At 44.4% G+C, this 137,680-nt stretch overlaps 1 protein-coding gene across 1 annotated transcript; it reads left to right on the plus strand.

The window, feature by feature from the left end:
• Window positions 1–905: 905 nt before the first annotated feature.
• Window positions 906–121,348, plus strand: LOC311059253 (signal-induced proliferation-associated 1-like protein 2). The gene is given in 22 exon segments (XM_084076994.1): window positions 906–1,037; window positions 43,370–43,739; window positions 43,742–45,142; window positions 49,235–49,368; window positions 51,815–52,003; window positions 60,099–60,273; window positions 60,649–60,752; window positions 62,758–62,915; window positions 63,643–64,219; window positions 72,832–73,106; window positions 82,780–83,037; window positions 89,052–89,198; window positions 91,244–91,347; window positions 92,004–92,092; window positions 93,893–94,287; window positions 98,022–98,303; window positions 102,177–102,315; window positions 110,173–110,398; window positions 112,607–112,738; window positions 117,373–117,490; window positions 118,336–118,414; window positions 119,514–121,348. Coding segments are annotated over 21 exon segments (5,199 nt in total). The 5' UTR covers window positions 906–1,037; window positions 43,370–43,669; the 3' UTR covers window positions 119,661–121,348.
• Window positions 121,349–137,680: the final 16,332 nt, after the last annotated feature.

The raw sequence follows: 137,680 nt of genomic DNA on the forward strand, positions 1-137,680 counted from the left end.
CGGGGACTAGTAGCAGTCTGTTGTTGCAGACAGCTATAGGAAAACACCTTTTTATGATGTGAGAATGACAGGAATATGAGCTTTTTGGTTCAAGGGAAATTGTGAGAGAAACTTTACTGCGGTTCACCAGATGGTGCCGCTGTAGATCTTTTACACCATGTTAACCCAGTTTGATGTATGTAGCCGTGCTGGGCTCTTTTTGAATGGTGAGTTTAAAATAAATATACAGTCCTCATTATGGTATTTTTAGAAATCTTTTTTTTTTGGGTGTAATTTTACAATTCAATAACCAAACGGCAGGTTTATTGTTTGGTATTTATTAATCTGAACTAGAACAATTGACAGCTGTGTGTATTCCAGACAAATCATTGAGATTGAGAATGAGGAGGCGGAGTCTGGTCAGCGTTGCCAGATGTTGCGAGAGAAATAAGCAACCAGGTCTATATGAAAACAAGCTCAAACGAAACCACACGAGCACTTTAAACTTCAAATAGCCTATGCATCGGCTATTTGAAAATAGCCGATCTACAAGCTCTGCTAATTAAAAGTCATGTGATTAAAAAAAGAATGGAAATGTGGAATATTTTGGACAGAAAATCCTGTATGGGGGTCCCTGGCACAAAATGTTTAGATGGGGAGGGATATGCGGACAATTACATATTAATATGGGGGGGTCCTTGACATGAAAATGTTTAAAAACCACTGGTTTACAAACAACATTAGGAAACAAGCCCAAATAAGCAAGTTAAACTTTAGAAACAAACCCGCAAACAAACGTAACCAAGCGAAGCGACTTTACGGGGGGGGGGGGGAACAAGCCCAAAAGTAGCTTATAATAAGCGGACATGGCAAGCCTGAGTCTGGCGCACTACGTGTTGTCATGATCAGTGTAATAGGTAGTGGATGGATCATACAACAGTCTATTACTACTCAGTGCAGTCGGGAGGCTGAGAGAGCCGCTCTAACCGTTTATTCATCATCAAGGATCATTATATCCACACATTGGTTGTTTGTGGGGAGCATTGTTCACGGTCAAGGTAAGATCCAAGCATATTTTTTCTTTAAAAAAAATAACTAACAAACTGAGAAGAACAAGTCACTGACGCTATGAAGTGTGTTTTATATCTTTCATGTGCGCTCTGAGTGTAGAGTGTGGCTTACAGTAGGAACTTGTGGGGAAATAACGTGTTGTTGTTGGTCTTGTTATTTATGAGATGAGATCACGCTCACACAGAGCACAAAACATGTAATATTGTGTCGGCTAAACCAGTGGGTTTCAACCTTTTTCGCATCAAGGACCAGGACCCCCAAATTGACAAATATTAGCCCAGGGACCCCCATTTGAAAAGATATGCCAGAGACTCAACCATTTAGGTTTATTTGGGGTCCCAATCTACACTGTATCACCGTCATCAGTGTTACTCTGAGAGTGTACGAAATGGAACCAAATGGACCCGTTTGTACACTCTCAGAGTTACAGACATATAAGGGTTAATTTGGTTCCTATTCCTAACTATTAATTTGGCTGGTGACCCCCTGGAACCCCCTCAAGGACCACTGGTTGAAAACCCCTGGGCTAAACTATCCCATGATTTTTTTTAATACCGTTTGCTGTTGGCATCTATTTAGTTCAAGACATATTATGACCTAACCAGATTCAAAACACTTTCTATGGGCATTCATAATAATCATGTATATAGATTTTTTTTTAATTGTTTTAAAAATGTGTTAAATGTTTTAAATTAATTCATTAATCGTATTTTTTTTTATCCAGACAAAAGCAGTGTTATGCCTATTTAGTCACTGGCTTTGATTTCTTATAGTTGTATTTTGGAAACTTAAAAGAGCTCTTCATAGATTTGTTCAGAAATTATCTCTGAACGAAATTTCCCACTGGAATCAATGCTTATTTGAACCAGTAGGGGGCAGTAAAGACATCAATACATCATGCTGCTTGTCATCATGTATAATAAATGTCACCTACACCGGTGGTTCTCAAAGTGGGGTCCGGGGACCCCCAGGGGTCCTTGAGGGGGTTCCAGGGGGTCCCCAGATAAATGATGGATATTTAGGAGCCAAATGGACCCTTATGTGGCTGTAACTCTGAGAGTGCACAAATGGAACCAAATGGACCCTTACGGGTCCATTTGGTTCCATTTGTACACTCTCAGAGTTATGGTATTCCAAAGATCTTGATATTCTTTGAACATTTTTTAATAGTTTTTGACATTTTTAACACCACAAATCTTGTATGGGTTCCGGACCTTGGCACATCATCTATTCAGATGGGGGTCCACGGCCAAATACACATTAATTCAGGGGTCCTTCACATGAAAAAGTTCGAGAACCACTGACCTACACTAGTCCACCATATCTAAAAACTCTCATCTGGCTGTGATGTCATCATATCCAATTGTTACGTGTAGTTTGCCTGCCTAGTAACGTCCAGTAGTTTATTGCTGTGTCAGGAGGACATAATATCCATGGCTAAAATAGTGGTTAAATTATATTACTCAATTGGGGTGTAATACCCTGAGACAATGTTAACAGCCTGTGAAGGGTATATAGGACCATATCTTCAGCAGCATGTGTTGCTCATCGTCAGTAAGTCTGGGCAAAGGGATTTACATGTTTTAATATTGGTTTGGATACTTAAAAAGAGGGATGTCATACGTAATTCCAGGAAGTCTAGGCATACACAGCATGTATCTGACATTATTGTTGGCTGCTGCTGTGGCCTTCCTTAGAACACTGTCTTTTTTTCCCAGGGTTAGTAAACAAGTAGAAACATTGTTTATCTCCAGGAACTACTTTCTTCCTGTAGGAAGCTTAGCTTAGTCTACACAACAATTAAATTCCTAATAAAGGAAAATAAATTGGCCCGTTCCTCGACTGGAGGCTATCACCGGTCAAAACAAGGAGGTGCTTCTCTCAACTCACACAAAACCTTTTTCTTTTCCTTTTAAAGTTTCCTTTACTTCATTTTCTGTAGTCTGGGATTTATGTCCTTGTGGCTTCACAGCTCTCTCATGAACAGACCAAGCACTGTATGAAGTGCTTTCTGCTCCTTGAGTGTTAAAATGAATAAGACACCAGTCCTATTCACACAGGGCTACATGTCTGGCAGAGATTAGTTTTTGATAGGACTGTGCCGTTCTAAGTAGGCACGGGAGTGTTTTAAGATATCCCCAGAATGCTCTTGGCCTGTTTTAGTGTTTAACATATTTTCCTCTAAATGTATGGCTTTACTCCAGCTGTAATTGATCGGCATGTAACAGAGGTAAATACACTATATAAGCCTCAGACTCAACTGAAGGTGAATGAAGAAAAATGCAATGGTGTGGAAAATGTTATTATGCACATGGGATATGCCCACTGTAACTTAAACTTTAATTCATGTTTTGGAATGGATTATCCACATATTTTCTGTACTCAGACACTTTTGTGAACCTTGATTTGAGTGACCTCCATTCAAGAGGTGTCCAGATTGTGTTGATTTGTTATCATTATATCACTCGCATATGATCTAAAACCATATGAACCCTGGCATCCCTATTCTGTGCATGCATGTCGTAATAGGCAAACATTTGGCAAAACTAGGCGAACACTAGGCCAATCTACAAGCTCACAAAGTGATGCGATGCATTGATGATTTTCGATGAACAGATTTGGTGTAGAGGGAAAAAAGGAGAGGGCCAAGTATAAGCCCCTGGGGGACCTCAGTCAGCGAAGTATAGGGTTTAAGTGGCTGTATGGTTGTTTTTAGAATGGCTTTATCCTATTGTTTTAGAATTTCTAGGTTGCTTGCCACCATGGCATGGATATTATCCAGGGGAGAAAACTGTCTCCAGATACTTTAAGGAGGGAATGATCTCCAAATGCTCCCCCATTGCAGTTACCAGATCAAAATAAGACCACATGTGTGGAATGTCTTTACCCAGCGCTGTGAGAGACCTCACTCAGAGCCCTGCACTCTTCAAAGAGACCTTTTGTGAATGGCAACAATGATGACAGAGCCATGGGAACGTCTTTGAATCTGAGTTTGAATTCAGACTAACCTCTGAGGGCTCTCAGGAGAAGAAACAGGTTTTATTCGAGGCAGGAGGAGCAGTACCTTCTGCATGAATAACCAGACAATATCTAAGTGAGCCTGATCGATATGTCGTTCAGAAACAAAAGTTATGTGCTCTGCACAGTGGGTGTGTGGCTGAACAATAAAGCACCTGTCAGGTTTGGTAGAGATACAGCTTCCTGTGACATGCCTGCAGGCTGCTGCAGGGCTGTTTGACTGCAGAGTTGTGTTCAGATATCTCTCACCGACTCACCCCGGTGGGGTTGGAGAGAGAGAGACGCCCCACTAAAGTTACAGTCGTCATCATATCCCATCCATCTCTTGGAAAAAAAAACCACCCCCCCCCACCACCAACCGGGAGCCCAACTTTACTCGACTTCCCAATGTCAATGCAATTGTTTTCATGAGTTCGCTTTTAGCGAACATCCCAAAGTGATTTACAGAGGAAACAAAGGAGGCAACCAGACACCCAATTAAAACGGGAGATGATAAAGCAAGTATTCAAACAAGCGTACAGTACAGAATACTCTAATAATAATTCTACTCAAAATAGTCTAACCAAGTTCGCCAGGCAACGACTTCTATGTCCCCGGTTGCTCCCCATAGTCTGCCTCCTTTCCCACGGTGCTTTGCTTCTGATGTGCTGAGTAGTCATGATGTGGTGCGCACAGTGGGAGAAAACAAGCGCTGAAGGACTTATAGGCCTTGGCCTCGTTGATTCAGCGCTGATGCACTCTTCCCTTTTGTGCCAGAGAGTCACGCCGAGCCGTGCGGTGGAGGACGGCGCGCACCCCTCCCAAACAGATCCCCACACACACACCCCCCTCCCTGCATGTGACTGGGATCAGGAAGCATGGTCTGGTCTTGCTGGCGAGGAGTCACTCACAATAGGCCTCCCGACCAAATCCTGTTGCTCCAAAAGCAGCCAACCAGCAGGCCGGGGGATCACATGCTGCCTGCTCTTGTTGTCAGAGCCCAGGCTCTATCTCTCCTGTGTGTCCTGCCTCTCTTTGTCAGGCTTTGTTTAGATAGCAGTCTGAATTTATGGACCATTTTTTAGCCCACTCATCACTGCCAGGGAAAGCACAGATGATCTGTTGAGACACTGCCAGTGAGTTGTTGTTTTTCTCTTCTTAAACTGGACAGCAGAACGTATAGAACGGGTACAGGAGGTATTGACCCCATGTTTAATTCACCAGTGGTCTGTTTGTGATGGATGTCTGGAGCTTTATAGAGCATCGCTCATGACGGATAGAATGGAGAAAAATGTTGGAAACGGGTATTCTATTTGAAAGGTGAAAGCTAAGGAGATTAAGATCATCTGGGATGCAGCACCACTGGTGTAGACTAGCTTTAACCACTTAAGCCCTAATACTTCGTTCTACGACGGTGTCATGTGGTGAAAATAGCCGATCTGCAAGCTCACAACGGGTTGCATCGAGACCGGTTTTGAGCTTGGCGATCGGCTACTCTCACCAGTGTGAACCACAGGGATGTGTACTGATCTGCAGAACTACCCCATCACCAGAAACGGAAGCCTATCATCAGGGTGATTACATTATACACACACCGGTGTGGTGGTCTGATAGATTACTGAGGGTTTTATTGCTACCAGACCACGGTAGAAATGAAATATGATTACCAGCGCACTCTGACACCTGGACGCTAATTGTAGATTTATACACAGTATTTAGCAGCTCCGCTCTCTTGTTTGTGTTATTATTATGGCCATCCCCTACGAGAGATGAGATATGAGGCAGGTGAGCCACAGTGGGTGTGCTGCGTCCTGGCCCACATTCACAGACTTAACTGGTCCAAGGTCGGGGTAATGGGTTCTCTCGGGGGCTGTTTGGCATTTCTGTCTGCGCTGCACATTATACACGTTCTCATGTGTAATCGTCATTGTGATTGTGAAGATGGCATGTTTAACAGCTTGATCAGGCTCTGGCTTATGCTGTCACGATGCATCAGGGACCAAAGTGGCTGGCGATTGTCCTTTTTTTATAGCTACATGATATTTCCTGTCTTTATGTGCAGCGGACAAATTAGATTTTGTAGGCTCTTGCGTGTAGCTTCAGGGCTTTGATGGATTGCTACCTTTGTGTGTTGGCTTGTTTGTTTGTTTGTTTGTTTGTTTGTTTGTTTCTGTTGTGAATTGCTGTGTGGTTGATTAATCTGACCCTATACGGTGATGTGACTAAGCCTCGGGTGATACTATACGTGGATGTGGACGCAGCAGAACACGGTCTACAGTCAGATGCAATGCTTCTCACTTACGGGGATGTTCTCAGGGGATTTCATTGTGTAGTAGTGGGCATGGGTCAGTATTGCATTTCAACGTTCACGTCACAGGGCCACAAATATCCTGATGAAGCGTATTTGTCCCAGTGTTTATAAAACAATGGGCTTATATTCCATTGATCCAAAATCACTTGTTTTATAGATGTAGCTGCAAAAACACATTGCATTGAACATAAACTTGCTGTTCTGTTACATTTTCACACAAGGGTACACTGAAGATTAATTATATTTTGGAAATGTAACATTGTGTAGAATAGACCGATTATGGTCACTTAATCACACAGACACAATCAGCAGTGTCATAACACCTGCTTTTTACGGCTTGGCTCTTAGGGGGTGAGCCATCTTACAAGATTGTCTGTCAGTCTGTGTGTATGTCTGCGCTGCGGCTAATCTCGCAAACCACTGGACTGGACAGTAACAAATGCCAGTAGGCCAAGGCATTTTTTGTCACTTATTGTGAATATTTCTCTTTTTGAGTGAATATCTCAGATTCACTGTTCCTTCACTGTTGGGCCAGGCTGAGGTCATCAACATGACGTCATCAACATCAGCGATTCACTGACCCAACTTGTATGACAGTGATTCTCAACCTGTGGGCCGTGAGGGTATTGCAAGTGCAAACAACAAACAACACTAAAATCTTAAAGTCATGATATTTTTCCTTTAATACTTCAACTTAAACTGAAAAATGTGTTTTCATTGTGATACCGATAGCAACTTAAATTATACAAAGTTGGTTCCATCGATCGAAGCTGGAACACAATCAATTTATCGATTATTAAATTAAACATGCTCTGAAAATGCATGCAGCCCACCCATCATTCTGACCACTTAACACGGTAGCCGATAGGCTGTTTAGTGCACAGATGCATGATTCCGTGAACACTTTCAAGTGGGCCCTGATCTAGAAAAGGTTGAGAGAGAACCACTGCTGTATGAGGCATACTCTTTCTACACTCTCATGTCTGAGATAGATAGATAGATAGATAGATACAGTGTAGATAGATAATTCAGTTAGTGGTGATGTCCCACTGTCTACACCAGTGGTTCTCAACCAGTGGTCCGGGGACCACCAGTGGTCCTTGAGGGAGTTCCAGGGGGTCCCCAGCTAAATGATGGATAGGAACCAAATGGACCCTTATGGGTCTGTAACTCTGAGAGTGTACAAACTCTCAGAGTACACTCTCAGAGTGACATTGACATTGATTTTGTTATATAAATTGGGATCCCCAAATGGCATTAAATGGAGGTCTGTAGCCTAAATGGATGTCAAACTGGGGGTCTTTGAAATTAAAATAGTTGAGAATCACTGCTAGAGCCGTAAAAATCTTCTCTTACCCTGGCATATCTTTTCAAATGGGGGTCCCTGGGCTAATGTGTGTCAATTTGGGGGTCCTTGACCCAAAAAAGGTTGCAAACCACTGGTCTACACCACTGACCCAGCAGACTGTGTTTGTGCCACGGTAACCCCCCAGAGACACAGTGACTGAGGGTATAGAGCCCCCAAGAGGGAGCTGCTGGGGGGTAGCAGATGGCTTCATGACAGTTAGCAGTCAAACATAGAGATCGTCATCATCTCAGACGACGACCCTGTCAATCTCCGTGATGATGGCCCGCCGTCCCTTTCGTGAAAGGAGGCGGGCAGGGGGGGGCAGGGAAGGGTTAAAAGGTTGCGCCCTCCGATGACCCACTTTGCCATCACGATAATACGAGATTATGCCCAGATTGATACTTAACGATTTACTTTGCTAGTGTTTTGGAGCTTTCAGCACTTGCTAATGGAAAGAGGTTTTGAAGCTCTATTATTGGACAAGGCCATAGGATGGACAACAATTAACCACTTAATCCCTATATAGCCTACTTCAACTCATGACGAATAGTGAAAAAAACGGATGTACAAGATCAGAAGTCGCGTCAATCTATTTTCAGTATTTTCTTTTAATGTTGAAAAGCTTTGAAAATCGTTCACCAGGTTAAAAGCGGCAAAATCATGCATTATATATCAAATTCTAGTAACTTTTGCTCTTCCATATCATGTGACCAGCTTTAGACCAGCTTGGACGATAGTACCGTTTAGATCATGTTCACATAAACCTGTAATGCTAGCCCCCCATCTGCTCCAAGCTCTATCCTACACACACACACACACACACGCACACGCACACACACACACACACACACACACACACACACACACACACACACACACACACACACACACACACACACACACACACACACACACACACACACACACACACACGCGCGCGCACGACTGATAGACAGAGCCCCATGATCTTTAGTCTGGCTATACCTTTTTATTTTTCCAGTCTTTTTGAGAATGTGCGCCATCATTATGAATGTCGCTGACAGTTTGAAGATTTAAGAGCCTCCAACATGTGATTGCTTTTGTCATGAATGTTTTATTACTTTAATAAATTTGATTTGTGGCAAAATCATGATCCTTAAGAGTATTACACAGCAGAGCTTAGCTGTGGGCGTATTGTGTGTAGACTGAGACTCATGAGACTATGGTCTGTATCTAGTATTTTTCTTTATCTTATTTTCAAAGGAGAGATTCATGTTCCCAATGTGGACATAGTGGTTTTCCTTAGGTCTCTCTTTGTGATCCTTTTGCTGCGAAATCTGCTGTGTGGTCAACAGAGCAAACACCACTTGTCAGAGCCACGAGCAGAGGGGAGGCTCGCACTTTGTCTTACCGGGCCAATCATTAAACAATGTCAAGTCGTGGGGCACACTGTTAGCTGACTGACTGGACAATGCGTTTCTTCCTTTTGGTTCGATTCCAGCTCGAGAGACCTGCGGTGTGCATCCCCCACTCCCTCAAATTCCCATCTCTCTTCTATAAAGTACTGGCCCAAAATTATATACATTAAAAAATAGGTTTCCTTTGCCATGCATAATGGATTTGCCATATCCAAGCCTGTAGAAAAACGTGTCCGCGAAGATGAATCATTTCCACGGCTTGTGTTTCCTTTGGGACTCATTAGTGTCCATATCAGGAATGTTGGGGAAAGGGCAGCAAAAAGTTGCTGACCCTCCCCTGCATGTTTTGTCTACATGTCTGTCACTGGGCCTCAATAGAGAGAATGAAGACTGGGGGGCGGTCATTAACCCCCGGGACACTGGGTGCAGGGACCGGCGGTGACCCAGGGGGTTAACTCTCGCTTGTGTTCCAGACAATTGGGGCGACTAACCTCCCCAGTCCCTGTCAGGCTCCAATAGGAGATAAGAAGGGATTTGGTGAGTGCCAGAGAGCGCATACCTCCTCCCTACTGTAGCGAAAAGCAAAGGGCCCTGTCTGAATGGGCAGACAGGGCTGGGTGTTGATGATGGCAGTTTTCTGAGCCAAGATAGCATGCCTTTATGAATCTGACTCCCTCGCTCTTTCAGTCTCTCTCTCTCTCTCTCTAAAAGATAGTTGCAGTGAATGATCACACTGGTCTCATGTAGCCAGACGATCCACTGATATGTCTGGGGAAATCTAAATTCAATGAATGGGGCTTGCTGGAGAAAACCAATGCTAACACATTTACACCCGCTGCTTTGAAAACCAATCCTGATACCATCCCGTGTGTAGGACCGCCTTTAACCCATTGAGACCTGAAGCCGATTCTACATGTATTTTTATATATGTATTTGGCCGCCGACCCCCATCAAAATATTTTGTTCCAGGGACCACCAGAAGCAAAGATTTGAGTTAAAAATGTTCGCTTTAAAAATATATATATTCAAAGATTTGCACACATTTTCACGATTTCTCAAAAATAGCAGATCTACAAGCTTGTAGCGCGGCACTCGGTGCCGCGCTATGAGCTTGTATATCTGCTATTTTTGAATAGCCTAAAGTGTAAAATAATGCTTTTTAGCTCAAATCTAAAAATGACACAGTTCCAGGTCTTAATGGGTTAAGTCTTTGCATTGGTTCTGAAGCGGTTATTTTTCTTTTTTTCCCCTTTCAAATTGTTTCCATGCACCCGGATTTAGCCCACATTGAATTTAGATGTCACCAGACGTACTGTATCAGTAGGCGGGGATCTCTGATCCTCTGGTGACACGAGACGCCGGTGCCAATAATGCGCATTTAGAAAAATCATGTTTCACATGAAACGTAGACTAACTAATGTATGTAAAGTACCAGGCGGGCACAATGGCCCGGCATGCACAAATCATGTCATTGAGTGTCGAATGGACTCTTGAGTACGCCAAGGAACAATCACCCGTTTGATGAGTTGTTTTAGAGTACAAAAGTATGCTGACTTGTTTCTTTTAGAGGTTGATTGTAATTAACGAGTCAAATGGAGCAGAGCCGTGACAGATGTGCCATAATGTGCTCACTACCATTGTGTGTGTGGGTGTGTGTCTGTCTGGATCTGTATGTATATGTGCGTATATGTGCGAGTGTGCGCGTGTGTGCGTGCGAGCGCGAGTACATGCATGAACCAAGCCATTGGGGTATTGCTGCCGGAGCCAGTATCCTTCACCTAACCTCTGCAGCTATACACCCACCCATGGCAGACAGACAATGCACTGCAGTGCTTTCTCATTGTTATTGCGCATAAGTTCATGTAGCAATTAAATTTAGCCTTATCTGCAGGATTATTTTTGATAGACATTAGGCTGTACAACAGAGTTTGAAGATAGAATTATAAATAAACACATAAAATACACAATTATTTGCCTATTGGAAGTTACAGCCTCCATCCAGAGCAATGTTGGATGGAGGTGTAATGTGTATTGACCAATTCCACACCCCAAGTATGACGTAAGTGTAAAATGCCAGCCGTGTGACTATTTATTATTATCATTATAGGTGTAAAACTACCACAAAACAAGGGGCTTTAGTTGTTAATCCTGCGCTGTCCGGTGTGCGGTGGTGTTGTTGTGAGGTGGAATGCTCTGCATTGTGACACACATTGAGGGGAAAGTTCATTTTTTTCGGCATATCGACCTTTGACAGGAAGGAAGGAACTCTCCCCTAAACAGTCTTTTTTTTGTATCAATTGTGAGAAAGTGTCTGTTTTGTGTTCGGTTCTTTCATGTCGCCAGCTCGCTGTCATGAGACAAATTAGAAAGTGTGGTAAGGCCTGTGTTCTGTCATTGTCTTAAAAAAAAAGAAGAAACAACAGAAAAAGCTGGCAAAACAAGGAGCCTTGAGGATGTTAGTCTTATTTGCTTTTCCTTGGGTTCATAAATCAGACCACAATGGGGATTTCTCACGCTACAAATTCAGCTTATTTATTGGTGGTTAATTTGTCAGGGTAGTCACCTGATCACAGAACTTGGGCAATAGTGCAAATAATCATATTCCCATAAAAAATAATGCTCTGCTGTTATAGCGGTCTGACATTGTGGAGGATTGCAGCTCATTAAAAATTGTTCCTTCCCTTGACAGCTACATAAAGAAAAAAAAAACATTCTTAGGGGAATAAAACAAGACAGAGTCTAATAACAGCATGGCTACCCTGTGCAATTGAAAAGGTTTTCAGACAGTTTGCTAAATTAATTAGCAACTGGCTTGAAGCCCCCTACATATAGCTATTTAACCCATATATTAAAATGTCAAATGAAAACATTTCCTCCAGTCTCTGTACTGCAGTGGGAAATTAGCTTTCCTTACACAGGGCAACAGTGTGCATCTTGAACAATGCATACATATCAACAATGTGCTAATGTGCTAACATGAGCTTTGTGTGCTAACATTGATCATGTTGCCTACAGCGCTTGGCCAGGTGGTTCACTTGTACGCAGGTAGCAGTGTGAGTACAGCCTAGCTATTTAATCTATGCAATAACCCAGGCCATGCTGGGTACTGATAGACAGTACTGAAGTCATAGTACTGAGTACTGACGTACAGATACCTGATGTCACAGACTGGCCTCCAAATACTTTGTGCCTGAAACCTGAACAAGCTGCTTATTGTCAGCTTGTGTCTGATAAGGCAGCTATTAGACTACCGTTTAAGCTTCAGTATGCATCCTCACAGGTGGGTTATATATGCTACTCCCATTACTTGCTGTTATCAAAGGCATGTTGGTTGGTGTGATGTTCTCAAACAGGACTGAGTGAAGGGAAGCTACTATTTGTACCCTGTAACCCCTGTACTGTGTATTAGGCATTAGAGTGGAAGGGAAGGCTGAAGATAGGAGCTACTGTATACTGCCCTGTGTCAGGCCAGGCCTTTCTCTTTGGATGGATGAATGGAGGCATAGCAGTCAGTAGCAGCAGTATTATATGTTTAAAGAACAGCAAAGGCCCAGCCAAGCAGAGCTAATGGTAAAGCCAAGGTAGTATAGAGCCTCCTTCTATTTATTTTCTTCCTGTTTCCTTTTGCGACATCATTTGAAATCGCTTTCCTTTTATTCGATTTGTAAAGGACGTGGACTGGGGAAGATAATGATCTGGACTGGCAGTGGCCCTGATTCCTCTGTAATCTCATTGTCTGTCAATGCAGAGCAGATGAACAGCGGCCCCCGCTCCTCCTCCAGGACGTTTGGAGTTTAGGGGGGAGGCTTGTTAACAACATGTGACAGAGTGGTTGCTTGTGTTTTTTGTACGGGACTCTGGCCTTGAAGAAGAGGAGGGCTAGAGTCTAGACTAGAGTGAGATTACATAACACATCCTGCCTATTCTAACAATGTCCCACACACACAGCATGTTCAAATCTGAATCACAACCAACTAACTTCTGACTAGCAGTGTTTACTGAGATCATTTCAGCTGCGTTTTGAAATGTAAACTGGGCTACATGGCACCCCAGCTACAGTATGCGATGTGCTGCCTGGGTCTGGGCCAAACCACTACGCCCAGCACTACTGTGTATGGGAACAGCCAGCGGTTATATGATTGCAATGCCCTCAGCTGTTTCACTCTGAAGATTATTTTTATTTAGGGTATACGTGTTCAAAACATTTGTTTTCTTCCCAAAAACCTTAAAGTTAACTGCCCGCTCACTGACAGATGTTTCAGTCAGGCCTGACGTGTTTTGTCAGTCAACCGAACGCTGCATGTTGCAGTTTGACACAAAGATCAGTCTTCATTTGGTTGGTTCTTTCTCACGTTTCCATCAGGTCGCACACAAAGATAGTATAGGCAATGACATCAAACCTTTTCTGATGGTGAAAAGACAGGCAGAAAAAGGTTAATTGTTTGCTGTCGTTTTTTGCTTTAATTGTCAGCTAAAGGCAGTCTGAGACTGCAGGGGTCCCTGAGCTGCTTTCCTCCATTTCTCCTGACAATCCCAATAGAGCCAACTCCCTGGCTGGCTGCATGGCTTCCAGAAGCTTACCGCTACAATGCATACTGTAGTATACGCAATCATGAGTGATCTCTGAAGTAAAATCATGAGGGGATTGCTTTATGCCAGTGGTTCTCAAACTTTTTCATGTCAAGGACCCCCAAATTGACACTCATTAGCCCGCGGACCCCCATTTGAAAAGATATGCCAGGGACCCCCGATAAGAGAAGATTTTTTTACGGCTCTAGCAGTGATTCGCAACCATTTTAATTTCAAGGACCCCCAGTTTGACATGCATTAGGGCTACGGACCCCCATTAAATGGCATTTCTATCACTTGGACCCCAATTTATATAGTAAAATCTATGTTAATTTAACTCTGAGAGTGTACAAATGGAACCAAATGGACCCGTTAGGGTCCATTTGGTTCCATTTGTACACTCTCAGAGTTACAGACCCATAAGGGTCCATTTGGTGCCGAATCTATCATTTAGCTGGGGACCCCCTGGAACTCCCCACTTTGAGAACCAATGCTTTATGCAATATGGTATTGATGTGTCTCTGTCTCTGTCATATTTTATTTGGTTAGCAATCATGCTCTGTGGGGGTATTTCAAGGTCAGAGGGACGATGCTCTCTATCTCTGTGACCTGACATGGGATCTTTCCTCTTACCCAGCGGACATTGATACCGCACTGCTAATAGAGCAGATTTACTTAGTCTTTAACTTATTTAGCCAGAACATGTTCAGCCTGGGGGTAAGGGACCAGGTTATAGCCTTTTTGTATCCGATTCAATCTGGAGATCCTAAATCCAGCTAAACTTGCTGAATGCGTTTCTCTCTCTCTCTCTGCACGTCCAAAATTTGAGTCAATCTATTCCGCATGACGTTCTTTACCTACAAGATTAGTGCGCCTGAAAACGGAACGTACAGCAGGCAGTGCTGCCCGATGCGCTCTGTAAACAGTAAACACTGCCATCTTCCTGACATGCGTTTACGCCTGCTGCAGCTCCGAGATAAGAGCGCCGGCAATAAGGAAATCTGGGCTTATTTGGGGCACTGTTGTTAAGCAGGGCCAGCTTGGCGATTAAGGACAGACTCCTTCCCACACTCATTTCTCATCTGGCGTCTGATCTCTGCTTGAGCGTAGTGGAAATTACATTAATGGTGCTAACTCCAGATGCCCTTATGTGCCTCCCTCTGAATTACATAAATATTAATGCACCAGGACTCCCGTGTGCATTTGCCAGTGGGGTTCTTCGACGGGAATATCGTGTTGCTAGAGATAGAGCAGTCATATAAGCTTCTTGTTACTGTCAGAGACTGTTCCGTTAGTAGGCTACCCCTCCTCCCAGCCCATATTGGAATATCTCATCAGATCGTTAGCCCTGGCGGATTGCAGAGGTCAAGGGTTGCTCAATCTTTGGGGGCCTCATGTCAGGTCGGATGAGTGCACTTGGCTCCTGGTGGATGGGATGAATTCATCCGCACTCATCTCCCCGGACACTTCTCCCCATTTGGCATGGGGGGACGGGGGGTGTCTGAGGGGGGAGGGGGTGTAAGGAGAACCGGAGTGGTGGAAAACAGCGAGGGCAGATGTACAGTAAGAGGTGGGAAAAGGAGCAAATATGAGCGACTGGCTGTGCCAATGCATTCATCATGTCCCATTCCTTCACTCGACGAGACCCGCGGCCAGGGGTATGTTCAATATGGGGCTGGGGGGGGTGCAGGGGCATGATGGGTAATGGAACAGAAGGGAGTGGGGAAATAATCAGCCGTGACAGGTTGGCTGGAGGCAGGGGTGGATATGGCAGCTGGTTCATCTCTAAATCATTGAGATTAAAGGTCCGCTGTTGAGTGGCGAGGGGGGTCCATGCTACAGACACAGGGTTGATATGGACAACAGGTCCCTGGCCTGCATCTCTGACCTTGACGATTTAGGGTCTCACATCGTGCTGCTGTATACACAGACTTTGGCATTTCGTGGGCCTTATCTTTCCACAGTGGATGAATAGCTGACTATTGGGGTTTTGAAAGGACACCGTAAACAGGCCATTTTTTACTCTAGAGCTAAATTAGTATGCTGGATTTTTACTGTGTGCGTGTGTGTGTGTGCCGTGAGTACATCGATGTGTGGGTGGCTCTTAGTGGGAGGTTCTAGTCTTTGACACCCTCTTTTGCTGTTCCACCTCCCTGCTGGAACACACCCTGTTGCATACCATACCACACCATACCATACCATGCCAGCTGCAGCTGTTGTGTCTTGCTGCTGCTAAAGATGCAAAAAATTCCACTCACTCTGCAATTAGAGCTACGCTGAATAGCCGACTTAGCTGTGTGTCCAAAGAATGCACTTTGGTCCCCCTTTCTACACTTCCGAGACCGCTTGGTAAATTGAAACCGATGAGATAGAGTCATGAATAAACCAGTCCGTCCCCCGTCCGTCCGTCCCCCCTTCCCTGCCTCCCAGTTGACAGATTGTGTTTTTTTGTGCACAAGCTGCTTCTTGTGATGCGCCGTTACCCCGGTTCAAGAAACCCAAGGAGTGGAAAAGGGGGCTCATTGATGGGGTGGGTTTCTCACGCCTGACTGAGAATGTTCGCTTTCCAGCAAGTCAAGTGGTGCATTGTGAACCCAACCAAAAGAAATGCAAATATATGGTAGCAGATGTACTTCTTCTTTTCTCTCCATTTTGTGAGCAGGAATAATGCTTAATTTTTATACCCTGTCGTACGGCGGTGTGGTGCGCCTGAAAATAACAGATCTGCAAACTCGCGTCGCACCGCGGTGTGAAGCATTGTAGAGCTTGTAGATTGGCTGTTTTCAGCGCGCGACGCCGTCGTACGACGATTTATAACGATCAGGCTTTAATCCCTCACTTGGGCGCACACACACCCCGGGCGTGGGGCTGCGGTGTTAACAAGGGAAAAGCCATGTCACCCCTGGCACACGTGATGATGGCTGCCCGCCTCTCTGGGGCTGTCTCTCAATACAGCTAGATGCTCAGGAAGGATAAATGGAGGCTTTTGTGCCCTTTGCCAGGGGGGAGAATGACACAATGAAGGACACACACAGAGCAAGGTCCTTTCCAGAGAAAAACAAGCTAATAGCAGCATTTTCTGTGGGCCCCCTCTTCCTCGTTCTATTCTCTCTCTCTCTCCTTCACTCTCCCCTTCACTCCTTCGCTTAAGACTTTTTCTCCTCCGCGTGAGAACTGAACCTTGCTCCCGTAATGTTTCCATAAACGGGATGAGGGAATGGAAATAACTCGGACCATTTCCCATGCACCCCCCACTACACATACACACACACACACACACACACCCGCGCGCACACTACTAACGCTGTCTTTACAGGGCCGTGGACAGTACTTAGGCACACTTCCCCTAATGATGCTCACTGTTTTACTTAACTCTGAGCTGCTGCAGCGGAGCTTAGCCTACATTTAAGCCGTCTCTGTCCGCCAGCCCAGGGCAGCCTTAACAAGGCAGTGCTACCGCTAGTATATATACCTCATCATCAGGCTTTACTGGGCTCATTCCCTGAACAGCGCTACTGTTAAAACTGGATGGACGACGTCAGATTTTTTTTCTTCTTATTTTTTCGTAGTGCTACTGTGCGTTGGCAAACATAGGCCGGTAGACGCCGGCGCAACAGTGATACACTTGAAGTCGCTAGATATCAGTCTTTCTCCCACTATAATCTACATTCTCATGTTGTTACATAATACATTTCTGTCCTCTTCCACCATTGCTCATTTCCTTCCCTCGCTGTACTTTTTCCCTCCCTGGCTTTTGATTGATTGATTGTAAATTTTATTAGGCAAAAGAATGTAAAACAACACAGTTACATTTATAATGCTTTTGTCTAAAAGGTCTGGCCAAAAAAGTCCTTGCGGGCTTGTTTCCGTTGGGGTCCTTCCGTTGGCTGTCCCCATTTCTTTTCTTTTTTGTATTTTTGTCCTCCCCTGTTCACTCATCTGCCACTCATCACTGACTTGTTGATCTTGGCACGTCAGTTGTCGTAACTGTCCTACAGTGGCTGTCTGGGGGGGTTTTGCGTGTGTGTTTTGCATGTCGGTTTTCTGGCTACATCTGCGGACCATCCTGCCAGAACCGGCCAATCTCTCTCTCATGTGGGCGGGTGGCCTGGAGCAGATGTTTTTGATGCCACTTGCAGGGGGAAAGCTTTGAAAGTGACTCCCATCTAAAAAAAAAAAAAGAGAGAGATGCCAGCTGCATGACAAACCAGAGCAGGCAAGTTCTCATGAATGCTGTCGGAGCCGTTCCTCTCCGAGTATACGGGAAGCGTGGGGGGGGGGCCTGTGGAGAATAAGGAGAGTTTTCACTTAATCAGGCCGTTCCCTTCGGAGATCTTCATTAATTACAGGAGGAAATTGCGGTGGTGGAACATAAGCTCCAGATGGCCACAGTCCTCACTGTGAAGAAGTTGTTTTTCTGTTGTTGTTGTTGTTGCACTAGTTGTTTTTCATTTTGGGCTACACTTATAATCCATGTTTTTGAATCCAGTCTCTACACCTCTTACTGCGATGCTGCTGTGACAACTGAATATCCCTCGGGATCTATCTATCGATATATCGATCGATGTATTGATTGGTCGATCGATCGATCACGCTCACGTCGTTCACTTGCTGATACACAGTAAATCCATATGTTCATTTAAGAGTGTTCTGTACAAATGGAACCAAATGGACCCATGAGAGGTCCATTTGGTTCCATTTGCACACTCTCAGAGTTACGAAGGCATAAATGAACACTGCAAAAATGTTACTTGAGTAAAAGTACAAAAGTATTGGCATCAAAATATACTTAAAGTATCAATAGTAAAAGTACAAAAATGTTTGAAAATAGCAGCTCTACAAGCTCACAACGCGTCGCATTGCGACGCGTTGTGAGCTTGTAGATCGGCTATTTTCAAATAGCCTATGTATAAAATAGGGCTAAAGTGGTTAATGTATGTTTTATAATGTAATCAATTATATCGGCAAAGTAACTACTAACTAAAGTTTTCAAATAATTGTAGTGGAATAAAAGTGCAATATTTGCCTCTGAGATGTAGTGGAGTACAAATACTTCAAAATTATACTTAAGTATTGATTGATTGATTGATTTATTGAATATTTTATTAGGCAAAAAAATTTAATGTTAAGTACAGTACTTAAGTAATTGTACTTAGTTACTTTCCACCACTGCTGTTCTGTTTCTTAGTACCCTATAGCTCCTTCTAGCCAACCTCGCTGTGAGCATCTGGATTTAAAATGCACTAGTATCAACGTATCAACTTTTCCTGGCTTCCTGACTGCCTGCCTGCTCCTACAACACCCATCCGTTGAAGCAGCAGCACCCCTGTGTTGGCACGCAGGACAGCGCCTCCTGCCAAAAGCTCCCAATGAAAAAGCAGCACGCTAGCCAGTGATTATTATTCGCGTGCTAATTTTAGACCCTCCGAACGTCAAAAACCCTCATTATCTAGCCCCGGCGTGTATGAAAGACGTCATCCGTGCTGCGTACAGCTAAGCTGGAGCTGGATCCACACAGCATTATGTGGGTGCCAACCTTTTCGCCCTGCCACGGTTGGAATACGCTTGTATGCTGTGGTGGTTGGTAACACTGCTGCAGTTCTTGTTTCTTGTTGATCCCTAACCCAATGAGACCTGAAGCTGATTCTACATGTCTCCTAAATCCCAACAGTTTTCTGAAAAACTTATGTTAGTTTATCAGTGGTGCTCAATCTTTTTCATGTCAAGGACCCCCAAAATGTATAGGTATTTGGCCGCGGACCCCCATCAAAATATGTTGTTCCAGGGCCCCCCAGAAGCAAAGATTTGAGTTAAAAATGTTCGCTTTAAAAATATACATATTCAAAGATTTGCACACATTTTCATGAAGTTTCAAAAATAGCAGATCTACAAGCTCGTAGCGCGGCACTCGGTGCCGCGCTATGAGCTTGTATATCTGCTATTTTTGAATAGCCCAAAGTGTAAAATAATGCTTTTTAGCTCAAATCTAAAAATGACACAGTTCCAGGTCTTAATGGGCTAATCATGGTTTGTGCCCTGCATGCTCAATTATGTAATGAAAGACTATGCATGGCAGAAAGTAAATAAACAATGCAGACAGTCGCTTGCTGCTTCTTTTCATGAGTTCTATGAACCGCTTTGTAGTGATCGCTCATCAAAACAAACTTTAACTTAATTTCCATTGCACTAGTGCCTGTTTAGTTTTTTTTTACCTTGCATGCAGGGCACAAACCATGATTAGGGATCAACAAGAAACAAGAACTGCAGCAGTGTTACCATTACAGCATATACTGTACAGCGTATTCCAACCGTGGCAGGGCGAAAAGGTTGGCATCCACCTTTTTTGCATGCCTGAGGCCGCTTCTACAAATGCCATCTAAAATCAGTAGTTCTCACACTTTCAAGATTTTTCAAAAATGTTCAAAAAATAGTAGATGTACAAGCTCGCAGTGCGGCACGAAGTGACGCACTGTGAGCTTGTAGATCTGCTAATTTTGAATAGCCAACGCTGGGGCAATCTGGGAACCCAGAACTAACTGAAAATGAAAAACAGCGACCTCTGCTGTTTGTTCTATCTCAGTTAGCTCTGGGCGGAAGAAAACGCAGAACACGTGCGCAAGGAAACCAGGGTTTTTGGTCTGCCTTCACCGCTCCCCTTCCGGGTGGTACGACTATGTTTTCATTCCCACTAACAATATTTCTACACGGAACACTAACACCACTTCAACCAGAGAACATGGATGGTTTTGGTTATAAGCCCACTTATTTCTATGATGAAAGAGCAAGTTAAAATGTGAATATCTTTCCGTGGTTTTGTCTGCTCCGCGGACGCTATTGTTAAATTAGTTTTGGTTAGTTTCGAGGGGGGAAGGATCGACGGACACGTGAATCCCGCCCACTACATTTGATTGGGTAAAGTGCGGCCTGCTTCCTGATCTGAAGGCACGCCCACTTGAAACCAATGCGCACGGGTTGTCAACACGGCTACTGACAGATTCAAACGTAGAGCAGAATCTGTTCTTGAGAGATTAACGCTGGGGAAGTGCTTAGAAATTTGCAGATGCCATTTTGACTCTGGGGCAACATACAGTACACAGTTTGGCACAGCCTTTCTTCATAGATCTTCAGCTCTGTGTTTGTTCATGACATGACATTGCATTGTATCACAAATCCAGCAAATCACACAGTGTCTCTGAATAATATCTACCAGACAGAACAATGACTCATGGTGGTCCCTCGTAACCCCATGCTCTAAACTTTTTCTCTGTTTTGGTCTGAGGGGCGTCCTGCCGTCACTCACGGCTGTCATATTCTGTACAAGTTGTCTCGTGAAAATGTAGATAGACGCAGACGAGACAGTTGTTTACACTCAGCATAATTTGCTGGCAAAGCTTCTCTCTCTCGCTATGTCACTGTCTCTGCGTGTGTGTGTGTCTCTCTCTCTGTGTCGCTCTGTCACTGTCTCTGTGTCTCTGTGTCTCTCTCTCTCTCTGTCTCGCTCTGTCACTGTCTCTGTGTCTCTCTCTCTCTCTCTGTCTCGCTCTGTCACTGTCTCTGTGTCTCTGTGTCTCTCTCTCTCTGTCTCGCTCTGTCACTGTCTCTGTGTCTCTCTCTCTCTCTCTGTCTCGCTCTGTCACTGTCTCTGTGTCTCTGTGTCTCTCTCTCTCTGTCTCGCTCTGTCACTGTCTCTGTGTCTCTCTCTCTCTCTGTCTCGCTCTGTCACTGTCTCTGTGTCTCTGTGTCTCTCTCTCTCTGTCTCGCTCTGTCACTGTCTCTGTGTCTCTCTCTCTCTCTCTGTCTCGCTCTGTCACTGTCTCTGTGTCTCTGTGTCTCTCTCTCTCTGTCTCGCTCTGTCACTGTCTCTGTGTCTCTGTGTCTCTCTCTCTCTGTCTCGCTCTGTCACTGTCTCTGTGTCTCTCTCTCTCTCTGTCTCGCTCTGTCACTGTCTCTGTGTCTGTGTCTCTCTCTCTCTCTGTCTCGCTCTGTCACTGTCTCTGTGTCTCTCTCTCTCTCTGTCTCGCTCTGTCACTGTCTCTGTGTCTGTGTCTCTCTCTCTCTCTGTCTCGCTCTGTCACTGTCTCTGTGTCTCTGTGTCTCTCTCTCTCTCTGTCTCGCTCTGTCACTGTCTCTGTGTCTCTGTGTCTCTCTCTCTCTCTCTGTCTCGCTCTGTCACTGTCTCTGTGTCTCTGTGTCTCTCTCTCTGTCTCGCTCTGTCACTGTCTCTTTATCTCTCTGCATCTCTCTCTGTATCTCTCTCTCTCTCTCTCTCTCTCTCTCTCTCTCTCTCTCTCTCTCTCTCTCTCTCTCTCTCTCTCTCTCTCTCTCTCTCTCTCTCTCTCTCTCTCTCTCTCTCTCTCTCTCTCTCTCTCTCTCTCTCTCTCTCTCTCTCTCTCTCTCTCTCTCTCTCTCTCTCTCTCTCTCTCTCTCTCTCTCTCTCTCTCTCTCTCTCTCTCTCTCTCTCTCTCTCTCTCTCTCTCTCTCTCTCTCTCTCTCTCTGTCACTGTCTCTCTCTCTATCTCTCTCTCTCTCTCTCTCTCTCTCTCTCTGTCTCTCTGTCTCGCACTGTCACTGTCTCTGTATGTCTCTCTCTCTCTCTCTCTCTCTCCCTCCTCCTCCGTCCTGGCTATGGAGTGACATGTGAGGACAGTGAGGACAGACTTCAGCCTCCTGGTCTGGCTGAATGCAGACATCAGAACAAACTGACAGGGGGGTAGCAAGGTGGGGGAGAAGGAAGGATAGAGAGAAATTAGTCAGAGAGAGAGAGCCAGAGAGAGAGAGAGGGGAAGAAAAAAGTGTAGAGATGACATTCAGAGAGATGCTGTGTGTGTCCTGCTGTCTGCCAGCTGCTATCCTTCCCTCGCTCTCTGTAGGAAAGAGCCGCTCCGCTCTCGCTCTGCATGACTAAGGGCTTGTGTCTCAGGATGGACTGAGTGCTTCCATCGTCATCACGCTGGCCCCATGCTGCCAACCATGTGAGTAAAAAGACCAGGCAGCATTCGCAGCAACGTGTCACGTGCCTGGTGATCATCATATGAAAGGTTTCATTCCACAACACTATTTATTCATTTAACTTTTTACTGGCCAACATTTACCGGTCAGTATTTCATTTAAAAGTTTTTCTTTTTACCCCTTTTTTCTCCCCTATTCAGTTGTACGTGTAATGACAAATATCACCCTCCACGCCTGGCTTCCCTCTTCTGAACACGGGCCAATTGTTGTTCGTATAAACACTCGACAAAGCCGGATGCACCAGTCAATATTTCAAGAGTCTCAAAGCACCACTAGTCGACCCGTTGAGGCTATGCTGCACTTTACACCCAAACGGACAAAAGTGGTTTGAACTGACCGGCATTGCCATCCATAGACCCCCAAAAGCTATTAAGTGAAATCAAATAAAACAGAAAACAAGTTGAAGCTGTGATGCAGGGTATGAAAAGCATCCTGCAATCCGCCTGATTAAAATGTACATTTTGACCTAAGAGTGACACTAGAAGAAGGGCCATATGCCAGGGTCATTAAAATCAGTAGGGTTCATCCTTCAGGGAGCAAATTCCACGGTAATCCAGGCTGTAGTTTTCGAGATTTTGTTTGGGAGGGGTGGTGGACAGACAGATCGACCGACTGACACCACTATCCTTGAAGCCCTACCGCTAGTGGGGCTTAAAACACAGATTATTTCATCCTCAAAAATGTCACTTCTTTGTGATCAAAAGTCTTGAGATGACTCATTGTAGTCAACGCAACGGTAACCCATAATAATGCATCCTTAAGTGTCGGGACAGAAGGTATACATTTCACTCATTCCTGGGGCATTCAGGTGTCTCTCATTCTCTGAATTATTTAGGGTCCCCTGGTGGAAGCAATCAGGCCCAAGTCTTTGTTCCTGACCACATTACGGTTTTGTAAGCTGTTTAGTGCTGTAATTACATAGCACGACTCAATGGCTTCCATGCTGAGCTTGGTTTGGCCTACAGGTTCACTATTCTCTATACACCAGAGGACATCAGTCACACCACCAGGTTCCTGTACAGTTAAGTAAAAGAGTCCTGTTGTGGTATAGGTACAGTACGTAGTCCTTACTCCCTGCTATAGAGCCCCACAACTTTATTGTCCCAAATGGGAAATTTGCATTCAGTGAGGCATAAAACACAGCACCTAGTACCTACTTACACTAAGCAAATGAAGACACACCAAACTAAACTGCCGATGTAAAACCAACTATGCCACTGGGGGCATGGAGTGGAGTTTGTTCGTTTAAATTGGGCAGGTTTATATCATGTGGGATAAACAAGAACATAAAAGTCTGTTTGATTTTGCTTGTGGTTACCTGTAGGGCCGGATCTGGATGTTCATGGGCCCTAGGCTCTGCCTTCATTTTGTGTCACTAGGTTAAATTACGCAAATGACTAAATGAAAGTGTGTGTGTGTGTGTGGGTGTGTGTGTGTGTGTGTGTGTGTGTGTGTGTGTGTGTGTGTGTGTGTGTGTGTGTGTGTGTGTGTGTGTGTGTGTGTGTGTGTGTGTGTGTGTGTGTGTGTGTGTGTGTGTGTGTGTGTGCTGGGTCCCCACGAGAAGAGAGCTCTAAAGAACATGAAATTTCACCAATTTTGAATGTAAATCCCATTGTCAAACACATCGTTGAAACGACGCATATGCCCGATTATGCAAAACAGCGCATTTGATGTCATTGCATGGGAGAAATACACAGAGAGAGGACATAGGTATATGATCTCACATCTGAACAGTGGGATTTAGGTTCAGAAGCTGCAACAGTCTCCATTTAAATACTACTTATTACACAGTGCTGACAATGTGCTTAAGAACAGAATTCTGCCTGGTCAGCTAGACTGCATCAATTCATTTTCATATGGTATTATATCAATATTACTATCTTCCCTCAATTCTGGGCCCCATGCAACGTTTGGACCCCAGTTCTAAATGGATGGATCTCCTGTGCAGAGATCCATCCCAGGTTGCCTGAACCTGCAACCTCAGGGGAATGGCTCATAATCTCTCCATGAGGGCCTTAGCTTCCCTATTTTGGGCACGTCATTATAGGTGAAACTTCCAAAGGTGTGCAAAGGATTTATTTTATGTGTGCCTTCCATCACTGCATTGTATGACACAGTATAAAATAGGTGTTAAGTGGTTAAGTCTTGAGCCTAAGGAATGAGTCAGATCTGGATCAGTTTAACGAATTAATGTTGGCTTTAGCAACCAAATATTATTCTCTCGACGGCGGTTTGTGAGTTTATTCTCGGTGCCGTGTTTGACCCTCTGCCTTATAGCATGTGTGCACGAAGGTGCACGTGTGTTCGTTTCATTCGTGTAATGACTACCACTGGTATTTAAATTACCTACCAGACCCCAGTGGCCCATGTGGAACCAAGTGTTTGTGTGTGAGTGAGTGTGCGTTTCTCCGCAGGACCTGTTGCACATGTGTGTGTGTGTGTGTGTGTATAGGCTGCAGAATGGTGTGTCTGTTTGCCGGGTCCCCGTGTCAAGAGAGCTTTCTAAAGTGCTACCTCCTGGGGCTTCCTGCTCTTCAAATAAAAACTCTTTTCCTTTCCCTTTAAGTCATATCAAAGCTGAGAACCTGCCTTGCAGTACAGAGACTGCTGGATCAAAGCCGAGCGTGGCACAAAGGCCTATACTTGCTGCCATTCATTCAGCTTGATTAAGGTCTGTCATTTCCTGCCATTAACGCGCTCCTGCCTCCTCCAACCACAAACAGACTAGAGAGGCAGAAGGAGTGCATCAGGAAGCACTGTGAGAATAACAGTGTTTTAGTTCTCCGTTCCAACCATGCAGTGGAGAGCACACTCATCGCTCATTGTTACAGTACATACATGCTGAGATGTTTTTTGTTTCTCGTAGCATCAAAGTTAACCCATTATAGACCGGGAACGCATCATGTGTCATTTTCAGATATCTTTGGCTATTTTTGAAAAATCGTGTACATTTTTGCAAATCTTGGAGTATATATATTTTTTAAAGCGAACATTTGTACAATATTTTGTTCCAGGTAGGCCTACCCCTCAGAAGAAAAGATTTGAGTTACAAATGTTTGCTTAAAAATATACAGTATATATATTAAAAGATTTTCACAAATTTTCACGATTCTTCAAATATCGCAGATCTACAAGCTCATAGCACGGCACTCGGTGAGCTTGTATATCTGCTATTTTTGTATAGCCATAGAAATCTAAAAATGACAGTGATGCGTTCCCGGATTTAATGGGTTATGTCACTTTTGCACAGTTGTCCATAGCATAGCGATGGAGAACGGGGGTGTGCTATAGCTTTAATCTTCCTCACACTGCACCCTACCAGCAGCCCACCTGTCCACTTTTTACCGCCATCCTCTCCCCCTCCCCCTCCTGTCTGTTCGATGTCCTGAATTCCCCCCCAGGGATCAATAAAGGTTTATATTATCTTATGGTTTATCCTACAGTAATATGTAGCATCTCTGCTGAAGGAAAAAACTAATAAAACAACGTAAGCTCAGCATACGGCGTGCGGATCAAGGCATTATATCAGGGTACTGTCTGAACGAGGACGGATTCCCTCTCTCTGACCCATCTTTACTCTGTTGGGGTTTCCTTTCAGCTGGTCATGGTTGCTGGTTTGGTTAAAGTCGAGGAGTCTTTTTCCGTGTTGCCCAGGCTGTGGTTCACAGAGGGGGGGGGGGGGGGGGGGGACAGAATGGAGTGAATTCCTCTCTCTCTCGTCTCCCGCTGCCGCAGCCACTCCAAAAAGCCTGCCGTCACACCGCATCTGGATAGGTCACCGGGTGGACCTGCGCTGTCTTTTCCCAGGAACAATAGCCTTTTTCCTCCCTTTTTTCTGCCCTCTTTCCTGTCAGCCAGAAAAAACTTTGAATGTCACGGTCCCCCCCCCCCCAAACCCACCCCACCCTACACCACCCCACCCTACACCCTCATCCCCACCCATCCAGGAAAGCCACCTACTTTCTCTTACATATGCTAATGTTGCAGAGCCCCATTCAGCTGTTGGGGGGCTTTGTGTCACAGGAGAGGAGAGAGAGGGGAGAGGGCTCCAGGCATTAGGAGAGCAGCTGTATGCGTTTCACTAAACGGATGGCCTAGTGTAGTGGTTGCTTGGGTCTACTGTCTGTCTGTCTCACTCTCTCAGTTTGCTTGTGTTTTCTATTTTCATTTCCCCTCTTTTTTTTCTATCCTGGGTCATTATTGGATAAAGGAGGATAAAGAAGATTGTAGTTGTGGTATTTCAGTTTGGACCATTTCTGCTGTGCGTGGAGAAGGGAAGTGTGCAGTGGATTGTCTGTCTCTCTCTCTCTTTCTCTGTCCCTCGCTTTCTCTTGTGTCACTTTTTGGACGGCTCTCCCACAGGCTAGTATGCAACAAGTGCCTGATGGATTTAATGCAGTTGGATAGAGGCTCCGCAGTGGGCTCATTATCACCATGGCACGCAGGGCTTTGTGTCGCCTGCTTATAGGATTTATGGCTCTGATGATAAAGGACTGCCCTAATCAGGTAGGCATGGCAACTAACTCTGCTGATATAGATCAAGCTGATCTTCTATACTGTCCCAGTAGGAGAAGTGCCAAGGCTGTATTATCCTTTTTTTTTGAATGGCATAGCACCAAAGGGGCATTTGGCTACAGTATGTGTACTGTACTGTATGTCCCTGTATGTTCCCTGTATGTACATATGTACTGTCTGTCTCCCAGATGTTTGTGTGTCCACGGCTAATCTCACACTACACTGATCAGGGTCAAATCTCTTATGCATGCTGCCAGCAGGCAGGCCATGGACGTGTTTTGTGAATTTATAAATCTCTTCAAGATCCACTGTCCCTCCAGGCTGTGGCCAGTCAGGAGATACTTGGATGCCAGTACTGTATGTATGTATGTCCCCATCTCCATAGTTTGTGCAAGACTAACGTTTTAATTGATAATGTCGTGAGGTCATTCACAAACTAGTACCTTGGTACACATGCAGATTGCATAGGGAAGCCACACTGTTGTACCATGTCTTTCTTTTTTAAGGTTGTGGCTCTGTAGGAGGCTTGGTCGACGTGTGTGTGTGTGTGCGTGTGCGTGTGCGTGTGTGTGCGTGCGTGCATGCGCGCGTGCATGTCTGCGTTTGTCCAAAGCTAATCTTGCAAACCGTTGGAGCGATCAGGATCAGCGCCACATTTCTTTGGGCGTGCTGCCAGGAGGCCGTCCTAGTACCTCCATGCAAAAAAATCTTTACACATATGTTAACTTTGATCTTATATAATAATGGAAGTCGATGGGGCTCGGCTCGGGCTGGAACCATGCTCAAATCTGGAGTCATATTAGATGACTGACGTCACAGGCTGGCCACATGAAGTACCAGATCCATATTGGAGCCATGCCGTTCCCATGTGGATCCTGAGATGCACATGATTTGATTTGATTTGATTTGTTTTGCTTCCTTTCACTTTGCATTAATGTTTTCCAGAGCACAGGGTAAAAAACTAAAAACCACTGTTGTCTGACATGTCAGATGGATAGGGCTGATGCGCTGCAGAAAGAATGAACGAAAGAATGAACGAGGCCACGTTTATAGCAGGCACTGAAGGTTTTGTGGCTGTTGTTGAGAAGCGAATAAACGAGTGATTCATCCACGATGTCCTGCACCTCTCCCACCCTTCCCTCCCTCTATACCTCCCGTCTTTCTCTCTCCGTACACTACCTCCCGGCAGTGTGTTAAAAAACCCCGCACTGTGACAGACTGTGGAGATTACAGCTGCCCCCCCCCCCCCAAAAAAACAAAATCCCGAATTGTCTCTCTTCTGCCAGATTTCTGTCAGCAGCAGTTGGGGGGAAAAAACAAAACAAACAAAAAAGACCCAGAGAAACAGACCAACAAACTCACTGCAAAGAAAATAAGTTCCAGTGGAAATGAGTAAGCCATGCAGGCAGGGAGGTTGTTCTGGCGGCTGTTTCAGGATGTTCCTCAGCGTTGACACATTCTGAGGTTGCTCTGCCGGTCAGCATTATAGTGTGTGTGTGTGTGTGTGTGTGTGTGTGTGTGTGTGTGTGTGTGTGTGTGTGTGTGTGTGTGTGTGTGTGTGTGTGTGTGTGTGTGTGTGTGTGTGAGAATGGGTGTTAGTGAGTGTGCGTGCGTGGGTTTTTTCTCTTAACGAGTTCCATGTTCTCTGTGGCTGATGACGTACCGTACGTGTGTGTGTGTGTGTGTGTGTGTGTGTGTGTGTGTGTATGTGCGCGTGCGTGTGCGTGTGTGTGTGTGTGTGTGTGCGTGCGTGTTCGTGAATGGGTGTTAGTGAGTGTGCGTGCGTGGCGTGCGTGGGTTTTCTCTCTTAACACTCTCAGGCTCTATCTGTCTCCTCACTTCTCCCCGTATCGCTCCCTCCCTCCCTCCCTCCCTCCTTGCTCCTCCTCGGTGATAATTTGACAACGTGGCCTCTGACTGACCTTGGTTTGTGTGATGGAGAGTGAGAAGAAAAAAACACTTCCTCTCACAGCCTCCTGTCTGAACGCTTCACTCCCTTTTTTAACAGATAGTTATGAGAAAAAGAGAGAGAGAGAGAGAGAGAGAGAGAGAAACAGAGATGGAGAGATGGGGTAAGAGACACAGAGATAGTGTGTGTGTGAGAGAGACACTCTACTGTGTCTCTAAACCCTCCCCTCTCTCTCTCTCTCTCTCTCTCTCTCTCTCTCTCCCTCTCTCTGTGTCTCTATGTCTCTCTATCTCCCGGAGGAGAACAGGGTGAGCAGCAATAACAGCAGGCTGCTGGGAGCTGGCAACAGGGATCTGTGCCGAATCATAATAGGTGGTGCTTTTATTTTGGAGGTCCCGCTGGGCCACATGGAACCCACCCATCCCCGTTCCCTGTGTCTCTGCCACAAAAGGTGAGGGCCGGCCCGCCTAGCCTCCCCAGTCCTGGAGGACAGATGGTCCTCCTGGAGGAGGGCCACGGCACAGCTCTCCCTGTCAGCGGGGCTTCGCCGCCGCGGCCAAGAACAAACATGATCTCCTTCTGTTGGGAACATGCAGGGGCTTCAGTTTTGTGTGAGGCCTGCATGGATGCACTGAGGATGACATCAATGCTTCTGCATTGATGTCAGATGAATGACATCAATGATTGTTGCAGATGTAGGCTTGATGTATAGGCCAGTGGTTCTCAAACTTTGTCATGCCAAGGACCCCCAAAATGATATGTATTTGGCCGCGGACCCCCATCTCAAAATATTTTGTTCCAGGGACCCCCAGAGGCAAAGATTTGAGTTACAAATGTTCGCTTGAAAAATATATATATTCAAAGATTTGCACAAATTGTCACGATTTTTCAAAAATAGCAGATCATAGCGTGGCACTCGGTGCCGCGCTATGAGCTTGTAGATCTGCTATTTTTAAATAGCCAAAGTATAAAATATGGATAAAGTGTTTAAACATGATTGTGACGCTCACGCTATATTAGCACATTTTGCTGGGGACCCCTGGAATCCTCCCACGGACCCCTGGGGGTCCCCAGACCCCACTTTGAGACCCAATGACGTAGGCTACCGTTTGTAACATTTATGCTAGTCACATTTACAGTAATCCTATTGTGCATTAGTATTGTAATAATGATTGCTGACTTTATCCTCAGCAGAGAACACAAAGTGGATTTAATCTCAGTTTATATCGATCTGCTGGTTAATCATATTAACCCTGGCATCCCTATTTCTTTTTTGGGGGGGGATAAATAAAACGTAGCAGATCTTCAAACTTACAGCGCATCACAATCACATCACGTTTTCAGCGCGCTAGATCGGCTTTCGCCATTTGATGTACGATCAAGACAGTATATGAGGCTTAAGTGGTTAATGCAATATGGAGTTCTCTTATTCATTTAAGTGCTGTTGTTCTTTGTTCTCCTGCGGAGAGGAGCAGATACAGATCTATTGTCCTCCTGTCTGTCTATTTTCATTCTCTAATCACCGTGAGAGACCTGAGTGAAGGACAATGGCAGTGTGCTGCATGGCAGGAGCTGGGCTGGCAGCCAGCTGGCAGGGGACCAGGGGGTACGAGCCTCTCTTTTTTTTTACCCCAATGTGGGCAGGAGGAGGAGGAGGAGGCCTTCTTCTCCTGTCCTTCATCGCGGTAGCCACACTGTACACCCAACTGTACCACCACCGCAACTGTGGTATGAGACTAGGCATGAAAGCAACCAGAGACACAGTAGGGAGTACAAGTGTTCCATTCTCATCGTTTCGAGCTTCAACCGTATCCCACAGCTCAGCTCCATTCATCATCAATGTGATAGTTAGTGGTTAGTTGTATCACACACATCATGGTTTAGGTTTGCCGTTTGCACCTGGTTGGCTGTTACTCTTGGCATGTGGATGTTGTTATTACAACGCTGGGAATTATGGCCAATGGGTTGCAGTGGAACTTTGAAATATATGTGAGTGCATATGTTGTCACACGTTTACAAAAAGCCCCCCAAAAAACGTTAAACATCTTGATGATGTACAAATTAGGGTGTCATTCAGAGCTTCATAATAGGTTTATGTATGAACATGCATAGCATTTGGATACTTGTGTATCAGCATTTCTTTGTTTTCACTCGCTTTCTTGGTTTGAAAAATTAACAATCATAATGTGTCTCCTTGCAGAACAGCGTCTGTGTCTGTTAAAGAGCATATGGTAGACATTATGAGGTATGAATGTGTACAAGGAATGATAAGAATTTGAACCTTTTGATGTTTGTCCGATAAATGCTCAGTTTACCTTAACTAAGTCAAAATGGTGGCAGACCATTGGTGACCTTTGTCCTCCAGTGTCAGCCAGCATGCTGGCACATTCCAGATGGAGCCATGCAACCAGTTTCAAGCTCAATGCACGTGGGGGGTACCTTGGTAAATCACCTGTAGGAAAACCCATTTCTCAGCGTTAAGCCTAATTAGTCTATTTAGTAATTAGTCAATCAATTAGTGTTGCTCATTGAGCCTAACAGGTTTTTGACTGAAAAATATCAACATGACACAGCCGAAGGACAAAGTATAAATTAGCCATTAGCTGCACCGTTGGAGGTAGTAAGATTATATTACCCCCATAAATTACCCCCCAGGCAGGAAACCAAACATACAGATCTCTTTATTGATTTTGTGCAGAGATTAGCAGCGGATGACTCGAGCGGTAGAAGATGGATGGATGGATGGATGGATGGTGGATGGATGGATTGAAGATATTGCTTACAGAGTTCTATGGTTTTCAATTAGAAACCCCACTCCCCTTGCCCCGGTTAATTATCTTTTATTCCGTTTTTATAGGACAGTAGGCTGACAGGAAATGGGGAAAGAGAGAGATGGGGAGTGACACGCAGCAAAGGCTGTCGGGATCGGGACTCGAACCCGCGTCAGGCTACACTGTAGCCTAGCTTAGGTGCCCGGAATGGGCCATTATTCCGTTTTTATGAGTGCAAGCATTTCTGTTGACATTAGGTGTGGTGATGGTGACAGTTAGAAGACTCTGACCTTGTGCTGCAGCCGCAGAAATGGATATCAGACTACAGGGCTTAGCTAGAGGACAACTGAATTTCCCTCGGGATCAATAAAGGTCTAGCCATTCCGTGAACCGTTGAAGGGCACTTTTTTCCCCCACTCTGTTTTGGTTCCTCTTCACCCGAATAAACACCACTGTCTCCTCAACGGAGAATCAACCATCCACACCATCTACCATGTTTGGCGGCCGAGTTTCATCAGTGTTTGACATGCTGCTGATTTCCAGGTTTTTCAGGTTGCTCATTGTGACAGTTGGCTGCCATAGCAGCCCTTTGGCTTATCACCCTCTCTGTCTTTTTATCAGCCCCAGTGCAAATAAAAGGCTAGGCTGATTAACCAACCCTGATTTGAGTCATGTCTTGTGACTCTATCTCTCTCCCTGCCTGATTCCTATTTGCTTTAACTCTCAGAGAGGTTGTACTGGGACAGTGCTGAACGCCATATATACCGTATTGTTTATATATATATATAAATATATGTCACAATATGTTTGGAAAACCAGTCAGATTGAAAAAGGTGCAGTCGTTTTCACCGACGGTGGCGTGACGTCTGAAGGTGACTTGAGCCACGAGAGGCACCACCGAGCAAGCTTAGGCGAGCGAGTCGCCGTGCAGAGCGTGGCGAAGGCACCTTCAGCCGACTCAGCGGGCAACCGAGTTATGTCCCGATAGGGATAGAGTCGTAAATCATCGTCCCCCTAGTCTCGATACTGCCGAGACGTCATTTCTTTTTTTGACGGGGGGGGGGGGGGCTGCCTGGCCTTGGGGGAGTGCGGGAGGTGAACTCTAACAAAACGAGCACTCCTTTATATATATATATATATATATATATAGCACACCAAAAAAGATCTACAAGCTTGTGGTGAGCTTGGTTTAAGTGATTAAGGAGAATTACCCTTTATTACATCAGTGGAGCTCACTGGGCTCACCTGCAGCAGCAGGACATTAGTGAAAGTGTGCGTCCCACAGTGTGGGACTCAGGTCCAGAGAGCAGTGCGGAACAGAGATGATGAAGCTATATGTTTACTCTCTGCCGCCCGACCTCCTTTTGTCTTCTCTCTGTCTCATGATGGTTGTTTCTGCGCTGAGGTCAGCTCAGGTCTGTGTCTGGCGTGCGCTGAGATGTAAACAAAAGCCCACTAATCGCCTCTGTTTCTCCTTCACTGGCTGCCTGTTTTAAGTCTCATCTTAAGCGCGCGCGCGTACACACACACACACACACACACACACACACACACACACACACACACACACACACACACACACACACACACACACACACACACACACACACACACACACACACACACACACACACACACACACACACACACACAGGCACACTTGTCCCCCCCCCTGTCTTGTCTTTATTACCCCTCAGTCTGTCTGCTAGCTCTGCTGTTGTCTCATTCAGCATTGAAGTCAGTATACGGCTCACTGTTGGCAGTGGACTTAACCATTTAAAGTAACAATGCTCGACAGCCGTGATAAGAGGGGTGAAACAGACGTAGACAGAGAGAGAGAGAAAGAGAAGAGACTGGATGAGAGATGGGATCGGGAGTTAAATAGTTAAAGGACCATACCAGTGCGCTAGCATGTTTAGGGGTGCTCTGGTGGTGCAGGGATAAGAATACAGAACAGAATCAGAATCATCTTTATTGCCACATCACAGCTTTTACAGGTGTAAAAGTGTTTTTTTGTGCAAGTGCCATCGTTTTGATTGTTTCCAGAAAAGAGAAAGAAGAGAGAGGGGGGGACGGGGGGCAAGGGAAGAAAAGAATAGAAGGAATGTACCTGTCTAGGGGTTTGAATCCACTGCGGTACATGGGGTTTGGCCGAGCGTCTATGCAAACACAAGCCCATGTTCGGGGGGAGGGAAGCCGAGGGTGATCTTTGTCGCTGCACGATGACACCTGTCAGTGCGGGGGGGGGTTTGAACAGAGGCACTACATCCTCCTGGTGGGCGCTCCTCACTGGCAGGTGAGCTAGTAGTGATTGCAGTCACAACATCGAAATGTTTGGGGAGGGTTAATTGGCCGAAAATTGGGAGAGACTAAATTGGGAGAAAGAAGGGAAAAAAAATATTGGCTACTCAATACACATGTTTAGCCCATTGACTATGACAGGTTTACTTGATGTTTCTGCAGAGCATTTTCCAAAGCATACTGTGGTTAGTTTGATTACAAGGAAGCCACTGGATTCTGTCCATTCCTCTTTTGTCAAAGTTACTTCATTGTATCATTTTATAGCATGGATTGAATTGAAAAGTCTGTCACAATCGAAAATACTCCCTGGAAGAAAGATAGTTTTTTAAACTAAAGTCAAACATCCCTGACTTGCACGATTAATTGCACAATGATGTTTTGCCAACATAATTTGGTAATGTGACTTTGGAGAAAATGTAAACAAACACAAAACTTAAAAAAAAGAAAAATGCCATTAATGGGAGAAGAGTCTGTTTATGTACGGTTTATGTCTGAATAAACGATGTGAATTGATGCTGATATTGTCCTTTTAAGATAAGGAAGAGAGCAGGACAGAGAGGGCGTGATGGTGAAAATTAATCTACTTTTATTCATTCAATTACATCCCAACATCCTCTATAGTGGAACATGTGAAAATGGCCTATCCGTCAAGCAGCAAAGAGTTTTTAATCCTCTTCCTTTGGTACAAATCAACCCCCACTCTCTGTCTTAACAAATGTTAAGCAGCTGTGCTTGTTAAATTCACAAATTCCCATTCACATTTTTGAGCATTTATTATTGAATAACTAGGCTGGGGTAGACGACTGGCTGTTCGTTACACGTCAGGCCAGATGCGACAGCTGGGCTGGGGTCCATCTCAATGGTTTCCCCTACCCTCCTACTGAGGGTGTTACCCTCCATTCAAACTAGTCATTAAAATCTCACCGTTACTCCCTGCAGGCAGTGCTGGCCCGCCGCTGTGAGTTGGGCTGGTGGTCTGATAACAATAAGAGGGGTGGAGCTGGGAGATCGAGTTCATAGTGCCTGAGTTATAGCTGTGTGTCCAGGAAGGTGTGGGCGGGCAATTACAGGCCAGGCTATAGCGTCGGTGCTAATTTGAGTGTCAGCTGGTGGGAGATCCTTCCCCTCGTTTAGGGGTTGAATTATGGTGACATCGGAATGAAAGACGACAGAGGAGAGAGCGATGTGTTGGCTTTTCTTTGGACCGCACACTTCCATCCAGTGATGATGGCCTTGTACAAACAGAAACACGCACGTTACACTTTTCTTTACAAGTGCCCCCTATGGTTACGGAGGGCCGGAGGGCCTTTGGGAAGATGAAGCGCCCGGTTTCCCAGGCCCCTCTAATGAACTCTCAAGGATAAGATCGCCCAATTAATTGGGTCTGTGGTTTAATTGCACAAATCTCTCAGAGCAAGGTTTGGCAAAACTCCCATTCTGACCCCCCTCCCCCCTGTCCCCTCCGTCCCCACCACATTCATTCTTCCACTTTCAACCTGTCATCATCTCTATTTTAGACCAGATTAGAGGTGAAAGTGAAACTAATGAATGAATTAAAAAGTAATAGAAAAAACTATTTCTAAATTTCTAAACAATTCAAACATTTGCAGTAAATAGGCTCTACATGCTCACAACGCGTTGCGATGCGGCGCATTGTGAGTGTGTGTAGATCAGCTATTTTCATGCCTCACCATTCATTGTACAACAAAGTATATTATAGGGCTTTAAGGGGTGAACCTCCCACTGTCCTTTGCAATAACCCAGTTAAAGCAAAGAATAGCTCCAGTGGAGCAGAAACACAAGTGTGTTTGTCAAACTGGAGATGCCCGTGTCTGGTTGTTGTGGTCTCTCACTATACTCCTGAACCCCCCCGCCTTCTCCGACCGCAAGTGTGAGGAATTTAATATCTGTCTTTGCCCAAAACCATCACACGCTCCCCCTCCCATTCCCACCTCAAGGATAGAACAGCTGCTCGCAAAAGCAGGATTGGATCCAGAACTCTCCTGGCGTTGTGCTTTTAATCAGTCTCACTGAGACTCCACAACATCATCTGCAGTGCACATTTGATCATGTTCGGTTCGAGTGCAGAGTGACCTGGAAATGTCATTGTTTTGATTGTGTGTGTGAGCATATTGAAGAATATAAATGGTGGTCAGTGAAGGATAAACAACGTGCTTCAGGCCGCCGGGTTTGTTTGTTTTCCGCTCGGCCGTTCTCCTTCCTACTGTATGTACTAATAAGCCTGTGTGACACGTCCAAACCTACTGTAGTAGAGGAGCAGCCCTGACTCTAGCCCAGAAGCCTTATATCTCCCTTGGCCAGGGGGGGATCACGCTTGTAGATGGCTGTGTAGATGGCTTGTTTTCTCTCAAGGGAGACTCAAGTTTCAATCCAAGTAGAACACGCACACGCACACACGCACACACACACACACACACACACACACACACACACACACACACACACACACAATTAATTTGTGAATAGTAGACTTATATGGCTGTAGTTCATGTAGCTCAAGTATCAGTTTCAAATGCAATCTGCCTCGCTATATGATGGAATCCATGAGCTAGAAAATTGGAATAATCACCTTGGCCTCTAACCTATACTAGACCCTAATTTAGCATGGCCAGGGGAGGGGATGATGATGGCTGCATCATGGCTTGACCTCAGTTCTGGAGGTCGACACTCCACAGGGACAAGGTCAGCTACCACTTCCTGCTAGCCTAAGACAGAGGAGCATTAATATTGGTCAATTACACCAGGCTTTATTAAGATAATTTGCCATAATTATGGGTCTGTGTTCACCCCCAGAACGCAGTAATTCCCAGCAGCATGCAAAGAGCTAAACAAACATGGTTGGCTCTCGCCTGAGGTGAAATAGGCCAGACACCATCAAAGACGGCTCTTAACATAGAGTGTGTCGTTTCAAGAAATGTATACTTTCAGCAGTGTCATTGCCCATTAAAAGCACAATGCATTTTGACACCTTTAACAAACACTAAGGTTCTGATTGATTAATTCAGGGTTTAAGAATGCATAAAACAGCTCTGTCTCCAGAGTGACCATATTGAAATGCCATTAACTAACTGTTCACAGTGAGTTGAGAACATGTATAATAGTGCTCCTGACAGAAAATATAACAAAACTGTACCCGTGATGGGAATATATATATATATATTTTTTTTTTCACAGCACCTCCTACAATTACCACAGTGCAAATTAAGATATTTTGAAAGGTCACAGTTCAATAGACTTCCTGGTGAGATAAGTTAAGCTATTCAGAATGACTGCTATCATTGTTACCAGATGCAGGAATCATTGCCAAACAAAAAGCACACGTTTTATTTTCTTTTGTAAAAAAAAAAGGAGCTATAATGACAAACCTCAAGTCTCCCCATTGCCTAATTTGCTACCATCTCTTGTGGATTAGACGTGATACTATAGCATCTTAATTTGACAGATAATAGGACAACTAGACTATTAGCAAGCTACAATGTTAGAAACATTTGAAGCACTGAATCTCAAAACAAAAGGACAATATATTACGCAGTGCTTCTCAAACATCATTCCACATATTTCATGTCAAGGACTCCCAAATTGATGTATATATTTGCCCCATTTGAAAATATTTTGGGCCAGGGACCCGTATATGGGAATATTTGTAAAAATGTGTCAAGATTTTGAGATTGTGCCCTGTTTGAGCTTGTCGATATCTGAAAAATGATATTGGTCTTAAATGTTTAAACAGTTCCTCATTTTGCTGGGAACCCCCTGGAACCCAATCATGGACCCCTGGTGGTTCCCAGACCCCACTTTGAGAACCAGTGATATAACGGTATTGGATGTCTCCTCTCCCATATCTAAATGGACATTTTGGTCACCTTATTAATGAACAAAAGCTCCGTAGCTTCATTACTCTAGTGTGATGTAGTCTAGTGAGGTTGTCACGGGGATGAGATCATGCTTTGCCTCCCCTGGCCCAGTGGGCAGGCCTGTCTGTCGCTGACAGTAGCGGGGACTCATCTCGGGATGGTGGACGACACATCTTCACTTTTATGACAGCGTATTAATATCTGCGCAGCCAGCCCTTTAATCAGGCCACAATGTCAAAGGATTATTTTAAGACCTTGGCAGAACCTCTGTGCCTCTCCTCTCTGGATGAAACCAAGATGAAAGCCAGGCGTTCTGACAAGCAGAGACAGAAAATGAGTTCATCACTGTAATTAGGCGCGCACCCCCTCCTTTTTCTCTGCCTCCAAATCACCCCGTCCCCGTCCCCCGTCCCCCCCCATTCACTCGGCCTTGTGTCTTAAACACCTATAATGGCTATACATTACTCCAGTAATAAAGGGGCTGTTAGCAAAGCAGACCGCCTACCTTCCATCTGCCGCCTCCCTCGTACATACATCCACAAAGGAGCAAGCAGGAAACAGCCTCCCCCAGGTCATGGAGAAAGATAGATTTCGCTGACCAAGTAGCGTGGACGCACTCCCGTCAGAGGGGGGAGGGGGTGGGGGGTGTCGGTGGAGAGAGGGACGTAGCACAACTGTGTTCATTAATCACTGTCTGCAGTGAAAGTAGCTTGCACGAGGCTGGGGGTGGGGGTGGGGGACCCAGACACGGACCACCATGCTCACTGGTTTGGTTTGGTTTAGCACTGGCCTGTGCCCAGTGTGAAATAAGGGGGCGCCTCACCTTTCTTTGACCCTCTAGTATAGCGCTGACAGGGTGGACAAGTATGATCATAAACAGAAACTCTGTCTCTCTCCCCCTCATCCTCACTCCTTTTTTGGTTGCTTTGAAAACCACCATCTGTGGGAGAGCGAGAGAGAATGGCTGCAAGACCGGAACTGGAACACAATCAGACCGTGTCAGTCTCCGTGAAAAGGCTGTCACAATAGTGAGTCTTTTCGTGGATTATGGATTCATTTAGAAATAGTATACTGTCAAAATGGTCACAAATTGTCAGAAATGTTCAAAAATAGCCAAAATAACGCATGTGTTGTAAGCTTTTAGATTTGCCTTTTCTCTATACGTCATACAACCAAGTATATACTGTAGGGCTTAAGCGGTTAAGCTGTGGATCTTGGCAATGACTTTATAGACTTACTATACTTCAAATGTCTTGTTTTTGTTGTCATGCGTTGCGAGTACGTCAACTGCCCTGTTCTGCTTTGTTCTGAGTCTTCTCAGTCATCTGTAAAAAGCCTCCGTGACAGAATGTTGCCATTGATAAAGGTATTTGCACAGGTGGCACTTTTTTGCTAGCATTGCACTTTGGCCTTGCTCTAAATCTGGGTGTGAAAGCAGGGTTCAGTTCAGTCATGGTTTGACAGCGTGGGTGTGTTGTTGGTCACCACCAGACAGCCATTGCTCTTCTCTTTGCTCCGTGCCTTTGAGAGACGTCTCAATGGGATCTCATTCTTGTACAGAGAGGCCAAGAATAAAGGTGTTGCAGTTAGGAGTCCTTAGTTATTTTACTGCCAAATATTCATTATATTCTGTAATGGATGAGCGGTTGAATTGTGTCAGAACTGCAGGAATGTTCACTGTTAATACTGCTATTAAAACTGATAAGCCTGTGCCGCTTTCCTTTATTGCTAATAGCACTCTTAAAACTGTAATTCATGCTTTGCATTGAAAATTGCCAGCTGGTGAACGTGTGCTGCAGGGGCCATATTCATAAAACATCTAAGGCTAAAAGTAGCTCCTATAACTGGCCGAGTGAGATGGTGATTAACATTAAAACAGTAGAAAATCACAAGTACTTAAATCTCCCCAGCTGTAAATGTAATTGAAAGTCTTGTGTTGCTTACAAGCTAAACTGTTGCTAATACGCAGATTGGGTCCCAGAGATTTACTCTCAGAGTTACAGAGTCACGCAAGGGTCCATTTGCACCCCTTGTGGGCCGGACCAGAGGTTGAGAAACACTGCACTAGGCTAGAAATCATAGACTGGCCTCTAAGTACTTTGTGCCTATTTCACCCGCGCAACCTCGGTCAAAGCCGGGAACCCAGTTAGTTTCTTACAAAGGTTCTGGCAGTGGGATCTCACACAGTGTCATAATTGTTGGTTGCTTATGCTTAATTTAGTCTCATGGTGATTCGTGATGCAGTGTGGCTTGTCCATCGCCTATTTTCTGCAAGCGACACCGTCGTATAACAAGCTATATTCAGGCTTTAGTGTCTGAGGTGGAGAGTTTCAGTAGCATGCTGTGAAAATACACTGCTTATTATGTTGTACGTAGTTCGTACTTGTGATAATAGAGGTTCAGGTACTATTTATGAACACAAGTCTCTTCTATATCAAAAATAATTGAGAGACAATATGCTCTTGACAATATCATAGAGACATTTTTCTGGAGCTGCTGCATTGACTTGGAATGGAATACCAACGTTGTGAGCACAGAAACAGCATTACTGGGGTATTGTATGTGGTTGTGTATGTGGTTGCATTTTCTGTTGATGTCAATCTAATGAAGTGAACATAAATAAGGCCAATTAGTAGAGCTAAACGCGAACCATGGATGTCACTATATTCTGATGGATTGTGTTTGTATAGCCAGCATTCTAGCCTTAAAGGGGAACAGCTTTGATATTCTACATTACACAACACTCATTTAGATATCATTTCCCTGATATAATAGGAGACAAATAGATAGTATTATTCAGAACAATCCCAATTGTTCTATTGTGTATTCACACAATGATTCTCTCTCTCTCTCTCTCTCTCTCTCTCTCTCTCTCTCTCTCTCTCTCTCTCTCTCTCTCTCTCTCTCTCTCTCTCTCTCTCTCTCTCTCTCTCTCTCTCTCTCTCTCTGTCTTGCTGTCCTATACAAGCGTTTTGTAAAATACCCTGTCACTCCAGATCATGTCCTTGTGAATATGAACCCATACAGCCCGTGGTCACAACCTTCAATTTCTTGGAACACGCTAAAATACTCAGGTTTCTACACAACCCCACCCTTCACTCTTTCAGAAATATACAGTGTATATTTTATTTCTGTTCTTTGATATGAGACAAAGGAACTATATAGACCTTGTATCATTGCTCATGCTCTCTGAAGGACAGAGAGAGAGAGAGAGAGAGAGAGAGAGAGAGAGAGAGAGAGACGGAAACTGGTTGGACTGTGGGGTTGTTTGCCAATAGACCTACTTGAGACAGTATTATTACATTTTAGGTCATGCAGTTCTGTCCTTGAACTGTTATTTGGCCCAGGCTTGGGCCAATACTTTATTACAGCGATGCTTCAGACGTGTCCCGTATGTTGGTCTAGTCTGGCTTCTTGTTAATCTTCATGTGACCCACATTTTCACCCTGACATTGTTTATCCTTTTTTCTTAGTAAATGACTTAAGAAATGTAAACATGGCCTGCAGTAGTCTGTTAATCATGTCTATGATGCCGAGGTTCAGTCAAGGACAGGCTGACGTAAGCTAGCTGAAGCCCGGGGAGACGGACTGAGTCAGTCTACACACAGAGCACAGACGTCCGGTTCAACATGAAGTCTTTTTTCATGTTAGCTTACAGTGTAGCCTACAGTGAGCAAGGATTCTGACTCTTCAGTGATGAAAACCCACATAAATTCTGCACTGGGTTCACTCTGTGATGTTGAAGGTCCCCTCAACAATGGAAAAACTCGCCTGAATATGATGTATGAGCAAAATGGCCGCCATGGGAATATGGTCAATACCTTATGATGTTATCCCATGACTGCAGCACCAGGAGAGTTGAGGCAGAACGCCAGCTCTGCTGCGGAACAAGAAAAACCCATTTAGGTCAACGCATGAAGGCTCATGGTGACTACTGTGTCACAGTGTGGTGTGATATGCCGTGCAACAGCGTGTCAGTGTTTAGGGACATCTTTGCAGGCCCAGGTCTTAACATCACACCATCCCAAGAGGTGGGATTTTGGATACTGGGAAGTGTGTGTGTGCCGCGTCTTTGAATTTGAAATGTTATAAGTTGAATTATTGAATGCGTGGATTGTTATCCGAGATCCACATGGAAGCCACGCTGTTATTAGACCCTCTCTTGTTTTATTAAACTAAGCTATGTGACCAAAGCTTCACCTCAAATGTATATATTATGTGCAGATGGTCTGCAGCGGCATTAGTTATGGATAAATATGGAAACCCTGGGAGTTTGCTGCCTGTGTGTGACATATGAAAACCTCCCCAGAGGGAGCGAGACTGTGTGTTGTATCAAGGACGTGCCCATCAGGGTTTTCAACCTCAGCGCCTCAGGTTAATGAACGTATAGCTGCTGATTTCAGCCTTTTGTCCTGAGGAGCTGGCTGTTATTATTTACATTCCCCAGCTGACGAAGGGTGGGGGATGTTAACTTGTTAATGTAATGGTTTCCCTGTCTTATCATAGTGAAGCCGTTTTCCGGTAAAACTGTTCTGCTGATAAAGCCATTATACGTTGTGTTAAGCCAGCCTGTTATCTGTGTTAACAAAGATAGTGCTGCGCCGGTATGGAATTCAGATATACAAAGGTTTTGTGTATATATAACAATAATTGTACTTCAGAGAAGCTCTGTAATGCAGCTGTTATTGTTTTTGTTTAGCTTTTTTAGACAGTTTTTGGAACAGAAAGGACATTCACAATGTTAAGTATTGAATGTTTACTGTGCCTTATTACCTTTCATCCTAACCAACTTACAACAGATTGCATTTCATTGAATACGCATAAACTAATATTCCTGTATGGTTTGTGGATGTGATGAGGCGACAAGCCGTTGGAACAGATCTACATCTAAACACATAAACGAACATCTGCCTCTTGTTGCTGGTACTAGCTCCATCACCATCTGTTATAGTATTGTTGGAATGACCATGGAAACTATCTCATTATAAGCTCATAACAGCACGCACTCACCGCTAAAGTAGTAAGCTGTATATAATGCCATGCTTTGAATAGCTATGGTTACTACAGCCCACTGTATCCCTTATTCTATACCCCTGGGAGCCTTTAAAAAGATTGGAGAACAAAAGTACAGATAATTTAGGTCAATAATAATAAAACATTTCTTATAGCTGAACTTGACTTTGTGTTAACAGCTTGTTTTGAAGGAAAACTCCATGACGCTTCTCCTCTTTTGTGTATAGAATGCTCAGTTTCAGTGTTGTCCGCCTGCCCCTCTTTGCCTGCTAACGTGTCTCCTGTCTTTGTTTCTGTCCCACAGATCCAATGGGTCCAGCTGTCCCCCTGAATTAGCAGAGTGCTGTGAAAGGAGAACGCACTCCGCTGTGCTTCAACACTTCTCAGACACTTGTCCTTGACACCCAAATGGTGCGCGTCTGTCGTCGTGCCAGCGGCCCTCTGTGAGTTATGGACTTGTGACAACGGTCGGTCCACTGACTCAGGAGAAAGGACCCCCCCCCCCCCCCTCCCCCCTCCCCCCCTTGACACCGATGAGCGACTTGCATCATGTAAAGACGAGGGGTGCTGAGTGTCTGCTCCACAAAGAGTCCGCCGACAGGATATGAGTATTTTGAGCCCTGTGACAGACAACAAATCAAACGTCGTGGGAAACGCGGTGAGGCCCAGAGAGGCCCCAACCCCAACGCCATGCAGCCAGAGGAGCTGTTCAGCAGGAAACTCAAAGCCCTGAACGGGAGCATGGGACCACCGGCCTTCGGCGCACAGGGGACGTCTGACGGCGGGGGGAAAACTAACGGCGCGCCGGCCATGCCTAAGATGGGCGTCCGAGCCCGGGTGACCGACTGGCCCCCCAGGAAGGACGGATGGGACGGTCGGCCCTCACCAAACTACCAGAGTGTCATAACATCCTTTCAGAACGGTCAGCAAGACGAGCTACTGGAGCAAAGCGAGCCGGTCTCCCTGGACTCGGATTACTCGGACGATAAGTACACGCTGAGCGACCTCCTCAGCCACTCCCCGCTGAAGGGCCTCCACCCCATCCGTCAGCGCAGCAACAGCGACGTCACCATAAGTGACATCGACTCGGAGGACGTCATGGACCAGAACGCCGTCAACCCGAACACGGGGGCCTCGCTGCACCGAGAATATGGCAGCACGTCCTCTATCGACCGGCAGGGTCTGGGGACCGGGGACGGCTTCTTCACCATGCTCAGGGGCTACCGGGTGGACACCATGGACCACCGTAGTGTTCCCCCTTTGGGGTTCCCCGAACTGCTGCGTTACGACACGGCCCTCTCCCCCAGTCTGCAGACGGCAGCCCAAATCGCCCGGGGCGAGATAGTCCACATCGCGGGCTACGACTACATAGACAGCTCGCTCCTCTATAGCCGGGAGAGGGAGAAGTCTTTCATGAGGCGGCTCAAGTCGGACTCATCCGAAACGTCTCTGTTTCGGAAACTGCGCACCATCAAGAGCGAGAGCGACGCCCTGCGCCTCTCGATGGAAGAGGACAGGCGACCGCTCAGCTTTCAAAAATGCTTCGCCCACTACGACGTCCAGAGCGTCCTCTTCAACATCAGCGAAGCCGTGGCGAGCAGAGCCACTCTGAGCCAGAGGAAAAACACCACCACGGGGGCCTCGGCCGCCTCTGCCGGAGCTGGAGTGGCGTGCATGCCCGGCGCCGACGGGGGGGTGTCGGTATGTAGCCCTCCCGTGTTCGAGTCCCCGCTGGGTAGCAGGGAGGACCTGAACCCGAAGGAGAACCTTGACGCCGACGAGGGCGACGGGAAGAGCAGCAGCTTGGTGCAGAACTGCCCGCACTTCCGCAACGAGATCGGCGGCGAGGGCGAGCGGAGGATCTCCCTCTCAAGAGCCAACAGTGCCAACTACTCCGGCGGAGGGGAGAGCTGCTCCTTCGAGTCGTCCCTGAGCTCCCACTGCACCAACGCCGGCGTGTCTGTCCTGGAGGTGCCGAGGGAGAACCAGCCCATCCACAGGGAGAAGGTCAAACGCTACATCATCGAGCACATTGACCTGGGAGCATACTACTACCATAAATTCTTCTACGGAAAAGGTGAGTTATTGGGAGGCTGTGCACCCTCAGAGACGATGGGTAGGTGATACAGGGAGGGTATGAATGACACATTGTTGAGGGGGTATGAATGACACATTGTTGAGGATTATCACCGTCTACAGGCTAATAAATCCTAATCGCTCTGTTTTCACTTCGAAACAATACCGCCGTATTGTGAGGGAGAGCTCATACAGAGTGGAACAGCTCCTCCTCAAATTTCCTGACGGCCCAGTTATTTTAGTAGTGCTAGATGATATAAGGGTCCGGACAATAGAGCACTTGTGTCGGGTGTGAGGGTGTGCCTTTCACTTCCTCAGGAGGAGACGAGTGTCCGTGTCCTCCTTGCGATATCGCCCTCAGCCCCGTAGACGCTGTGATCAGTCAAGTGCGAGGTGAGTCGGGGGTGTGTGTTGCAGCTGTCCCCCGAGGGGGACGTTGGAGCGTGAGCACCCCTCACATGAAACTACGAGAGGTCAGCAAAACCATGCCAAGGTCCCAGCACTCCTCATTAAAAAGACCCAGCGGTCCGACTCTGGGAACGCCATGTGGGCCCTGACCCATCGGCACCGTGAATGCGTAGCTGTTGTTCCCCCCTGTCTACTGTGTGTCTCTCTGTGTCTCCCGGTTCATGGTGTATTGGGTTACCCGTTCTTAAGTGCTCCCAAAAAGAAAAACAGCTGCTTCACCTTTCACATTGAGAAATTCTTCACAACACTGGACAGTGTTTAACCACGTGAACCCTAGCATCCCTATTCTGGGGGAACCTTTGGCGAAAATAGAAGATCTAATAGTAGATCAGCTATTTTCGGTGAAGATATTTAGTGTGCAGCGAAAACAGGAGGGGGCCTTGTATTGGGAATCCCTTGGGAATTCAGTCAACTAAGTATAGAATTTAAGTGGTTAAACACTGGATGTGAGCTTGATTGCAAACCCTCTTGAGTCTTGATGTCTCGATCCACTCACGGAGAATGAGTCAGTTACAGATCTAGTATGTATTTTGTTTATTCAATACCAATGACTGTATTGAGAGAACACGTTAGATTTTAGGTCTCAGGGCACTTTTACTTTGAATTTGCAGAATGATTTTCACATTTTATTTACACAATGTTTTATGTAGTCTTTTTTATTTTATTTTCACAGGAATTTTACAATGAAGTTATTGAATATCGATACAAAATATCCGCTGATCGGCCTTAAAAAAAACGTATTGGTCAGAAAAGTATTTTTTTCCCCACAAAAACAACCACTGGTTATCAGTGTTATCTATTGTCTCTGGTAGTGTACATAATAACATTGAATTGATGGTTTATGCAGGACGATGTATAACTGAAATGCTGCTTTTCAAATGCCTTTTGATGCAATTTTAGATTATGCCTTTTTCCCCACTGTACAAACTATTGATTTAGGCCTTGACCTTTTTTCCTATAGGTGTTTTATTGAACAGACAGGTCTGTCATCACCTCTGCACACACTCTCACACACACACACACACACACACACACACACACACACACACACACATGTAGCGTCTCCAGTTTATGGCAGGCTTTTATCACTCTGAACTGAACTTTGATCCTATTGATTTCCTAAAGGCCTCTTCTGTCCCCCATGGCTACAGGAGAGAGAGCATCTCTAGGCTGCTGTGATGGAGGCGGTGTAAAATGCACGCCATCCCACATACCATGTATGGTCATATATACAATGCAATGTCCGTCCGGCCGTTGGGAATGCGTGCCTGTTTGGAACAGGACGATTGCTTGGTTCCCAATATTGCTACTGCCAGCGTCGCCAGGGGGCCGTGCCTGTTCGGAGCGCGTGGTAATTTGGAACGGGTGGCCATTTTAGAGCAGGCCGATCGCTTGGCCCCTGGAAGTGCTGAGTGCAGCATTGTCGAGAAGCGTGGTATGGCTGCATTCTCCAGAATTGCTTTCACTCAACACAGCTCTCCCTTTTGTCCCGCAGAAATGCACCCGCCACGTGTGAGGTCGATCGGATGAACGGGTTCTCGAAAAATGCATAGGACAATCATACAGACAAACAGAGATTCTATGAATTATATTCTATATACTGTACATACATTGAGTGTCTAGGATGCATGTCATAGAGAGGTAGAGAGAGGATATGACAGTAAGACAAAATGGCACCATGTTTTCTAGATGGGAGCAGAGCTGGCTATACAAAACACTCAACCAGTCTGATTTAAACCACCGCAGTTGATTAATTAACAATTAATCAACCATTCAAAGTAGCAGATCTCTCTCTCTCTGGATGTTGTAGATCGGTTATTTTCAGCGAGCGACAGCATCGTTTGACAACATATAAATCAGGCTTTAGGATGCCTAGAGGCCCCTGTGCATAGTATTATGCACCCTGCCTACACCATGTGACCTTCCGCCTCACGGAGCATTTCCCATCAGCCCCAGTGTGCCTGACAAGCCTCGCATTCCTCAAATACTTTGTCCATATTTTCGCTGCTACGGTTCATATATTATTCATGTCGATATGCCCTCCACCCCATTGTTGAGAGGGTACACTGATACCAGCCAGTGTATTGACATGGCACGCCCCGGATGGGGCCTGGCCCCTCTTTTTGGAAGTCTGAGATGCTTTCAGATCGTCTGTGCCCCGAATCCCCTGGTGAGGTTTTCTTTTGTTGTGGGCTGTCTGAATCCTGGGGTCTTTCTCCCTGGCTTTAGCCTGGATTATAGGGCTGTTTGCTTTAGACACCGCTGTGCCTACGCAAAGCCCTGCTCCTGTCCATGCCCCCCCTCTCCTATGCTATGCACACACCCGGTGCACTCTCACTCCTGGATAGTTGAAGAGAAAGGGAGCAAACAGGTTTATTTTCATCCCATTGTCAATTGACTGTAATGTATGTCTTGTCCTATCTCGGTTATCTCGGTTTCACAGATATCAGCGACCATCAGAAGGCTTACACAGAAAAGTCCTCACTCAATCCATACATTTGTGCAAACATTGAGGATTTTACTTTTGTACAACATTGTCTGTCTGTCTGTCTGTCTGTCTGTCTGTCTGTCTGTCTGTCTGTCTGTAGACACTTCAGAATCTGAATAACTGATGAAGTGTTACAGTACGTATTAAAGCTGTGATTGAATAACAAATCAAATAGAGTGCTTTCATGTTGATAAGCGCTGCATCTGAACAAATGTCACACTGTAAAAACCTTTAACAAATCCTCAGATCCTAAATGAAATGAGCATTACCTCCTTTTTCTATGTCCTAATGGCTTGTTCTTTTAAATGTTGTTGCCATAACAAAAGAAAACGAGGTCAAATCAGCCACAGGAGGGGGGCTTCTAATCTGAAGTGGAACCCCACTGCTCTCCGTAATCAGGGATCAACAAATCTGCCAGAGGACAGGGCCAGGCGTCTTGAAACCATTTGATTAAAAGTGCTTTTAATCATTTATCAATTATAAGAATCTCTGTCTGTCTGTCTTTCTGACTTTCACATACGTATCACGATAACCTTTCATCCGATCGATTTCACACTTGCCGGGTATATTGCTGAGGACCTAGGGGAGAGCCGCGTCGAGTGTGAAGTCGATTGGATGAGCGGTTCTCGAGAACGCTGCAGCGGCCATTCTTCGGTGTCCGAGAACGCTGCAAGCAGCCATACCGCGGCCGGTTCTCGACAACGCAAATGGGCACGTGTTACAAACAGACACGCACTCTGAATGGGCACGCCCCCAACAACGCTGCAAATAGCAATAGCGGGAGCGAAGAAACCGCACAATTCTGGACGGAATGCGCATACCAGGCGGGCACACCCTGAATGGGCACTGCAAGGGGAGGCACACATAGAATTTTAGAGATGGTCATTTGATAGATAACTGATCACAGATCCTTGTTCTTTATCTTCCAGCATTACAGTGTGCTCTGTTTTATGGTTAATTTTCACAGCTCCATAATATTTTTATGAACCTGAGTTTCTTTTCTCATATCAGTGAACTGGATTTCTCAATATTAAATCCCACGTACAAGGTCATGTTTTTTTGTGTGTGTGGTCTTTTTTTCATGAGATGATTTCCTCCATGTTTGTTTAATTCTAAGCGGACTTGTTCTCCCTGCAGAGCATCAGAACTATTTTGGGGTAGATGAGAACCTGGGCCCAGTGGCAGTCAGCATCCGCAGGGAGAAACTGGAAGAGGGGAAGGAGAAAGATGGAATGCAGCACAACTACCGGGTCACCTTCAGAACCAGCCAGGTAAATTGTGTTCTAATTATGCTCTACTTTCACTGCTGTTGTGTGTTTATAAGGAAATAAACAACAACATATAACAAAGGTTAACCACTTTCAACCTGGCATTCCTCTTTTGAGCATGTCATTATAGCCAAAACAGAATAAGCAAAAATAGCAAATATACAAGCTCACATCGTTTGGCATTGCGTACAGCTTGTACTGTACATTTGCTATTTTCCTAAGTACTTTTCAATTTAGACCTGAGGCCGATTCTAAAAACTTCTAAATTGTGACTTCAAAAATGTTTTGTTTTTTAGTTTTTGCTATAATATAGCAAAAACAAAAATATGTTGTTATGTTAATGTTACGCAAAGGGGTTCCTGGATTGAAAGGTATAACAACAAATAGGTGTCCCAGGTCTAAATGGGTTAAGCGCTTTATTAATCCTAGTTTAATCAGTTTATTTATCCTTATTTCTTTATTAATAAATCTAAACTGAAGATGTGACTGTGTATACACCATCAAATCCTTTAAACCTGCCATGTACCTCTCTCTCCCCTGACTCCCTCTGACCTTCTATATTCTCCATCTCAATAAAGGCATTTATAAAAAAAAGTGGGACTGGACTGCCCTTCCTTCCCCTCTGGTTATTAAAAATAGATTTCAGTAGTTTCGTCCGCTCACTGCGAGAGGAAACGGTAGCTGGTGGTGATTTCGTCTTATTATAACCTGCGCTCCCAGCTCCGCTGGAGAATAAGCTCTCAAAGGACAATATTGCTGGTAGAGATGGAAATCTAATCCTACCTGGGTTTTGGACTGGCACTGGTTTAGGTTAAGCTCAACAGCAGATCTTGGTTAAGCAGTGCAAGAGTGCAGGAATGTTTAAGGAGTACCGAAAAAACAACAAGTGGTGACTTCTCTCTCTCTTTTCTCCTTTCTCCTCTCCCCTCCCTCCCCTTTCTCCTCTCTCTCTCCTTTGTGGTTAAATTAAAGAGGTCAGTGGTTTGGAGCTGTGTGACTCAGTCAGTCAGTCATGCAAACACTGATGCAGTCTATCAGAGGGTCGGTCTGATACAGTAGTTCACCAACACATCACACGTACGTGGACAAGCAACACGTACGTGGACAAGCAGCACGCACGTGCGAGTGCACACGCAGGCACATACAGTAAAATGGCAGTAAATCACGTACAGTATAGCCTCGACACACACACACACACACACCCAAACAGTCGGTCCCTCATGTGCAGAAAGCTCCCATTGATTGATGCCGGGTGGTCGTATCCTCTGAATAATTCAGGTGAGACAGATGCACCAGGCAGAGAAATGTCACTGATATTAAATGCCAGTCTTGGTTTGAAGCACCGCTCTCCAGATAAAGGCGTGTTATCTGGGTCATGCTAGCCCTGCGAGTAACACCGCATACAGTGTTTCAACTCCCCAATCACTAGAAAGTCTATCTGCATGAACTCATGCAAATCTCTCTCTCTCTCTCTCTCGGCCCTCCCCTCCTCCCCGAGACTGGAAACTAGTCTGCCTTTCAGCGTGCATCTCTGTCAGAGAGCCATTGACTATGCTTGCAAACATGCCCATAGGCTTTGCAGACACACTATGAAATTATTTACGGAAACGTGGCGGAGTGTGCTGTAGCACGGGGGGGGTTCATGAAGAAAATCTGAAGCGGTTCAGATCAACTATTACTGACACATTCATGGTCTGAACAGTAAAATGCTGCTTAACACCGTCTGTACAGTTAGCCCAGCTCAATTATTTATCAGATGAGTGCCTAATGTTGTCCGGTGGAGCCAGTAATGGCACTATTGGCCTAAATAATATCTCATGAGGATGTTATGACTGCATTGTATCAGCCTACTGTACATATCTGCCTTGTGTGATCCATGTTGTGCCTTATTATTCAGCATTTTTGGAACGCAATGCACCCTATTGAAACACCAATTTGTAGGTTTTATGTCTGTTGTCTAATGAGGTAATTGCAACATGTCCGAACTACAATAGAGATGGCGATGCATCTGATGTCAAATCTGGTGCACCGTCTGCTTTGGCATTGCCACCTACTGTACAGTATCAAGTGTCCTAACCGACACTGGGGTCTAAATTTCATAATGGAAGAGTAGGGAAAACAACCACTGCAGATATGTAGGTGTATTGTATAAACATACAGTATCAGCCACACACACAGATGGTTAAAATAACATTGTATTCATTAAAATACATTTTGAAGATTTAAATAAATGAAATAATGAAATAATAAATAAATAAATGAGATTTAAATTAAAGTAAAATAAGAATACTTTTGTTCATTAAGTCAACAACTTACTGACTGTGACACAGGGGTGCAAGGACAGTAGAACCTTGGATACTTTACAAAGGAACATTACCAGTCATGCAATAGGCAGTATATGTAGGTATAATTAACGGAATCAATCTTCACATTCTGTCTGTCCTCATAGCTCACAACGCTCCGTGGGGCCATCCTAGAAGATGCTGTTCCGTCCACAGCGAGACACGGTACAGCCCGGGGACTGCCACTAAAGGAGGTGCTGGAGTATGTGATCCCTGAGCTCAATATCCAGTGTCTACGGCTGGCCCTCAATTCCCCAAAGGTCCCGGAACAGCTCCTCAAGCTGGACGAGCAAGGGGTGAGTAACACCATGTTGGCTCGTAGCGTTCACGTGGATTTATTGTGACCACAGACTGTACGTCATCTTATCAGCATCCCAGACAAAATGTCCATGTCTCTGCAAAAACATTTGTCGTGAACTATGGTTTGACATCTTAGATCGTTCAGTTGGACAGCACCACTTACAGCCGTCTACAAGCCGGTCCACTTATTGTCAGTTCTGACAGAGTTCTCAGTGTCCGAAATGATGAGCCACGTAGCTTTTGGTACAACGATAACAGATACCAATATTACATACAAAATAAAGGTACGGTCAGGGCGTTTTTTAAATGGGCCTCAAGTCTAAATGGGTTAACAGAAACATACATTGTCTGACATAGTTCATGGCTTCTTCGTCACAGACTCAATTCAACTCAAAGTCTGACAAGGTAGCTAATCATGATTTTAACTGCTTTCCACTGCAGAGGATGACAGGAGTTTAACATGTAGGACGGGCCAAGGTGTACCGCCAGGGTGACTCTCTGGTGTGTTTGTAGGACATTATCCTTTGTCTGGGTCATGGCATAATGTCTAAGAATTTTGGCTGAGCACAGCCCTCCTACTCATTCCCACAGTTTCACATATTGGATGCTGCCGCATACAACCTGGTTCAAGGGCACCTTGTTGGGTTCCTGGGTGGTTTTGAATCCACAATCTAGCAATAAGGAGTCTCCTTTCGCTAAACCCTAATTGATGGAGGTATTTCGATCTATTGGTGTACTTCGAAAAAATGTACATCATCTGTAGGATAACACTACTGGGGCAAAGCTTATGTTGGGATGGCAGGAGCCGGCGTGCCATCTGCGGGGTGCCTGTCAACACTGCTTAAGATATTCACTGCCTCCCAGGTGGACGCAAAGGACAAGCCAATATCACACTTAAATAGAATCAATATGAATGCCTGGCTCACAGTAGTGGCCATCGATTTCTCTGACATGCTTTTTCTGCTGAAAGGACACTCAGATACAGACTCAGTATAACATCTATTTTCACAACGTATTTCATCAGGGAGCAGCCGAGTTGATATCATGCCTGGATGGCTGAGGACGCCATCTTCTATTATCCTTTGTTTCAATGTAACGGTAATGGAAATGAGAGATAAAGCTACTCTCCATATTCACAGTACAGTAGAAGAATATTCATTAATTGTATGATCTTAAGCCCTTTAATTTCTCATCGAGCGAAATAGCAAGATGGAAAAGTGTGTGTGTGTGTGTGTGTGTGTTACTGTAGAGCTTGTCTAACTATCAGAGAATCGCTGGATTATTAACGTAATTGCATTCGTTAGCTTGGCCCATCCCTCTGTCTGACAAGGGACAGGCTCTTATAATGGAATGTGTCAACTATGTCCCTCTTGTACGTCCAGATCTTTTTAACACACTGCTACTCCCTCTCTCTCTCACACACACACACACACATGCTCACATGCCCACTGTAAGCGAGTTTAGTGACCATCCTTAGCGGATCTGGATGACAGCCTTTCTAACTCACAATCCCAAAGCCAATTATCTGCATCAATCAGCTCCACACGTGGTTCGAGGAAGGTCTGTCTGCTAGACCCTGCTGTACTGTATGTGGTTCATGTTTTATGTAGTCACTGTCGGGCACAAACCTTGTATGTCAGAGAAACATTACATATCAGTAAATTGGAAAAAAAAGAACCTGTGTTTCAATGGATCCAGAAAGAACCTGTGTTTCAATGGATCCAGTGTAGTTATTATTTTGGTCACAAACTCTTTATAAGACAGTAATTTTCATTGGTTAAATATTTATAAAACCCACATACAGACTTAATCACTTTCAACCTGTCGTTCCTATTTTGGACATGTCATTTTTCATAGAAAAATGGATTCTTGCGATTTACAAGCTCACAGTGTGTCGCTTCGCAATGCATTGTGAGCTTGCAGACCGGCTATTTTTGAACGCCGTCATACGACAAAGTATAATCAAGGGCATTAATTTATGGAAAAAGATGAAGTATGGATATACACGTTTTTCATGATGTGAGGGTTTGCTCATCATAGTGAACAACTATTCTCCCATCATGACTACGACATGAGAGGCTGTCTGGACTGATACTTGACAACCTGAGACATGGAGAGAAATGAGCGTGGAGTGGAATTCATCTGTGAAACCTGGAGCTCTTTGTGAACGAGCTATGGAGGAGGCGAGACTTGAAGCCGTTCCAACTGGCACTTTACCTCAGAGACCTAAAAACCAAACACCCCGTAGCCGCCAGTCTTATATTTGCACATTGGTATTTTCGTATACGCTTCTGTTTTAATCATTAATGCAATGCCGACGTGCCAGTGTCAGGCACCCCATAATCTAAAGTTTTGGGCCAAGCTTTCAGCACCCGGCTAATGTGTTTGTGTGGGGAAGTTGACATTCGACAGGAAGAATTCTTAGATCTCATAAAGCGATGAGAACATGAGAGTGCTTTGGCAGACCTATTTAGTTTGAGTATGGAATTCAGCTCCGAAACTTAACTGAACTGTGTGTGTGTATTGCATGCATATTATACCCGTGCAAGAGCATGTGTGCATGCCAAGTCGTTCTCCGAGGCCAGGGAAAAGAAAGGACACCTGCTGAGTGAGATGTTCCTGGAGCGATTATGGTCCACAGTCGCCATGAACCAGCTCTGCACAGATGCCCCCCCCCCCCCCCCAAAAAAGAAGCGTAATAGATTACTGTGTTGTAATGGTCCATGACTGTAACAAGAGCACATGGCATGTGTGGATGTATTTTAGATCACATTTTAGATTGGTGTGAAATGGCTACATACTGGACTGCACTGGGAAAAGCATTTGGCAGGTAATCAGATTTTGAGATGTGATTTTAGATGGCGAGCCATAGAAATCGCAGAGAATGGCACCGACCAGAACATCTGTTAAGACAATTCAAAAGCTGGAAGAATGACAGAATGATTGTCATCTGAATAGTAACACATTTCACCAAATATGTTAAGCTGTCAAAGATTTTGGATTGTGGTACAAAAGCAATCAAAGATCAGTGGTGATTGTACTACAGGTTCAGGGGAATACTCCCAATATGACACCACTCTGTGGCTGTTATGTTATGTTATATATAAATGTTTTGTTGTGTTTTTTTAGATTTCTTTTTTTGTATTTTTATGTTTTATTTCATATAGATCAGTGCAGAATTACAGGAAACACGGGACATAGAGACAGAAGAGATGTGAGAGACAAGTCGGGTCAGATTCGAACCCGGGTCCTATTTTGCAATAGCGTAATATTGGTCTGTTCTGCTCGTGGTTGCAGTTCGGAATCGGGTGCCTGATTGGAGTGGGTTGGTTCTGGATAACCGCTCATCCGGTCAACCGCTCAACTTTACACTCAAGACAGCACTTCACTGGGTCCTTAGCAGTACAAGTGTGGGATCAATTGGATGAGCGTTTATCAAGTTATGCAGAGTTGTCAGACGAGCCTAAACATGACCAAACGTGCATACAAACACACATACACACATACACACATACATACATACATACATACATACATACATACATACATACATACATACAGAGATTCCTGGAATTTATAGATAGCCCACAGAGTCTATTTTGGCACGTTGCTGCATACCAACCTAAAGTACAGCCATCACAATAGATATCTGCACGAAGTAGTACAAACAGCAGGCAGGGTTTAGGAGGAGTGTTTGTGGCCTCGGGGGTTGTGCTGTATGGGCACACACTGCAGTACAGACAAAAGTCAGTGATGTTGTGTAACACACTTGGCTCAGGACACTGCTGTATCTCTGAGGTTTTGTCTCGGCGCTGTCCAAAGGGACCGCCGTTCCCATTTCTCTCTCCCCTCATTAGGTCCCTTTCCATATCCATACTATATAAAGTCCACTTAGGTTTTTCATTATGGAGGGCAGGTTTCCACTGCCTCCAGGCAGCAATGGACACAGAGAGGATGAGGGAGAGAATGGAGTACAGAGAGAAAACGGTCAGCTTATATCCAGCTCTTCAGACTGCCATACAATAAGTCCATTAGATGGGATCTTTGCGTTTCTTATAATGATATAATGGCCACTTCCCCTTCTCCCATATTCTTTATCCTGTGGTGCTGAGCCGAACTACATCATCAAAAGCACTTCAGAGAATATCAGGCAAATCATCCTATATTGAATTAGGCTTATGTGGCTTTCACATTTCAATGTTAACGGGTGCGATTCCCAAGTCCCAAGAGGTGACATATTACGTCATGTCCCACTCGCGTTTCACGGTTATCGGGTGCGAATTCACACATTTTGTGACACGCCCATATATGGAGACCACTGGAAACTGGATGTTCTGGTTGTGAAGAACATCTACAGTAGTGGCAAAAATACACTCATTAGGAAAGTATACAAATAAGTGGATAGTCTAAGTACAAAGTAATTACTGAGTATGTACAAAAAGTTGACTTTATAGCTTTATTTTACAGTCCTAATACTGTACATGTTTAGTACACATAATGTAAGAAATAACTACCATGATGACAGAAGATGGTGCATCGTACTTTATCATATCCATGAACCAAAGATTATGTATAATTAGAAAGTTATTTCCTGGTACTTGTTTCTTACTTGGTGTATGCTAAACATGTATTAGAACTATAAAATAAAGCCATGCACATTTCCCAATAAATACCAAGCACTTTCTTAGTATATCCTATACCTATAGTATACCTTTATATCGTTGGATATAACACATTTCATGTAAGTGCAAATGTACAGTGACAAATAACAGCAATTTAATAGTACTGTGTTCCAAAAATAAAAGAGTCCATGCAGGCATTTTAATCATTATGGTTACCAAGCGTAAACGTAGCTATAACTAAATCATACTATAACCAATACAGAGCAACCTCCCTGACAGAATGCTTGGATTAGTTTGTTTGTTTTTGGAACACATTTCAACTTCTGATTAAGTGATTTGTGAAACAAAAAATCTATGGGATTTTTGAATGGGAAAATGTTGCAGGGGGTGAGGTTTTCATGTACTTACTGTACTAGTACATTTCTTATTTGTACTTTCCTGAAAAAACTATTACAATTTAGATTCCATAATTTCCATGGACATATTATCCATTTGTTGTGGTCCTATTAACTATATTTAATTATAGAGATTTGATTGCCGTCTACTATCACTGTAATTATGTGGTAAGTGGAAGACAGTAAAATAAAGGGTAAAAAAAATAAAAATGGTAAATGGCGCCTGTAATTTGCATCCAAAGCGCTTTACATTGACCCATTAACAAACAATTAATACACCAACAGCAAACCATGCAAGGCACTATAACCACCAATCAGGAGCAGTGTAGGGGTTCAGTTTCTTGCTCAAGGACACTTCCACACTAACCCAGGGGGAACCAGGCATTGAACTTGGAACCTTCCGATTCTCAAGCGGCCGCTCTACCTACTGAGCCACTAATGCCCCAGGATTATGCACGCACGCACGCACACGCACACGCACACGCACACGCACACGCACACACACACACACACACACACACACATACATTCAGCCTTAATTCTTTTGAGCAGTTTGCGTGAGCAGTTTGCGTGACCAGTCTATATACTGCTAGCAAAAACTGCTCATATAAATTAAGAGATCAAAATGTTCCCTTAATTCTTTTCAGCAGTATATACGTATACATACACGCAAACTTACATATTACTCACACATTGGCCACTTAGGAGGAGCTTGGGGTTAAGTGAGCATGCACGTCGTATAGAGACACCATATCACAGCCTATCAGGCTGTGTCACAGGTCACACGCCTCGATGATGTAATACCATTCACTTACTGCAGGAGCCTTTAGAACATCCAGGCCTACATTGTAGTCACCATGACAACAGTGTCAGACGCACACAGTGAACGGTTAACCCATATGAGGGAGGAAAATAGACACACAGCCCAGGCAATTCCCCCTTTTTTTTCACACTTTAAAGATTACTTCTGGGGCTCTGGCTGCACTCACTAAGACTTTCTGTCTTTCCACATTGACCTTGTGTCAGGATGATGTGCACGGTTGAGATTATGAGGCAACAGGTCTTTTTATTATTTTATTTTACCTTCTTCTTCCCATGTCTGGTGTCAGGGAGCTACTATAAAAGCCTGATTTGCACTGCATTGTATGACGGAAAATAACAGATTTAAAACTGAAAATCTGTTATTTTCAGTGAACATTGTAACGAGTGAAAATTTGCCTTAACACATTCACTGCCAGGGGCTTTCTAATGCTGGCAGGTTGCTTCTAGCCGTGACCTCCCGTTCTCTTGTTATACCCAGTTGAAAATAGCATGTTTCGCCGAAAATACATAGTAAAAAAAGAAAGTACACAGTAGCCGAGATACAGGATTTTAATGTAATAAGTTAACCAGGAAGTGAATGGAGCAGTAAATCTTCGGATCACGTTATCTTGGGTTCTGGACATTTATCCCAAAAAAAGAATTACGGACAAACGGATGTTTGAAATGACGTCTTTGGCGGTTAACGGTTGGATTTGAAAAGACGGATATATTCGTCTTTGGTGGTGAATGTGATGATTTTACGACTTCATGGTTTAGCAGGTGGAGATACTCTTGTCCTCTCTCACGGTTCGTCTCGGCAATGTTGGTCAGTCGGTCCAACACTTTAGACGCAAATTAAGATATCTCAAAACTACTGGCAGGATTGCCATGGGAGTCGCTGTGCACGTTCATGCTCCCCGGAGGATGAACCCTACTGATTTTTGTGACCCCGTAGCCTTTCCTCTAGCACCACCCTGAGGCCGTATTGTCCACTTGCACACGATATAACCCAAAATCTATTCGGTGGATTTTCATGGAACTTACTGAGTGCATTAATGCTCTTCAGAGGATGAACCCTGACCACTTGAGGCACTTTTTAAATTATGGTACTTAATTGTATTTCAGATTTCGCTTTGTTTACAATATATTGTATGTTAATCCTTCAGTCAATATACTTGGAAGTAAGGAGCAGCGCCAGCACGGCCTCTAGGGCCAGCTAGCTGGGCTTTTATGTTGAGTTTTAATTGGGACAGAGAGTGTCTCTTCATCACAAACCACTGATGGGCTTAAGTTACCGAGCTGTGTTCAACTATAACACAGCTAACAGTGGAGGAGTCAATGACAAATTAAAGAAATGATATGCATATAATTGCACAAGTCTTATAGCGAAGGATTAAAATGCAATTGGTAGTAGCTTATATAGCACATACCACCATAATCCAAGGTGATCATGTCGTACGCCATGCAATTTGCCGCCTAGTCTGCAATTTATTCGCCTAGTTGTTCCACAGCTGCTCCTCAAAAGCAGCTATTAGCTCAGGTTGATTTATGCTCTACCCACAGCTTGGGAGAGGCCATATAGCTTTGCCTTTACAAAAGGGGATTTCAACTGGTTGGCAGAGGGTTTTGTGAAGGCCCTCAGTCACATTAGCTGTGGTAGGATGGAAAGTGGGAATTCATCCGCCAACATGCTGGGCAGTGTGCATGTCTGATTTATGTATGAGTGGAGTGTGTGAAAGAGATCATCTCTACAGAATAGGCTACATTGTAAAATTATGTGCATTCATTTGACACACAAGTGAACACTCTCTGTGTTACAAATTGATAAATTAACACTGAGATTTACGATACCATGTCTGTCTGTCTGTCTGTCTGTCTGTCTGTCTGTCTGTCTGTCTGTCTGTCTGAATTCTTATTTTTGTGTCCTGTCTATGAGACCCATTGAAAACACAGTATGTTAAAAAATCCATTAAAGTCTACTACTGTATATCTACATCACCTTTGACATCTATATCACTTTAAAGGCAAATCATTCTATAATGGACATTAAATAAACGAAGTGGAACTCATTCTTGATTTCATTGGTGTCACAAATAATTACAAATACGCTTTTCCTGTGTGTGTGTGTGTGTGTGTGTGTGTGTGTGTGTGTGTGTGTGTGTGTGTGTGTGTGTGTGTGTGTGTGTGCACTTGTGTGTGTGTGTGTGTGTGTGTGTGTGTGTGTGTGTGTGTTCATGTGCGTGCATGCGTGAATCGAATGTGAATGATTCCAGCTGAGCTTCCAGCACAAGGTGGGAGTGCTGTACTGCAAGGCAGGTCAGAGCACGGAGGAGGAGATGTACAACAACGAGAGCGCCGGGCCGGCTCTGGATGAGTTCTTGGACCTGCTGGGCCAGAGGGTGCGGCTCAAAGGCTTCACCAAGTACAGAGCTCAGCTGGACAATAAGAGTAAGATAATACGCCTCATTCACATCAAAAGAACATGAATATACAGAGCGTTACACTCCCAATACTTAGATAATCATTAAATTATGAAAGAAAACAATAATAACATAAGAATAATAACTGCCTGCCATGTTGCTACAGTACCTGCAGTATTGTTGTGTGTGAAACCTGTCCTCCCTTGATCCTCTCTGTACCACATTTATATTTTCATGCACTGCCAAGTCCACTTGTCGAAAACAATGTTCAGTTCAAAATCTGTTATGTTTACCTCGTGGCCAAGTACTGTATAAATCACCCCTGAAGTCATCATTACACCACAAAGCCGTGGCTTTGAATGTGGCCCCCCTCCATGACTATACTCCTCTCTCTGCATTGCAGCCGACTCGACAGGCACCCATTCTCTGTACACCACCTATAAGGACTACGAGCTGATGTTCCACGTGTCCACGCTGCTCCCCTACACGCCCAACAACCGACAGCAGGTCAGTCAGTATACGATCCTCTTGTCGCAGTCCCTGAGCAAACTAGGCCTTGGTGTTTAGCGTGGTGGTGAGCGGGTCCTTCACTGTGGTAATAAGTCCCCCACGCGGCTTCCTTTTCAGGATACATCCAATCGCACCGCCTGCCAATCTTCCCCAGGGCCTCTTCTCGTTGCGGTAATAACCTATCAGTTGAAACCGCGCGCGTTGCCATGGCGACGGCTCTCTCGTAGTAGCTTTTTTAATCAACGCGTCCCCAGGGGCCAGACCCGGCGTGGCATTCGTCCGGGGCTCTAAATCTGTCTGTGCTAACAAGTGGGATTAATTGGATCCGGTGGCGGGCCGGGCGAGTGATGGCCCGGTGAAGCCCTGATTACGTTAAGTTCACCCCTCTCAGCCTGTGTGTGTGTGTGTGTGTGTGTGTGTGTATAGCATTGGGATGAAGGAACAGCATTTTCTACTTGATACCCTGAACGGAACCTGTGTGTGTGTGTGTCTACAGAGATACCAGAAGTAAAGATGCTAAAGCTCCTGCGAAAGGGTTAGCAAATAGGAAGTGGCTGTTTTACAGAATAAGACATATCACTTAACTCATTAAGACCGGGAACGTATCTATGTCATTTTTAGATTTCTTTGGCTATTCAAATGTCCTAACAGTTTTTAAAAAAAACGTATGTTGCTATAATCAGTGATCCTGAAAAATGATCTGTATTTGGCCGTGGACCCCCATCTCAAAATATTTTGTTCCAGGGACGCCCAGAAGTTGTAACAGAGTTCAAAATGTTATAATCAAAGACTTACACAGATTCTCACGATTTCAAAAATAGCAGATCTACAAGCTCATAGTGCGACACACGGTGCCGCACTATGAGCTTGCATATCAGCAATTTTTGAATAGCCAAAGAAATCTAAAATGACAGAGATGCGTTCCCGGATTGAATGGGTTAAGATACCCCACATCTGTCCCCTGTACCTAGAGGCTTCCGATTGCCATGATTGGAGGGTTTTATTTCTCTCTCTCTCTTTCCTCGATTTCCCTCTCCTCACAATACTATCTGACGGTGCGGGATTATAGCGTTTAATCCCTTGGTGGTAATCTTTCAGCCAGCCCAAGCAGAGCTCACCCCTCTCATCCCTATACTTCTTCCCTTCCAAATTCACTGCTGTGATCTCTAATCCTGTTTGTTTACCCATCCTCTCTGCTCCTTCACACCTCTGGAGCAAATTTGTAGAAACAGGTTAACTGCCTACTGCCTAATTCATTCAACAATATAAACTGTCTAAGCTCTGTGTCTTGTGGGACCATAATTCTGGTGCTGTCTAAAGGCTTTGATCCTAACCTCTCCCCAACATCTGGAATGTGATATCAGGGTCGACAGAAAGGAGCTGGAATGTCTTCAATAGAACTAAATCAACCGGCGCTGTTGCTCTCTGTAAATTATTTGGGATCCTGCTGACAGCAATTATATTTATGCCAAAGGTAGTTCATTCCAGTTTGAAGGGCTTGTTTTTGGGAGGGGAAGATGAAATTAAGTGTTAATTAGAAAAAGTAGATACCCATCTTTGGAGTAAAACTTTCTTACGAACGTCTACAAAATTGACGGTTTGTAGAACTCATTTTGGAAAACACCAACTATATTAAAACTGCAATACATACTATTGTGTTGAAATGAACAAAGTTGTCTCGTAAAGTTTTCTCTTATTACAAAAGATTGACAAAGATGGATACAAAGGATGGATATAAATGGATATGCAATGAAACCCTGGACGAGTAGGGATTGAAGAGACAATTTAATTTCCCTGAGTGACAGCCTCGTAATCCTTTCAATATAACAGAGTAATAATCAGTACTGGCAGTTTTTACAGCCCGCATATGTTCTCGGTTCTCACAGCTAAGCTAAGCGCTGTTCTTTTTGTACAGGGGTCTTTTTATGATTACTCTTGTGGCATTTTTCCTCACTCTCATGGTCTTTCTCTGTGTCCCTTCCTCCTTGTTTTAATGTTTTAGTTATTACGGAAGAGGCACATTGGCAACGATATCGTCACCATCGTATTCCAGGAGCCCGGGGCCCTACCCTTCACTCCGAAAAACATCCGCTCTCATTTCCAGCACGTGTTTGTCATTGTCAAAGTCCACAACCCCTGCACTGAAAATGTCTGCTACAGGTAAGGACAGAAAGCATCCACCATCCTCCCCAGCAGGCTTACTTATCGCTCAATCCACCCAGGCGGCTAAGGCCTGTCTGGAGGGAGAAGGTTGGATGAAAACACTTAAAATTGACGACATTGATTCAAGCCCCCAATTATTGCAGCTCTTCTCCCTGGAAGAAGAGAACTGCTGAAGATAAAGTAATACCCCCCCAAGACATTTAAGAATGTGTTTATCCTTTGATGTCTCTCACATAAAATGTATCTCTCATGCTAAACGGCTGAGTGTGAACATTTAGGGCAACTTAATTTGAGGGAATGATGATAGCAGTGTGCTAATGCTTCCCTAGGTTGCCTTCGTGACTTCATAGAAATGTAAGAGAATCACAAGGCTTTATTTTATCCGTCTGATGTTGTACAGTTCTTATTTTCACCTTGAAATTATGAATTATGACTTTTCTGCTCAAGGGTTGTTTGAAGTCAAGACGGCTCCTGTTAATAACATACCATTTAATCAGTGGAGCAAAATGAGTCATGCCTTTTAGACCGCTCCGTTTGATCCTCCTATCAGAAATGAAAGCAATCTAATTTCACAGATCTTTCAAATAACCACTCATTACCTAAATCAATTTTCTCCAATTCACGGCACCTTTATCGGTTATTTTTCCCTGTCACAGCCTGAATGCTATACTTTAGCCGTTCCTAGTAGCACTATCACTGACACCGTTCCTTCTGTCTTCCACAGCGTGGCCGTGTCACGATCTAAAGACGTGCCTCCGTTCGGCCCTCCTATACCTAAGAGCGTGACCTTCCCCAAGAGCGCCGTGTTCAGGGACTTCCTGCTGGCGAAGGTCATCAACGGGGAGAACGCGGCGCACAAGTCGGAGAAGTTCCGCGCCATGGCCACCCGCACGCGTCAGGAGTACCTCAAGGACCTGGCCGAGAACTTTGTCAGCACGGCCACCATCGACTCCGCCGTCAAGTTCAGCTTCATCACTCTCGGAGCCAAGAAGAAGGAGAAGGCCAAGCCGAGGAAGGACGCGCACCTCTTCAGCGTCGGCGCCATCACCTGGAGCGTGCGGGCGCGCGACTTCGGCCAGTCGATGGACGTGGACTGTCTGCTCGGCATCTCCAACGAGTTCATCGTGCTCATCGAGGAGGACTCCAAGAACGTGATCTTCAACTGCTCCTGCCGCGACGTCATCGGCTGGACCTCGGGGATTATGAGCATAAAGATTTTCTACGAGCGCGGGGAGTGCGTCATGCTGTCCGCCCACGACAACTGTGGGGAAGACATCAGGGAGATGGTGCAGAGACTAGAGGTGAGTCATCTAGAGCAGTGGTTTTCTCAAAGTGCGGCCCATGAGGGACACCCCAGGGGTCCTTGGGGGGGTTCCAGCGGGTCCCCAGCAAAAGTAGTTAATATAGCATCAAAAATAGCAGATCTACAAGCTCATAGCACGGGACCGAGTGCCGCTCAATGAGCTTGTAGATCTGTTATTTTTCTGAAATCTTGAACATTAGTGAACATTTTTGACACAAATCTTTGCTTCTGGGGGTCCCTCCCTGCCTGGCACAACATATTTTCAGATGGGGGTTCGTGGCCAAATATTTATCAATTTGGGGGTCCTTGACGTGAAAAGGTTTGAGAACCACTGTTCTAGAGCAGTGGTTCTCAAAGTGGGGCCCAGGGTCCACTCAGGTGTACAAGGGGGCCCCCAACTAAATGAGTTGTTATATCATCACAATCAGTTTTTAACCACAAAAATAGCAAGCTCTCAACATTAACTTGTAGATCTGCTATTTTAGAACAGTTTTTGAAAAATCTTGAAAAATAACACAAATGGCACTAAATCTTTTCAGATGGGCGTCCGTGCCCAAATGCAAATACACATCAACTTCTAGAGACTTGAGAGGAATTTTCTCTGTGATGTTAAAATGCTAATACAGTATGTCAGCTAGATGAAAACAAATGGCAAAGCGAGCTGATCTTTTGTATTTTTAACCTTTATCTTAGTTCAAATCTTTCCATATCAAAGACGCTTTAGACACAATACAAAACATGTGTGCCAGCACAAGAGGATCAAATCAGTGGAATAACATTGAGACCCATAGATTTCCACGTAGGACGAGTCATTTGTAATCAGCTTCAATCAACTTCAGTCACTCCTACAGATGGGGAGAGATTCAAGCTCACATGTTTGCTTACTCTCACAGATGCACTTTCCGTCTGTTAAATAGAGACAAGAACTGTAATTAAGAAAGTTATCATATTACATTTTTTTCATTTATAAATAAAAACTGGGTCATTTCATTGCTGTCTGAGGTGTAGAGCTGGAAGTTGCCTCTATAGCACTGTGTTAACTTATTATCCAATAGTAGGTACAGAATGATCGATCTGTCCCATCATGGCAAGTTAAAACTTTATACTTGGTTGCGCGCCATGTCACTGACCAAAATTAGCTGATCTACAGGCTCACAACGCGTTGCAATGCAACATGTTGTGATCTTGTAGATCGGCTATATCCACAACATTGGAGAGCGCAACAAAGTATAAATCAGACTTAAGAAAAGCTGAAATTTGCAGAGTGCTGTCTTATTTATTGGCTTGCACTGATATTCAGAAAATGTGGTTTAGACCAAAGCACTGACATCGCAAGTCTAAGAAAAATTCAACCTGTGAGCTATGGCAATGTTCATCTCCCGGGCTTTGTAAAAGAGATCAGTAGAACATCCCTCCCAAACCATTTACCTTTAGCTGACTTCTAGTCTAAGTAGATTCATGCTGTAGCTTCATTAAACTTGACCTTGTGCCTCTATGTCAACTGAAATAACAGCAGAGTACGGAATCTGCATGACATAACCGGGAAAATATCCTCTGCCATTAAATGGGACAGTTAGACATTAAGATGTTTTGGCTGAATGCTGACGGCCGTGGTCTCTGCCTGTGGTAGAAGAGGATGTATTATGAATATTCTACATACCAATGTAGATTTACTGTGAACCACAAACCCTGTTATTTTATGTTCATTACAGTATAATGTCAACAGAGCTGTTCGCTTGCTTAACCAATATGGACCCTGATGAAGACTGTGTTTCAACTTTACCGTGTACATCCTCAATGAAATACTCTCCTTAGTTTTTCCACATTTTTTTTTTTACAAGGGCTTAGGTCGCCAATTTGCAGGTGTTCTCTTCCCTTCGGTTAGGATAAATCGTTCCAAAACATCACAACATTTTAATCTAAAAACAAGCCCGATGCCACTCGCCATGGCAGAAAGCTGATTTGATTAAAGATAAAAAGATTAGGGATGATGTGATGTGATTGTGGTCCATCGTCAGCTTGCCTGAATGTCTGGCTTGCAGATAAGGAGGAGGCTGATTGAACGAGGACAACAGCAGACCCGTGCGCCAACCCAGTTTTGAAGGGGGGAGTCGAGGAAAATAGAGACACATTTTTGGGTCTGACAGACTAAGAATAGAGAGAGGCTGAACTGATTCCTTCACTCTTATCAAGGAGCTGCTCAGTTAGTCCAAGTTCTCCCGGCCCCCTGTGTTCTGCCTCTAGCCTGTAGACAGGTGTGTGTTTGTGCCATTGATGATTTTGTCGACTAAAACTATGACGAATAATGTTCGTCGACTACCTTTTTTCACTGACGAAAACGAAATAAAAACTAAGCTGCGATGACTACAACTATGACTGAATATGTTGACAATTTCGTCAACAAATAAAAACTAGACTAAAATGTCTGGGAGGGACAAGTGGAGAAGAGATCCAGTAGAACTAAAAGACAAGTCATTTTATGCTTGTTTGCGCTCGGGTGTTGCGCTCTGAAAATAGCGATCTACAAGCTCACAACGCGACGCGTTCCTGAGTTTGTAGATCGGCTATTTCTAATATGCAACCAAGTGTAAAATCAGCCATTGCGATGCCATCAAGGCTCGCCAAAATACAATTTAGTCGACTAAATCAACTGTAGAGTTTGTCGACTAAAATCTTACGATATTTAGTCAACTAAAAACTAGACTAACACTAAAACTTTTCAGATGACTAAAATATGACAACAAATAAATGGAATTTTATTCAAAAGACTATGACTAAACTAAATCAAAATGTGCTGTCAAAATCAACACTGGTTTGTGCTGTGTGACAGGGTTAGGGTTAGGGTAGGCCCAGGCATCTTCAATGTCCAGACAAAAACGGCCCAGCCATCTGCTTCCTTCCTCCGTCCTAGATGTTGGTATCCAGTGCCTTGCTTCCGCTCCTCGGATTGGCTTATTTTTTCCTGTTACAGTTTCCATTGTTTATTTATTAATGCCTGATGATTCAAGACAACACTTTGCTTCCTACAAAGTACAATGAGCCTGAGAGTGAGACCAAAACTCTAAGAGCCCAACATTAATCCCTGCTGACTTTGGTCCCCTTTAACCCTCATGAATCCTAGAGTCCCTATTCTTGGGGGGGGGGGGATAGCAGATCTACACGCTCACAACACGTTGTGATCTTGTAGATCTGCTGTTTTGGAGATTTTGTGTACAGGGGAAAAAGGGAGTGGGCCATGGACAGACCCCTGGGGGACCCCGGTCAACGATGTGTATAGGGTTTAAGTGGTTAGCTTTTAGCTGAAAGTCAATCTGGTGTCTGAATGCAAATTTACACGAAATGTATTGGTTTTCCAGTAAAAGGTCTAATGGCTGACTCCCTCCAAATGTCAATAAACACTAATGTGCCTCTTTTACAATACACAGTAAAATCCCCAGACCAGTGTTAACTCTGAGCTATGGAATGGATAAATTAACACCGTGCCCCTATCCTACACCCACGCCTTTTCTTTATGGGATTGTGATGGCTAAAAGATAATTACACATCACTCCTAAAGGTGATAAGTTTTCAAAAGGGCTTTGAAATGAAAAAAAAAGCTTTAATGAGGCCACTGGAGGAGTGATTGGAAATTCCTTTGAATATACTTCATACTGGATATACTCACCTCAAAACAACAGAAGATGCAACTCACATATTTACCATATTTTAAAGGATGCACTTGTCATTCAGTCTCCGCTGAGCCTCTCTTGTGGAAGGACAGTGCAGGATATATTACCATCTATGATTAGCCACAAGACATCACTCCCTCATTAGCTATGGTAATCTCCCTTCAAGTTTGCTGTCCGCTTATCTGCCGGATTTGTGAAGTAAATTCAGACGTGCTCAAAAGCTATAAAAGTATTAATAAATAAGAAGCTAACTCGTGTTACTTAAAGCCCATGTAGTCAGAAGTAGCGGTAATAGGCTTATTGCCCAGTGCGAGCAGACCATACTGGCTGTGTCCCCAAGGTGTCTGTGTTTGCCTGAATGTGTCCCAGGGGTGGACTGGTGTTGTGTTTCATTGGGGAGGATTTACAGGCGGCTGGGCCTGTGATGTAATGTGACCCAGGCAGCACAGAATGAACAGATTGCCCACTCTAACATAACATGCAGAGAGAGAGAGAGAGAGAGAGAGAGAGAGAGAGAGAGAGGCCCTGGGTGGGAGTGGACCAAAGAGTTTTTTGATAATGTTCCTCTCTCCAGGTTGAGCTGGGTGGTTGTGTGCTCAATTGTTTTTGAGACTAGACAGTTGTCAAAGCATAGTTCAGGTCATTTCTAACTTGGGCTCTATCCGCCATGATAATGTGTCCTGATCAGAACTTCACAATTCACATCACTTGACCATTTGTCTGATGGGCGCGTGCTAAAGCGAACTTTGTAGTCTTACAACTAAGTGGGAAAGACAAAGTTGGCCAACTTGCTACATCTTCTAGTTTGGTGTTTAGCAAAGGAGGACTTGGGTGTCAAAATCTTAACACAACAACAATTCTTCTGGCTCTGTTCTTCTTACCTCACATGACAGCATTGTGGGAATATTTCCTTTGTTTATCATTTAATACAGCCCTGATGTGAAAGGCTTGCTACTGTCCTAGATTCACTACATTCTAGCACTATTCTGAGGGGAATCGGAAAACATACACAGTGCTGAGGAAATGAGTGAGTCACCCTAGATTTACTGTAATGCTCCTTGAAGTTACTGTATGAGGAATGACTAAAAAAAGAGGCTTGGCTTGTTGTTTCTGAAATAATGCTGTCATCATGGACGTACTACAGGTCCTCCTTGTAATAGGATGTTATGGAGGCCCGCTGAAAGCTCAGATTGTATTTTGACAGCAGTTTTTGTATGTCTGTCCACTTTAAAACTCTTATCGTCTTGACACGCTTGTCACAGCAGCAACACAAGCTCTTATAGAACATGGTGCCAGACATCACGCTAGCACCATCATAATAATAACTTTATAGACCACCACTCCCCCATATGAGATAATGAGTGTGCTGTCTGATTTAGCTATTATGCATTCGGGCCTAATGACAACCTAGGCACATTCATCTGAATGGATTGAATAAAATAGCCAATGATGGCATTTTGAAAGCTATTATTTAGGCTTAATGAATTTCTGACATGGGTAGTTTGATTAATTTGTTGCGGCGTGGACCAAAAACCATCAAATGTCTGCCTAATACCTACAGTAGTTAGATACTGCCTGCCTTGGTTTCACACTTCACCACTTTGTTTAGCTGGTACTGTAGGTCTTCTACCCCAAGAACTCCTCTAGGCTTATGTATTTTAGATTTGTCGAAGGAACAACAGATTCATTCTTGGGTTCTAAAATAATAACTTGTTCCAAAAATGTGGTTCATTCATTGAATTAGGTTATGTTCCTTCACATCTTGGCTACTGTCAGTGGTGTAAAGTAACTAAGTACATTTACTGTACTTAAGTACAATTTTGAGGTAGTTTTACTTTACTAGAGTATTTCCAATTTTCAGTACTTTTACTTCTACCCCACTACTATCTCAGAGGCAAATATTGTACTTTTTACTCCACTACAATTATTTGAAAACTTTAGTTGCTAGTTACTTTGCAGATATAAATGATCACGTTATAAAACATACATTAACCAATTTAGCCCTATTTTATACCTAGACTATTTGAAAATTGCTTGTAGATCTGCTATTTTCAAACATTTTAGCACTTCTACTTTTGGTACTTAGTACATTACACATACACATACAATACTTTTGTACTTTTACTCAAGTAAAGGTTGAATTCCGTACTTAAACTTGTAACAGAGTACTTCTACATTGCAGTATTGATACCTTTACTTAAGTAAAACATTTGAGTACTTTTTCCATCACTGGCTACTGTAGATGTCCGTCAGTTCCTCTCAGTGCTGTAGCATCAACACAAACTGTCAGTGTTGTATAAGCCTGTACATTCCGCATGGCATAGGGCTGACTGTAAAAAATCGTACCGGTCTTAACGTCATTCGCAATCTCTGCTCAACTGCTTCCATCACGACACATACCACGGTCAGCCCATTTACCTTCAAAGAGTTCCTGTAATAAGCCCTTCAATTAGTTAATCACCGATGTGGATTGAAACCACGTGGAGATGCAGGGGCTAATGCAGGTATTTGCTTCATCATGGCTGACTGGGAACCAGTCTCTCTCATGTGGGGTAGGATTTCTGCCAGTGCGAGAATCTGGTGGAGTGTTGACAGGTTATAGTCTTAGTTAATGTGTCCGTGAAGCCAGCTGCCACTCCAAGACAAATGGAGGCGGTCAGCCAGGATTGACCCGAGACTAATCTGATGGGTGATTAAACTACATCAGATGGAGAGAGTGTGGTTTTCCAATACTGCCTGTGACACAAAAAAAGTACCAGGTAAAATCTGGCACATACTGTATGTCTATAGCAGTGGTGGAAAAAGTACTACAATGTTTTAGTATCAATACTACAATATAGAAATACTCTGTTACAAGTAAAAGTCCAGAATTCAAAATGTACTTGAGTAAAAGTACAAAAGTATTGGCATCAAAATGTACTTAAAGTACCCACAGTAGAAGTAATCATTATGCAGAATGTCCCATTACCCAGTTTTCAAATGCATAAAAGTATTTTGAAAATAGCAGATCTACAAGCTCACAATTGTGACGCATTGTGAGCTTAAAGATCTGCTATTTTCAAATGGCTGAAATGCATATAGGGCTGAAGTGGTTAATGTATGTTTTGTAATAATAATCAAAATCTACAAAGTAACTAGTAAATACAAGTTTTCAAATAATTGTAGTGGAGTAAAAGTACAATATTTGCCTCTGAGATGTAGTGGAGTAGAAGTAAAAGTATTGGAAATTGGAAATATTCAAGTAAAGTACAAACACCTCAAAATTGCACTCAAATACAGTACTTAAGTAAATGTACTTAGTTACTTTCCACCACTGCAACTGATGCAGCATGTGTGGTGCAGTATAGCAAATATATGCACATTTTACAGTATTCTTCTTTAGAACTCCTCCAGCCTGGTTTGATAGGCTTGGCTTTGAGTCCATATAAGCGTTCCAAGTGTGCCTGGCAAACCCCATGCTGCACGCTATGCATGCAATGTGTGATATGGGAACCCCATGTAGGGGAAGTTTCCTCAGAAGTGTGTGTGCGCGCGCGCGCGCGCGCGCGTGCGTGCGTGCGTGCGTGCGTGCGTGCGTGCGTGCGTGCGTGCGTGTGTGTGTGTGTGTGTGTGTGTGCGTGTGCGTGTGTACGTGTGTACGTGTGCGTGTGTGTGTTTGTATTACTATACTTGTGAGGACCAAACGTCAAAAGTATAGTAGAATTTGAGGAACAGACGTTGTGAGGACCATTTTCCTGGTCCTCGCAAGAAAAATGTTTTTTTTTAGAGATACGTTTACAATTAGAACAAGATTCCGGTTGAGGTTAGGTTTAGGATTAGACATTTAGAGGTTAGGTTTAGGGGTCGGGTTGTCGAAAAAGGCACACACCGTAAAATAGCCGATCTACAAGCTCACAACGTGTCGCGCTGCGACACGTTGTGAGCTTGTAGATCTGCTATTTTTCGGCCTTTGACTTGCGGTTAAAAATGCCCAAAATAAATCATAAATAAATCATAAAATCGGCTTCCTAAAATGTTGATGCCCTCACAAGTATAGTAATACAAACGTGTGTGTGTGTGTGTGTGTGTGTGTGTGTGTGTGTGTGTGTGTGTGTGTGTGGTGTGTGTGTGTGTGTGTGTGTGTGTGTGTGTGTGTGTGTGTGTGTGTGTGTGTGTGTGTGTGTGTGCGCGCGCGCGTGCTTGTGTGTGTGTGTTCATGTGCACAGCATATGTGTGTTATTTGGCAGCCCACTCTGCTGTTCTTAGGCTTAATCTGTTAGCTCTGTGATGCATCCACTTATTTACTTCCATTTGAAAGGTTCTTTGGATTAGCAAAACAAACACGGTCACACTACCCTGCCTAAGGACACGGTTTACTTTATGCTCCAGTCGGCCGCATTGTATATCCTTTGTGTGGTTGTGTGCATGTGTGCGTTCGCATGTGTTCGTGTGTGCATGCCTGTGTGTGTGTGTGTGTGTGTGTACATTACAGAATTTACATACTATACTCCATCCTGTGCTGAGGGATCTTTTCTTTTAAGTGTGTCCCTTTCCTTCACCCCTAATCAGGACTGCGGCATCTGGAGGAGCATTTCATAGTTGCTGTCTTTCTGTGTAGAGTGATATCTATTTCCTATATTCATAATATCACTGAAGTCCTTCTCAAATGTGCAATTAACCACTTAGGCCCTATTTTTTTTTTACATTGGTGATTTGAAAAAAATTGCTGATCTACAAGCTCACAACATCTCACATCATGACATGTTGTAAGCTTGTAGATCTGCTATCTTTTAACCATTTTGCATATAAAGACATACCCAAAAGGGCGACGCCACAGTTAACAAAGTTAAGTTGATATCCCGCGAGTTGTGTGTTCGTCAATGCCACCAAGTATAAATCCTTCACAGTTTTATGGCGCGCTGCAATTGAATTCATTATCAATCCTGGCTCTGATTCCCCCCAGATCGCGACCAGAGGCTGTGAGACCATGGAGATGACGCTGCGTCGGAACGGCCTGGGCCAGCTGGGATTCCACGTCAACTTCGAGGGCATCGTGGCGGACGTGGAGCCCTTCGGCTTCGCCTGGAAGGCGGGCCTGAGGCAGGGCAGCCGGCTGGTGGAGATCTGCAAGGTGGCCGTCGCCACGCTCACCCACGAGCAGATGATCGACCTGCTGCGCACCTCCACCACCGTCAAGGTGGTCATCATCCAGCCGCACGAAGACGGCGCCCCTCGCAGGTATCTCATCACCTCTCCATTTCCCCTGCAAAGTTATATGAACTCCTTGTTGTGGTGACTCTATGGACACAGAAAAGGCCCTCTATAATAATCCCATAAGCCTGTTATCTGTTCTATTCTCCACTGGCTGTGTTATTTAAAGGAGAAATGAACACTCCGGAAAGATAGTTGTGAGCATAATAGAAGACGACTGTGGGTTCTTTCTCTCATTTTGTTGCTGCAGCTGGGCTAAATTGGCCTCTCATTCGCTTTCAATATTGTTGATGATTTGCATACAAAAAGGCTTAGACTCAGGGTTCTATTTTTTGTCACATTGAGGTTGATGTTCCTCGCTGCGAAGGCTACGCAGTGATTTCTCTGGAGAGGAGAACACTGCGTGTTTGCGCGTGCGTGTGCGTGTGTGTGTGTGTGTGTGTGTGTGCGCGTCTGTGCCTGCGCGCGCGTGCGCATGTCTTGTGAAAGAGCACTCCCGAGGCACGAGCAGACAGAGACAGTCAGCGTTTCTCGCTGATGATAATGAGAAGAGCTTCTTGATTAATGGCTGAACTCTTCCTGTTACAGTCAGACAGCTCACACACAGCTCAGATTGCTCTTTTCTGTGGGTTTCTTTTCCGTCCTCATCTTCTATCCAGCAATTATACGATGGTGGAGTCTATGGCTTCTTAGAGATGCTCGTGCACAAGCAGGAACGGCATCACTCCCCTAATTGAAAGGGAGAAAGCGTATTTCAAATGATCCTTTGTGATGGGCGGAGATGAAAGTCGGCGTGAAACGTTCGCTTCCAACGCACACCTGCTTGTTTTGTCTGTTAGCGCTCCACGATCCAATGAAAGCATATCCATTATGCTTTCACACTCCGGTGTCTGACATCTTTGTTTTGCTGTTTGTTAAGAATGACAGATTTGTGCAGACCAATATATGATGTGCCAGTTTGTACATACTGTACACACACATACATGTAGCAGAGTGGGTTTACTGCATGTGTTTGGGTTTAATCTCAAGTTTCTGTTGTTGAACATCTTCAAATAGTTAATACAGTTAGAATGATGCCAGTGATGTGGCAGTGTGATTGGGCCAGTAATGTAGGGTTTACCTCCTCTGATGTTTGCTGATAGGCATACAAGGCACACAATCTGTTCAGAAATTGCGTTTTTGTGAAGAAGCCACAACCATCTATAGGCAATCGATGTGAAAAGTTAATCACTTCGTCCTTTGCCCTGTGACCAAACTTTCCACAAAGTTTCATTCAAATCCCCCCATAACGAAAACATAACTCCCATCCAAAGCCTATAAATTCTATTTTGCTAAGCTCTTGAACCTCTGCATTGAAAGAGTGCTGAACTAAAGCCTCAAAATCTGTTGTACAAATCTTTTGGCAGATGTGTGTGTGTGTGTGTGTGTGTGTGCGTGTGCATGCGTGTGTGCATGTGTGTGTGTGTGTGTGTGTGTGTGCGTGTGTGTGTGCGTGTGTGTGTGTGTGTGTGTGTGTGTGTGTGTGTGCGTGTGTGCGTGTCTCACAGTGTCAGACTACAAAGCGCAGCATCAATCCTAGTACAGTAACTGTATCTCAGCTTTGCATTGTGGTCTGGCATTGGGAGGCCTGACATACTTGCTCCCCCAGATGGTGGGCTAACATGCCATAGTCTGCGAGTCCAACACAACAGCCTCTCTGGCAGCAAGCAGCACTAATCCTCTTAACCGCGATCTGTGTGATGATACAGTACACAATGATACAATCATAATCGGAGTTCATGGAGGCAGAAAGCAGTCAAAACAATCATCCTCCAAAACTCAACCGGTGTCGACGATCAACATGCCAACTTTTGCCCAGCTCGTTGGAACTGTGATTATGAAATGGGAGGATTCGGTGACGTTGTTTTTTTTTGGTTTGGCTCATTTGTGCCCGTCCGTGCAGAACATCTGGCTATGTTTGACTGACACAGTTGAAGCTGAGAAAGGCACTTTTCAGCATAGCCAATGAAAGAATACTTTTAGAACTATAGACGGCACTACTTACAAATGCAGACAAAAACAACAACATGCATTAAGTCCTCCCTCAACGGTCCTATTGACCCATATACCGTGCGACGCTTGTGAACAGATGTATAGGGCAGATTAGAAGTACTAGAAGTTACTGTGCTCGCCTCATCGGGCCATTCTGCAATCTGCTGTTGAGCTCCGCAGGGACAATAATCTGCTTCTTAAGGGTGATTCATGACTAGTTGCGCGCCAGTGTCGTGCACTGAAAATAGCCAATCTATCCAACGGGTCGCAATAGATTGCTATTTTTGGTGTGCAACATGTTGTGCGACCCAGTATACATCAGGCTTTACTCAAACACTAGAGTTCAGCTTCGCAGCATGAGAAGCAGAGAGGGTCCCTTTTGTAAAGCCCTGTGAATTTTCTCCCATCTCTCCCGAACGCATCGAGAGGTGAGAGGTCGGGCGAAGAATCTTGAGGGCCCTCAACTCTTTTCGGCTGCTGGCTCTTTGAGTTGCTTAAAGTGTTGCAGTCAACAATGAGTGCTCCAGTTTCTCCCACTATTATCTCAAGGGAATGGAATTCAGAAGGAGCCCAGTGGCCCCTGACAGTCCCCCCATAGCTGGAGAGATGAGGGCCCACCAGACTAACAACAATGGACAAGAGTCTCATGACCTCCAGACAATACACCGCCTCTAAACTGCTACCATGACAAGCAGAAATGTTTTCATAAGTACATTTGGATAGGAGGGGCATGTTTGACTATGCTTAGGCTCTGTTGTTTTAAAATTAGAAAAATGTCAGCTAGTTTATTTAATCCCTCCTTCATGGCGGATATGGGGTGTTTGTCTGTAATGTAATGCTATTTGACTGCTGAATTTACCATGACATTCATAGAAAGGGAAAGATTTAGACCCCCTGCCATCTCTCTTTCCCTTTCCTACTTTTATATGCATCCCTTTGTTTATGCCTTAGAGTTCATAATCTATTAAGACCGGGAACGCATCTGTGTAACCACTTAAACCATGATTTTATAGTTTGGCTATTAAAAAATAGCAGATCTATAAGCTCTTTTTTTTTTAAAGATCGTGAAACTTTGTAACTCAAAAAAATTGGGAGGTCCTTGACATGAAAAAGTTTAAGAATCACTGATATTATAGCAACACATTGAAAAAGCTGTTAGGATTTAGAAGACATTTGTTGAATCCCCCAGAAGCAAAGATTTGAGTTACAAATGTTTGCTTTAAAACAATATATATCAAAAGATTTGCACACATTTTCGCGATTTTTCAAAAAATAGCAGATCTACAAGCTCATAGCACGGCACTCGGTGCCGCGCTATGAGCTTGTAGATCTGCTATTTTGGAATAGCCCAAAGAAATCAAAAAAATGACACAGATGCGTTCCCGGTCTTAGTGGGTTAAGCTGTTTATGCCTTGAAAGGCGCAGCTATGCTCTCTGCCTCAAACTAAATGAGATATGGCTCTAATATTAGTGCTACCTAGAACTGTATGTGTTTACACTGGAGGCAGGATGTGGTCCTCGCTCGGTGCAATACCGGAGCCGTTTCCATCATCACTCTGGAAAGCTTTAAACAAGTTCAACATGTTAGCCTTGTGTCAAACCAATGAGAGGAAAAACATTGGGGGGGGGGGTCTTTGAAATTGGAATACACTAAATAAAACAGCAGCTGCGTGTTTCACCTGTAATGTGTGTGATATATAATCAGTGATGTAATGGTAAATAAAAGAGGTGGGTGAAAAAAAAACTTGAGTTCATAATTTGTGAAAGGTTATCAAACCCCATTAGAAACCAAAGAAGATAGATTTTTATAAAATGGTGATACTGCTTTATATTCATGTAAATTGCAACAGTAGTATTCTATTTCTTTTCTCTTTTTTTTCAAAAATGAAATTAGATATATTACCAATGCGTTATTTCAGTGTGTTAAGTTCTGGTGAATTTAATTTGATGAAGTAAAAAACAGGCAAAGGGTTTAGGTTGGTTTATCCCTGACTATTATTATTGCCATGTTTGTAATCCAATGTCAGATGAGGTAAATACAATATAAAGCACATTCACAAGAGCGTTTGGCTGTGGCAGATTCAGGTGGGCAGTTGTGACCTTTTATCTGAAGTGTCAGCCTTCTCATTGCGGATTTTCCACAGAGCTTAACCACTTTGAACCTGACAGGCTGCCTCTGTGGATAGCTTTAAAGCACAGCTCAAGACCTATTTCTTCACTCTTGCTTTTAGTTGATTTTTAAATCTCTGTGTTGTTATTCATGTCCATTCACTGTTTTGCCTGATTCACTGCCTTTTTTGCTATTATTTGTTGTTGTTTTATGCTTTTGCTTTTCTTTTTTTGTTATTTTTTTTTGCTTTATTGTTAAATTATTTGTACTTTTTCTGTAAAGCACCTGTGCTTTATTCTTGCTCTGTAAAGCATTTTGAGCTGCATTTCATGTCATGAAAGGTGCTAATCTATACAAATAAAGTGTATCATTATTGTCTTATTTTGGGCATTTGCTATTTTTGGCATTCAAAAAATATATTTTGTTTGTAGATGACGTGCTATATTTTGTTTACCTTTTCGATTAGGACTTAAATGGTTGAAGTTGAAGCCGTGGGTCTCACTTCCCATGCCAATAAGTCATGAAAGACAGCGATTCCAACAGCCAACTCACAGACCCCGACATGGCAAGCTCTCTCTCTCTCTCTTAATCCCATCACTCTCTTTTCAAGAGTCGGTCCCCACTTTAAATCGGTTGGGAAAACGATTGCAAAGAGCCTAATGGAATTTCAGTTGGCAAAACAACCATTAGAAAAGGACTCCGGTGGCATTTCCATATTGACAATCTATACCCTTTTTCAGGGGCACCTCATTAAAGGGAAACTCCTTGACAAAGATCTTTAGAGGGCCTGGTTGCAAGTTGTGACCTCTTGGCTTTTCGCTGTGACACTGTTGTCCGAGTGTGGGAATGGATTAGCACGTCCCTTCACCGCCGGCCTTGTCATTAGAGTGACAGCTCTCTGGCTGAGGTTAGACCTTGTCAAGCCACGCTATTGTAATTCATTATGAGCCACGACGTGCGGGCGGAAGGAGCAGCTATAGCCCACAGCAGATCAAACGGATGCTAATATCAAAACTCTTCAGTTTTTTAGAAGGCGAGAAATGCTGCTTGTTAATGCTGCAGTAGTCGTATATCACGCCATCTCAGCTACAGTAATCAGTGGTGGAAAAAGCACTCAAATGTTTTACTTAAGTAAAAGTATCAACACTGCAATGTAGAAGTACTCTGTTACAAGTAAAAGTCTGGAATTAAAAATGTATTTGAGTAAAAGTACAAAAGTATTGGTATCGAAATGTACTTAAAATACCAAAAGTAAAAGTACTAACATGTTTGAAAATAGCCGATCTACAAGCTCACAACGCGTCGCGATGCGACGCGTTGTGAGCTTGTAGATCTGCTATTTTCAAATAGCCTCCCGTAGGTATAAAATAGGGCTAAAGTGGTTAATGTATGTTTCATAATGTAATAATTTATATCTGGAAAGTAACTAGCGACTAAAGTTTTCAAATAATTGAAGTGGAGTAAAAGTACAATATTTGCCTCTGAGATGTAGTGGAGTAGAGGTAAAAGTATTGGAAATTGGAAATACTCAAGTAAAGTTCAAATACCTGAAAATTGTACTAAAGTAAATGTACTTAGTCACGCTATATCTCAGCTAATGCATCAGACGAAACAACACGCTCTTGCTTCAACACCGATAGTTTCAAGGGAATGTTGCTATCCATCAAAAGATTGAATAACCCTGTTAGGTTCTCTGATACAAGCCCCCGAGTTTAGATGTAACGGTGTAGCTGTATTTCTTGGCAAGAAGTTTTTAGAGGCAACAGAGTGTAAATCTTCCAACAGTTCTTTGGCCGGTATTGGAACTCTGATCCAGCCCGTGTTGGGTGGGTCCGGTTGCTTCAGAGACTATACAACTACTGCCTGCCTCCAGCTCAGGTTTAACTGCAGACCCATTTCCTCCTAGACTTGCAAGATTTATGCGCTCGCAAGACTGAATCCCTGGAGCACGTTCCACAAAAAAACGCATGCCGGGTTTTTCACTAGTATTTCCCACTGAAGCTCGCGCAGCGCAACAGTGAAAATATTGAGATTGTTTTAGAGGAATCCACCTTGTCGGTTTTTGGTGAGGTCTCGGTATTAAAAGCACAGCTATAGGGACAACAGCTGAGACCTTTCCTGTTGACAAGCTGTTTGCCATGTTTAACCTCTTCGAAGGGTAATGACGTGTGGCAACATGGCTTGAGGGACCCGCAGTTAATCTACGTAATGACTGGGGTTAGCTGCCCCATTAAAAAGGTCATTAACAGACACTTTGAAGTATTTAAAACTGTTGTTAACACATTTATCTTTCAACATGTCCTGTGAGTGATTTGGAAAGAAAAAGGAAAAGAGATCAACAAACTCTTGTTGCTAAACAAAGAAGACGGGGACAAAGGTTAATTGCCCATCTTCTCTATATTATCATCTCTAACGCAACGTGTTTCAGAAGTCCCAACATGTAGTGATATGCTGTGGCACGATAGGCTATTATTTCTGACAAATTTCAAGGCTTAAAGTGATGTATCATGTATGACTATCTATCACCGTCCCATCACTGGGACAGCCGCGCCATGACTGGCTAGTTGGTTGTCAAATCTTGGCTCTACCATTTTGGATTTGATGTTATTTTATAGCTGCATGTAGAGGAGAGTTAATGTTCCAACTCCAAACTATGCTCGCTGTGCTTGATTTTCACTTGCACTTTACGCCAACCTTTATGAGTATCGGCCGAATCCACCTGTTTGCCACAACAGCATGAGGTATGACCTGAAACCACAACCATACGTGTTTTTTTGGGGGTGGGGGGGTAAATTAGAGGGGAAAAGCAGGAAGTGTAATTGGCTGGAGGGGGGGTTTTAACCGACATGCTTTACTTAACAAGGTGAAGTTCAATTTTATAAAAACAGTAATTCTGGTGCCTTTTATAATGCCGCTCATTACTCTCACCATCCTTTACACATCAAGCCACCATAGCCGTACCCTTACATGCAGTATTTATGTTAACGCTGCGAGCATATGGAGCATTTGGGGCACGCCATGGAGGACAGTCGTCTTCCATCATGGATGAAGCCGCCTCGGTCTTGACATTGACCAGATGTGAGGGAGGGAAGATGGGATGAGGAGGAGGAGGAGGAGGAGGAGGAGGGGATGAAGGATGATGGTAGTTAGATCTCATAACGCCCGCTGCTGCTGGTCCTATAGGAAGGCCGGCAGTAAACAGGCCAGCCACCCGTGGCCCAGTTTGATGAAAGGGTCTCTCTTGAGTGGGATTACCGCCCGCCCCCCCCCCCCCCCACCGTGGCCTCCTGCAATCAGCCCCGGCCCGCCCCGCTGTGTACATGTATGACCACAGCAAAGTATACAAGAGCATTCCACTTCCCAGTGGATCCTGGAAAATGGACTTAGGGGGGGCGTGCGGGAGGGGTGGGCAATGTAATCATTGGGGGTCACGCATGAGATGCTTTTGGAGAGGCGGCGGGCGGAACACCCAGGCTGTTTAACCCTATAAGACCTGAGGCCGATTCTACAAATGTCTTCTAAATCCCAACTGTATTCTGAAAAAAAAACATGTTTCTATATCAGTGGTGCTCAAACTTTTTCATGTCAAGGACCCCCAAAATGATGTGTATTGGGCCGTCGACCCCCATCTCAAAATATTTTGTTCCAGGGACCCCCAGAAGCAAAGATTTTAGTTAAAAATGTTCACTTAATAATATAATAATAATATATATTCAAAGATTTGCACACATTTTCTAAAAAAATCTAAAATAGCCAAAGTGTAAAATAGTGCTTTTTAGCTCAAATCTAAAAATGACACAGATGCGTTCCCGGTCTTAATGGGTTAACACTGAAGCCCCTCCCCCCACCACACACACACACACGCTCGCCCACACACAAACACACACGCGCGCGCTCGCCCTCACGCTCACACACACTGTGACCTTCCTCATCTCAAACATACACACTGGTGCTTGCACCCCGACCCCAAAGATTAATGTTGCATGAAATGGCATCACACAGATCCAGTCTGACTCTGAGCCAGAGAGACAGTCGGTGTTGTTCATGATGGGTGGTGATGGGATGGAGATGAAGAGCATTCAGTGCTGGTAGGCAGCATATATCGGGGTTAACCCATTCAATCCGGGAACGTGTCTGTGTAATTTTAGATTTCTTTGGCTATTGAAAAATAGCAGATCTACAAATCTTTCAATATGTATGTTTTTAAAGCGAACATTTTTAACTCAAATCTTTGCTTCTGGGGGATTCTACGAATGTCTTCTAAATCCAACAACGTTATATATATCAGTGGTTCAAGGATCCCCAAAATTATATGTATTTGTCCGCGGACCCCCCCATCTCGAAATATTTAGTTCCAGGGACCTCCCCAGAAGCAAAGATTTGAGTTTAAAATGTATATATTATATTCAAAGATTTGCACACAGTTTCATGATTTATTTTCAAAAATAGCAGATCTACAAGCTGATAACGCTATGAGCTTGTATATCTGCAATTTTTTGAATAGCCAAAGAAATCTTAAAGTGACACACAGATGCGTGCCCGCGTTGAATGGGTTAAGTGGCAAGCTGAGATTTTGATCTCCATTCAGACAGAGAAAGTGTTTTCAACTTTATAATCTGTAATGAGCTTCTTAAGCTGTGTGTGTGTGTGTGTGTGTGTGTGTGTGTGTGTGTGTGTGTGTGTGTGTGTGTGTGTGTGTGTGTGTGTGTGTGTGTGTGTGTGTGTGTGTGTGTGTGTGTGTGTGTGTGCGTGTGCGCGTGAGTGTGCATGTGTGTGCATGTGTGTGTGTGTGGTGCATGCATTCCTTCGACATGCACATTATTACATCTTGGGATACATATGGGCATTTAAGGTGTTCTGGTGTTGTCATGGTAACACAGAAAATGTCTGTTCTAAGTTTAGAATGAGCTCCGACCTTTAACGTAACCTAATGCTTCAGGGTCAGCAGAATTACGCGGTATGCACACACACACACACACACACACACACACACCAACAGACTCTGATGAGATCGTTTTGACAGCGTTTTCTTTTCCATCCTACTCTATGTGTACATATGTGTGTGTGTGTGTGTGTGTGTGTGTGTTACATGCCTTAAGATTACATATAAATAACCCATTTATAATACAATAATAATTCTAGTGCCTACCACTTTATCCCTATAATATTGCTCTATTAAGTGGCATACATTATTGCGTAATCTTCTATATTAATCACCAATCTTTGAGGCCCATATTGGGTGGCCTTTGCACTGCAGTCAGCCAGTGTTTTTAGCGGCGCTAGCCGCTCTATACCTTTAGGTATAGAGCGGATCCTGCTCTATACCTGACTTTGTCCGTGTTCACCGTCAACGCTCTGATTGGTCAGACCCGTCAACGCTCTGATTGGTCAGACCCGTCAACAAAGTGATTGGTCAAGCTTCACGTGACACATGGCTATAAACACATTATAAACACATATCGATGACAAAATGTATCAAAGGCGCCGCTACCTTCACACAGGGTGTGATTTATTTTTTCACACACTGATCTCGTGCCTTTCTCCTCCGTCCCCATGCAGGGGCTGCTCGGAGCTCTACCGCATACCCATGGTGGAGTACAAGGTGGACAGCGAAGGGACTCCCTGCGAGTACAAGACACCCTTCAGGAGGAACACCACCTGGCACCGAGTGCCCGCCCAAGCCGGCCAGCCCTTGTCCAGGGGCTCGCCCACGCAGCTCGGCCCCGACCGGCTGCAGTGCCAGCAGATCCTGCAGCAGCACCAGGCGGCCATCCCACGGAGCACCTCCTTCGACAGGAAGCTTCCGGATGGGACCAGGTACTGTATGCTATACGCTGCCGGCCCGCCCCACCCACCCACCACCCACTCTCTCTGACTTCTCTTTTTTTTATCACTACCCACTCAATGCGTTGTCCTCCCGGCTTTGACTTAAAGGGATAGTTCACCCCCAAAAATACTTTTTTTCTATCGATTATACACCCCATGGAGACTTGAATTCATGGATATATATTTTTTTTTTGTGGCATTCCTAAGCCAATCATTTGATAGGTAGGAGATACAAAGAGTCTCTTTTGTATCTCCTACCGGAACAGCTGCCTCCGGTCCGCTGGTCATCAAATTATTGGCTTAGGAATGCAACAAAAACAAAAAAATATCCATGTATTCAAGTCTCCATGGAGTGACTAATCAATAGGAAAAAAAGCATATTTTTTGGTGAACTATCCCTTTAATCTGGTTAGAGAATAATTTGTATTATTATTTAGCGTCAGGAGCCGAAAGCGCCTGTGGTCCCTGATATATGAGTTTAACTGGAACTAGCTGACATTTTTCCTTTTTAAAATATCCTTTCAAGGTTTTCAGTTAACTAAAGCGCAAAGATCATGATCAAACGTCCATCCATGCATTAAGGATGTGCAAAATCTTTGAACTGACGCCCCCTTTTTTTCTTTTTTAGATAAAAGGTGCAACATCTCTTTTCAGGGTCCTTTGTGTCTGAGGAGCATTTGAAATCAACAGAACGCCTCGTATCTCTCTTTCATCCACCTCTAGATGATAAGCCGAGCCTTTTAGTCCTTTGTTCCCGTTTTAGACTGGAGAGATCTAGTCTCTTTTGGACATCTCCATTGAGTCATGTAAAGTGCCAATTTGCACATTCTAATGAAACCCCCTGACCAGCAGCAGCCAGTGCCATGATAACGTAACCCGTGTGTCAATCCGACCCCCCTCTGACTGTACAGTACAATGACTGCCTTCCCCTTAATAATCAGAGACACTGGCACTTGTGGCAGTCCATCTCTCTCTCTCTCTCTCTCTCTCTCTCTCTCTCTCTCTCTCTCTCTCTCTCTCTCTCTCTCTCTCTCTCTCTCTCTCTCTCTCTCTCTCTCTCTCTCTCTCTCTCTCTCTCTCTCTCTCTCTCTCTCTCTCTCTCTCTCTCTCTCTCTCTCTCTCTCTCTCTCTCTCTCTCTCTCTCTCTCTCTCTCTCTCTCTCTCTCTCTCTCTCTCTGCACCATATTGAGTAGGTGGTGACAGGGACTCTGCCACTGGTGAGCTCATCTCAGCCAATTACTCCAGAAACAAAGAGAAAGCTCTTCACGATATGTAGCCCCCCAGAGGACGTGGGAGTACAGGACGGAATGGGGGGAGAGAGAGAGAGAGAGAGAGAGAGAGGATAGAGAGAGAGAGGGGGATGAAAGCAGTAAAAGGGATTGCCAGATAAGACCGAAAGGATTACAGAGGCATTATAAGGAAAATATATTTACATATGAATCATTACAGAATTACGTTTGCATTATTAAAATATACTTAATTTATATACATACAAATAATTGTCAGTATACGATTTCTAATTTAGGCATTTAGCAGTCACTCTAAGCCAGAGTGATTTACAAAGTGCAAATCGGTGTAAACACCGTGAACCATTGTTACCCAACAACAGCAGTAAGCAGTCAAGTAACAAGAAAACAATGACACAGTCATAATTTAAAGCAGCTTGCAAGCTAAACTAATCTCAGTAATCTCATTTTGGGGGATTTAGGGCAAAAAGTACTGTTTAATGTGCACTCTATTAGGAATTTGATTTATCTGGACTTGAGCAGGACTGCCGCTGCTGCAGACAGTAGACTAGCTATTTCCTTTATTAGCCCATAAAGATCTGTTTTTTTTTATTTGAGCTAAAAAGCATTATTTTACACTTTGGCCATTCAAAAATAGCAGATATACAAGCTCATAGGCGGCAGCGAGTGCCGCGCTATGAGCTTGTAGATCTGCTATTTTTTTTAAATCAAGAAAATGTGTGCAAATTAATGTATTTATATTATTTTAAAGCGAACATTCTTAACTCAAATCTTTGCTTCTGAGGGCTGCACTCTATAATTTGTTATGATTTAAAGTATTCTCCTACTCTGTGTCCTCTGCCTGAGAGCTGAGAGGGAGTGGCATCTTGCAAATACAGGCTGTCAATCAAACTGCCACACAGTCAGAGCAACGGTTAGAGCCTTTCTAACAGGCACGCCCCCTTTCCACAGCCACGCCCCCTTGCCTGGGTAGGGGTATAAATACGAATGGAAGTGCCCTTTCTTTGCCCCTTTATCGCTGCCCGTTTATAGAGCAGCTTTGCTAAAGCAAGCTGCTAAAAAAGACTGCAAAGTAAACAAGTAGGATAACAGGTAGACATCAACCCTAGTGTCTATTTAAGTGTATAACTGGGTTAAGGCTTTAAGGCTTTAAGGCTGGGCTTTGTGCGGAATTGTGGGCAATTTGTTAAAGGGATTGGGAGTGGAGTGTCTATAATGTGAATTCCTGGATATGAAATGTTCATCTGCAATATTTTACAGTGATGTATGTGGTTGTGTACCAAAGTATTGAATACAGTAACATGGTTTTTAACCATTGTTTCTTTTAATAAAAATTGTATAAATGTAATTAGAAAGAGCAATACTCAATCTTGGGATGTTTGATTTGAAAGAGTGAAAGTTTTTAATTAATTGTAATTTTTGTAATTATCTGTTGACTCCCACTCAGTCTGTATTGAGTGTTTTGTCAGAGTGATTGTTATTTGGGATGCTTTCACTGTGCACTCTCTGTCATGTCACCTTGGCACATGGAGAGCTGTTTTCTCTCCTACCCTTTTTAGCTGTTTCAAATAATAAAAGGATGGTTTCCTGCCTTTTCAGAATTCTTTGTTAATATTACATGTAGATATACTGGAGAAAATAATTGAATAATGGAATAATTTGGCTTTCTTGCATGTTACCATGAGTTGATGGTGAGAATCACTCAACACACCTTAAATGTCAGTACGACAACTTTGACCATTTCATGTTTTTTTATTGGCCACATTTTTTGTTGCTAAATGAGTAACATGTCCATTTTAAGGTCAGTCCACCTTAAAGTCTGGTCAGATTAGCTCATTAGCTCATTAGCCCATTAACTCATTCAACTATGTGGGAATATTTTGGGTTTAAGCCATATGAAATGATATCACACAGGCTATTTGCAACCAAGATAATTGTGCTATTACTAATGAAGGAATCGCAAACCACCATCTGCGTTGCAATGTTTCCCCTATTTCAGCTCAGGTAGTCTGTCTCGCTCTGGGTTTTATATATTCACAATCTGTTTACATGACTAAATCAGAACCATTACCGGCGGTAACAATGTGTGTAATCATGTGTGTACTCGGTGATCATGGACTTTATAGACGAATCCACAAAGCGCTCCCCTGGCGCAATCATAACTGCAGTGTCAGAATGCACACCGCAGCAGGAGTCCGACACCGTGGCGCTCTATGGATTCGTCTATATAGAATCACCGTATATGCTGCTAGGCAATCATAGCCCAGAGGGGAGACTGCTCTGCGATTGGCTAATCCATTATTAGGGCAACCACATGACCAATTCTGTAACTTGGTCGCCTCACCTGTAACTTGGTCATTTTATCTACAAGGTCATCGGTAGGACATGATAACATAATAGTACGATACAATACAGTACAGTACAATAACAGTACAATCTAAACAACAAGTAAACAAATATAATAACTGACATCACTTTGTAGTGTTTCTTTGAGCTGTTAGTCGTAATTTGTAGCCCTGCTGCAGCTGCCTATGTTGTTGTCATCTTCTGCATAACGTGCATACATCATGCAAACAGAACATCTGTGCACTGCATAAGGACTGTGTGAATTCGCTAAAGTGGTGTCTCCTTCCCTCGTAGCTGAATCCAGGCCTGGCACTGTAAAACATGACACCCAATATGTGTCCATCTGAGACTGACAGGCATTCCCTCTGACCACCAATGTTATTGCAGCACTCGGAAGAAAAATTACGTTCAATAACCCTGTGTTCCAACTTTTTCCTTATGTGCCGAAAGAGAAAGAGAGAGTGAGAGAGAGTGAGAGGCAGCTGCTGCTGTTTTATATTAAGTGTCTGGACCCCTCTGAGGAGACTAACACCTCAACTGGGGCAGAACTGTAGCGCTCGGGGCCAAAGTGTTCGATGATGTGAGCTGCGATTGAGTTACTGGCAGTTTGGTGGGTGTCTCATATGGTGGTCTGGACTGGAGAATGTGTACTGTACTTACAATAGATTTAACATATTTGTTTCATCATATAAAAGATTTGGCCAAAACTTGACTATATATTATGGAAATAATGCGCACTTGAAATCTAACATTTTCAGAATATATTGCGTTCATCTACCCTTCCAATAGACACAACTATGGTCACATAACGATGTGTGTGTACCAGACTTTTCTGTGGCTGCTAGGCAATCGACTATACTATAAGAGACATACTGCACTATCTTGAATCCCATGTTTGTTTTCAATCTCAAGCAAACAGTAGCTACGCTCTCAGGGGGGTTTCCTGGGCAGGTGGGAGTATGCAAAGTAGACAAAACTCTTCTCTCCAGCATTATGATATGATACACATTAGGAGTGCATGCTATGGAGGGGAAAGGAACTGGTTGGAATAACGTGTTCCTTCCTCGTGCTACGTCCAACCGGGGAAACTCCCCCCCCCCTATAAGAAGTGGCTTGCTAGCTCCTCATGCATTGAAGGAGGCATGAGCTCAGCTCCGTAGGTGGGCAGAGGGAGAGTAGCGCCCAGGATTACAATTGGCACTGGGTGAAAAAAGGGGTTACAAAATCGTGGGATAAAAATGATATATATAAATTTTAAAAAAGCAGCGCATGCTACAGAAAATAATTCATCACATCTGCAACATAGAGGGTTGTTTTTCATTCGTCATTATCTTGCCGTACAACAGTACACTCAGTGTTAGGTTTCAAAGATGCCGCCCGCAGCATCCTTTCACATTCAAAAACCACTTCTGTTCACTTCACATTAACCATGTAAACACAATGGGCTCGCCATCTGTTTTACACACAGAGAAAACCTTGCTTGTTTTTCATTTGACAAACTGGAGTTATAATAACTACAGTATGTTGTTTCTCCTCTGCGAGTCCTCGTACTCCCCAAAGATAACCTTTCGCTGTGTGCCTTTTGTCACCGTACAATCAGATACGTAACTTCATGTCTCGCTGACACTGCTCACACGTTTCTGCCATTCGTCTGCAAAGCTCACTGTACAGAGAGAGACGCTGCTTGGGGCTAAACAGCCATTTCAAAATGTCAATAGACGTACAAAAGAAACACAAAAGCCTTTTGTTTCCGCTTGTTACGTAACCGAACCGCAGCCTCTAGGATAGATGTCCAAAGATGTCGTTTGTACCACTATCTGTCTTTTACGTAACGTTACTTCCACATGTCAATGTGTTTCAGGTCTTCCAGTGGTGGAAAAAGTACTCCGATATTTTACTAAGTAAAAGGCCTGTGTTCAAAATGTTACTTGAGTAAAAGTAGAAAAGTATTGGCATCAAAATATACTTAAAGTACCAAAAGTAAAAGTACTATGATGTTTGAAAATAGCAGATCTACAAGCTTACAACGCGTCGCGGTGCGACGCGTTGTGACCTTGTAGATTGGCTATTTTCAAATAGCCTATAGGTATAAAATAGGGCTAAAGTGGTTAAGGTATGTTTTATAATATCATAATTAATATCTGAAAAGTAAGTTTGCAAATAATTGCAGTGGAGTAAAAGTATAATATTTGCCTCTGAAATGTAGTGGAGTATAAGTAAAAGTATTGGGAATTGTAAATACTCGAGTAAAGTACAAAAATACCTCAAAATTGTACTTAAGTACAGTACTGGCAAAAATGGTCTCACTGATTCAGTCCATGTCCTGAAGCTATATATGTGCCCTTATATCTGTATGTGTCAGTGAGTAACATACAGCATGTCCTTACGCTGTGTGGATCATTGTCTCTGCAGGACCATGCATGATATGGAGAACCCTCAGGTCACCTCGTGTAACAAGGGAGACCCGCACTACCGTAGCTCGCCCAGTAACCAGTCCTCCTCCAGTGACCCGGGACCTTCTGGCAGCAGCACCTGGTCCCAGCAGCCTTCATATGATGGGTACGCCATGCTTGTTGTGACCGTCAAATAAACATAACGTTGCTGTCGGTCAGAAACCAGCTAACTCAATTTTTCGGCTTTTGCAATTTTTGTCCATAAATCAGTGCTATTGAACACCCTTTACGTCTGTGTGTTGATTAAAAAAATATTGAAGCAATAAAAAGTATTAAAAGGTGCTTCTGACAAAACCAGCTAACTCCATTGGATCCTCAAACCAGCTAAGTCCACCAAAGGGGGGTAGAGTTAGCTGGTTTTGCTGACTCCAGGCTCCACCCCCTTTTGACCAATAATGAACAAATCCTCCTATCTCCAATTTTTGTTTGTTTTTTGTAATTTCCTCAGAAATGAACATTTTGGTGTTAGCTGGATCCTGCCCGACAGCAGAGATATACCATTGCTATGATGTCTTTGTAAAGTTCTATATCGCTCTGCGGTTGTAGGCTACTAGTCGAGGTGAAATCCACAAAACAATTTACGGTGAACTTCAATCTCTGTGGAGGCTTAACTCTGCAGGAGTGGAGAGGGCAATGTATCTGGGGGAAAAGCACACCTTAAAAGAACTATACACAGAGCTGCAGTGGATCTGTCCTTTCCTCATGCAGCGCTCTCTCCCCCGGTCTCAGTAGCCTCGGCGGGGCTTCTTTCGCTCTACATTAGAAGAGTTGGGGGCGTTGTCACATACTAATACAGCCCGAATACCCAATCTCAGCACCAGCCTCAGTGGCTTGCCTCGTTAATCACTAGACTCCCAACCCTCACCTCCGGAGTTTGACTCTGCTATCGACACTACTTTTTCCAATAACCGCGGACTACGTTTTTTCGCCGATAAAGTATAGTTTTGGACCGCGACGGAGGGGCGCAATCTCAAGCGAACTTGAGCCACGAGAAGCACTGCGAGCACTTGCTGCGCTGAACGTTGCGAAGTTCGCTTGAGCCTACTCAGCCCCGTCCGAGTTATGTACCAATAGGCACAGAATCGTAAATGATCGCCCCCCCCAGGCAATGCCAGCGCCGAGCATTATTTTCCACAATGGACAACTGTCCTCCTGGAATGTCAGGCTCTCTCCCCCCCGCCCCCCGGCTACTGAGAGCGGGGAGGAGAACACTGGTCGCGTCCTTTCCAGGTATTTTGTTCCAATGACCCTTTATATACAGAAGGACGCTATAGGTGTCCCGGAGAACGAGTCAGTGTAGAAACAACACTGTAAAAATAGATTTGTTCTACACTCGGCTCTGTTTCCCATTTTCCTTTTTTGCACGGGACATCAGGGCCTGCTGACGGGCTTAAGGGCTGACACACTGTATTGGGTTCTTGTACTTGAGGCGGAATCCATCAGAGACTGGTGTGGGCGAGTGTAAGTGCTTACAGACCATAACAAGAGGCTTAGCTCCACACTGCTGCCTTCGCCTGGCCCGGGCCTTCTGTCAGAGAGGCCTCAGAAAGTGGCATGGAGCTCTTTACAGATCACTGCCAGGGTTGTCACGACTAGAGAAGCCAACATGTTCATTAGGTAATTGATCCCGGGGCTATAGGGACGCGATTGAACGATCGAGACTGCATTAACGTTCAAATGAGACTCTCTGTGACTCTGAGTGCGTCTGTCATAACCCCCTTTGCTCTTAAGATTTAATTAAGATTCTTATTGGGGGCGGGGGGGGGGGTCTAATTCTCTTCCCCATTCCAGTTGAAAGCTAGGGAGCCTTGTGTGTCATGTTTTATGAGAGACACGTCTCTCATCAGCTGACAACTTTAGTTCTATTCTATTCTATTATGAATCCAAGTGATTTTGACCTTAAGTGATCTTGTGCTAATTGCTGCTGTGAATGCAATGAAGCGTCATGCATGTAGTCCCGCTCACAGAATACAGCGCTAAACTAAAGCCTGATTTATACTTCATTGCATGCCGGTATCGTGAGGAGAAAATAGCCGATCTACCAGATTGCAACGCGTTGAGAGCTTGTAGATCTGCTATTTTCTGAGAGCAACGTGTACAGTATGTACAATGGAGTACAAACTGAGCATAAGCTACCTCTTCTTCCTTCAGATGTCCGTCTCCTGTCCTCCATGAACACTCGGGGGACCTGCACGGCTGTGAGGGCGACAGCCACCGAGAGCGAGAGCACACTCTGGAGAGGACCAGGTCTGCAGGTGAGTCTTTCATCCTCTTCCCTGCACCCCGCAGAAATTCCGGGAGTGTTCATTGGACTGGATTGTTCAGCTTTGTGTAAAGTTACAGTATAAAAAGACCTGAGAGTTATATCTTCAGTCCGAGCCAGGTGGCACTCACCCGCAGTGGTGGAAAGTAACTAAGTACATTTAGCACTGTACTTAAGTACAATTTTAGGTACTTTTACTTTACAGGAGTATTTCCAATTTGCAATACTTTTACTTCTACCACACTACATCTCAGAGGAAAATATTGTACTTTTTACTCCACTACAATTATTTGAAAACTTTGGTTACAAGTTACTTTGTAGATTTTGATTATTACAAAACCACTTCAGCCCTATTTAAACTTTGGCAATTTGAAAATAGCAGATCTACAAGCTCACAATGTGTCGCTTTGCGACGCATTGTTAGCTTGTAGAAAGTGACACATTGTGAGCTTGTAGATCTGCTATTTTCAGAGGATTTTTATACATTTTAAAACTTGTGAATTGGGACCTTGTAGTGTTTCTACATTGCAGTATTGGTACTTTTACTTTAAGTAAAAAATGTTAGTACTTTTTCCACCACTGCCCGTCACACCCAGTGCCCTGCGAATCCAACCCCACTCAACTCTCTTCTCCTCCGTCCGTCCGCAGAGGCCAAGTGGCACATTCCCTCCACCAAGATCCTCAACTCCCTGAAGCAGAGAGAGGGAGGCAAGGACTCGCCCAACAAGCTGTCCAGGGTAAGTGCCTGACTACCACTCTGACTACGTTACTTATGGAGGTGTTCAGGTGTTTTGTGTGTGTGTGTGTGTGTGTGTGTGTGTGTGTGTGTGTGTGTGTGTGTGTGTGTGTGTGTGTGTGTGTGTGTGTGTGTGTGTGTGTGTGTGTTGTGTGGGGTCCGCTGCTCTGAGACGTTGCCCGGTCCGCTGCTCTGAGACGTTGCCCTCTCTTGTGCTGTCAGACCTGGTTACGCTCATATCGATGCATGAACGGAGATAAGGTCAGATCGACCTTGGTGGTGGTGGAATTCGGTAGCCAAATATCGGGGTGTCTAACGTGCGTGTCTCTCACCATATTAACCTCTGTCTGGCGGTACACAATCTCGTATCACATTACATTACATTACAGTCATTTAGCAGACGCTTTTATCCAAAGCGACTTACAATAAGTGCATTCAACATAGGTAGGGAACGAAAACTACTAATCACCAGAGGTTTTAAGTGCATTCTCTGCAAAAACAAGCAACCAAGAGTATACCTAGCGCTAAGGTAAAGACAAAATAGCTAAATCAAATGAGCAGGAGCTTAAAACAAATAATTGTATCGACTAAACAAGATCCAATAAACAATACAACAATAAAACAAGCGCTCAGGCAAAGAGGAAGAGGAAAAGAGGAAGGGTATCACGTTCACTCACACGTTAGCGTGCTAAATGGGCATTTTTCTGCTCGTCATCATTTTTGGCAGCCTCACCGCGGGACACTTCTCTCTAAAGGTTGAACAAGTGTTTAAGCCTCTCTCCCGTACATCATCTCTTTTTGATCTCATACACTAATATAGTTCAGTGGAGATACATCTTTCTCCATTATCTTGGTCCCCAAAGCTCAGGGTCCTTTTTTTTCTCTCTTTAAAGTAGTGTGATTCATAGTTCATCCATGATTTAGCATGGCCTAGGCCTTTGCATGGCATTAAAAAGGAAACATGGTGGGTTTTAATGCAGTAGTCACTTAATTCCTGTCCTCCCATTAGGTTGAACTTAACCTAACCCCATTCCGTGAGAAGCCTGCTGTCATCAGTATTGATCTACTGTAAATGCAACATTAAGGACTTAAATAATGTATCTGAGGATGCATTATGGGTACTACTGCCTTGATCTTGTATCTCTGTGGCTTCTATTTGCTTGTTGATGGATGACTCTCTGATTATAAATGAGTTAATTATTATTTTATTTTTTTAGCCAAGTATGGTTTAGAATTCTATACTGCTTTCCCCTCCACCAGGGCGCCTGGTGGAGGGGAAAGGAGAACTGGTTGGAATAACGTGTTCCTTCCAAACGCTACGTCCAACCGGGGAAACTCCCCCCTGACAGGTGATAAGAAGGCTTGTTAGCTCTCATGCATTGAAGGGGGCATGAGCTCGGCTCTGGGCTCTCCCTAGGCTGGCTGGCAGAGGGAGTGTAGCGCCCAGGATTACTTAGACAATTGGCACTGGGTGAAAAAAATGGGATTGCAAAATCGTGGGATAAAATTAAAAAGATAACAATTTGACAGTACAACAATTTCCAAAAACGATTAGGCAAGTAGGTGTACAACCCAATTAGTGTTTCACTAATTGCATGTGTGGACAACAAGAAAAATAGATATCACCTGAGTGCCAGCTAATAAGGTTCTGAATAAACATCTGATGTGTCTGGATAGGATAGACCTCGCCCCAGACGGGCTACTCAAGGAAAGATATAACAAGCAAGTGCTGTTCAACCAAGGTCTACTGGGGGGTTTACCAAACTCTCCCTCTCTCTCTTTCTTTCCCTCTCTCTACCAGACAGGAGATAAGAACTCCAGCCACTCGAGTAGCAACACCCTCTCAAGCAACGCCTCCAGCAACAGCGACGATAAGCACTTTGGCTCCGGGGACTTGATGGACCCCGAGATGCTGGGCCTCACCTACATCAAAGGGGCCTCCACGGACAGCGGCATCGACACCAACCCCTGTGTGGGGCCCGCGGGGGCCCGCGTGATGCTGCAAGGAGGCAGGGCGGGGGAGCAGGGGGGTCATCCCTGGGCATCGTCGGGGGAGCACCACGACGACGGCGGCGGGGCGTCGGAGGAGGACCACGGGAAACTGTACCTGCCGCAGGGCTACGCCTCGGCCATCATGGCCGGTCACGTGACCGAGGGCAGCATCGGCGACCTGAGCGAGATCTCCTCCCATTCCAGGTACGGTACAGTAGACATGGATGTTTTTTTATGACTATGTTAGAAACTATGATTTTCATCTGTGTGTGTAACCTTTTCAACCCTGAAGGGTGGCGTTCGAATGGCTACGTTCGACCGATTTAGCTTCAAATGTCCACTGCATATACCGTAGCATGCAGAGGATCCCGAGATGTGACCTTTAACTAAGACACAGGCTGGTTAATGTCAACAATGTATGTCCTATATGTTTTACGTCATTCTTGGCAATCGGAAGATAACAGTGTGTTTGTGTGCCAGGTCATTGATACGTCCGCCAGGGGGAAATTGCATTTTCTCTCTCGTGGTATATACAATCCACTGAGTCTATAGACATAGTAGACATATGCACAGACCACCTGGGTGGGGTGACCCACACACACACACACACACACACACACACACACACACACACAGGGACAGTCAGTAGCTGTTACCTGACCTTATCGCCCAGCTGTACTCCCTCTCCAGTGACCTGCAGGCTGCTCTGTCCCACTGTGCCAGAGCTGATAAGCAGGGTACTGGTCGGGCTGGAGTGACATGGTGGCGCCCCCCCCCATCCCGCCACCAGTCTGGGGTCCAGCTGGGAGGGAGGTGGGGCTTCAGAGCGGGTTGGCCGTGGAGCTTCCACACAGTCTGTCTTTAAAATAAAATGGACGTCTTGTTCGTTCATCCCACGTAGGATTATGTTACCCCGCAATCTGTTCAGATCACTGACCTGTGTGTGTGCGTGTGTGTGTGTGTGTGTGTGTGTGTGTGTGTGTGTGTGTGTGTGTGTGTGTGTGTGTGTGTGTGTGTGTGTGTGTGTGTGTGTGTGTGTGTGTGTGCGTGCGTGCGTGCGTGCGTGCTTGCGTGCGTGCATGGCTGTGTGTGTGTGTGTGTGTGTGTGTGTGTGTGTGTGTGTGTGTGTGTGTGTGTGTGTGTGTGTGTGTGTGTGTGTTGCCAAAGTGTGTGTTGCCAAAAAATCTGACACTGCCAAAAAATCTGTCGGTCAAGGATTGTCTTATATGGACATCAACGTGCCTGCCTCAAAGCAAAACAAAAAGGACCCCACACTCTAAACCTGTCCAGTCCATGATATCATATCAAAGGAAAGCAAATCATCCTTGTCATCACCACCTCCCATTCTACTGTTCACTTCTGACATACAGTAGGAGCCTATGACACTTCAGTGTCATCTGAAGAAACAGTCAAACAGTTGGAACACATGTTTTTTTTAGGGCACATGGGCCAGATGGGCATGAATATGGATGTAGCGGATTCTGTGCTTCAAGCTAAGATCCATCTGAGGATGTTTTCTTTTCTTTCTTTTCTTTCTTTGACGAAGGTTATCTAGCCCAGTGGTTCTCAAACTTTTTCATGTCAGGGACCCCCGAATAGATAATGTATTTGGCCGCGGACCCCCACATCTCAAAATATTTAGTTCCAGGTACCCCCCCCCCCCCCAGAAGCTAAGATTTGAGTTAAAAATGTTTGCTTTGAAAATATATATTCAAAGATTTGCACAAAATCGTCAAGATTTTTCAAAAATAGCAGATCTACAAGCTCATAGCGCTGCACTCGGTGCCGCACTATGAGCTTGTATATATCTGTTATTTTTGAATAGCCAAAGTATAAAATATGGTTAAAGTGGTTAACATGATTGTGAAACTATATTATTAATTTTGCTGGGGACCCCCTGGTACCCCCACAAGGACCGCTGGGGGTCCCCGGACCCCACTTTGAGAAGCAATGATCTAACCCCCACACAGTTTGAGCGTAGAAGGAAGGAGTTCAGATGGTTGAGGTTTGAATTTTTAGCATGATCCAATTTGGGGGTCTGTTGTTCCCCCCTTGCAGTTGATCCAAAGTTTTCAAAGATATTCATAGATTGGCTGTTTTAGCTATTTTTGTGCAACACCCCTCATACGATGGAAGTATGATGAAACAGAGCTTAAAGGGATAGTTCACCAAAAAAAGAAAGAATAACAATTATAATTTGATGACCAGCGGGCGGATAGGCAGCGGTTCCGGTAGGAGACACAAAGGAGACTCCTTGTGTCTCCTACCGGAACCGCTGCCGGTCATCAAATTATTGGCTTAGGCTTAAAAAATATCCATAATAATTCAAGTCTCCATGGGGTGACTAATCGATAGAGAAAAAAGTCATTTTGGGGTGAACTATCCCTTTTAAGTGGTTAAGTAGATCAGCTATATTTGGTATTTTCGCGTGACACCGTCGTACAACAAAATATAGAATAGGGCTTAAGAGGTTAAGTTGAGCTGTTAACAGGTGATTCCTCTTCGTGGCAGCGAGATGAGAGATGAAAGCAGATGAAAGACAGAGCAGATCAGAAGAAAGTGAGATGAGACCCGGTCGGCGGTCCTAGAGTACTTCCATTAGATGAAACGATCAACGCAAGAAAACTAGAAGAAAAACAGGGCTGAGCGCTCTTGGACTGATTTACTAGATAGGCTCACATACCTTACATGTTGTTGGTGGTGAATAATGGGCGAATATGCTTCATGCTACCACTTTCATTATGTTCAAAACAGTGTAGTGTACTGTCTGCCAATGACCCTATCCTCTTCACAAAGAAAGAGAGAAAACAAAGACCAGAATATGTATGTCCATTAATAGCATGCAAAAGGTTTGCTACCACTGATTTAACCCACCCAAGACCGGGAACGCATCTGTGTAATATTTAGATTTATTTGGCTATTCAAAAATAGCAGATATACAAGCTCATAGTGCGGCACCGAGTGCCACGCTATGAGCTTGTAGATCTTTTTATAGCCAAAGTATAAAATATGGTTAAAGTGGTTCCCGGATTGAAGGGGTTAAATTAAGTTGCTATAGTAGCATTCAAGTCAAAGTCGAGCTAAAGTCAGAAACTGTACATCACTACATATACAGTATCTCTGGTGTGTGTGTGTGTGTGTGTGTGTGTGTGTGTGTGTGTGTGTGTGTGTGTGTGTGTGTGTGTGTGTGTGTGTGTGTGTGTGTGTGTGTGTGTGTGTGTGTGTGTGGACGATACGCTACATTACATTACATTACAGTCATTTAGCAGACGCTTTTATCCAAAGCGACTTACAATAAGTGCATTCAACATAGGTAGGGAACGAAAACTACTAATCACCAGAGGTTTTAAGTGCATTTTCTGCAAAAACAAGCAACCAAGAGTATACCTAGCGCTAAGGTAAAAGTGCAATATATCAGCTACCTATTTCCTTAAACAGATGAGACAAAATAGCTAAATCAAATGAGCAGGAGCTTAAAACAAATAATTGTATCGACTAAACAAGATCCAATAAACAATACAACAATAAAACAAGCATTCGTACAACTAGTTAACAACAAGTAGGCCAGGCAAAGAGGAAGGGTAGTGTTTCCTGAAGAGGTGGGTTTTCAGCCTGCGGCAAAAGATGGGCAGTGACTCTGCTGTCCTGACATCAGTGGGAAGTCCATTCCACCACTGTGGGGCCAGAACAGAAAAAAGTCGTGACCATGTGGATCGCCCAGAAGGACCCTTGAGTGACATATAGGATAGGTTTCTATACCGTCAGAGCCAAATCACCTCAGCCTCAGTCTCAACAATCCCAAACCCAAAACGCCCTCACAGTCTAATAGAGTACTTGCATTTGTTCATTATGTTGCCCATTCATCTGCTTGTTTGTCTGTTTTTACTTTGGTCATTCTTTGTGTTACATGTTGCTTTTATTTTGTGCTCTCCGACCAGTGGCTCGCACCACTCGGGTAGTCCCCTGGCGCGGGGCGCCAGATACTGTATGTCCACCGACTCCTCCAAGGCGTACACCATCCCACAAACCAGCAGCTCGGGGGCGGGGCCGGGGCCAGGGCCGGGGGAAGGGGCGGGGCCTAGCTCAGAGGCCTGTGGACAGACACGCCCACAGTCTGGCACACCCATGGAGCACCCATTGGGCATGAAGAAGACTGATGATGATGATGATGATGATGGTGGCCATTGCATTGAGGAACCTTCCAACATTTCAGAGTGTGGGTGAGTGTGCGCATGTGAATGTGTGCGCGTGCGTGTGTGCGTGCGCGTGTGCGTGTGGGTGTGTGCGATGTATGCATGAAAATATTGCAGGGTGTGCTCTTAAATCACAAAAGCGTTGAGGACTAACTGTCAAATCTAGTTCACGTCCTCATTCCAAGATGGATTAGTCTTATTGTTTATGTATTCTCACTGAAGCGCTCTTAATCCTGATATACTTCGTCGTGCGATGCGTTGCATTACATTTACATTACAGTCATTTAGCAGACGCTTTTATCCAAAGCGACTTACAATAAGTGTATTCAACATAGGTAGGGAACGAAAACTACTAATCACCAGAAGTCTTCAGTGCATTTTCTGCAAAAACAAGCAACCAAGAGTATACCTAGCGCTAAGGTAAAAGTGCAATATATCAGCTACCTATTTCCCTAAACAGATGAGACAAAATAGCAAAATCAAATGAGCATGAGCTAAAACAAATAAGTGTATCGACTAAACAAGATCCAATAAACAATACAACAATAGAAAACAAGAGTTCGTACAACTAGTTAACAACAAGTAGGCCAGGCAGAGAGGACGGGTAGTGTTTCCTGAAGAGGTGGGTTTTCAGCCTGCGGCGAAATATGGGCAGTGACTCTGCTGTCCTAACATCAGTGGGAAGTTCATTCCACCACTGTGGGGCCAGAAAAGAAAAGAGTCGTGACCGTGTGTTGCGTGCCGAAAACAGCCGATCTACAAGCCCACAACGCGTCGCATGTGAGCTTGCCGATCGGCTATTTGAAGCAGAATAAAACTAAGCTGCTTCCCAGAGTAGTAGGAGCCAGAACCGCTTCGATAGCAGGCAGCATCTTCAGCCCACCCAGTGTGCACAGAACTGGCCTTGATCGTAGCCGACAGCCACCAAATAAATAAGCTCGATGAAGCCGCAGACATAATACACTTGGCACGTGTCACTTGTGATTATTGATCAGCGTCGTGATGCCAGGTCCCTGCAGACTGGCACACTGACGATGGGCTGCGTCAGCATCTCCACTGGGACAGCGGCCAGGAACACACACACAAACACACAAACACACACACACACACACACACACACACACAGTAAAATCCTCAATGTTAAATGTATCCATTTGTAACTCTGAGAGAGTGTAAATGTAACCAAATGGTTACATTTATACTCTCTCAGAGTTAAATTAACATTCAGGATTTTACTGTGCACACACACACACACACACACACACACACACACACACACACACACACACACACACACACACACACACACACACACACACACACACACACACACACACACACACACAGAGGATGCCCGCCGTGGAATATATCCTCCTTGAAAATGCTACAAAGGAAGACAAATGTGTGCTGCCTGTGCCTCAGCCAGGGGAAAGTGTATAGTCTCACAGTCTATATATTAACTGTGAAGAGTGAACGTGTCTGTTTGGTGATTAAATGGCGGCGCTGTAGTGTAGAGCACAGAGGGCCCATTCATGGCAAAAATTGAAATGCGGCTTTAGATGGTGTGAGTGAATTGTACCTGTGTGAATGTCTGTGTACTGTATATGTTTGTTTGTTTGTTTGTTTGTTTGTTTGTGTGCGAGAGGAGAGAGATATGGGAGGCTTTCAAAGACAACCCCCCCCCACCCCCCCTTCGCTGCTATGGCTTCAGAGTAATCAGATTTAGGCTGTGAAATTTGCCACTTAAGGGCTCTGTGATTGATAGCATGCACTGTAGTCATCTTCCGCAGTGTTATGAAAAAGCACCGTAATTGAGTTTACCCTCCCCTGTGTTTGTTTATGTATGCCTATGGTTTTTATTTCATCTTTACGAAACAATGTCTCATGATAAATGGCCTAATATCACTCACTGATATTGTTCTAATATAATGAGCGTTTCTTCCTCCCGTACTCTCATTCTAAAAACTTTCCTTGTTTGTTGGATGCTTTGCTCTACTGTGTGCGTGTGATGCTAGCTGCGACGCGATGCTAACGCTAACGCTAACGCCTGTTTCTCTCTCGCTTTCTTCTTCCTGCTGCTTCTTGCTCCAGAGGAGCGGAGAGCTTGTTAGCCTTCCTCCTCAAAACGCTGTCTGAGCGTTCCAGGTACACAGTCCAGACAACCCTGTGAACCCCCCCACCCACCCACCCACCCACCCAACGTACACCCCACACCCCCCCCCCCCTCCCAGCTTTGGATTGACCCTCCCTGCCCCCATCACTGACCTCCCTCCCACGCCACAGCCCCGCTCCACTGTCATGGCGGTGTCATGAGTGCTGGACCGTGGCCATGCGGTGTGGCATGCTGGGCGTGGGTTGCTGTGCATCAGGTGGTTGTGACATTCCTGCTGTATCTCCCGCAGAATCCTCCTGCTACTTATACTAACCCTGTTCACATCACCTTGGCCTCAGTGTGCCTTTTCCTGTCAACTCCCCAATCCCAGTACACAGTCACACGCACACAGCTAGAGAGCGAGGGCAGGGCTCACCATGCAGCCTTATCACAGGTACCACGAGTACATGGAAGTCAGGAGACTGCACTGACAAACTACAGTATCTAGACGTTTCTGGTGGCTGCCTTCAAGATAAGCCCCATTGCTTCTGACCCCGGCCGTCATCAGTCAGAATGATTCTGGCACTCATATGTGGAAGTTAGCAACAACAGACACTATGTTTTTCAGGGGGGGGGGGGTATGGTCATTTACACATGGGTTTGGTGTGGTTAACCACCCTCAACCTGGCGTCCTATTTTGGGTATTGTATAGGCATCATTTTTCAAAAACGACTTACTTTTTTTAAATTCATTTGTGCCTTTATTGATATGATAGGATAGTAGGCCGACAAGAAATGGGGAGAGAGATGGGGGGTGACATCCTGCAAAGGCCGTCGGGATCGGGACTCGAACCCGCGCCACGCTGTCAGGCTACTTTAGAGAGGACACCAGCGTTTTTTTTTTGCTATTAGTCCTACGACAAAGTATATAGGGCATAACTCAATTGAAGTTAAGCCACATGTGGTTTGTATAGCATCCCTACTGTAGCTAGCATCATAACAAGGCTGTCCCACTGTCTATGTAGCCTACTAGCATATCTCCCATAACCATTATATCGCAAGGTTTATGCATTCAGGGTTTGGTTGCCATGGTGCCAGCCGTGGGAGACAGGATGAGGCTATGAAATCGCATCACATAACCAGGCTGCCACGCTGTCTAGTTGTCGAGCAAATCCCCCCCCGGCCATCTAACACCCTGCCAACAGAACTCAGCACGCGCAGGCTGCTCACTTCAAGCAGGCAAGGGTCTCGTATCCTCATAAACACGCCAGGTATATATTGTGTCCCTGCCCTGCTGCTCCCCTTCCTTGACTCTACAGGTGAAACCCGCACTGTACTCATCTTGTACTCTCCTCACTTCTCTCCTGTCTTGGCCATGACACCTCTCTCCTGGGTCCGTCTCCTGTCCTAACGGCTCCTCCTGCATGTGTTTTACTGTCTGCTACCTGCGTGAGCACCGCTCCGGAGTCCACGACAGACTCTCCCACGTGTCTTCAATCCGCTTCACTCGAAACCTCCTTTCCTTCCTCTCTACCTCTCAACAGAACTTGGCTGCCTTTTTCCCTTAACCCCCCTCCACCCGCAAATCTGTCAATCCCTAACTTCACTTGTGTATCCTGAGCATGAGGGGCAGGGAGAAGCATCGGCGAAAGCCCCCCCTGATTGACGCTGCTGACATTATTTTCCGGACCGCTGGGCCTACCTTTGACCCCAAGCCCGTGTCAGCCTGTGAGAGAGCTTCCCCGGCAGAACGGAGCTTTGCCGGAGCCTCTCGTTTGACGAGCTCTGTTCTCTGTTTGTCCTCTACAGGCAGCTGTACGCGCAGGAGGCCGCCTGTCGGCTGCAAGCTGCAGAGCGGGAGGGCGAGGCACTACAGGGCCTGTCCAAGGAAGAGTACCTTAAAATGATGCTGCCAGACAGCCCCCCGGGAGAGGACAAGAGGAGGAAGGTGAGACACTGTCACCCGTTCACCACACACACATATGTATGTACAGTACCGTATGCATGGCCACAACATACAGTGGCGTGCACAGACATTTTGAGGGGAAGGTGCTCAAGTAAATTATACTTTTTTTTGTTGACTTGGTCTGCTCTTTTTTCCCTCTGCACCTATACCTCTTTGCCAAAAATAGCCGATCTACAAGCCCACAACGCCTCGCAGCGCGAGGCGTTGTGGGCTTGTAGATCTGCTATTTTTGGCTAAAGTTCTCCTCAGAAAAGGGATGCTAGGTTTCGAGTGGTTATGGTAAAAAGAAAAATCATATCACATAAAGAATTGGCGGACCCCCTGTAGTAACTCTGAGGACCCCCTAGGGGTCCCGGACCCCCTGTTGAAGACCCCTGCTGTAAACTGAAAAAAAAAACGTTTTTTTTTTTAAAAAAATCAAAAGGGCACTTCCTATCAAGAGGGCAAAGGGCAGGTGCTCTAGCACCACCTAGAGTCTATCTGTGCACGTCCCTGACAACAAACACACACACGCGCGCGCGCACAGAGACGCTTTTTTCACTATTCGCCATACGATGACGTATGTACTGGACGGCATAAGTGGTTAACAAGATGATGCAATGAGTCGCGGTAACACAATGAATACAGAGTAAGGACAAGGATCTATAGGCACAAGGCAGGTCAGGATGAAATCTGTGTCTCGAGGCTGTTCCACCCTGCCGACTATATCAGACAGGAGAGAGATAGAGAGCTGGCCGAGACCAGAGTAGATCACCTCTCGATAGCAAACCAAATAAGTGCAGGACAAACATCTGCTGCCTATCGGCTCAACCCCGCGCGCACAGCTCCGCCGTCAACAGCCTTCTCTCTCTCCCTCTCTCTCTCTATCTCTCTCCCTCTCTCTCCCCCTCCACAGGAAGGGCACAGACTGTTTTCGTAATCTAATTTATTATGGGGCCCGGGTTTGCTCGGTCGGGATGTCATGGATTAAAAGGCAGGAAGTCACAGAGAGTGCGCCCATGTTTGATGTCTCTGGGTCTTGCGGATTCTATTAATTGCATCTTGAAACCCGCTGTCCCCCATCCTGTACCCCCTCAACCCCCCCACCACCACCATCCATTATCCACCAGGAAAGGGCCCTGGAGACATACAAATAGGATATTTGTTGGATGCCGCTCAATTCTAATACAAATGCATTATTAGTTGCCCCCCCCCCCCCCCCAGGAGGAGAGAGAGACAGCGATATAACCACAGCTCCTGGCTTCTCAGATAAGAGGGACTTTCGTTGTTTTTGTTGTTGTCGGGTTGCATTCACTGGGCCCCACCGCAACTCCAGTGTTTACGAGAGAACAGGCACGTCAGCGCCCCGCGCTAAACTGAAAGCAGGTGTACCGGGTCCCGAGCTGTGATATTCCTCCTCCCCTCCCCATTCCACTCCATTCTGCGTTTCCCACAGAGAAGAAAATGTCTGTAATCAGCACGTGCAATGGGACATAGTGCTGCTGCCTGTTGAATATAAGGAGCACCGTGGCCTTTGCTGTAATCTCGTTCCCCCTGTCTCTTTCAGTGGGATATATTGTAGTGTGTGTGGAAAAGTGATCTGGGAGAGAGATGCATGTGAGCGGGCACGGAGCCAGACTCCTCCTCCTCACATCTGATCCCAATGAACACGTACTGTGCTGTTCTTTTCTTGGGAGCTGCAGCGACCTGTGTTTTTAATAATCGACTGCCACAGCAAGCAAACGCTGTAAATACAATGTCAGTTAGAAAAATAAATGTTTCATTTTTTTAAATGTACTCTTATTTTTTATTTTTTGATTCAATATAGCCTGCCTTGGTTCAGGTACTATGTGATCAGCCATGCAGAGAATGCTGCAAAGGTTAACGCGCGTGTCTTCAAGCGATGCCACTGTTCTGTATGGGCGAGCAGGTGCGGGGGGGTGGGGGGGGGGAGATTTTCCTTGCCAGCCCAGCAGTCCGTGGGGACGCTTTGCTTCCACAGACAGGCAGGCTATTGTGCGGGTTGACGTAAAAAGGAAAGGCTGCTCACAGTGTATTCTCCCGCAACATTCCCCCCTTTTTTAAACCTTCCTGTGGGAAAGGAGGAAGGAAAAAAATAAATACAATAAAAAAAAAGGCATGAACTGGTGGAACACATCCTCTGGAGCCGCGCACGTCAAAGCTTACCCACCCGCTTGTTGTTGCTCTTCAAAGCAAAGCAGCAATGCCAAGAATTCTTACAAGTCATGCCTGTGTATCTGGAATCTGAACCCGATCGGGTACTTTGACGTACAATAACATCAGAACGAATAACAGCCCGTGTCAGGTTGAGAAGCGGTGCTGTAGCTGAGGTGGATTGAGACAGATTTAGACACACCTCGTATATGAAAGCCCAGCACAGACCGCGGCGCGGCTTTTTATTAGTGCAATATTTCATGCGGAAAGCACACAGCGGGTTCAGTCAACCCTGTGTGAAATGCGCGGGGTGCCAAGTGTGATCTTCTACATGTAATAAATAGAGTATGGCCTCTGAAAAACATGAAGCCCTATTACTAGGGATGTCCGATTTTATCGGCCTCCCGATATTATCGGCCGATATTAGCATAAAAATTGATATCGGGAAAATATCGGTATCGGTTTTTGAAAAAAAAAATTTTTTTTTTTTTTTTTTTTGCTTTATAAATAAGTTACAGGAGTTCTTACTGTATATGGTGTGTGTGATATGAAATTTGAGCTTACCCTAATCACAATAATCCCCGCATATATCGGTATCGGTTGATATCGGTATCGGTAATTAAGAGTTGGACAATATCGGTATATCGGTTATCGGTAAAAAAGCCAATATCGGACAACCCTACCTATTACCATTGGCTTTATTTACCGTGACTTTGTGTTCGGGAACACCAAATCTGCGTACTATTTTGTCGTAGAGTTTTTTTTAAATGTTTTTTATGTTTCGATGAGAGAAAACCATAGTGGGGCCTAAACATTAAGGGTGGAAACTTGCAATGACCTTTTTAAGTCGAAATCCCCCGTGAAAACCCCTTATGTTGCTGTTTGTAAATACCGTAGGATTTGTGGGGGTTTATCTGGTCCTTGAAATGCGAGGGCTGGGTGTTGGCTTGTGTTGGGATACCAGTCTAGCTGTTGGTTACAGCTGGTGAGCCAAAAGCTAATCTGGCCAACTGTGTGGCGTATCATTTGTGGCCACTATTGATGTCATCCGTGCAATATTTATGTAAGCAAGAGGGACGACTATGGGAGGGAGAGAACTCTGTGGTTGTGTGTGTTTTTCTGAACAACGGATCCTCTGTCAAAACTATGGCCGCTGTGGTGATATTACTCCAGTATCACTCCATTCCTATCATGTATAGTATACTGTAGTTTCTGTCTCTGCATTATTGGCCAATACAGAACACCATTTGGTACTTCTCCCCGGGGCAGTGAGGTCTTGTTTAATGTTCTTTCCTGGCCTTTGCCTCCCCTTTGACCTCCACATTGCATTACACACGCCCTCTAAAAGGTTTGTTCTGTGACAGAGATTCTTTCAAGACAAGGATCCTATTATAGAGAGTCAACAGAGAGCTTGACAGCAGCGGCCTACGCTCACAGACACGCGATTCATGTGAATCCTGGCGATGCGATGCAAGGGGAATCACCTGTAGGCTATAGCCACTGCTCCACTGGACCGTGTGCATTTGGTCTTTGTCCGTGCTCTGTCACACGTGGGCTCACAAGAAAAGACAGACTCTAGCAGACTTAGCTGCTTGCCAGGATTGTGGATGTATTTATAGTCAGCATTCTATGGACACATCCTGGAGATCCACCATATTATCTCTCCTGACAGTTCCTCGATAAGAGGAGGCATTCTCAAGTTTATTTTACTGCCCTATGGCATGCCTTTATTGTATACTGTATCTAACTATATAAATGGCGACCAACTTCCGCACCCTCGGTGTCCACACCCCACAGCTCTGTTATCGACTAAACAACGCACCGCCAGACCACATGTCGCCAACTGACTCGCCACGCCGGCCGCGCTGAATTTACGCCTCGCGTAGGGGACATCTCACTGCTCAATACACCTTTTCCACCGCGCAACATAATTAATTCTACTCACCAAATGTCGGACAAAACGGAAGGGGAGGCAGCTTCGTACCGTTTACCGTGCGCACGACCTCATCACCACAACTGCACGCAGCCGCTGCGGGGGTTTTTTCCTTTTTTTCCAAACTTTTTTTTTGGTCACCATTTTCTCCAGGCACCATTTCTGGTGTAACGTCGGGTGTTTCTTTTCACCAGCCAATCACCTTTCACGTTGCCACGTCCGTTGCCACGTCGCGCTGACGTACGCTAAACAAGCGCTGCCGTGCGCACAATGCAAACGAGCCCAAAGGCGCGCCAAAATCAGCCGACCATTGCTTAGACACAAAGTCAGACCTGGCAACGCAGCCTACGCCAATCATGTGTGAGAGATCTACAAGCTATGGGGCAGAGACGCCACCGTATCTTAGCAACAACTACAGCGCTCACTCTCATTGGTCGTGTCACGCTAAGAGCAGTCTCCAGACAATGGCATCGCAGACAGCTTGCTGTTACTGCTGTAGCCATCACAGGCAGTTGCAGCACGACGGACAGGGCGCTGTTATAGCTGCCATGTCGCTAACGCTAACCTGGTTGTCATGCCTGCAGCGGCTGTGCAATCACTTTGTCAACAATGCACGTTCGTGTGGTGAATGTCTATATTGCTGCTCAGTTCGTCCATTGTAGATGGTGTATGTTTGTGTGTGTCTTCTGGAGAACTATGTCGCTCCACAGCAACTACAGTAACTAACGTAATGGCAGGACCGCCCCGTGCAACAGATGTTAGGCTGCATTATGGTCATGTAGTAATTTCAGATAATTTCGCTCCGATTACAGCAGTGTTTATCAACCCTTTCACGCCGCCCCCCCCCCCCCCCCCCCCCCAAATACACGTACTTGATCTGGGACCCCCCCATTCTGTTTGACTCCGTTCCACAAGTAAATATTGTGAAAATAGCCGATCTACAAGCTCGAAACGCCTCACGTTCAGAGGCTTTGTAAGCTTGGAGATCGGCTATTTTCTACATGATTGCCTCTTTCTTACATTCTTTGCCAATGTGGCCCATGTTTTCATAGCATAGTTTATTGACTACTTCTGTTGCAGAAATGGCCATTTCCTTTACTTTCGGTTTTTTATTGTCTCCGCCAGGCCGAAAGGCATGGCGCAACACTATGTTTCACCCCCTGTCCGTCCGTCTGTGATAGCTAATCTCTCACATCGTTGACTTGATCGCAGCAAAATAACAGCCCGATGTGGACAGTCAGTGAGAGCTGGATAAACGACGTAAAATGTGTCAAAAGGAGTCTGTACGGCTGTCGATAAATGAACACATGACGTTGGTGGGAGAGCAGATATTGTGTCTTTTGGACAAACAGCAGCGTGGTGCTGATGTTTGTTGTGTGAAGCAGCTTAATGTCAGAGTGTTTGTGTTGGAGCGCCTCAGTGCGGCTGCAGAGTTCATGTGCAACCTCTTCCAGAGAGGCACAGAGACACTAGAAACTCTGCTGGGTAAAAAAAACACTGCTGGGCATTGACTTTCCTATGGACATTGATCTACACACTGCAGGTATATCTGCTACACACACAACATCAAACTACACACTGCAGGTATGATGCAGCGTTTGCATTACAGCCAGCATGCCAGCGTAGTTCCCATATGGTTTCAAGGTGGGCTAAACCATATGGACCCCATGTCAGCAATGTCAGCGGCATCCACTTCAGTCCCAACTGCGATGCCCATGCAGGCTATAAGTAGCTTCTACCTGGCCCTTAGGTGGGCCCCAACTAGCCATGTTTATGTGGGACCAAGGCGGGTCCTAACTGGGTTTGCCCATGCAGGCTTTAACTGGGTTCTACCTGGGCCCTAGGTGTACCCTAACCAACCACAGTGCAGTGCCCATCGCTCCAATTGTTGTGACGTCAGGGCTCTCAATACTGCACATTGGTGGAGGAGGAGGGGCCGCAGGGCGACCGCACACATCGCTGAACCAATGGTAGCCCACGGATGTTTCCTCTGTGGATTTACAATCTGCCCCTCTATGCCACATATCATCCGCACTACAGGGTCTTCACTGACCCTCATGACGCTACGCCACTTAAACGTGCGGCAGCATGCGCTGGGTTGCCAGGTTTGCACAGCCTGCGCCAGAAACAAGCAACCACCTTCATGAAAAAAAAAAAAACACCGAAATGGTCCGCAATGTTCCAGGGGTGTCCCCGCGCGTCCCAACACTCCACAGGGGGTCAGTGGACCATCAGGGGGTCCGCGGACCCCCTGTGGACCCCCTGAAACATAACAAATATTATTTCTTCAAATTTTTTCCTTTTTCAAAAAAAAATTTCCACAGTTTCACTCCGGCGATTTGGGTCCCCCAATATACACACGGCTGGGCCCCGTGCGCGGCTGGGGTTGAGGGGGGCGTAGCCCCCCGAAACTCTAGTATATATATATACTGTGTGTGTGTGTGTGTGTGTGTGTGTGTGTGTGTGTGTGTGTGTGTGTGTGGGTGGGTGGGTGGGTGGGTGGGTGGGTGGGTGTGTGTGTGTGTGTGTGTGTGTGTGTGTGTATGCGCTTGCATTACTAAGTATTCAAATCAAGTGCATCCATATACACACGCTACTAGGGGTGCAACAAAAGCTTTTTAAAAAAATAGCAGAAATAGCCTAACTACAAGGTCATAACTTGTCAAGATGCTTTGAGTTGTGAGCTTGTAGTCGTTAAAGTGGTTAATGAGACTAATCGATTTTCCATGATTCATTGCGAGTTTCTCGATTATTACAATTTTTGGAAATATAAATATAAATAATCGATAGAACAATCACCAAGAAAAACATTGATAGTTGCAGCCCTACACTAGTTTATCGTTTAAAAAGCGTATCATCTGTCTAGAAGAATGCCAGTTGCATCCTTTAGCCTCCCTGCATCTCAGCCACAGGCGGGCTTTAAGTCCCCAGCTGCACGGTATCTCCCCCTTCCCCTCCATGTCCGTAGTACCCCGTCTCCTGGATCTCTTAGCTCTCTGTCAGACACCTTCAGCTTCCATCTGCATGTTCCTGAGAGCAGAGGCTGTAATTGGTTCCTGATCATTCTCCCCCCGCGTCGCCTCCTGCCCCGCCCGGCTGACTGCTCGTATATAAACCTGCTGCACCGAGGGAAGGGGAATAAAAAAGGAAAGGTGCAGACAGGAGGTGGTAGGCTAGCGTGGGGGGGGGGTGGGGGAGGTCATTGGGCTCCGTTCACTAACATGCTGTTTTCACCCCTCCTGCCGACCCATTTCGAGAGGGCGAGACCTCCCTCCTGGGTCAATAAAAGGGATGCCATAGGGCAGTAAAATAAGCTTGAGATTGTCTCCTCTTATCGAGGAACAAGGCTAAAATCACAAACTGCTGGACCAATCAGCGCCACACTCCCTGTATTTTGTGTGATATCTTTTGTAATATGAACTTTAATTTCGTAATTGATGGAAGTCAATGAGGATAAGATCGGGCTGAAACCTCTCCCAAACATGGAGTCATTATGTCATATCTATACATCATAGACGACTGACTTGTAGACGATGACTACATACTCTGACCACATTAACTCCGAGATCCACATGGGAGCCACGCCGTGATTAGACCCCGTCTTGTTTATATTCGTCTCGTTTTCGCACTCTGTCTCTCAAATTCAAATCAGCACAATTTATTGGCATCAATGTAGCAAACGTCAGTCAACATTTTTTACATTAAATGTCTCCGTCTCTCTCTCTCTCCGTCTCTCTGTCCCTTCGCCTCAGACACAGACGGCAGGAACCCTGTCGCCACGGCGCTCCCTCTACCGGACGCTGTCGGACGAGAGCGTGTGCAGCAGCAACCGCAAGGGCTCGTCCTACGCCAGCTCGCACAGCTCCATGCTGGACCAGGCCGTGCCCAACGACATCCTGTTCAGCACCACGCCACCATACCACAGCACGCTACCGCCACGCATCGTCCACAACCAGGGAGCTGCCTCCAACCTGAGGAGTGAGTACCCTAATGATCAGCGTACTGTGGATTATAATGACTAATCCACAGTGTCATTTGAACTCTTGAGGGTAAAAAAAAAAGAGATCCCTTTTTACACTCTGGATTTTACAGCGGAGCACGCACTGGGCCCGGTGAATACCAGAAACACCGAACGCAGTTGCATTCAGGACCACGGTCACATTTAAAAGATACGTATGGCAGTAGACCAGGGGTCTTCAACAGGGGGTCCGGGACCCCTAGGGGGTCCTCAGAGTCACAGGGGGTCCGCCAAAACTTTGCCTGATATGATTTTTCTTTTTACCTTAACCTCTTGAACCCTAGCATCCCTTTTCTGAGGAGAAGTTTAGCCAAAAAATAGCAGATCTACAAGCTCACAACGCCTCGCGCTGCGAGGCGTTGTGAGCTTGTAGATCGGCTATTTTTTGGCAAAGAGGTGTTTGGTGTAGAGGGAAAAAAAGAGCAGACCAAGTAAACAAAAAAAGTTGAATCTGAAACACAATTTTATACAATATAGAGTAGGGGGTCCCTGCTTCATCTCTCTCTCAGCTAGGGGGTCCCTGGCCTGAAAACGTTGAAGACCCCTGCAGTAGACAGTACACCGGTGTTTGCTGCAAGAATCTGTCTCGTTTATAAAGACTGCTGCTATCAAATATAACTTGCCATTTGAGTGCAGCCCAGAGACGAGGGGGAGCTGATGTGGAATCTCTCTGCATGTTGTTCTTGGATTATCACTCCACTCCCCTGGCAGCAGTGATAAGAGCCAGGATATAGATACTTGTTTGAAGAGCCACTTGTGTCATACTGACATCATTAGCACAACTGGCGCACACTTCAGTGGCACTCCCCGATATAGTCAACTTAATTGGAACTGGGTGCGGTAGCACGCCACTTGCCACGGCTGCCACTCCGCTTGCATTAAGCAGACACCTGTCACGGCCGGCTCGCACACACCAACCCCCCCTCTCTCTCTGCTGCCATCCGCTGAATAACGGAATGCTGGAGACGAGAAAACGTGATGTGTCCTGACTGCACTGCTGTAGGTGTGAGGACGAGAGGAGGACTGAGTATACAGTTCGTTTTCGATCTGTGACGTGAATACGCTTATTTCTCTATCAGCGCTGTCATATATTGTCTGTCATACATAATGTCCCCGTTCACTCATCAGAACCCTGCCCACCCGCCTACCTCCCCTCCCCCCTCCCCTCCCTGTCCCTTCATTGGCATGCCACCATTCCTCGCTCATCCCTGGCCGGTCGGTGTTGTTAGACAGAAAATGGCTTTTGGGAAGATATTTTCCAGTCTTTAGCCTCTTCAAGCTGTCAAACTTGATGGATTCCTTGATTGTTTTGAAGGTTAGCTGTGAATACAGGCCCTGTCGCACTGAACCAGTCCAATTTGGTAAACAGTGAATCACTCATGCTCCAAGACGTTGGTTAAATTGAAAGAAGAGTGCCAGCATCACCTCCAGCCCTCCTCTCTCTCTCTCTCTCTCTCCTTTTTCCTCTCACTCTCTCTACCTCTCCAGACATGTTTTTCTAAATACCTCTATGTGAAACGAGAGCTTGTTTATTGCACACCTTGTCTTATAGCAGTAAGAGCGAGAGAGCGAGAGTGTGGGAGAGAGAGAGTGAGAGAGAGAGAGAGAGAGAGAGAGAGAGAGAGAGTGGCAAAGTGCCGCATTGATTGAAACATGAAGACATTCACTCAGACGAGTCATTTATCGCCCCTTAGACAGCGCCTTGTGAAAGGTATGCTTGGTGTTGGGAAGGTGACATTGTGAGTCTAGCAGGTATTTATAAATACACTTCTTCTACCTCTTAGACATTATTGAGTTGTTTGCAGTCTTTTCAACGATGTCCTCTCTAGGTCCATTCTGATTAATCTTTGAATTATCCAAGAGGCATTTGATAAGATTTTTCAAGTGAGCTGCTTTACTGGTCATGGGCTCAGGGTCAGGCACACTTTCATGTGCACAGATCGACTTGGATTAGACATCACGCTCATGATTTGGTGGCACTGAGACGTGGTGAGATCCAAGGTCACTTTGAATCCCCCCTTTTTCTCCCATATGTCCCTTCTGCGACCCTCCATTTCTGTCCCAGTCCCTTCTTCTTGCTTGCTTTGATGCGAGTTGGCTCATGGCTGGCCCTTATATAACTCAGGACGAGCCTGGCCACTGATGTGAGTTGCCTGGTGTCTCTGCAGATGAGTTCTGGTTCTCTGACGGCTCCTTGGCGGACAGGTCCAAGTTCAGCGACCCGGGCCTCATGCCCCTCCCAGACACTGCCTCGGGCCTGGACTGGTCTCACCTGGTCGATGCAGCGCGGGCCTTCGAAGGTAACCAGCTCAGCCCAAGTATGCTGCTGGCACCTTGTGTAATAATCACCCTCCTGGTTGCTTAGTCTGTGTGTGTGTGCGTGTGTGTGCGACTGTGCGTGTGTGTGTACGTGTGCGTGTGTACGCACGCGGCCGCGGCGCACGTGTGTAGGTAAGTTTGAGTGTAAATGCTTCCATGCTTGTTTGTGTACTGTGTGTGTGTGTGTGTGTGTGTGTGTGTGTGTGTGTGTGTGTGTGTGTGTGTGTGTGTGTGTGTGTGTGTGTGTGTGTGTGTGTGAGTTTCTCTGAAGTTGCAATGGGAGGGGATTTTTGACAATCTTTTTCCCTATTTGTGCCCCTTGCCTTGAGACCTACTGTGATTGCCATGGAAGCTCTAACTTGGAAAAAAGTGAGCCGTCATTTCTCAGCGCAGACATAAATCCACTTTTCACACCATAAACCCAGCAAGACGCCGATCAGGGAGAGTGCCCTAACCACTGCCTCTGACAATTAAACCCTTGGCTTGATAGTTTGGGGTAATTGCAGCTGCTCTGTGGCCCTAATATGACCATTAAATTCTGAGTGTGCTTCACTGTATGCGGTGCATTCTTTCTTTTAAGGACGTAAAATGAGAATTGTCCAATATCTCCCATCTGAACGCGCCTAATGCAAATGTACTTTCACATTATACCTAAGAGGGTGATTTTATTAGAAATCAAGGTTGGTCTTTCCTTTTTTTTTTTTTTTTTTTTTTGTCTCACAAACAATGCTAATGGAGGGGGCCGCAGCGGAGTCATGAAAGGTAGTATGTTTTTACTTTTCTGAAAACTATGTTGGGGGCCGCATTGGACCTCTTTGGGGGCCGCATTTGGCCCCCAAAACGCCCCGGTCTATGCAGAAGGCAAGCCATGTATGAATGACTCTTGTCAAGAATACACTGCAGAATAACGATTTAATTTATGCTCTCGTACGACGAGGTATAAATCAAGACTTAAGGATGGCATTGTATTGTTCTCAGTCGCTTGTGCTTTCAGTTCATTCATAAGCCTGCTTTGTCACTTAGTTGATATTTGTTTGGTTGAAGTCATGTTCACTTCTCATATGGTTTCCATCAATCAGGAAAACATTGACAAACCCCATGTTTTGTCACTTGATCTCCGTCTTACGAGGCGACGTGTGAACGGCACAGCGTGTGAGCGTTCATTTGCAATAAATGATGAATCATCATCAAAACCTCCGAAGGACTTCTTCCTGTGATGTGTTTTCCCTGGTTGTTTATTCCACCATCTAGCATTTAAACATGATTGGCATCAGTGGATACGATCCAGAGGCTGGCATGCAGCAAGATTTTGTCCCAGAAGCCCCATCCTTGCATTGTGTGGTAGCCCAGAGAACGCTGGGTAAAGTGCAACCCTGTTGCCCAGGGGCGAGTGGGCATGCAGGCAGGCCTTACAGGCTCAAAGCTGCCTCTGTACCATGTTTGTTTAACCAGCTCTGATTAAAACCCGGGGTGGAGGGTGGAGAGTGGTTTGGCTGCTGCTGAGGCGCAAGGCAGATTCTTATTATTTTTATATATTTATATATCCATTCTTTTTACTGTCCGCTGTTCTGTTTCACCAAGCTATGTTTAAGAGTGGCATTTATGAGGATGTTAAGAGGCTATTTGGGCTGAGCTTTCACTATGTGAATAGGCAAGTGATAATGACTTGCAGCAGGCCTGCGAGGCATTATGTGCTTTGGAGGCTGGCAAATAGGAACAGACGGCATCAAAATGGATTCTGGCAAATTACTTTGAGGCTTTTTGGGGGTAATGGTGGAAAAAAGGTTCCTCTGTCATAATGACTGGACATTTTCAATATTCCCTCCCAAACACATACACACTGTTTGGTATGTTCAGGAAGACAGACACATATTTTGTCATCGGCGCAATTATGTTTATGCTTATTTTTTGTATGCAATTTGTCCATGGCATGCATTAACCCATTAAGACCTGGAACGCATCTGTGTCATTTTTGGATTTAAGGTAAAAAAGCATTACTTTAGACTTTGGCTATTCAAAAATAGCAGATATACAAGCTCATAGCGCGGCACCGAGTGCCGCACTACGAGCTTGTAGATCTGCTATTTTTGAAATATTGCAATGAGAAATGAGTGCAGATCTTTTAAAGCAAACATTTTTAACTCCAATCTTTGCTTCTGGGGGTCCCTGGAACAAAATATATTTGAGATGGGGGTCCGCGGCCAAATACATATCATTTTGGGGGTCCTTGACAAAAAGTTTGAGTACCACTGATATAGAAACATATGCTTTTTAGAAAACTGTTTGACATTTTGTAGAATCGGCTTCAGGTCTTTATGAATTAATGGTCACATTGGTTCAAAAAATAAAATGGTAATCAGCTTTTCCGTGTCTGGTTTCTTAGAAGGCTTTAATCTTTCTGATGCAGCCATCAAGCATGGGGGAAAATGTTCATTCATATGGAAATCAGAGCTCGGTCTCTTTTTCCTGCTCCATCTGAACAAGCCACTCGGCGGTACATGAGCCTTTGTCTCTGAGAGGATTAGGTTTCATTTGGGGCTAAATGAACGGAGGAGCTCCTGTAATCTTTTTATTATTATTAATATGCATATTGGCGTTTCTAGGGGCTGAAACCTTGTATCTCCGTATTTCAACTTTTCAACTCAGTTTTGTAAGTAATGCCCTCTTTTATACTTTGTCGTATGACAGTGTCACACACAAGCAGCAAAAAGAAGTATCTTCACTAATATAAAAAAGAAAAATGGAGAAAAAAAGAAAAGATAAAGTAACATTTCCACCTATTAAGATGTCCCCATTGCCCAAATAGGGACGCCGGTTTGAAAGTGGTTAAATCTGTCTGTGGGTATTATGAATATTTAACCAGTGAAAAGTATTAACAAGAGCTTCTGACTAAATAATAACCACATTGGAGCCATTGGAACACAGGTTATTTTTTCTATTTCCTGAAAAGTAACCGTTTTTGGTCATCCAAGGTTTCCACCCGAAAGCGACGATGATATGCTCCCTTTCTTGAGTCTCAGCCCAAGGGTTCGAGAGGGAGAGGTTGGAAAGAAGACAAGCATTAACCCATTTAGACCGGGAAAGAATCTGTGCAATTCTTTTTAATTAAAAATTAAAGCGAACATTTTTAACTAAAATCTTTGCTTCTGGGGATTCTACAAATGTCTTCTAAATCCTCTTTTTTTTTTGGAAAAACTCATGTTTCTATATATATATCTTCTATAAGTGGTTCTCAAACTTTTTCATGTCAAGGACTCCTAAAATTATATGTATTTGGCCGCGGAACCCCATCTCAAAATATTTTGTAATAGGGACCCCCAGAAGTAAAGATTTGGTCCCTTTAAAAAAATGTATATTCAAATATTTTCAAAAATGTTCACGATTTTTCAAAAATAGCAGATCTACAAGCTCATAGCGCGGCACTCGGTGCCGCGCTATGAGCTTGTACATCTGCTATTTTTGAATAGTCAAAGAAATAATGATAAATAAAATAATAAAATGACAGATATGCGTCCCGGATTGAATGGGTTAAGGCTGCATAGTGAGCAGTCCCCGAGCCTATAAAGTGCCAAGTTGGTGTTTTCCACGGGGCTTTGAGCGAAGCTTAAGGACCTGATATGGTAAAAAACTGGCATGACTGGTTGTTTGACAGCTCTCTGGGACCCAGCCCATTATGAACCAAACAGCTGTCATGTTGTACAGAGAGAGGGGCCGGAGCACAGAGGGAGAAGCACCATGGGACTCATTTGATGTCTTTGATTAAAAAAACATGCTTTTCACCATATTGTTTTTAGAATTACGTGGCGATTGATCAGTCAGTATTGGAGCAGTACTTAGTTAGTGGCCATGGTGATGCAGAGTGACCACAACTTGCAACAGCCGCTTTCATTCACGACATCGCATAAACAGAACGCTCCCACCATTTTGAATATGCTCGCATGCAGTGGTGGAAAGTAACTAAGTGCATTTACTTAAGTACTGTACTTAAGAACATCTTGGATCCAAATATTGTACTTTTACTCCACTACATTTATTTTAAAACTTTAGTTACTAGTTACTTTGTAGATTTCGATTATTATTACAAAACCTCACATTTCGGCCGATCTACAAGCTCAGAATGCGTCGCGATGCGACGCATTGTGACGCCTTGTAGATCTGCTATTTTCAAAAGATTGTTATACATTTCAAAACTTGAAATGGGACATTCTGCATAATGAGTACTTGCTACTTTTGGTACTTTAAGTATATTTTTATGCCAATACTTTTGTACTTTTACTCACGCAAATTTTGAATTCCGGACTTTTACTTGTAACAGAGTATTTCTACATTGCAGTATCGATACTTTTACAAAGCAATTGAGTACTTTTTCCACCACTGCTCGCATGCAAGTCTGATGCTGCTGTATTCCGCATATAACTGCATGTTGACACCATTCAGCCTGTTGCTGCTGAACACATTTCTCCTTTGCAATCCCCATTTTAGTTTAATCCCCATTACCCCGGCACCGAAGGTCCAATTACGGCTCCCAGAGAGTCCACCCACCACCACCAGACCCTTAATGACAACCAGAGCAAAATGTAAAGTAAAAGTGTGTTTTCTATGTGCCGTCCCCCAGACCAGCGCGTGGCGTCATTCTGCACCATGACGGACATGCAACGAGCCGAGGCGCTGCAGATCTCCAGAGAGCTGACGAGACGCGTGGCGGCCGCAGAGGGCGCCGCCCTGGAGGCAGGGTAAGGCTCTTTTCCACCGCTAGCAACACACCACCCTGCACCCTCCATATCATAGATATTGAAACCTAGATACCTCATTGGCCTGTATCGCGGCCGCCATATTAGAGGGGGCACGCTTCCTGACTCCTGGCCAATCACAGCGCGTCTTTTCCGGGTCTTCCGGGAATCTAGTTGTATAAAAATATCCTGTTGTATTTTTATACAACTAGATTCTGCCAAGTCTCGCAAAAGACGCGCTGTGATTGGCCAGTAGTCAAAGAAGCGTGCCGCCTCTAATATGGCGGCCGCGATACAGACGCCCCAGAGTCGGAGGAGGCGTCTACCTTTATATGTCTATGCTCCATATAGCATCATCACAAAGTCACGCACAAATACAGTCCTTGACAACTTTAACCACTTAAACCCTATCATTGACTGGGGTCCCCAAGGGGTCTATACTTAGCCCACTCATTGTTTCCCTCTACACCAAAAAGCCGATCTACAAGCCTTGCGATTTTCGGCAAATGTTTGCTTATTATGACATGCCCAGAATAGGGACGCTAGGGTTCAAGTGATTAACCCATGGCGTCCCTATTTTAAGCATGCTATTATAGGCGAATATTTTGCCTACGATGATCTACAAGCTCAGTCAGCTTGTAGATGTGATCTTTTGGAAAATCTTTGACTAGGGCTTAAGTGGTATATCCTCATTTTCTGTATCATATGTTTTTAATGCCGCAATGTTATTTGATATGAATATAGCAATTATGTTTTGCCAGAATGCAGTAGCTCCACTATCCAAGTGGACAAATTCCTGTTATATCTCACCTACTGTATATCTTCTCCTATATACATGTCCCCTGCAGTAGAGCTCCCTCCACACTGACTGGTAAAGTCAACCAGTTGGAGGTGATCCTCCGACAGCTGCAGTATGACCTCAGAAAGGTGCGTTACACTCTCATACTGTCACACACACACACACACACAATGCCCTCTCGGCCTGCCATAATGCGCTTCTATTCTGGGGAAGGCTTTTAATGACTCGGACATGTTTGGTGCAAAGCAAAGACATTTAGCTATTCGGTGCCTTTGTGTCCCCTCGTGGCCCTGCTGTTTCTATTGTGTCACGGTTTGAGATATGCATCGCTAAATGGCACACATGTGGCAGGGCGGTAAAGAGAGGAAATCTGTGCCACACAATGCACGTGGGCAGGCTCTGAATAATGAGCGCACCGTGCTCTCTGCAGTACCACCTTGTCCTCTTAATTCAATATCCTGTTTCCTTTCATGTCCCCGGCCGAAAATTTCCCCACCTCCTTCTAATGTGCTTAAATTGGGAAAAGGGAAGTGCACTTACGCCACTGAGTACCATGCCCCTTTAAGCAGCACTGTGGAAAGATGGGTGTATGCTTATAATGGTACAGCTTTAACCCATTCGGACCGGGAACGTATCGTATCTGTGTCATGTTAAGATTTCTTTGGCTATTAAAAAAAATAGCAGATCTACAAGCTCATAGCGCGGCACTCGGTGCCGCACTATGAGCTTGTATATCAGCTATTTGTGTGCAAATGTGTGCAAATCATTGAATGTATATATTTTGTTAAAGCAATCATGTGTAACTCAAATCTTTGCTTCTGGGGATTCTACAAATGTCTTCTAAATCTCTAACAGTTTTTTTTTTTAAACTTGCTATAATATCAGTGGTTCTCAAACTGTGTCAATGACCCCCAAAATGATATGTATTTGGCTGCGGACCCCCATCTCAAAATATGTTGTTCCAGGGACCCCCCCAGCAGCAAAGATTTGACTTAAAAATGTTTGCTTTAAAAAAAAAAATCTAATATTGCAAAAATGTTCACGATTTTTTTCTAAAATAGCAGATCTACAAGCTCATAGCGCAGCACTCGGTGCCACGCTACTGTATGAGCTTGAAATCTTAAAATGACACAGATGCGTTCCCGGTCTTAATGGGTTAAAAAATAATCCATTTACTCGTACCGTTTGGCCCAGCAATGACTGTGTGTGTGTGTGTGCCTTGATCAGGAGAAAGAGGACAAGGCCGTTCTGCAAGAGGAGGTCCAGCACCTGAGACAGGACAACATGCGCCTTCAGGAGGAGAGTCAGACTGCCTCCGCACAGCTCAGGAAGTTCACCGAGTGGTTCTTCCATTCCATCGACAAGAAACCCTGAGAGAGGCCAAGAGACTGCCTCCGCTGCTCCCAGGCACCTACTCCACCCGTAGGAGAGACCCCCCGCCCCCCCCCTCCCCACCTCCAGATGATCCGCATGGGCAAACAGACTTGGAAATCATACAATCACATTTATTTTCCCAGGAGCAATGAAAACTTGTTCTTCTAGCATCCTGCCTTGGGAGACTATAACTCCAGCTCATGTGGAGAGACTTGAACCCCCAGCCCTGACACGTATAGCTTCGGGAAGCCCCTCTGTCGGTGTTGCAAGGGAGCATCGGAGGTACTGTCAATGGTTTCCCCAATCGAAGCAAACCAACCGGTCTCTTGCGGGAAAACTCCCTCATCTCCCTGAGTTGGGAGAGAATCCAATCCACCAACCCTCTCCACCCTGCCTGAATCCCTGGGATTCCCCTAAAACGGTAGTGGAATGTAAAGCCTTAGAGCTCATGTACTGTAGTAAACCTGTGATCTACCTGTGTCACTACCAGTCTACTGTACTGCATACTCTGTACTGCACTGTACTGTGTTTTACTGTACTGCGCTCACTGTCGCTCAGCTGTTTGTGGGGAGCCTGGCGGGGCCTGGTACCAGCCTTTTCCTGGATCCAGAGAGCAGGAAAACCAGACAGGGTCACGGAGGAGAGGAGATGAATGGATAGCAGGGAGGAGGGGAGGAATGTACTGGACATAATGAAGTGGTGCTTACTGTCTGCTTGCACCAAGGGAAATCCACATGTGGCGTTCTTGAAAAGTACAGTGTGGGGGAGAAGGAAAAAAAAATGAATGTAGCTCAACTGAGATCTATTTTTTGCTGGACTTTCTGGTTCCCAGTTCCCAAAGTCACAAAGATTTAGAGGCTTGATGTTTGATCCAAGCGCTTTTTCTTTCATGTTCCACTTTCTTTCCCACCCCCCAGTGTTGTAATATATAGGGTCACACAGCAGTAATTTTGGTGTTTAAAGGTGCTTTCCCTACACATATGAAAAACTGTTTGTCGGTAGTTTCAATTCACTGTCACAATGTCCTAGCAATAAAGAAGTGGTAGTTGCAAAACTGTGTTTTAGAAAATGTTAGCACAAGCGTGAACAAATTCCTGTCGAGGAGCGGTTGTATTTGACATGTATTTATAAAACAGGAAGAGTCTGTGCCTAAAGGAAATGTTGGGTGTAAGTGGATTGTTTTTCTTTGCTTTTAGTTCTCTTTCATAAACACATGCCTTGTCTGTGGCTCACTGATATACAACCTGATGTGTGCGCGTTGGTTCGCAGAGGTGTGTATGTGCGAGTGTTTGCGCGTGTGCGCGCGCGTGTGTATATAGTTTATCACTGCATAATGTGTTCTTATACAGTGGTTTATAGCGCGTCAGAGCAAGCTCCAGTGAACTACACTTACAATGCCAAATGTGTTTATTTCTGTACAGATCTGCCACAGAAGTGTCTTGTATTTAACACCATTATTTAAGCTTATTTAACCTAAAGTTGTTTATTTTATTAAGGGTATTTGTTTTTTTTGGTTGATTTTTTTTTTCTGCACTAAGGAGAGAGAATGCTCTGTGTATGTTGTAAAGTGTGTACTGTAGCTTGCCAGGGCAAAAATATATATTTAAATCTATAAATGATGATTTGTTTTTGGAGATTCCAACATTTGGATGCTGCTAGATTACGGTTTGTTTTGTATGCTTTTACAAAATGTCTCTCTCTCCGTAAGCTGTCTCATCCCAGATGGGACACTGGTTGCTTTTTCTTTTTCTTTTTTTTTCTTTTTTTAAATAAATGTAGTTTAAAAATGAAACTGTGTGGTTGTTTTTTATTTGTTTTTGTTTTTTAGGATGGTTGCCTGACAGTGTTGAGTGAAGAGTGCAAATTAAAGCCTGGTTTAAATAGTCATACAATGGTGTTGCGTGCTGAAAAGAGATGATCTACAAGCCCCAGAACACATCGCGTCACGTTGTACGACACAAGTATATAAATTAAGCATACGTTTCCTTGGTCAATAATAGTACGTTACAGTAGAACATTTAGTATTTGTTCTCTGCTTTTGTGTTGATACCCTAACATGCATAATACAATGTTTGCATGACAACGCCAAAGATGTCTGAACTAAATGATCAAGCAATCCCGTTAGCGTTGATAACAATATGAAAGTGGTTTATCTTTTCGATATGGAAGTATCAGAGTGAAATCCATAAATCATGTCGCAACACAAGTTTTGTATTGTATTGTATTTGCACAGAGCATAAATCTACTAGGCAAGGGCTTCATCAACATCTGAGGCTGTTTGCCACTGTGAAGTGGTGCTCAAAAGATGGACCAGATGAGGAAGAGGAAGTCTCGGTCTCCATACCAAAGAGAGGAAGCATTCCAGAGAAGAACCATTATCAAAGACTTGAGTTTCAAGCCCTGTTGTTCTGGTGCTTCATATGGAAGCAGTTCATCCAGCACATATGGTGACAATATGCTCACAGATCTTAGAGTGTACAAAGGAAGCGTGTTCCCAGTAGCCGGCATTTATATCTGTTTTTTTGCCGAGATTGATTTCTTTTCTTTGCATATTAGAGGTGCTAAAATGTCAAAGGCAGTTTCTGTTGGCGCTGAGAGAGAGATATTACCATACATTTCCTGATCCTTTCAAGCTATTGTAAATGAATTGCCGAGGTCCATCTGGATTTATTGTGGGCTTTTTTTTGGACAGTAGTAACAAGATTTCTTCTTTTGTGTTCCTACACATGTGTTGAGACGTTGGATTGAGAACAGTGATGTGCGAGTGAGTTAACTCGCTTTGAGTTTGTCTGCCTTGACCAAATGACAGATGTCGCTTTCACCATGGGACTGCTAAAAGAATAGTTGGTGAATTGCAAGTCTTTTATTTTAGAGACAAAAACAATTACATTTGTCCGCTGACTCCCACAAAATCCTGGCCCAGCTGGTGGAGTGCAGTTCAGTCTACCCTGGCCTGCAGGGCCTAGTGGGTATTAGTTGCTGCAAAGTATTATGGGTAGAGTCAGTTTGGTTCATGTCACATGTCAACATCTGGATAGCTTTGCTTCGTTATTAACGTCACCTGTATGGGACATATAGAATGTATGATGCCAGTAGTGGTGACTGGTGAGCTTGTTTGAAATCTCTATTGTTCCTATAGTAAGTTAATAGAATTTGAGTTTATAAATATGTATCATTAAAGGTAGGGTAAGTGATATTTTTGGTTAAAACAAAAAGTATTTTGTTAAAAGGTTAAAGCACTATATTCTGATAGTAATCATTGCTATAGAGTGTTTGTTCAGTAACAGACGTCTCCCCGTCTCTCCAGCTCTTTAATAAACAGAAAATACATTTTCAGTAGGTGTCAAAATCTCAGCCAATCAGGAGAAAGTACCCATTTTTAAGCTTCATTTTTATAGTGTTCCAGTTCCAATTTTGCCTGCTCATTTCTTAGTGTCATCACTTCCAATTTCACTTGTTTAATCTATATCCTGATTCAGTTCTCTATCCTGATTGGATAACATTGGAAATTAAACTGAAACTGAAACGAAAATGCATTTTCTGTTTTATAAAGAGCTGGAGAGACAAGGAGACTCCTTTTACTGAACAAACACTCTATAGCAATGAGTACTATCAGAATATAGAGCTATCTAACACTTATCTTAACCAAAGAAAATCACTTACCCTACCTTTAATGACACTCCACTCCAGTGAAACTCATCAAAGCATTGCCTGACCAATGGATGGGGGTGAGGGTGGAAAAATGCCAAGACTTCTAATGATATTGATAAATAAATAAATAAATAAATAGATACATTTCCTTATGGCAAATACTGTAGCTGTAGTTGGGGTTTGGGTCAGCAGCAACAATATGCACTTAATCTACACAAGTGTGGGCAGTGGGTGTGTATTGTGTTCAGTGTGTAGAGAATGCAAATGACCAATGGCCGCTGTCTGGAGATACAATCAATGCACAATGGCCAGGGGTGGAAAGTCACTTTTTAAATAGTCTCACATAGCCAGACAATCAGAGATCTCCGCCCACCGATACATCTGGTGACAACTAAATTCAATGTAGTGGCTTAAACAGGTTTTCATTGACAGTTAGTGAGAGAGAGAGAGACAGCAAAGAGTAGGGGAGTGACATGCAGCAAATGTTCCGCCCAGCCTGGGAATAGGACCGGGGACTCGCTGTCAAGCACCAGAGCCCACGTGGCACGTGCCACAAATTAGAACTGGCTTGTTTTGAACACATTTTTTGTATCGCGCACACACACACACACACACACACACACACACACACACACACACACACACACACACACACACACACACACACACACACACACACACACACACATACACACACACTCTTCCAATAACAGTCACAACACAACCGACATAATAGTGTATATTCACATCAGCCTTCAATTCCAGAGCCACAAACCAACAGTCACTGAACATGTTTCACTGCCACACCGGGCCCCAACATGACAGCAACAGAGATACTGTACAATACATCTTAAACCACATCAGCACACAACACAAACAGCATAAAACAAAAACATCATAAAACACAAACTGCAGCAGCAGCAGCAGCATCCAGCAAAGGGAAAGGAAAAATTAGGTTTGTCATAATTGTGACAGCCCTAAAGAGGTTCCTACTTTGAGTCGTCTTCATCAGCCGTCTTCAGGGGAAACCCCCGAGAAGGACGAGGTCTTCGGCCGTTCGGAACCAAGTCTTCGGAGGAATCCCCCATGCAGACAAACCCATGGATAGAGAGAGACCTCCAGATCTCGATCTCTAGGGCATAACATCCTTGGATGAGCCTTCCAGCGGGCGTCTCCCGTCATCTCCATCCTCCATACATCTGGTTAGCTTCACCAGTACTTTATATCTCCATCCTCCGTACATCCGGTTGGCTTCACCAGTACTTTAAATCTCTCTGGTTAGCTTCACCAGTACTTTACATCTCTCTGGTTAGCTTCACCAGTACTTTATTAGAGTTGGATGGTCTGGGAGGGTGTTACACTGTAGGTGAGAGTCTCAGTCTTCTGGGCATTTATGATGCAGATGTCATCTGCATCATCATATGTATGTGTGTGTGTGTGTGTGTGTGTGTGTGTGTGTGTGTGTGTGTGTGTGTGTGTGTGTGTGTGTGTGTGCGCGCGCGCGCATGCGTGCGTGCGTGTGTGGGGGGGGGGGGGGGGGGGGGGGGTGTATGTGTGGGTGGGTGGGTGGGTGTGTGTGTGGGGTGTGTTTGTGTGTGTGTGTGTGTGTGTGTGTTTATAAAATAAAATAAAAAATGCCAACATTAGAGAGTCATCTAGACCTCCTAGCTGTAGTAGTGAAGCCAGTTCTTGCTCCCCTCCTCCACTGATGGCCTGTCTTCATAGTCCACAGCTTATAATAAAGAGGAGGGGGGTGTGTCCCCTGCAACACCTCTGCCAGCCTTGAGTATCTGAAAGAAAGAAAGAAAGAAAGAAAGAAAGAAAGAAAGAAAGAAAGAAAGATTGATTCAAAGAAAGAAAGAAAGAAAGAAAGATTGATTAAAGTAACCGAGAGCCACATTTATGTATACTGTATCCTGTCACAACATACAGCCTAGTATACGTATACTGTATCCAGTCACAACATACAGCCTAGTATACGTATACTGTATCCAGTCACAACACACAGCCTAGTATACGTATACTGTATCCTGTCACAATATACAGCCTAGTATATGTATACTCAATTCAATTCAATTCAATTTTATTAAAGTGTCAAATCACAACAAGTTGTCTCAAGACACTTTACATGTAGAGAAGAGACCCAACATCCCACCCTGAGCAAGCAATTTTGCGACAGTGGCAACGAAAAACTCCCTCTTAATTCAACAGGAAGAAACGTCAGGCAGACCCTAGGCTCTAGGGCGGGGGCCTTCTGCCTCGACCGTGTTGGGGGAATATACTGTATCCTTTCACAACATACACAACTTAGGTATACTGTATCCTGTCACAACATACAGCCTAGTATATGTATACTGTATCCTGTCACAACATACAGCCTAGTATAGGGCATCGCAGTTGCGGCCACCGGGTTCCACTGCAAAATACTCAATGCATTTTTCCCATTGACATTTCCAAAAATATTTATATCAATTAATTTAAGCCTAGAATCAAGCCATTCAGGGTCCTGGTGAATCATGACCATTAAACATTTTTTTCTGTGATTTTTTTTATTTTATATTTAATTATATGATATACTATATTTAATAAATACCCTTTGTTTTGACGTTTTCAAAAAAAAATGTTCACAGAATCAAACGTTTTATGGTCATGATTCACCAGGACCCTGGATAGCTTGATTCTAGGCTTAAATTAATTGATATAAATATTTTTGGAAATGTCAATGGGAAAAATGCATTGAGTATTTTCCAGTGGAACCAGGAAGTGGGCGGGAACTGCGATGCCCTATACGTATACTGTATCCTGTCATAACTGCATAACACACAGCCTAGTATGTATACTGTATCCTGTCACAGCATATACACAGCCTAGTATACGTAGAGCTTGTAGATCAGCTATTTTCACAATGTTTGCCTCTTTCTTATGTAATATTTGACCATTTGGCCAATTTAGTATTAAAAGTCATTAAATTGTAACTTTATAAATAAATACCCTGTATACACTTATAGGGCATAGCAGTGTGGCATTGTGCATTGTGTGGTGTCACAGATAGAAAACCCATACATGTTTCCCATGGAGATTTAAGAAAATATTTGTTATAAATGATTAAGCCTGGAACCAAGCCATCCAGGATCCTGATGAATGTGTAAAGTGATTTAATAGGCCCAGTGGTGCAAAAAGCAATCAAAATCTTTACTTGAGTAAAAGTACCAATACAGCGATTTTGAAATGCTCTATTACAATTGCAAGTCTGGTATTCAAACTTTACTTCAGTACAAAAGTATTGGCATCAAAATATACTTAAAGTACCAAAAGTAAAAGTACTCATTATGCACAAAGCGTTACAATGTGACGCGTTGTGAGTTTGTAGATCGGCTATTTTCAAATAGCCTAACTCATTGGTTCTCAAAGTGGGGTCCGGGGACCCCCAGGGGTACTTGAGGGGGTTCCAGGGGGTCCCCAGTTAAATGATGGATAGGAACCAAATGGACCCTTATGGGTCTGTAACATTAACATTGATTTTACAATATAAATTGGGGTCCCAGAGACATACATGCCATTAAACGGGGGTCCGTAGCCCTAATGCATGTCAAACTGGGGGTCCTTGAAATTAAAATGGTTTAAAATCACTGCTAGAGAGCCGTAAAAATATTCTATTAAGGGGGTCCCTGGCTTATCTTTTCAAATGGGGGTCCGTGGGCTAATAAGTGTCTATTTGGGGGTCCTTGGCACGAAAAAGTTTGAGAACCACTGGCCTAACTGGCTATAGGGCTTAAGTAGTATGTTTTGTAATAATAATCCAAATCAAGTAACTAGTCGCCAAAGTTTTCAAATAATTGTAGTGGAGTAAAATATTTGTCTCTGGGATGTAGTGGAGTAGAAGTAAAAGTATTGAAAATGTTAAAATACTCCAGTAAAGTAAAAGCTCCTCAAAAGTGTACAGTACTTGAGTACATGTACTTAGTTACTTTACACCACTGAGTAGGCCTGCATAGCCTGTCTTAGCATCACAATCAAACACAGCTCAACAATACAACATATTCCCTTCACATCACATCACACAACACAACAATGCTTCATCCTGACTAGTTGTTACTTACTTTACCAAGTAAAATACAAGTGAAATTAAACACACAAATTCCATCTAATCCTTTAATGCTAAGCAGCTAATTAGCTAGGCTAAGTCACCTGCATAAACTCACCTGAGTTTGGTCAGATGGAGATAATGCTCTTCTGTTTCTTGTTTCTTGTCACACATTTGTTTTAGCAGCTTTCACCACTCTGGTAAACACAACTCTAACTCTACACAACGTACATGTGGAGTAACATTACATTATGAGTTGTTTATTTTTATATTTTACTTCTAAACATTGCAGATCTTGTAACAAACTGTGTGTGTAAAGTGTGTGGGGGGGGGGGGGGGTGGGAGCTGACAATTGGAGGACTTATAAAGCCCACCCCTCCTTCCCTCCCTGCTTCCTATAGGCTATTTGAAAATAGGCAATCTACAAGCTCACAACGCGTCGCATCGCGAGCCCCCCCCCCCCCCCCCCCCCCACCCAATGATGGTTACTTTTTTCAGCCAGCAGGTGTCGCGGCAACAACATGAGACCAAAATACTTGATAGTCACGTGACTTTTTGCCTTTTGTAGTCAAATGCAAACAATAATAATAATAATACCAGCTAATGTCCCTGCCCCGGTTAACATCCTTATTTTTTAACTCTATGGTTGACATAATCATTTTAGCCTGCTTTACTTTATGTTCTTTATGTGCTCTTTATTAGCAAGATATTTGCCTGATGAAGACCTAGAAGGTCGAAACGTTGCAAAAATAAAAAGTGAGTTTCTTGGAGCTTGAGAACAGTGTGCGGACTTCCTTCTTCTTTTCCTTGATTCTTCCTTGATGTCCAGCACCTGGCCTAACAGGCGTGGGATGTGCACACAATCTTCTCTTTGAACTCTTTATTAGCAAGACAGTCTTTTATTATATTATTCCTCATTTTGCTGGTTTGCTGGTTACTGTTATAGTCAGAATACAACTGGCTTAGAATCTTAAATGACAATATGGCCATAGCTGAATGGTTAGAGAGCCTGCCTGGCAAGCCAGGCGGCAGCAAATACACTCAAAAGAATAGTTCACCCAGAAAATACTTATTTTCTATCAATTACACACTCTATGAAGCCTTGAATGGAGATTTTATTTTCAAAAGATTTGTATACATTTTATACGTGTATTTGAAAACTTTGAAAACTTGTGAAATGGGACATTCTGCATAATGAGTATTTCTACTTTTGGTACTTCAAGTACATTTTGATACTTTTGTACTTTTACTCAGGTCAATTTTGAATTCCGGACTTTTACTAGTAACAGAGTATTTCTACATTGCAGTATTGATTATTTTACTTGAGTACTTTTTTCCACCACTGGTCACAGTAGCAGAAATAGAAAGCCACAGATCCATTTGACCAATTCAATCTGGTGACCGTACAGCGTAAGTGCACCGAAATTTTATTAGCCCCACAAAACATGCTGACAACTGTTATAGTTTGATACGAGCCAATAATGAAAATCTGCCCTAACCAGATGTTGTGGCTCCCAGTCAAGAAACCCATATTGATTTCTGTCAAATATGTGATGGTGTCAGCAGACAAAGGAATCAGGCAGGTTGAATATGAAGACTTGGCATTTCTCCTTTGCCTTGAGAGAGGAGGTGGTGGTTCGTCACGTATAATAGCATGTGACTGGAACACAGTTGTCCCGCCACCGTAGCCCCAGACCAGATGCTCCCCTGCTGTGAACGCCACCCAAGCCAGGATCATGTTCCCCAGCACGGGACTCGCCGTGCCCACAGCACAGCTGGCACAGCAGAGAGGGCCAGGAACAGTGGGGGAGTACTGTGTGTGTGTGTGTGTGTGTGTGTGTGTGTGTGTGTGTGTGTGTGTGTGTGTGTGTGTGTGTGTGTGTGTGTGTGTGTGTGTGTGTGTGCGCGCCATGGTTTGGCTACGGTAGATATTATTAGATATCACTTGTTGCCCCTTTTTATGTAACTGTTTATAAATATAAATGTTTGCGCTTGCCTTGCACATTTATGAATCAGTAACAAAATCATCGTTAAGAAAAAGTATTGGCGCGTACATGCTGAACATAATTGATATAAGTAGAAAAATAGACTAAGAAAGTAACATGTTCACTTGTGATCTCTTCAGACAGGTAATACATCTTGATCGTGTTCCGGGCTGAAGTGGGATGGCCTTCTCACCTGGACAGTTTATCAACGGGGGTCATCTCTTCACTGCAGGCATGCCGAAAGGCACACGCACGCGCGCACGTGCGCGCACACAGGCACCCCCCCTCCTTCCTGGAAAGTTACAGACAATACTGTATAAAGTCAGACGAGCTTGCATTTTTTTAATGGTTTTTACATTGGACGACATAGTGTAGCATTTGTTTAAATATGTTTTACATTGGATGACATAGTGTAGCATGGCATTTTTTTAATGTTTTTTACATTGGACGACATAGCATGTCATGTCTGCATCCAATGAAAAATGACAGGTCGAACGTGGCGGACTGCACTTATCCCCTCCTAGCTACATATGCAGTCCCCAGGGGCCTTTGCTATCTGTCGATCAAGACCACAGGTGACCATGCTCTTAACTGAGTCTCAAGAAGGAAATCATCCACAAGCCTGTCTGTCTCCCTGCCTGCCAGCCTGTCTCCCAGCCTGCCTGCCTGCCTGCCTGTCTGTCTGTCTGTCTGTCTGCCTGCCTGCCTGCCTGCCTGCCTGCCTGCCTGCCTGCCTGCCTGCCTGCCTGCCTGCCTGCCTGCCTGGACACAAGAATGGGGAGAAAATTATCCTCCACAAAGGTACAGTAGCTCTTGGTTGAATGAAGGCTGACAACAACCAGGGAGGAAATGAACACAGAGGAATATTCTGCTGCAGGCGTGGGACAATGAGAGAGACTCACTGCTTATATTCTACCTGTGTGTGTTGTATCAATGGCAAATTAGATGAGGCTCCTGAATTATCTTCATTGTCCAAGATTGTCCTTGTCGCTTGTCCTTTGTAGCCTCAGAGAGACAAGCCATCGATTCTCTATTGGTGGCTCCAAGTCCTGGCTGTGAGGAAACAACGAAATGGCAGGGGGCGGTGTGTGGCTGTGTGTGTGTGTGTGTGTGTGTGTGTGTGTGTGTGTGTGTGTGTGTGTGTGTGTGTGTGTGTGTGTGTGTGTGCGTGCGAGAGTGAGTGTGAGTGTGCATGTGTGCATGCATGTGCCGGTGTGCGTGCGTGTGTGCGTGTGTGTGTGTGTGTGTGTGTGTGTGTGTGTGTATGTGCGTGTGTGTGTGTGTGTACGCACTGATATAGCCACCGATTTTCTTGTCTTTTTTCCTAAAGATAAATTGATTATGCAAAGCTGCATTAGCCTGGTGCTGAGTGAAAGGGGTTGCTTTCTGGAGAGGGTCATGGGAATATTGATGGCTGGGAGGGTGGATGGTAGGTGTGTGAGCGTCGAGGGTATGCAGCAGACAAATAACAAACACCCCCCCACTGACCCGCCATCATCAGCAATAAAAGCTTAACCGGAGCTCCAGTCGATTCTCTGTGTGAGGGGAACACGACCAGAGACACTGGAAGGTCAGACACAAACAGTGCTGCAGCATCAAACAGTCTTCTGAATGCTCATAGGCATGAATGACACTGGAATGAATGCACCTCACACACGCCACTCAAAGCCTCTACAAGCAGTGCATTGAACTCTGTACTTTATCTGCATTCATCTGACACATAATAGAACTACGGTCTGTATCTGCACTATTGTAAGCCTGAAGATCTGTTCCTAAACCACTTAAACCTTAGCCTCCCTATTCTGGAGCGAACATAGCCAGTCTACAATACGTTGTGAGATCGTAGATCGGCTATTTTCACTGAAGAGATTTGGTGTAGAGGGGGGGAAAAAGGGTGGACCAAGTACAGAGCCCCGGGGGACCACAGTAAAACAAAAGTATATGCCGTAGACACGCGATTAACCATCCTAGTCATCTTGCTTTTACCGAGCACATTTTGTACTGTACATCAATTTTTATCCCACGATTTTGTAACCCATTTTTTTTCACCCAGTGCCAATTGCCTATGTAATCCTGGGCCTGGGCGCTACACTCCCTCTGTCAGCCTAGGGAGAGCCTACATTTTGTAATGTAGACTAGAGTATATGGATCCCATTCCATAATGCTGAATGTTTTGTCCAACCATTTGTCCCTGTGACAAGAACAGATGTTATAACATGTTTATGCATTTAAGGACAGCTGAAAAAATAGATAGCATTCAACCAGACGGCTTACATCTATATTCTCTGTGCCAAACTCATTAATTCTGCTCAGAGGGTGCCTGTTACGCAAAAAAATCCTGGGTGCTAATTTAATTAACACTTGATTTTTACAGAGTCTGTCTTTCACATTATGTGTATATATGGCTCATTCCAGAATTGGAGGAGGATTTCAGCATCAACACTTTTGTTTACCCTTTGTTTTAGAATGTTCTGTTATGTAAATGGAAATGCAGAGCATTGGATATGTATACAATTTCAGATAAGACTTAGGCCTAAGTATTAATTTAAGCAATGTTTGAAATCTCTCTTGTGCAGCTTCTCAATTGCTTCCTCCTACATCTTTCCTCCACTTTTTTGTCTTTTCTCTCTCTAGCACAGAAGACTCTCGCACTGTAGTGCAACCCTGTTACTCTAATTACAGTAACAGGGATGCAAAACAATGCTAATGTTAGGGTCAGATTGGAAAAATATGAGTGAGGAGTGAGACAGGATATAACTTTGGTCCAGACTAGAACCATTTAGCTTTTCTTTGGTCCATCCATGGTTATAGCAGGTGAGATTGTGTTACAGTATTTCCGCTGTGTCATATGACTCACTTTTTAAATCACTTCTTAAAACACACTTTTGTAGGCCTGGGCCGTAGCGTGACGTGAAGGTCCAAAACAACACAGTTTTGTAGACTGTATTTTAATCAGTTTTTGTGTTCTTCTCTTTTTATGCTCTTTTATTAAGTTTCTCACACTTGTGTCTGTTACTATAGGGGGTACTATGTGCAGTGGAAAAGAAAGTAAAGTAAACAGAGTACAGCATTGACTATAGAGCAGGGGTCTTCAATGTTTTTCAGGCCAAGGACCCCTTAGCTGAGAGTGAGATAATGCAGGGACCCCCGCACACCATTACATATTATATACAATTGTGTTGCAGTTTAAACTTTTTCATATATTTCGTAGATAGCTTCATAGATTTGTTTGACAGCCCTGTCATCAGTGTTGTGTAAATTAATGTTTATTGTTTATCTGTTTGCATTATCTTATATATTAATATGTTGGATTCATGTTAATGGGTATTTTCAGACATTTAACCACCTAAACCCTAAAAAAAGACTGTTGGCTCTGTACTTTCTCTGCCTCTACACTAAACCTCTTTGCTGAAAATACCCTGTCTACAAGCTTACAACGGCCCATGCTGCAAGGCCTTGTGAGCTTGTAGATCTCCTATTTTCGGCTAATGTTCCTATCACACAAAGATTTGGCGTCCCCCTGTAGCAACTCTGAGGACAAGAATCCAGATACCCCTGTTGAAGACCCCTGAACTAGAGTAGAGGCGTGTACGTAGAGCTGATACTATGCAGTGGGAAAGCACCAAAACGTCTTTGTTTCGTGGCATGGAAGTTGTATTTGCCCTGTGGGAAATCTGATGTAATTTGTGTGTGTTTTGAGCATGCTTGTTCTAACAATGTGTGTGTGTGTGTGTGTGTGTGTGTGTGTGTGTGTGTGTGTGTGTGTGTGTGTGTGTGTGTGTGTGTGTGTGTGTGTGTGTGCGTGTGCGCACGTGCGCGTTTCGGAGTGCCATTCTCCATTCGCGATGAAACTAAACAGGGTAAACTGAACAAACAGTTCATTTGTTTGTGAAATCTCTTGCTTTGCCTGCCAGATGTTTGTGGTCATGCAGATATGCATCTCTATTCCACAACAACCCAGTCCTCCTGTGGTCTTCATGGCAAAAAAATATAAAGGATCATCCCTGAACCCTAACAACAAAAACTAAACCAAAAGACGCAATTTTAATTTAGCTAAATTCATTAGCCTTGTTTATAGCATCTAAATGTATTTATAATCATCAGGAGTAATGTTGCAGATAATTTAAATTTTATTGAAATGTTCATTAAATGGTTAGTTTAACAACTGACATACTGCCAGAGATATACATATATTTATGATCTGGGAAGGTACTGATGCATAGTGCTTATGAGTTCATCCTTGAGTCCAAGTGGAGGTTTGTGCCAGATGTAATGAAATTGTTTTCATTCCTGAGACATCACAATCATGAGAATGGCACAGATATCAGGTCACTGTGACCTTGACCTTTCTTTGACCACCAAAATCAAATCAGTTCAGCCCTGTTTATTCAATTGACCAACATGGTAACATGATGTGCAAATGAGTGATGGAAAACCAATTGTGCAAATGTTCCTGCTTCCTCTTGTTAACATCAAAGACTTCAGAGTGTGTACCTAAGCTTTCCTTTTGTTAAATATTAAATATTATTTGTCATGCGCTTATTATTATTATATTCTGTTCATGCTGTGTTTTCTGGTTGGCAAAGTTTTGTAATTTAATGCACATTATCCTTGACTGAAATTGCTTTAATTATCTGATCTCTTTAACCGGTATACCACCCCAATTACCAATAGATAATAAAGTTATATAGAATTAATGAATAAATGGTTTCAAATAGATTTGTTTACTCACAATTAATGGTGAATAGTAGTGAAAATGACCGGTATATCATGTACTGTACTTTACATTTACTATTTAAAGAATACATTTTTCTATTTGCCAAAAGCAAATAAATAAACATTTGACAATTACAGGCATACAATAATCTTTAACATACAAAAATGCCCCTGGATTTTCTATATTCTGTGTGTGCGTGTGCGTGTGCGAGAGAGAGAGAGAGACAGACAGACAGACAGACAGACAGACAGACAGACAGACAGACAGACAGACAGACAGACAGACAGACAGACAGTGCAAACAGAGACAAGGTAGAGAGACTTTTGTTTAAATGTTCATTAGGGTTTAAATTGGGGGCTTTGTTTTGAAAATGCAACATGAGAGGAGAATTACTGCATGCCTCATATTTCAACAGGGCAAATATATTTTCTACCAGCGAATGACAGTGAACTAGACACTCTGTCACTCCCTCTTTCAACACACTCCTCCTATTGATTGATCTCTCTTCCCCCCTGCCGCCCCCCCCCCCCCCCCCCCCCCTCTCTTCTTCTTCCCTTTCTTTTTTATGGAAATAACCAAAACGATGGAGCTTGCACTAAAACAAATTTCGAATTGGTGGAAAAACTGAAGAATACAGCACTCCATGCTGTTAATCTTCTTGATCACTACTATGATGGACCTGGAGAGGTGGCCTGTGACATCTGCAGTGAGAGAATACTGAAAGCTGTGAAGATTTGTCTTCAGTGTTTGGCCTCTTATTACTGTGACACTCACCTCCAGCCTCACTATCAATCTCTTGCCCTTAAGAAACACAGGCTGGTCAAAGCCTCAACAGAGCTTCAGTGGAAAATCTGCTCTCGTCGTGACGAGGTGAGGGAGTTTTGCTGCCGTACTGATCAGCATTGTTATCTGTTATCTGTGCTGCATGGAAGAACACAAAGGTCACGATACGACCTCTGTTGGAGCAGAAAGGACTGAGACACAGAGAGAGCTCCATAGGCTACGATTCAGCACTACATCCAGCAGAGAATCCAGGAGAGAGAGAAAGACCAGGAAGTGGAGTCCATCAACTAGTCTGCTGACAGAGTAGTGTAGAACAGTCACACAATCTTCACTGAGCTGATCTCTTCCATTGAGAGATGATCTGAGGTGAGGGAGCTGATCAGAAGAACCCAGCACAAAATGAAGTGAGTCGGGCTGAACTGATGAAGTGTGTGGAGCAGGAGGTTATTGAACTGATGAGACATGCATGCTGACCTCGAGCAGCTCTCACACACCAAAGGATCCGATCCGTTTTCTATGCCGTTACACCTCCCTCTCAAGGATCAGTGAGTCGAAACACCCAGCCAGCAGCAATTGGCTGTCCTTTGCGCTACTTTGAAGATGTGACTGTGGCTGTGTGGAAGGTCAGGGACAAACTAGAGGACATTCTTCAAGGGTAAGGGACAAAATATCTGGAATAAAGTTAAGAGTGGGTCAACAGCACCAGAGCCCAAGATCAGAGCTGTTTGATTGATTGAAATGCACGTGGTACAGTCAGACATTATGGCTTAAAGCAGTGGTTTTCAACCTTTTTTGCGTCAAGGACCCCCAAATTGACACATATTAGTCCAGGGACCCCCCATTTGAAAAGATATGCCAGGGACTGAACCATTTTGATTCCTTGGGGGTCCCAATCTACACAGCAGTATCATAATCCGTGTTCATGCAACTCTGAGAGTGTACAAATGGAACCAAATGGACCCGTTAGGGTCCATTTGGTTCCATTTGTACACACTCAGAGTTACAGACACACAAGGTTCAATTTGGTTACTAACTATTAATTTGTCTGGGGACCCCCTGGAACCCCCTCAAGGACCACTGGTGGTCTCCGGACCACTGGTTGAAAACCACTGGCTTAAAGGATAACACAAAATTGGGGACTATTTTGTGTTATCCTTTGTGATCCATTGTGATCCTATGTATTCAATTCATCAACATAGCATAAAAAAATAACACAATAATACATGTAATCAACAAATACAAACACTATATGTGCTCAGTGTATAAGTAGCACAGCATGGGTAACTAAGACCTGTGGAAAGTATTGGGAGCTGGTGGTAGGTGTTGCACTCCGCCTCAGCAATCCATCTCCAAGGGGTCTAGCCTAGCGCATTGAAACAGAGCTAGACACCCGTGTTCTCGGCTGATACCGACAATAAGCCACTCCGGCCTGCTTACTTACTGTATTCTAAAGCAGGTTATGTTTTCATGCACAGTGGCATCGGGTAAAATACTTTAAAATTAACTTAAACACTGATGATTTTACATGATATTTGCTTCACAGTCTGTGATCGTTCTTTACCATCAGAATATGTCATCTGCCATCAAGGCAATGGAGTGACATGGAAGGTACACACAACCTTTCTTATCATTAGCCTAAGGGCTTTTTCAGGTACAGCTGAATACTTGTTATTGGTCTACATTTACGTTGTGAAAGACCCTTGTAAAGACAGACCAACAGAGCCTCTGACATGATGTGAATGTAATGCAGCCTCTTTTGTTCAGAGGCAAGGGGAGCCTTTTCAGATAACTCACCATTATGTGATGGGTGGAGGAGAGAGAGGGATGGAGAGAGAGGGGGACTGAGATGGAGAAAGAAGGCTTTTGTTCTTCCCTCGCCAGTTATGCTGGGCTTATCAACTAAACTGGGTACCAATCTGCCTTCCTGCCACTGCATTCCTCCCTAAAAGGAATCTGGCCTGGCCAAACTGCAGCTGTACACTGTATGTACAGTCCAGACAAAAATATACACCTACTGCACAGTCAGTCAGTGGTGGACAAAGTACTCTGACTTTTTGAAAAAGTAAAAATAGCAACACCACAACAATGTAGAAATACTTGGTAAAAGTAAAAGTCCTAAAATTAGAAATGAACTTCGGTCATCATGCAGAATGGCCCATTTCACAATCATATGATTGTATTATCTCGGCATGGCAGAGGAGCACACTTTTCTAGTTGCTTCTGAGATGTTGTGGGGTAGAAGTATTAAGTATCAAAACATTGAAACGGTAAAGTTAAAGTACCTCAACATTGTACTTAAGTACAGTACTTGAGTAAATGTACTTAATTACTTTCCACCACTGCCTACTGTAGTAGAGACTGAAAAACGTGTTTCACGTGTTTCTTGTCCATTACCCGTTTCTCATGGAAACAGCCCTGATCTTCCTTGTTATTATCATCATCATCGGTTTTCAGGCCATTTCTGCTATTACATTTAATGATCTTAGACGAGCTTTTCAGTTCAGGAAGACGAGTAGATGAGTCAGATACAAGAGAGAGAGAGAGAGAGAGTGGAAATTCAAGAGCAGCAGCACATGCTCAAATGCACATGCAGTCAAGCTGGCTGTTGGTGTGTGAACCTGCTGGGAGTTTGTGTATTGACGGCGCACAGCTGGAGGGCCTCAAACCACAATACCATCTGCAAGTGATAGGGTCCGGTTCGTGGCCAACCCCCCAGCATCGTGATGGATTCTAATGCAGGGTTGTCTTTGACACATTGCTGGTGGGCCACGGGCCTCAACATGGGATTGGACAATCTAAA

This window comes from Gymnoscopelus microlampas (genome assembly GCF_963454915.1).
Source record: "Gymnoscopelus microlampas genome assembly, chromosome: 13".
In the NCBI taxonomy this organism is placed as follows: Eukaryota; Metazoa; Chordata; class Actinopteri; order Myctophiformes; family Myctophidae; genus Gymnoscopelus; species Gymnoscopelus microlampas.